Source organism: Drosophila erecta, unplaced genomic scaffold, assembly GCF_003286155.1.
Source record: "Drosophila erecta strain 14021-0224.00,06,07 unplaced genomic scaffold, DereRS2 tig00000092-arrow-pilon, whole genome shotgun sequence".
Classification (NCBI taxonomy): Eukaryota; Metazoa; Arthropoda; class Insecta; order Diptera; family Drosophilidae; genus Drosophila; species Drosophila erecta.
The window spans coordinates 4387567-4527538 of record NW_020825207.1 but is presented as its reverse complement, the minus strand read 5'-3'; the positions used below and the strand labels follow the sequence as shown (position 1 = coordinate 4527538).

The window sequence follows — 139972 nt, the reverse complement described above, 5'->3', positions numbered from 1 at the left end:
CAAGAGCACTCCACAAATAAAAGGGACTACTGTGGGAATCATGCCGATCTGGCCAGAACCAAACAGAACCAAACAGAACAGCGCTCGCCATCAGCGAATTAATTTGTGACGCGCGCTCTCCAAGGAGCTCCTCCGGCCGCCCCTCTTGGCCAAAATACTCAGGGATCCACACTGCGCAGCCAGCCCATGCCCATCTTCATATTCAGCCAACCCAGTCCAGTTCCAGATTGCCAGTTGCAGTCGAGGAGCCATGGCCTGGAGGCAATTTACTCTCTTCGCTCGGCGGTGCACGCTGTGGTAGCCAAACTCGTGACTGCAACAATGCACAGTGGTCTGTGTTGAATGTTAACTGCCATTCAAAATAACTGGATAAATTATATATATCATTTACAAAATGCTTTATAATGAAATACAGCCACACTTGAAAATATAAATCAAATGATCCAACTAAGATTTTTTAAGTCACGTGTCAGAAATTAAAACAATCTTTTAAATATTTCTTATATCATACAGGTATGTTACCTTATTTATCATACCTGCATATATTTTCTAACCGAACTAATTTCTAATTTCTAATTTTTGTTATTAACCAATGGACTTACTGTAGTATGGAAGTAAGTTTTGACATGATTTTAAAACCTTGGAAATTAATTTTAACATAATGTTTATGCCATATTTGAGCGATCTCTAACTACTGTGCATCGCTGTGCTCGTCTTCGTCATCGTCGTGTGGCAAGTGGCTGCTGCTTGACTGCAGTTGCAGTTTTGGCCTCCGCTGGAGCTTCAACTGCTTGAGCTGCTCCCGCTGCTGCCCCTCTGGGCCGCAGCCTCCTGGAGTCGCCTCCTTCTTCTGCGTCGCCTTTTTGGGGGCATCATCTTGGCGGCTTTGGCGCTGGTGTCAAACGTTTTGTAATCTGTCACGTCGCATCGTTTTAATATTTGCGCGCTCATGGCCCAAGTACGAGGAAATGCACTCGGTTGCGTGTAAAAATAGGCGTAACCCTTTGGTATTTATGGTCTGGCCGGCTGGATGAGCCGACTATACAGAATCTGCCACAGTCTGCAGTCTGCAGTCTGCATCTGCACTGGAGCACAGTGGAGCATCCGCGACGGCGCTCCCCGATCGTTTTGTTTGGTTTTCAGCAGCAGAATCAGATGCCTTTGGGGTCTCTCGGTGGTAGCAACAGGTTCAAGTGCTTCGCACTGCACTTGGTCTGGGTTTCAGGCCCAGCTCCTTGGGTTTCTGCCACTCTTTGATTATCTAAATCATTATTAGTTTGACCTTCAGCCCCGGGCTGGTTCTGCGCTCGTGCAACCGCTCCTCTTATCTTATTAATTATTTGCTCTTTATTGCCAGTGGAATGGGTCGGTGGACTACTGTGCGTATGAGTCATCTTAGAAATGGCGATGGGTAAACAACTGGAAACTGAGAAAGTTGCTGGATGGGGAAGAAATACTTCAATGAATACTTTATTTGAAAACGTTTCCGTTTTTATGTAAGAGGTTTTAATTAGGAATTAGCTAGATAATCAAATGAAATGCAGACTGAATTTATATCTTATATATTTTATAAATAGTACAAAGTATTTCTTTTGTAGTATGAACATAGGGCTTTCGTAATTTTTTCTGTGTAGTTATGCTCACACAATTTAAAGTGAGAAACAAGAATTGCTCCCCATTCTTGTTGAACGTCAGAACGGGGAAATCAACTGGCTGACAGCTTGTTATCCCCAAAAAGCCTTCACCTTGTTCCGTTATAATTAGCCATCGCTAATTGCCACTTTCGCAAAGACCACCCGTACATTGACCCACTGAACGGGCTCATTCAAATGCGATTCCCACCGTGGGTCCGTGGGCCATTCGGCACGCATCTCAGCGCGTCAATTAGCCAACCCTACTCAAGGGCCATAACCACGTCGGTCATGCGGATCCCGAAGATACAGTAGTTAGCCATTGCAATGGCTGACAACCGTTAATCAGGCGCCACAAATCAGAAGAGAGCAGCATATGCACACATGGGGGATTTGGGAATTGGCCCCTCCAGCGTTCTGATTGGATTGGGCGCCAGAATGTATCTGCTATATTTAGATAGCGAGAAAATGGCGATGCAGACTGCGTGATTTTCCGTTCACTCGTTGGATCCGGAATGGCAGCCGCTTCCCATGACTGCTCCTTTGTACCTGCGCGAAAATATTGACACGATCCGCACAGATATTGCACATTATTGCGCATTAGAATGGATAAGCTAAATATACTCGTAAATACCAGTAAATCATTGTGTACCAGCAAAGTGGCCCAATTGCCGCGGATTGCCGCGGATTGCCGCGGATTGGCGAGGATGCGTGGGTGGGATCGTGTTGGAGTGTTAATTGGCCCAGACTCAATCGGGCGGAATGGAATGGAATATTTATGAGATTGGGCAATCGATTAGACAAAGTCCATCCATGTATATTCATATCAATCGTCGGTGCTAATTGATTTCGAGACTGCGAAAAGAACTGGACAAAGGCGGAAGTGATATCGTGACTGCTGATAAATGGAATCTCAGCAGATGTAAGCATATCATCAGAGGTGTAACTTTATGCGGAATATACTTTAGGAGCGGTAAAAATAAAGTACTATATGTGCTGTATCAAGTAATCGAAACTTATTACATCACCAAACAAATTCTACATCTTTCTTTATATATCCTAATCTAAGCTTTCAAGTATTTGTACTCTCTATATATCTTTCAGATGATCCTCCGGCATTCTACCAATCTTCTGAACCTTCTACTATTTCTTGCTATCTCTTCTACAAGGACTCAAGTTCTTAACGATATAATTATAGAACTAAACCAACGCCTGCTAGTCTCCAATAACTTTTTGTATTGCAACCAATCCGATAAACTAAATGAATACGAGACCAAGTTTCTAAAACACATGGCACCAATAAGCCTGATGATCTTTACTTCAATTGAATCCCTAAATTTCACACAAGTTGAATATGATTTTGGTGCTGATAACAAAATCTTTTTGATTATGAGCAAGGACGAACCACCCTATGAATTCTTTCAGGCCTTAAACTTACATTTTCAGTTTGCTGAGTATATAATTGTGATCGATGAACCCCTTGATCTGAAACTGAGCGCCAAATGGTTGGATTTTGTGAATCACCTTTGGCACCAAGGATACGTTCAGCTGCTTTTCTATACCGCGTTCGATGAAAAATTGTATCACAAAATCATATTACCCGACACCATGATAGTGGAGACATCGGTAGAGGACTATATATCTTTTCGAGGATCGTTCAAGAATCTGCATGGCTATCCGGTTAGGGTTGCGGCCTATAATAATGCGCCACGCTCTATGCTGTATTTAAATCACTGGGGCCATCAGATATTTGGTGGCTTTTACATGAGGTTCATCCGAGCCTTCATAGCCTCAAAGAATGGCAGCTTTGTGCCAGTGCTCACCCCAAGTGATTCTCCCGGGAACTGCACATTGAATTTGATCAACGAAACCGTGGATGTGTGTGCAGATGCCCTGGCCGCGAATCCCGAAGCATTTAGCCTGACCCATGGATTCAGGATTGCCTCGGCGAATGTTCTGGTGACCCATGCGAAGCCCCTTCACTCCTACCGCTATCTAACCGCTCCATTTCAATGGAGTGTATGGGCCTGTTTGGTCATCTATGTGCTGCTGGTGGTGAATTTCCTGGCCTTTATTGGATGGCTGCGAAGTGGAAAGTGGGACTTTAGTAAGCATCTGCTCGAGGTATTCAGCTCACTTTTATTCAGTGGCTTCTACCTGAAGGAAATCCGAGGTAGGGAGAAGTACATACTCTTTGGAGTGCTGTTCATAGCCGGATTTGTCTACTCCACGGAGTATTTGGGCCTACTCAAGAGTATGTTGATCTCGGAGGTTTTCGAGAAGCAGATTGATACCTTTGAGGCGCTGGTGGAGAGTAATCTAACCCTGATGGTGGACCCATACGATAAGATGTTATTCACCAAGTACAATATGCCCGAGATACTGTCCCCCATTATGGAGCTGGTCAGTTTTGAGACACTCTTGGAGCACAGAAATCACTTCGATCAGGACTACGCGTATATACTGTTCTCGGATCGAATGGCGCTGTACGACTATGCGCAGCAGTTCCTGAAGCATCCGAAGCTGCTGAGAATCCCCATCGACTTCTCGTTCCTCTACACTGGCATTCCGATGCGGAAGAGATGGTTTATGAAGCACCATCTGGGACGGGCCTGGTACTGGGCCTTCGAGAGTGGTCTTACGAGGAAACTGGCCTTGGACGCCGACTTCGAGGCGATTCGCGTGGGCTATCTAAGCTTCCTCTTCACGGAGCATGTGGAGGCCCAGCCGCTGAATGTGGATTATTTTGTCATGCCGGCAATTGCTCTGGCCATCGGCTACATCCTGGCCCTTTTCAGTTTTGTCATCGAGATGACGGCCTGGCGCATAAGGGAATTCCTGGGATGCAAGAAGGCGGCGATGACGAGTACCGGTTGTCCAGGAGGCGGTCATGTTGATGTTGATTGAGTGACGGATTGATGTTGTGATGTCTGCTTCGCAAGCTGTTTTCTACATTCTTCTTGTTGTAAAGTGTTCACAAAAAAGCGCTACCTGTCCTTGTACGCTATAAATACAAAAAGCCTAGCTAAAGATGCCCTAATATAAGTGGTACCACACTGTCACGAAGGTTCCTAAAACATAATTATCTTTAATTTGTAATATTATGTTAGTTAGTAAGATTTGCTTAAAAACTGTTAACATAACAATATAAAATAAAAATATATCTTATTAAATACTGCCTAGTATTTCCATATAATATGTTTTGTTTCCATTACAGATGATTTGCTTCCCTACTGATGCATCTTGTGATTACTAAAACAAATTTCACAACTGGAAAAAGTTTACCTAATATTTTAAATGAGCCTAGCCACTAATATTTTTATTTCATGCAAGCATTTTGATAACCTAATAGCTTTTGAAGCACTCACATCGAGATTGGAATTTATGAGTTATCCAAAAACATGTCTAAACCAGGTAAAAATCTAGTGACGCACCCTTCCTCTGCAAAATATCCGATTTAAAATACGTGAAGCATTTACTATTTATACAGCATGATGCAGAAAATAATGCAACATAAGATGTATTTTAGAAATAAAATATAATACATTTTATTTTGTAATGTTAGGGCATTACTTTTAAAGGCTGTATTGGATCCCAGCAAAATATATACCGATACACGTTGCACATTACACAGTAAATGGTGTACAGAACCAAAAAGACGCGTAAGAATTGAGATCAAACCTTATCTGAGCAATTTTCCTTGCAGCCTGAGGCAGTATCCCAAATTCACCCACAGACCGGCAATGTGAAAACCACCCTGTGGCCTGGAACCCTTCGAAATATATAGCACTTGAGATATTTCCAAAACATTTGCCAGCCAAGTCCCTAAGCAATTTGCACAGCCCATTGTATGCAGTCCGAATGATAACAGAAAAATAAGAATCCGGCCAAGAAGTAAGGGGTGACTGTCCAAAAATTGAGCTGACTTGCGCAAATATTTGCGAAAATGGAATTTTCGGGTCAAGTCGGTGCGGTGTGGGTAGATACCGCCCCTTTGGGTGGATGGATTTGGATTTTAAAGTTCGTTGACACCCACGCCTGCCACGTTTTTTTCGTGTGTCTTGTCGCTGTGGCGCCATTAAGTATGCAGCAGCAATGTGGCGACAATAAAGTTTATGCCTCGGCGCCATGGCCAAAAGCAGCAGGAGTTGCAATAGCCAAGGATAAATGGGATGGCCTGGAATGCACTCAGTGGGAGTTTCAACTGGAGATAAGTCGGTCGATCTGGGACACCATCGTCAGCTTATCCCAAATCTGCACTTTCAGAAAATTGTTCCAGTGAAGCAGAAACATATATTTACTAAACTTTGCCTACCTGGATTTGGACAAAAGAATAACTGAGCAAAATAGCTTAGTAGGTTCGTAATGAAGAATGTATATAATGCACATGAATATTTTAAGCAGAAAATAAGCGCATGCCAGATACAAATAAATATGTTTAAATTATGCGTAATTCGTGTATACACATTAGATGGGAATTAATGAGTACAAAAAGAACAAACCTATTTCCACAAACTTTGAGTCATTGTTTTCACTGTGTGGCACAGTTCCCAGACAATGGAGTTGCCAACCAGCTTATGTACATCCCGGCTTGTAGGACTCCTCTTAATGAGTGGGAGGGTCATGTGCGTGCCTCGCATCCATATCGCAAAAATCAACGATAAACTCTCGCCCTTCAGCCGCTTTAATTGCACAATTCGTGGGTTTTCAACGCGCCTCGAATCGAATCGAATCGAATCGAACTGAATCGAACTGAATCGATTTCGTGATTGCGCGATCCGTATCTGCTTTAAAGTAAACATTTGTTTTAATCTGGGGGCGGCTTTTAATTAAGATTGCGTACGGCGATAAATGGCAAGTGTTGCAGGAGTTCCCGGCCATCGCGTTTCGATTGAGGCTAAGTAAAAGGGGATTTCACTGATTTTATTTTATACTACCTATACTCGTATATATATTTTTTTTCTACCTAAAGTATATACATGCTATAGCATATGTTTCTAATAACTGGTTTTAAGTGTTGGTAAGAAAACCTTCATTTAAAGCTTACTGACTTCAATCCTGGTAGCATTGAACCACCTTCTTTCACCTGTTACGTCATTTTCCGACGAGCCATTCAATCCGTCAACTCTTTTATCAGCCGGACAGGGCGACACCGTAAATCACCTGGGAGGCAGACAAAAGGCCATCGGAAACAATTGAGAGCTCGGACTGGACCGTCATTGATACCAATATCTGATGGACTCTATGGTTGCTGCAGCAGCTTTTGGTTTTTTGCCGGCTAATTGAAATGGCCAGGTAATTGTCGTTGATTCCAGCAGTCTGCATTGGTTGCACAGTTAAACACTATTATTTAAATCAATGCCTCGCGCTTCCTTTTTTTCGCCGCATCGCCACATATGAGATGGCAATTTATGGGCCATGCCTAATTGTCCGCACCGAACTTCAAAGTGGCTTCGCTCCTCGATCTTGGCCAAGTCCGAGGAATGCAATTATCGCGCTCCAAGTTATGCTAAGATAAATGGCCGCAAGTCCGGCACAGTCGGTGGAAATTGGCAACACTTTCCAGTCGTCTTTCCCTTCGCGGTCATAAACTAAACAAAACGAACGAGAGAAATATGAAAAAATGTGTGCTCTTGTTGGAGGAGCAAAAGGTAAAAAAAAAAGATAAGCCGCACACGCAACTGACAATTGGCCATTTTTGGTTGATTCAGCAATTTATGGCAGCAGAGGGGCGGGGGTGTGTCACTGGGCCCAAGTCGTCGGCATGACCAAAAGACCCACATAATAATCACGGGCATAAACCTATATAGAGGAGGCATATTCTTTTTTTAAGTTTTGGTCTTTGATTTTGGATGTTGGTGAACCAACAACCACCAAGGTGAAAAAAAACAGAAAAATTACTAAGGTTAAAAAGCTGAAAATTACTATAACCTTAAAGCTGAGGTCTTGCATTGGCTTTCAATGTTATTTATTTATCATATTTAGGTATTGGATTGGATATGTAGAGTTTTCAATGTAAGTGTACACATATTTCAAACATAAACATATTTGTTGGCCCAAACGAAAAGTTATTAGGCATATTTAGTTAAAAAGAAAACCAAATTAGCTTCAAAAATCAAAAGCTTCATCATCAATTTTCTGTTTGTCCCCAATCAACTGAAGATATTTCCAAGAAAGAGCCTCCTGCAGACATTAATCGAATAAAGATCTTTGGACATCGCCTGGGGCATTTGATGGCACTTTCGCTGGATGCCATTTGGCCACGTCTTTGGGTCAGTCAGATGCTAAGGATGCTAAAAATAAAGAGCAAGTAAAGGTAGCAAGCGAGCAACCGCGAAATGAAACGCTGTCCAATTAAGCGCAACAAACAACTTTACGCCACATGCCACACAACAGGCGTTTATCGGGCACACAGATCGCATCCCGACGGATCGATTCGATCCTTGGTTGCCCGGCCACATCCCCATCCTCCTCTCCCAGCCAGTACCGTCAGCCGGCCATTGTAATGGCCAGCGATTTGTCGCTGTCCCAGCCCCAGACCCTGGTCCATAATGACACTCGTTGATCGTGGGGCAGCGATAAGATTGCACAAAGATAAAGCGCCGATATCGGAACCCGAGGGTCGAAATACATAAAGGAGGCGATGGGCGGAGGCGACAGCAGCGGCATTTATGCTAATAAGTTGACATTTGACCACCATGACGAAATAATGAACCGATCAGAAGCCGTCAACGTGACAGGTACTTCAAGGAAGCAGTACCATGGGCTAGGTATCCCAGGACTGAGGTATAACTGGTATATTGCTAGTAATTCAATTATTATGTCTTTGCATCGATTTCCCATGCTAAACGAGATGATACCTCTATTTCTTAAACGTATAAACAAGATTTTGATTATAATGTTCTTTTCTTTAATTACTATTCGCCAGTTCATAGGTAGAATTTCTTTGCTATCGGCCACCGATTAAGCCCACTGTGCTTATTAAGCGCTTTGCCGGACAATCTGGACATTTGTTTTGACACAGGAGCAGACCCGCCGGCACCGCTGGCCATGATGATCACTAATTTCCTGGAATTTCACGCGCTCTCCTCGCTTATCGAGATGCAAATTTTTCTCAGCTTTTATTGTATCTTCACACGATCTGAGCCGACCGCTTGTTAACTACCATCATGTGGTCTCAAATGAATTTTAATTGTCGTACTTGTAGTTGCAGGTAATTAGCAATAATTTACAAATCGCTCATCACACCATTGGAAATTTATTACACTCAAGTGGGGGTTTTCTATAAAATTAAAATATTAAATGCAACCAAGCGGCTACTCTTGATTTCTTCTACTTTGATTTCTTTCGCTGTAGTTTCTGTCGCTGCAGATTCTTTCGCTGTAGTTTCTGTCGCTGAAGATTCTTTCGCTGTAGTTTCTGCTCCTGTGATAGTTTTGATCATGGCGTATCCAGCTCGGCTGATAGCCTCCTCCTGATCGGTTCCCTTGAGTCCTATCCTGCCGTCCTTCTCGATCCTGTCCATAGCTACGGGAATCAATCTTTTGGAACCAGCGGTTGTCTCTCCGATGGTCGTGGTGCTCCTGGTAGGATTCCCGTTTCCATCCCACAGTTTGTGAGGTCAAGCGATCAAGTCTTCTGCAAGTCCTTTTGATGAATTTTACAATATTGGATAAGGTTATATTGGTAAATTATTGGTGAAAATTGGTGAAAATTGGTGAAAGAAGATCAAGAAAACTTTTAATTTAAATAACATACAGAAATGTTTTCTAAAATTTGACATTTGTGTATTCCTTTAAGCTGATATGCATTACTATTAGTGGTTGGATTCCTGATGTACAACTTCTTACCTGTCGTTATGTGTAACCTGCTGACGCCAATCTTCAGACCTATCCGTGGAAGGAGGCTTGCGATTCTCGAGTGTCCTTAGAGAGCTCAAGTAATTTACGCGTTCGATTTGATGACCGCGGGCCGAAGAAAAGGCTGCGAATCACATATACAGTATGCGTGAATAACAAAACTATATTGAAAGAAAGAACTACGAACTTTGTATCGCCTCCTCAGGGGACTTGTTCATTATGGTGATCATGAAGTAGCAGATCAGGTATCCAGTTCGATTTACTCCGTGTGTGCAATGGACTCCAATTAGTTTGTCTGCAAGAAAACAGGAATAGTATTTATTAATTTTCCATATTTTAATGAATAAGTGAATTTCAGCTTCACATGTTAATGCAAATGTTAATAGTTATCTTAAGTAGTTTGTAGTTCAAAACTCTTCTTGGCATCGAAGTCAAGCAAGTTTGGTGATATTTCTTCCCCGTTTAGAGGCAGCACCACAGCCTTTCTGCAGTGCAGCATGTTGCTGCAAATTGCTACAAATTTCATTTCAAACACGGCCACAGGAATGTCCCTCTCCCGAGCTCCAAGCCTCCCAAATCTTGCTCCACGCCCATTTGGTAACACCCACGCGGCGGGACCGCAACAGAGAAAACCGGCCTGGCAATTTGGCATAAAAGCAGAAGCGACCTGGGCTAAATCTAGAAAACAGCGCGCTCTGCCAATAATAACATTGGCTATAAATTTCACAAAAACATGTCAGCAGGAGGGATTCGCAAGCGGTTTCCAGAGGGGCATGGACAACCCACCTGGTCGCGGTGGCCTGCCTTTGTGCACTGTGCGGGTGCTCTTTGGTTTCGGCTTGGCTTTGGCTTGGGCTTTGGCTTTGGCCTGGTTGCTGGACCAGGGATCATTGGCAGCGGGCGAAGCTGCCAGTCAGTCAGTACGTCATGTTTGGTTTGCATTTAAGCCAACTTACAGGCAAAACGAATAACGAAATTAAATTACGAGTACGCACGGCGCATCCTTGTCGATAATACCAAATACAGTGGGATTAACTTAATTTAGTTGACGAAATATTTCAGAATTTCATCGAAACCTAACATTCTTGTTCACAACCATATGATTAATAAAATAAAATAATGCTCAAATAGTTTTGTTTAATATGAAGCGGCTGATTTAAGGTCAAACTGCAGATGATTCCACTGTGCTCTGCGCTGTACCAACGACTGTGCCTTGTTTTCTAGCCCATTGGACGTTGACAAGTTGCGACCACCTCGGATTTGACTTATTTTCCTGATCTGTTTCGTTGTAAATATGTTGGCAGCCTTCGTGTATTTATTTATTGTTGGCTCCACGCGACTTTTCGCGGCGCCAGATCGTGTTTTAATTAAGCCCTAGACGGCAGCAGAATCTGCGAAGGCATCCTGGCCAACATTTTTGCATATTGTAAGCCAAATTGGTTCGCACATACATTAGCGCAAGATGAAAGTGCCTGCAAAACATAGGTCTTATCCGCTCCCACTTCATCGAAAGAATGTGCAGCACACAGACGTTTGATACCCTAAAAACCTATTCTACAATTCATGAATAATTAGATTGGATATTGAAATAGTTGAAGAGTTTTCTTAGAATGTTAGTATATTATTATATATATAATATCCTCTTAATAACTTCAAAGTGAAATGAACCCAAGCTTAGTGTGTAATCAATCTAGACAAGGATTTTTAAGATTCAAAGATATATATTATAGTATCTACGCAAGTCGCAAAGTCTTAACACGAATTTAATTTCTTCCCCGCATTTGTGCATTTGAATTTTAAACATATAAATGAAAAGATGCTTGCCGATGGCCTCGCATGCCTTTGTGCATAATTGGAAATGCCTTTTCCCCACTCGCGGCATGACTAAGCTCCGTGCTCCGTAAGTGATTTGTTTGCCCGGCTCCCGACTGGCAGACAGCCTCAAGCTCGGGCTCAACTCAAAGGCCAAAAAACTGACTGGCTGACTGGCTGATTGAGTGTGTGCGCGCCCACATCGGTGCGCCAGTTGGCTGTTAAAGGGTTAAATAGAGTATTTCTCTTTTCAGGCACTTGGCTGCGAGCACATTTCACCGGTTTGGCCATGTTTGCTCTGTGCTTGCCGGCTGATAGGAATCTTTGGAGGCAGTGCAGCCAGGGATTAGGATACGTGGTAATTGCGGGTGCCCCCTTTGATACGATTTGTTTGCATATTTTGCGGCTCTAATTGCGCGGACAGATATGCATCTGAATCTGCATTGTTGACGGGAAAGCGTTTCCCACGGCAGTGTGCCCATAAGATCATGATGTGTGGGATGATTTGTCAGCACTCACCATTATCCGCATTGCTCTCAAGGAAGTCTGCCACGATGCCACAGAATCTGCAATGACAGAGGAAAGATATTGATCGTTACATAATTTGGAAATATCTTATGGCGAATTAAAATTGGATCGTGCATTTTAACTGTAACTTAATGGTATACATTACATCAATTGTAAATCATATAACAAGGATATTTTATTTTAAAAACAATGCTATGAAAAATGTAGTTCATAACATCACATTTAGTGCCAAAACATCTCAGTATATATAATATATAAATTTACTCCTAAAATAAATTTAATGTGCTCCTATAATACTGGAATTGTTTAAGACTTTAAGCAAAGTGAGCGTTGCATACACCAAAATTACAACATTTTCAATGAAGACCTAATGCTTTGTCCAATTATTAGTTGTTTAAAAGTATAATTACTTTTCAGCTAGATTCCGCTTAGGCGTCTTCTTCCCGGGGATCATCAGCTTCTGGTGACACACATTGTGGTTGGTTAGGGCACTTGGATGGTAGTAGCGATTCGTGTTGGTCAGATCGATGATGAGACCCAGATCGGGGACGGACTCCAGAAGGGACTCGGGCGCCAGGCGGCAGTTCTCCTGCACCCTGGCGTTGACATGCTGCAAAAGATAATAAAAAAGAAGGGAACTGAGCAAATATACGAGGGCATTACAATGGGCGGCTATAGATTGCTCAATTTATGCAAAATGCCCGGCGGGCAGGCAATTAATAAAGGCCGAGGATCCGTGGCGTTATTTAATTAAGCAAAAACAATTTAATTTAACATTCATGTGGGGTCCATGTTCCAGTTGCCACTTTTATGCATAATTACAATGCACAAATTTTCGTCGTCGTCCGTTGTTATTTATATTTTTAGAGGACCGCGCAGTCGGTGGTCCAGATCCTGGGTTTTCAACATCCATCAATTGCCGGCTCTCCTGTCAACCGGTTTGCTTTCTTGGATCTCGGATATGGTGTGGTGCGCCATTGGGCGGGCGGGGAACCACTGTAAGCTCACCTGATTCAGCGGCACCTTGAATGCTATGAAGCGAGTGCCAGGAAGACGATCTCCAATCGGTTTGTATTTCAACCATCTGCAATTGGAGCAAAACAAAATTGATAAGACCAGCGTAAACAGCACTGATTACTTTGGGATCCAATACTTCGGTCCATTATCTATGGACTGCACTCACCTGTCTGGTATGGCTTTGCTCATTTTCTTTGTCTTTCTAATACTTTTACCCCACTTTTAAAACGAAATTTCGAAAATGAATAATAACTAATGCTTATTGAGGTGTTGCCAGATCACGCAAAGGAAACATATGCTTCTGCGTTGACACTGTTAACTAAACTGTGACTGGTCACGGGTCACGATTACTGTTAAAAAGCACTCAGTCGCGCTGAAACTGCAGCAATCACATTCATAATTTCAAGAATGTATTTCATATTGTATATTATAATATAATAATAAATATATTATGTATTTATAATATTATATTTATTAATTCATTTATCGTTAATTTTGTTATACCTATAAAAAATTTATTCTTATTTTATTTTATTGGTAAATAAAATGGAATACGAACTTTCATATATAATTTAATCAATAAGTTGTATGTTTATATTTCTAATTTTTCCATATGATAGTTTTTCACACATTTGAGCTTCAGTGCCTGCTGTTAAAAGTTCACATAGATAACAGACTCCACCTGTAAAGTAACAGCTGTTGTGTATTTGCTAAGAGGTACCAAAAAACGGCAAACGCTTAAATCGGCGGAAACCTTTGGACTTTCTGTGATTTTGTAGCGAAGGTAAGAGTTTTAATTAAATATTAATAGACTTAAATTAATCAAACAACAATTTTCGCGCGCGTGGCCAGCTCCTTCAACCACCCAACAGCCAAAATGTTCGCCAGCAACACGCGTAACCTAATGCGCAGCAGCATCGTAAGTGCAAAATTATTAACCAGATAAAAAGCGCAGGCGCTGATGGCTAAAAATTAAATAACAATGGATTCATTTTCCCATTTGCAGTTGCAGCGATGCAAGAGCACTTTGGTGGTCGCCGAGCACAACAATGAGGCCCTCAACCCGATCACCCTGAACACCATATCCGCGGCCAAGAAGATCGGTGGTGACGTCACAGTTCTGGTGGCAGGCACAAAATGCGGACCCGTAAGTCCCAAGAAGTCTCCCATTAGGGTGGTTCCATTCGCATTCAATCGTGAAATAATCGAACCAAGTTCCGTAGATCTTTGCGATCAGGAATAGATCAAACCGGCAAAAGGTTATATAAACACATCTCGTTTTGTATTGTTTGGAATACTGTGTTTAAGAGACGCGAATTGTTGTAAGCCTTGATTATTTAGTAAACTGCCAAATCTATATGATCCATTTATCTCTTGCAAGTAGCTGAATTCACCAATTAAACTCCGAGTTTATTTTCTTTTACATTTAAACCAACAAGAAACGTAAACAAGATTTTTAAGATAAGGTGACTACATCTTAAGTTCAGTAATATAATTAAGATTTAAGACATTTCAATCGAGAACATCGAACCACCCTGAAACCTCTCCAATGAATATAAGTTTTTGCTGTCGTTGATCATCTTACATAACCACTCTTGTTTTCCAGGCCTCCGAGGCTCTTTCCAAGGTGGATGGTGTTACAAAGGTTCTGGTGGCCGAGAACGCCGCCTTCAACGGTTTCACCGCGGAATCGCTGACCCCATTGGTCCTGGCCGCCCAATCTCAGTTCAAGTTCACTCACATCCTGGCCGGCGCTTCGGCTTTTGGCAAAAACGTGCTGCCGCGCGTGGCGGCCAAACTGGATGTGTCGCCTATTTCGGAGATCATCGATGTTAAGTCGGAGGACACCTTTGTGCGCACTATTTACGCCGGAAATGCCATCCTCACCCTGAAATCCAAGGATGCCGTTAAGGTGATCACTGTGAGGAGCACCAATTTCCCACCAGCAGCCACCAGCGGTGGAAGTGGAGCTGTGGAACAGGCTCCAGCAGGAGACTTCGCCAGCAGCCTGTCTGAATTTGTTTCCCAGGAGCTAACCAAGTCCGATCGCCCTGAGCTGGCCGGAGCCAAGGTTATTGTGTCCGGAGGACGGGGCCTGAAGTCCGGAGATAACTTCAAGCTGCTGTACGATCTGGCCGATAAGTTTGGAGCTGCTGTGGGTGCCTCTCGTGCGGCCGTGGATGCTGGATTTGTGCCTAATGATCTGCAGATCGGCCAGACCGGAAAGATTGTGGCACCCGAGCTGTACATCGCCGTTGGAATCTCAGGCGCCATTCAGCACTTGGCTGGCATGAAGGACTCCAAGACGATTGTGGCCATCAACAAGGATCCCGAAGCCCCCATCTTCCAGGTCGCCGATATTGGCATCGTGGCAGATCTTTTCAAGGCTGTGCCCGAACTAACCGGAAAGTTGTAAGGCGAGAATGTCACGTGTTGTAGTATAAAGATTGTGTACCAATGAATTGATAACTGTTGCATTTATTTGAACTTTTACATAAGTCCGTGGAAGATTTTCCCCTAAATTTTGTAATAAAACAAGCAGAAGACCTATTCTATGTATGTGAAAATTGAAGTCTTATCAGTTGAGTGCAATCGTGCAACTGTTAACATCCACAAAATAATTAAACAAAACCCAGAAGTAGAGACAAAGTAAATTCAAATACGATAAACTGATTACTGAGCATTGCAGATTGTACCTTATCATTTTCGCATCGTATGTTTATTTTTCATGAAGCTTTTATCAAAGCTTTATTAATTAAAGTAGTAATACTAGAAAGCTGATCGAGTTGAAGCAAATTTTAGCTAAAAGCATCAAAAAGCTTTCTAGCCATTTGCAAAACATTTAAAACGTGCGGGATATCGATGATTTAATATTAATTAAGACTTAAATAATTAGTACAAACAACTTTAAAGGATCAATTCGTAAATCGCTGATATATTTTAGGTACAATTAAGTTAAATATAAATCGCACAATCATAAAAACTAGAATTAGGCCAAAAACAACGCCTATGACCAAAGTGGTCCACTCTAAAGGATTCAGGCTGTTGTTAGTGGGTAAAACATGTGTGTTGATGCCGCTCTAAAATGGAAAATAGTGGAGTTAAACCCCTGACACATTAGCAATGACCGGAGAAGCTCACCCAACCACCATTCTCGTTAATCCACGGAACCAGCTCATCTTCGATCACCTCCGAAACGCTCTCCATCAACTTGGGCAGGTATTCCGGATGTCCTTGACGCACACAGTCAACGGACAGCCCACCGGCGATGGCAAACAATGAGATCACCTTGCTCCAGGTGATCTCCACCCGAAAGAGCTCCCGCCCCACGGCGCCCAAAAGCAAGCTCACTGCATCCGGAGTATGGAACTCGCCACCCGGATTCCGGCAAATCTGACGAGCCACTCCGTTGTAAACTCTGGGATGCATGCGCTCCAGCTCATCGCCCAGCTAGTGTAAGGTATGTGAAATTCTAAATATATTCAAATGAAGAGGTTTTATTTTGCTTACCACTTGGACCGCAGGAAACACATCTCGCACAATGCCCATGGAGGTGGAACCCAGTATGCTACGTATGCGCTGCAGTCCCAGCTTTTTATTGAACAAACCGGATCTTCTAAGACGTCTCTTGATATAATGACCGCACAGGCAGCGACCCTTCGAATTCGGGATTATGTTGGGATTAGCTATTATATAAACGAATCCTGGTCTACTAACTCACCTGAGAAATGATATCCTGCGCTGGAATCTGTGCCGCCTTCCAGCCAATCGTATAGGATAGTTTCCTGGTGACGGCATCGCTCACATTGCTTAACCTCCGCCTCGTGGTCTCCTTGGGGCCACCACCCACCTCCAGAAGTGATGCCGAATGGAGGGTGGCTGGAAAACTGAACTTTCTTCGATTCTGAGCCTGCAAGAGGCGCTCACTTTGTGTGTTGGCCATCGGAAATCCGTTGCTGAAATTATCATTATTCGTGGGATACGAGGTGCCGGGCATGTTTCGCTATCGAGATCGTTCGAGATCCTGAGGGAAATCGCTTATAAGTATGGCAAGAGGTGGCAGGACTTAAGTCATATACGAGTATATCAACTCAAGCTGGCTGAGGATCCAGTTTCAGTTTCTAACGATCCCCCACGAAGATTGGCAGAGAGTGTGTTGTTAATTTAATAAATTGCATTCAATTTGGCAAATCTTCCGCTGGGAATCATAACCAGCTGAAAGGAAAACCAGTCCCACAGTTACATCAAAAATAATTGGCTCACTACATAAATGTCATGTTTAGCTGATTGAAGCCCCATAAACGTAGCCCAAAAGCTAGTGAATGAACTCTGAAATCAGTTTACAACTAAAAAGAACTCTTCCCATGTGTAAAAATGCTTTAAAAAAATGTAAGTGCACAGAAGAAAATAAATATATTTTTATGAAATTTTGAGTACATCAAGCAAGTCAAATTTGAATGAATATGGATACAGTATTACCCTCAAAACCTTATAAAAAATTCTATAATCAGCAGATTATTTTAAAGTTCTTCGAAGAATTGTTATTAGATATGTGATTTCCAAATAATTTATTTAGGAATAGTGTCCCCTGTTTAGTTTTCATTATGACGCTCTGCGACGACTGTTTGTTTGAGCCTGCCCAAAATGGGCACATTAACGGACAGATTGTCGGCTCGTTAGGTTTGATTGGCTTCTGGCTAACAGCGATCAGAAATCCGCAATATGGCCAAAATGCTGCTGTGTCGCTGCTGTTGTCATTAGTTGTCCACAAGCGAGATGTCAAATGGCAAGTGATTTGTGGGACAATCCGGCTGGTGCGGCAAGTGAATCGAAGATGGGACTTCGAACCGAACGCGGATCAATGGCTACTGGCTACTTATTCCCCGGAGAGCACTTCGCAATTAGCTTTACATAACCTGACCCACTCAAGGCTCATTCGTGACCAAGGAAAGTCAGTTGGGTACAACAAAGTCGTGTGGCACTTATTTTTTTGGGGGTACCCGACCATTAAAAGTGATAGCTGAGAAAGTGTGAGGTTCCAGAATAATTTGGACTACAATTAATCCAGGCCACGGGAGTCACGCCCAAGCGGCTCAGCCTGGAAGCTTATAAAAACCATATCACTTGCGGCCCAATCAGACAGTTATTGGTCGAAATGTCAACCAAGCGGATCATAGCCCTTTTTGGATTGCTAATTATCCAAAAGAGCCACGCGGATGTGTCACATTTCTTTGCTTCGCCATTGGAACACTACGGGAACTATCTGCATGGCCAAGTGCCTTTCCAACTGGCACTATGGCCTCCGAACCTATATGGTCCCCCGCCGGCCGCACCCACAACTCCTGCCCCAGTGGCTCCTGTGGCTCCAGTGGCCACCACCGAATTCAGTCTGCCGGAGATCATCGAGAACCGCAGTGTGAAGATTCAGGGATCTGGGCATGGCAACTTTATACCTCTGAGCCAGCAATATCTACCGCCAGCTGTGGACGAGCGACCCAACTATGAAAGCCCTAAGCCAAGGTGGGTTCCAAATCTCACAGATACACCGTTCAGATCCTTAATGATTTGTACTGCGAGCCATTTAATCATGCATTACTTTTCTTAGCGAGGAGACATATCCAGCTTACTACTATCCGCAACCTGGAGGCAGCATCATTACCACCGCCACACCAACCACTACCACTACTTCGAGACCCATCATTGTGCAAGATCCTGGAGAGGATGTCGAGGCGATACACTCGCCAGGCTACGACTATCATGCCCCAGTGGCTGTTCCGGTTTTCCCCCAAAAGCCATCCACTCCTGCTCCAGTTTACCTGCCACCCAGCGATGGAAGCCAGGATCAAAATCAACTGAGACTCCGGCTGAAGGACATGCGTTGCCTTTCGGCGGCTTACTTCCGGGCTGTGCTCAAGTTGGACAGCTTTTTGGGAGCTGCACCCACTGTGGACCAGGACAACGATGATGCCCAGCAGGATAAACGCTGCGAACTGCGGCTATCTCGAAGCTTTCTGCTCTTGGATATTTCTGGCGAGAACTTCGAGCGATGTGGTGTGAGAACCTGTGGCCAGGATCTTTGTCTGCGTCTGCGATTCCCCGCCATCAGGGGGTTAAGAACCAGTGGCGATTCGATCTTAACCCTACACTGCAAGGCTCAAGAGCGAGTGGCTGTGAAGACGCATGCCCTGAAAATGGGCGTGGCCAATGATGTGTAGGAAACGTCTTTCCCATGGTCATTTTCTTTTTATTAAAAAATGTATCTTGCCCCTTTTTCAGGCAAGCACGCAGTGTAGGTAGCTACGCCCATGGAGGAGACCAAAACGCCTTCCGCACCCACGTGGAGTTGTTGCGAAAAGGTAGCACTGGATACACCCGTCACTTGGAAAGCAACGGTGCCGTCCAGTTGGGCGAAGAGCTCCTCCTAAGAGCCCACGTTCTGGCCGGAGATGGTAAGTCATCTAATGATGAAAGACTATGGTCTTCAAGGATAGGCCTTCTATCCTTTCAGGCTGGAACTACACCAAGCTCAGCGATGTCCAGCTGCAGAGGATTGCAACCGGAGGAGAAGTGCTCAACACGGTGCAGTTGGTCAGTTCGAGCGGCTGTCTAAATCCCGCCATGCAGGCCATCTGCGCCCATCCACCCAGCCTGGACCCACCGCTCGGCCAGAGACTGCACTTCAAGGCGGTCATGTTCCCTGGGATGCGAAGTGGAGAGGTTCTGGTCATATCCATGCGCATCACGGGCTGCTTGGAGCGCGAGGATTGCCTGGTGACGGCCCAAGATTGCTTGCCATCGGTGGGCCAACGCAGACGACGGAATGTCTCACACGGCAACAGCACCGAAGTCTCGGAGCTCTCGCATCTCACCTTCCGGGTGATAATGGCCGGTGGAGAGGATGCATCTCTGGAGGAGCGGGATATGGGCATAGGGGACTCGGGGGTCAGAGCGACATCCAAATCACTAGCTCTCCTTGGGAGTTTGGGATTTGTGGTGATGCTGCTGGGTGTTGCAGTTGTGGCATTGTATAATTTTCGAAAGTAGTTAAATTTGGCTCGTCCTGAAACTTTTTACATATTTTATACAGGAATAATTATCAAGCCCACAACTTATATAAAAGTTAGGCATTGAACCAAGCCGTATAGTTTTAAATAGCAAATTATGAGCGGTCTTAAATTTTATTATTTCTCTTAACTTGAATATACCGCTTTTATGACTAAAGCGTCAAAGAAACAAACATCTATTGCCAGCTTGGAAGGTTCATTTATAAGTTATCCTAAGTGTTTTGTGTTCCCCTTCTGACCCATCCATTAAAAGCAGTCCAAGTCGCCATCCATATCAATCGTATCTGTATCTGAGGCGCCAATCTGAACCTGACTTTTATCTATCTGGCTGCCAAGTAAATTGACTTATCGCCACTGCGGAATCAGCAGCGAGCCAATTTTTGGCCTTTTCGAGATTAAAACAGAAATTAGCACTTAATAAAATGTAATTTATGTTCATGTCGCCTGTGATTGAGCGGAGCTGAGAATAAAATCCAACAAAATAGGTGTATAAAATCTCAAAAAGCCAGTAGGCAAAGCAAGTAACTGACGGATTTCCAAACTGCGCGCGCAATTCGCAAATTGCGAACTGCGAACTGCGATTCAGTTATGGCCAGATAGTTGAAGCCAAAACCGAAATTTTATCACGTTTTCACGCTTCGAGCGCGGCTAATGAAACCTCGTTCACAGTCGATTTTTGGCTTTGTTATTTGGTGCAATTTGTTGTCGGTTTTCGTAGACTCGTATGATAATCCATTAATCTGGTGGCCGACAGTTTGCGCTTAATGGGCATGAAAATCGCAGCCAATTAGCCGTTGATTTCAGCCACATTTGCACGATGGGTGGTCAACAGTCTAGAGTTACAATTTAATTACACATTGGGGCTTCAGGAGATACATAGGTATCTTGGAATTCGATTGCTAGTTGGGTGGCGTTGGGATAAATGAGCATCGTTTCATTCTTTTGACTCAAATGATTAAAACACAAAATATTTATTTTCCTATGAATTATAAATATAAATAATCAGTTAAACACTTTGTTCATAAGCTTTCTATTACAACACTCTTAAGTCAACGAAATAGCTTCCTTAGGTTTTAATTAGTTAAGCCTGCAAATTTCAGCTGGGTCTTAAGGAATTTGCTTCACTTTACTCGCAAATAAGTGATCATAAAAATATTGGAAAATGACTTTCTGTTTACGACTATAGAAACCCATAACGCTAACTGGCCTTTGGGCATTTTTCGCTGACCTAACCCAAGCGTAAGATGCATTCCCACAGCTGAGATCATCGACAGCTCGGCGAGATGCCCCCAATTGCATCCCCAACTCCGCTTTGGGGAATGTGGCGCGATGTTTTGCGATGTTGGCTAATTAATAATCCCGCCACGTTCCGGCTCGAACACAAATAGGAACGGGGTAATCTTGGCGGCGGGCAGGGGAATCTTGGAGCTTGCTGGCGAGGCTACTTTGTCTTTGTCGCCTAAATGGCAGGCAAAATGTTTGCCGAACATAAATTAATGTCGTACCAACTGGCGCTTAAGTTCGTGCTCGATTTGGCCGCAATCCGTGTACTCCACTCTGCCAAGCGAAGTCGCAGTGAAGGCTCTTTCGCCAAGTGGCTGCAATTTACACTCTTCATTCAGCATCCAAATCGGACCAGTATGTGTGTGGACCTGGCCTAAACAATTTTCATGTCTGCTTAAGTTACCGACTACTTAGTGCCCAGTTTAGCAATGCCTAATAAATATTTATGAGCGCACTTCATTTTAGTCAAGTTTCAATGGACACAAGCAAAACGCAGTTCTATGAATGGCTATTCGATGTTCATGGCTGATTCGTCGATTTCGCTGCTCATTAAAGGAGTCGCCAACTCAAAAGGTTCCGAAAGGGAGCAGCTCGGTTAATTAAAACATCATGTCTGTCACTGACTGGATCAATAAATAGGTAATAATTAGTCAAAACTGGAATGAGCAGCCCATCATCAAGCTTTAATTTCAGTGTAGGGTTCCAGAAAACCGAGCATTTAGATTCAAGATCTTGAATCTCAAACTAAACTCCTAAAACATAAAATGATCCTAAAACAATTTACTAAAAACTCAAGATAGCTTCTATCTTGTTATATTTATAACTTTTATTTCTAAACTTTTACTAATTTCATTTTGATTCCTAATATGCCTGATCTGAACTTTTTTTAGCCCTGTTTTTTGATACACATGCAAGTCATTAAAAGGTACATAAACAACCAAAACAAAAGTTATTTATGTACCAATATAACAACTTCTGCCTCAGCGCTTCAACGTAACTATGTGCTAATTAATTGGATTACACAAGCCGTTATTTATTTATGCACAATTAGTGGCCCTCTCAACACCCAATTATTAATGCTCTGCGATTGGCCAGAGCACAAAAAATATAACTAAATCAACATCTCGGAATCGGCGAGTTGCTCGCACTCATTAGCAACTTTTATTAGCCAAAAGTGTCAAATGCTTTATCTCGGGCTTGGATTGGCCCAAACCGAGTTGCCTTTAAAGCGTCGCCAGTTATTTCATTTGATTTGATTTCATTTTTTGTTTTGCCAACTTTATTGGCCGCGCAACTCGTTTTTTGTGGCCTGCGTTTTTAGCATTGTGGGCATGTTAACATTTGTGTTATTGATTTTTTACAACATTTGACAGTTACGCAGACTCGGCTTGGAATTGCGTATATGTTTTTTGTATTTCTAGGCTCGTTTTTCGAGGCGGATTCGGAGCGCATGACAAGCGATTTGGAGCAATTTGACTTTCGACTGCTGATTGGTTAATCAAATCGGAGTTCATTAAATTGCCATTTTTACATTTAATTGCATATTTGATCGCCGGACAGAACTGACAGCGCATAGTAATACTATATCATAAACGATACATAAAGTGCTTGGCAATACTGCCATTTATTGTAGCCGCAATCTTGCGGTTTCACTGTTTTTTTGCTGTACTATTATTATATCTTTACGTTTTGTTTTTGCTTATTTTTGTGGCCACTCGGCTCGAATGAAAATGGGGAAATTAGCAGACGCTAAAACGCCTCTGTTTGACATCGTTTGCAATTGGAAATTTACACCATTCTCGGGCGTTACAGGTGGCAAACATTGTTCAGTTCATTAATTGTTGATTTTGCACTTTTTCACTCAATGTGCGTCATTCAAATCGAACGTGAACAGCGTTAAAGCCAAGTTTTCGAGGGCTCGAGGGAGGGGCAAGGGGCTGCAGCTGCTTTTCGCCAGTTAATTGCATTTACTTCTAGAGACTTTGAGCTCATCTTGCTCTACATCCCTAAAACATAAAGGTACTTTTGAAATCAAATTATAGCTGGGACTTGAAACATTTCTGTTCTGAAATTGCTATAATTTCCAGTGCAATAATTATAAAATAATAATTGAATATTTTTGTATTTATTTAAAGCCTATCTAAGTGGAAATTTCCCGGTAAGCTGTGAAAATGTATTGATATAGCTATATGGAAAACAAAACTGACCTTTAAGAGTTTCTTTTTTTATGACTAGAGTGACAATGATTCGATACACACTTTTGATCCGATACACCCACGAAGTGTCACATTTCCCATCCAGATCCAACTTTGAGATACAGCACCCCCATATGAAGATATGTATATTTTAAATCTTCGTCTAAGAATCGTAAATAATTCCGCCGAATGAAACCGGCAAATCAAAGTGTCCAACGGCTTTGTCAATAAACATTTGTCGTTCCACTAATTGCCAAACAGAAAAGCATTAACAAACGAAAAACAAAAAACAAACTAAAAAGAAAAAAACCAAATCATTTATGGCAAAGTCAATTGCGCTATTGCTATCTCTTTCGGCGGCGTGGGTGCAAGCATTACGTTGATTATCCAGCAAAAGCAACACACACACACACACACACGCACTGAAAAAACAACGAAATTTAATTAAATTAAAATTGCTGTTGGCCTGTTTCGCCTTCAGCTGCTGCTGCTTCTTAATTCCGGTTAAAAAGGGCGTTCAACTCAAGGGTTTTATTTTGCAATTATTGATATTTATCCATATCGCTTTTGACACATATACTTGAGTTTGCGGAATGACCTTTATTTGTTTATATTTTCTGTGCTTGGTTGTTATTTGTAACTTCCACACTTGTTTGTATTGTATTAAATTACACATTTTTATTAATCACAGGGGACATTTACTTTTTACTGGCATTATAGCACGTCATCACTTGAAGTAAAATTTCAAATAAATATATAATTTGTTTTGTAAAACAATCCAGCTCGCTAGCAACTAATTTCCGTACATTCATTTACTAATACCACTCCCTTTATCGGCTTATCGCAAATTCGGCATCGGATCGCATTGATACGGATGTTTATCTTTGATTGTCGGATGCGCCATTTGTGCTGATAGTGATAATGGGTCATTTGTTATTATCTTATTCAATTTCGGTTTACGATGAGCGAATAATAAGGTAGAACTGTTAGATTCCCGGCTGTGCGGCATGGAAATTACTTAATTACTTATGCGGGGCGCGTTCTGGTTGGCAACGGAATCGGAATAGGAATCGGAATCAGGTTGCTGAATATTCACGGTCAGCTTTTTGTCGTTTGAAGGTTTTCATTTCAAAGTAATCACCGGAAACCACAAATAATTTGTATTGTCAAATTTTTTAATGCATCCTTGGAGACCAACCGTTTATTTTTCAACGAAAGCTGAAACAGCCGCAAACGTTCCGCGCTCGTCGAAGGCTGAAAATGAATTGAACCGAAGTTGAATAAAACTGAAAACCAAATCGCCAAACAAACTAACCGCCTTATCGATAGAAAAGTGCGCAGTTATCGGCGCAATGTCGTCGCTTAGTGTGACCGTAAAGTGCATTTTTGCCCTGATTGGCTGTGGCAGCACTGCAGATAGTTTTGCCTTGTTTTGGTGTGGCCACACTGACTTTTGGCTTGCTATTGTTTACATTCATTTATTTCGACTTCTAATTTGGTGGTAAGTCAAACCGGTGATATCTTATCATTTGCACGAAGTGAAACGACAAGCAGCTGTGCGTTTGCCGCCCTAAAGAATGCTGTGATCACCTTGCCATCGTTTCAAACCGAGAACTGAAATTCTTTGTTCTCGAACGAAGAAGTAACTTTTTTTGCAAGTTGGACAAACCATTAAATTCGTGACGCCGTTTGCTACGACACAAATGCAGATTTTGACCAGGAATCATTAAGTGTGTACATAGCTACCTCGCTTTTCTCCAGTTGCTAGTCTCACTGAAAACAAAAACACAGAGGAACGCGCCTAGTCGAGTGCCTCGACTATCAGATACCCGTTACTCTGCTAGCTAATAGCAATATGCATTTTTTCGTGGAATAGGCGCCACCTGTTGGCAGAATGCGACACCTGTTGATCATTTTCGGAACATACATATTTCCTTTCCATACTAAAAATATATTTCGAGTAACGTTTCAAACAAGTATTATATTATAGATCCCAAGATACGGACTGACATACGAACATGGCTAGACCAGTTTTGCTAATGATCCATAACTAAGAGTTATCCACTTTTCAACACCCTTAAAACTCCTTACAGTTAAACAAAAGATTTAAATAAATTAAATTAAAAGAGTAAGAGAAAATACAGAAAACTTAAAAACCTATTTTAGACCTCAATTTCTAATGCTAATTAATTGAAATCTCCCATGCAGGAAGATACACCCAAAAGCTGGACTGTGATATTACACTCCTATAAGAAGAGAAAAAGGGTATCTGATTAATCTAGTAGATTGACCAGTTTCCGGGACTATTTGACATGGCTGATGATCCCGAGAACTCAGTGGATAGGACCACAGACGACGGAGATGCCAGCAAACCGGAAAAGATGTTCACCCTCAAGAAATGGAATGCAGTTGCAATGTGGAGTTGGGATGTGGAGTGCGATATCTGTGCCATTTGCCGTGTTCAAGTTATGGGTGAGCTAATACTAGTCTTGAATAGAAATAGTAATAATGTTTAAATATGTTGCTTGCCAAGAAAAATGGTCAGAAATTGTAGCAAAATGTATGCATTACTATAAATCTTTCATAGTCTAAAAGAACAGCAAATAGGAATACGAATTATTTGGGTAGCTGCTAGGTATTAACAATTTACTTTAAATCGTTATCAACATCTATTATGCACTTCCTTTGCGTCACTAAGAGTGAGCTATTATTGGATGACATTTCTACTATACTGGCAAACCGTAACTATGACGGAAAATGCCTCAGATCTGATTGCATTACCGGTTGCAACTGACCCAATTAACGACAGGACTCCGCATGAATAAGTACAAATACGTAAAATAATCACCCACAAGTAAATAATTAACAAACTAGAATGATGAACACATAATCGCCCAGCCATTGCACGGATGCTGCTTTCGCAATTGTTTATTCGCCCAATGGCTGACCGATAAGATGCAATGCGGGATCCATGTAATGCTCCTCCTTATCGAGGCTATTCGGTCGAGTGCCGGCAGCAGCTAGATTGTTGCGATAATTGCCGGGGCAAAATCGAGCTCAAGCGTTTCTATTTATGCATTTCATGTGCCTCTGGAATGGCCATCTAGTCGCGATTGGTCATCTAGACACTCACAAATGTATATATATTTATATACATACATTTAGAACGGATTGCGAGGACGCATTCGGTATGAAACTCACGTATCTGCGGCGCTGACATTGCGGCAACTGTAAACTGCATTGTGAAGGTCGTATGCAAAGCGATTTTTCGACGAAAGTAAACGTAACTTGGATTTGGTTTGATTTGTATTTTAAATTAGTCTACATATAGATACACTTACAGCGTAGGTAAAGTACAATATATATTCGATATATAGCCAATTGGTGTATTTTTCCGGGGAGATTTTGGTTATTTTTCTTCTCTGTTTGCTTTTGCTTGCATTCTGCACTACAACTAACTACGATTCATGTCATTTTTTACACCGATAAATTCACGCAACATTCATCAAAATGTCAACAAATTAGTGCTAGAAATCATAATTTACATAATAAAACTATGCACTTAATGATTATAAATAATAATAACAATTATGCGTGTAGAAAGGAAATTCTTTTGCTAAGCATTACAAGTTAGCTAGGACTAACAATATCAGAGCGCCTGGATGGGGTCCTTATATCATATCATAGGCTTCTTCTCAGGATCACCCACTGCGTTTTACACACGTCTCTTAAGCACTAAAGGCACTAGTCTAGTATTTGGTTTGATCGCATATTCAGATCCTTGGCAACACGCCGTTTACATGTTGAAGGACAATGGCTTTATGTTGGCCACCGAGGACATGCGGCGCACACGGCCCATCATTTTCCGCTCGATATCCTCCAGCGTCTTGCCCTGCGTTTCCGGCACGTAGATTATCACAAAGAACAGACCCACAAAGCAGATGGCGCCGAATAGCCAGAAGGCTCCATGGGCGCCCATTGCAACTGCACACAAAAATATCAAATATTATTAAACCACTCATTTTAAAGTTAGCGCCAAGCTTGCACTACACACCCGTGAGGTCCTGGAAGGTCTTGGTCACCACAAATGTGCAGGACCAGTTGAACGCCGTGGCCACCGAAGCAGCCGAACCGCGAATCTTGGCCGGCAGAATCTCGCCCATCATCAGCCAGGGAATGGGTCCGAAGCCCAGGGAGAAGCCCAGAATGTAGATGACGAAGCAAGTGAGTGGCAGCCAACCCAAATTGGACACATCCGGACCATGGGCCTTGCAGTAGAAGAAGCCGCCCAAAACGAACAGGGTCAGGATCATGGCGATGTTGGATACATACAGAAGAATCTAAAAAGAAGAAACCAAATTACAATTAGTAAACAAGGACTCTCATTTATATGCAGCTTTGAACCCACCTTTCTGCCCGCCCGATCAATCAGAACGATGCCGATAAACGTGGCCAAAAAGTTAACAACACCCACAATGATCGTGCAGATATTGCCATCGATGGTGGATCCCGCATCCTTGAAGATCTGCACCGTGTAGAAAATAACCGCATTGATGCCGCTCAACTGCTGGAAGAACATCAGACCCAAGGAAATGGACAGCGGCTTCAGATTGTTGCGCTTCAGCAGCTCCAACATGGTGTTCTGCGTGGCCTGACGATCGGCATCGGCCTGGGATCGCATCAAGCCCTTCAGTTCGGGCTCCACATCCGCCTCCTTGCCACGCAGCCAGCTCAAGGCCTTCCTGGCGCGCTCCTCGCGACCACGGCTCACAAACCAGCGCGGTGTTTCCGGGATCAGGAACATCAAAATCAGGAAAGGAACGGGCAGAGCCGCTCCCAAGAAGGCCAGCATCGACCAGTTCATAAAGGATCCCGCCACAAAGCACAGCAAGATGCCTATGTTACCAAAGGCCGTGGGCAGCAAACCCAATGTGCCTCGCACCTCCGGCTGCACAGTCTCACCCAAATAGACGGGCAGGGATAAAGAGGCAATGCCGACACAGAATCCGGCCAGGAATCGCCCGCACAGCACCATGGCCACGTTCACAGCGCAGGCAATCAGCAGCGATGAGACGATGAAGGGCACTGCGGTGGCCAGGATGGTGTTGCGCCTGCCCAGATATTCGATCAAGGGTCCTCCGGCTATGCCACCTGCCAAACCAGCCAGCGGCATGATGCCACCAACCCAGGAACCCTGAAAGTAGTTCGATTTCAAGTGATTAGCCAGGGCTTTGGCTGCGTTAAGGTAAACTATTGGTGTAGAAACTCGGGTTTCGCTGGTAAAGTGTGTCTTGAAACGCTCTTTTGAAGTGATCTTCATTAATCGACATTTTTCCGTGCTTAGATACTGCAAAGACTACGCTTAGCTGTAACATTTTTCCGAGATGCGAACAAAGAGCGCACTTCACTGGGAGGGAATACGATTTCGTTGTACTTACAGCATCTTGGGTGACCTCAAATGAGGTGATATTCCGATCGGTCATCGACACAAGAGCAGGGGACGTATAGGCGCTGACAAATCCGACCACCAGGGAGCCCAGCGAGACGCTCAGAGCAGCCAAGACCTGGAAATACGAAGGAAGATGATTCAATATGAGCAAGGCTTCGATTTTTGAACAGTGTTTTTGTATGAGGCTGTGCAGGCACCTGGGAGAAGGTGCAAATGGCCTTGGGCTCCTCGACGGGCACGGAGAAGGACACATGGGTGTCCGCTCGCATAAGGATCTTCATCGCGCTGCAGTATCTTTAAACTGAATCACGAACTGAAATCGTTTTTGGCTGGCAACGAGGCTGCGTATGTAGCTAAAACAGCTCTAGCTTCCTGCCTTTCACTTTGCTCCTTGGAATGGAATACTGGAATACTTTAGGCGCGTTCGCTCGTCAAAACTCAACTGAAACTTGTCATTTTGCCCGAGTGCAGCGGCAGTTGCATTTCCACTAGTTTTCAATATTCGAGAATAGTTTTTGCCGTGATTTGATGGGGCTCAGGCACGTACACGAAGCCACCGAGTGCTGATCGGATCGATATCGCTTATGTGAGCAACGGAGATTCTGTTGGCAAGTGTTTGATCAAGACCGAGCTTATCAGTTTGTTTTCGAACGGCAGAGACAAAGAAAAGGCGCTATGCCGATTCTTAAAAGCGGTTTCAGGCTGTTTTCAGCGAACGTCGCCAGCACGAATGCGAACTGCAACTGCCAAACATCGACAGAAGTTGCAGGGTCAGCGGTCAGTGGTCAGCTGTCCGAGCTTACCACTGCTCAACACACTCAATCTATACGAATCCGATCCATCCATCCATCAGGCAGCTAGCGATATTTTTAGTCCGGCCATAACTAAATGCGTTAATTTCAATTAAGGCAAGAGCGTCTCAGACCCAAACGCAGCGTCGTCGGCGGCATCGTGCGAAAATAGCTCAAATGGCCCACACGGCGGCAGCTCAATCTGGTGGCCCCCTAAATTGCTCAACGAGTGCTTTATGGTCGCATTAGTGCCATTCATAATCTTGGGCCCGGGAGGCGCCAACGAGCTTAACGAGCGGACAATACATGTCCTCCACCGCCCCTGGATGTCACAGTGCGCCGCATCGAAGGACTACACTCGGAAAATTGGGGGCAAGTGTGAACTCCTGATGATCAAGCACTCCATAATGGCTAGAATGATAGCGACTTAAAAGAACGAGCTGCGAGTTGCATCCCACGGATGCCTGGACTTTTTCAAAACTATGAACGCCTAAGTTTTTAAATACAAAATATTGTTTGCTTAAGATGTAAGCTGTCTTGCTTAAGCCCTAAATGAATAGGATGAATGAATGAATAGGATTAATAGCGACTTTTCGCTGAGTGCAGACCCACCTGTGTCCAAATGAATATGGGATTCGTTGTGGGACGGTAGACCTCCAGCTTGGGCTTGCCATCCTCGGTTATCTGGCGCACGAAGGGCACCGCATGACGGATGTTCTCGCCGCGTTTGTTGCCCATCTCGTCCATCTCGTAAAGTCGCCGGCTGCGGGAGGAAGGAGGTTGCAAAACTGTATTGGAAGGTTGCCTTTGCTAACAGTCTATTAAAGTGTGTAAGGGCTCATTGTGGATTAGCCGGAGCCGGACACGGACACGGAGCTACAACTATGAGATCGCTCAAAATAGTCGGAGCAGCGTCAGTGGTTCAACAATTTGTATGCCACTTGGATTAAATGAATCAACGAAAGTGCGCAAATAGCTTGAAAGCAATCTTAGGCATGCGAAGAGCTAACTATTCAATTACTCAGATTGTTCATCATTTACTACGCTCGTATGTGCAGTGGCTTACTTTTCAATCATATTTATATTGGGCTCCTCAAGTTAAATATGCAAAAACAAACATCATTATTTCCAGAGTCAAGCTCACTATTGTTCAAGTCTGTGATTAGTGTGCTAATCTGAGGATATTTGTAAGCCGAATTACTTTGAAAAACACCAAGAAGCCAATCGCCTTTTGTAATCTTTCTTGGTATCGAGTGACACCCCTTCACCGAACTTATCTGTTCCAAGAAAGGTGATTAATGACAGCCCTATCTCGACGATAGAGCACAAGCTGATATCCAAGTTTATACCAGGCTAACGAAATATTCACTGTATTGGCTTTTGGAGTACATGTACATGTATGTAGTTACTTCATTGCATTGGTGGTAATTCCACATAACTTTTGCTATACTACAAAGTTCAGAGACACAGAAGCGTATTGCAGATAACCCCTGGCTATGAACTTTCGCGGGCTTTCCACCCAATTTGCGTGGTGTTTTTGATTATTTTTCATAGGGAGACACTCACCTCTTGCGGGAATCTGTGCTGATGGAACGCTGCTGTTGGAAGTGCTGACGCGATGTGAGAAAGTCCTCGTCGCTTTCGCTTTCCAGATCCTTGAGATCGATGATCACCGGCTTGGTAATGTCCTTGGGTCGGTGGATCAGGCGCTTGTGCTCGGCATCTTCGCCCTCTTCGTCACTGTCCGTGCTCGATCCCTGGAGGACCTTATCGAGCTTGAAAGTGACACGTGGATCCAAACTCTGGTGCTTGCGTCCTTGGAACTCCCGCCGTGTCTTGTGGAACTCCTCCTCCGACGACGATTCCTTCAGCAGATCCTGCAGGAAGCGTGTGCCCTTAACGTCCAGGGAGACGTGCTTCTTGGCCTGAAACTGCCGGCGATTGTCGTTGGCCAAAATGTGCTTCAGGTCCTTCAAGATGCCCTTGTGATCGACGCTGGTCGCCTTCTGCTGCTGGAAACCAGTTCGCTTCTCCTCGAAACTGTCCTCGTCGCTGCTCTCGGCCGCTTTGTTGTTGTTGGTATTGCTATTGCCGGTATCGCGGCGCTCGAAGGACACGCGTGATCCTTTCAAGCTCTGCTTGCTGCGCTGCAGCTCGTCACCCTGGGCACCTCGCTGTTGGCGATCGCGATGCTCGCGAATCTCCAAGGATGTGGGCGGTGGTGGCAAAGGGGTCAACTCCAAGCTACCACTGGCGCGCAATGGACTCCTATGTGGCTGTTGTGTGGGTGGTTCGTTGATGTCGTCGTCCTCCAAAAGCGGGCGAAACGATAGCGGTGGCTCGTCCTCCAGCAAGCGCTGTGTCCTCACGGTCTGTGGATGCCTTTGCGGTGACACTTGGGGAAACAGGAACGGATCCTCTGGCAGAATTGTGTCCAAGCTGGTCGCTGTGTTCGAGGTGGACAAATTGCTCTCCACACGATGGTAGCCCAGCTCGTCCTGTGAATCCAAAAGAATCGATTCGAATCAAAAGACAGTCGCGAATTGATTAAATCAAATCATAAGCATGGCGTATTTATGAAGCCGCCCCATCTCACCATTAAAACCGCTCCAAACCGCCCCAAAATCTTTGCGATTAAGTCGCAAGACTTGTTCTTGAATACCAATCTCAAAGGTGGCAAGAGGTCCAGCATTATCGGTCATGTGCGTACTTGATGCTCTTTAAAGTGTTGTTTTTGGATCCTTGTGATGCTTTTAATTGCCCTATGCGCATACCAAATTTTAGTGGCTCACATAATGTACTATTTGGAATTTTTATTGCTAGTTTTATTCAAGTTTTTAATAGGCTAAGGAACTGTTAAATAATTTGTTCCAAAGTGTTGAATCTAACAGTTCTATGCTGTAAAATATTTGGCACTTTTCAAAGTTTGCTTTAGGAATATGTAAATAATCTCAATGCCCAGATTAAAAATTAGAAGACCATGAATGCCTAGCTATCTGTTGAACTGGAGCTGGGCTCCAGGCGGCTGCTCGACTACCCCAATATTATTTCCGATGGGATACTTACACCTACTCGGGTTAGTTTTTCCTTGAGCTTGCCCATGGCGTTGCTCAGCGGTTGATGACCGCCGCCTCCGCCGCCGGCTCCTCTGTTATCGCGTCCACTCATCTTATCAGCTCTATAGCTTTGTAGGTGAACTTGAACTTGTGGGTTTTCCTCGGGAAGTTTGTTTTTGTGTCAAATTTTCACTTGTTTTTGGTGTCCGCCAATCGACCACATACACAATTGGTTCTTCTCTTGGTTGATTTGTTTTTTTGTCTTTGCTGCAAGTAAATAGAAGTTTTCAGATCGTTAAAATATACTACAAAGTTATTTAAATATAGGTATGCTTTTCACTTTTTAATCAACTGCATTTATCAGCGGTTTCTAATTGTCTTCTGTCTGTCACATTTCTATTGCTTTCATAATATTGTTTGATAGTAATTGACTACCGATATACTGGAACAATCTAGAGTATTATTATGCATTAATTGGAATGGTCCGATGTCTGAAAAAATAGTTTGATAAGTGCACTATATCAGCGATTTTGGTCTGCTTCAAACCGTCTGGATTTATGGGCTGGGTTTTAGATAACGCACGAGCCCCCTGAACACCCAAACACACCCACTTTCCTTGATTGCCACATGTGACCAACTTTGTAGCCACAGCGGAGGCGCTGGTTTTCCGCAACACATAGTTGTTTTTATTTACTTTTCACGCAAACTTGTGTGAGCGGCTGGTTTTCGCGGCAACGTGGAAAATATTTATGATCTTTTATATTTGGCATGCGGCATTTTGGCTAAAAAGTATACAGTTGAAACGTATTTCGAAAATTTTCCACCCACTTTCCATGGTGCATATATAAGCTGATTAATGACCGCATCGCGGTAAAAAGGGAAATATTTCCTTTTTTTTGGCTTTGTCAAATTTTGTCCGTTCTATTTGTATTTATGTTGACTTTTCACTTTGCGTCATGTGATGCCTGGGAAAATGTGTGGGCGCCATGACGTCGACGAGTCCGTCTCTGTTTTTTTGCCAACGCTTTTCCCCCAAAAACCATGCTCTCTTCCCTTTCTATAAATTTATCTATCTATAAATTTTGTTGTCTATTTTCTGCAATTCTATTCTGTTTTCGGAATGCCGTGCAAATATCAGCAGGCGTGACATAACGCTAGGTGTAATTCATGTGTGTGGGGGCGTGGCCTCCCAACCAAGTTGAATTGCAGGAGCACCGGAAAAAATATTTCAGTATTCGAAATATATCCTTAAAACATAAATGCGTCTTAAACTCTTTTTAATTTAATTTTGGATTTATTGACAACTAAAAATTATAAATTACCTTTACCAATCAAAACATATTTATTAAGTTATCCTAAAGCTATGTATACTATCAACAAGTTCAAAAAACCTGTTGCGGTATGGATACTGTGATACATATCTAATGTATGTATGTTTCAACCCAAATATTTACAGTGAGTGCATTTCCCTCCCAAAATAGTACAATTTTAATGGCCTAAACTAATAGTATTTCTGCGCGTGTCGCCTGTTTAGTTATCCATTTATTGGTTAATGAACGTGCTGCGCTTTTCGCCAGTCTGAAACGCAATTGCAACGCCAGTGTTTATATGCAAATTCTTGCGCGAAAGGCGCTAAAAGTTGCCATTGACCTTGAAGGCCGCCGCCTGAGTGGGCGGCTGGGCAAATGACACATATTTTTGGGGGCCTGCGAGGCGCAGGCGATGGCTAAGAGATCGAGATCGCAGCACAGACTCTCTTAAGCCGTGGTTGGGCCCAGAGCCGCTCTCTTAACAATCGAACTCACGTGCCGAATGAACCCCGCTCTCACACGCACGCACACTGCCAAACGGTAAACGCACACAGGTGCGCAGCCTACGTCAACAGTGCAACGTTGCGATTTTGTATTTTCTACACTCGTATTCGTATTTGGAAACGTATTCGTCATGATCTTGCAGGCATTTTATTTTTAAAAAACGTTTTTCATGCTGACAGCAGATTAAGAAAATCGTAATCGGAATTCAAATTAACAAAAGGCAGCCGCCAGACGACGAGTATTATAAGTAAATTCGCTTCAATTAGCGCAAAAGATCGCCCACACTCGAATTTGACATTAAAATGTATATTTTTGTATTTCTTTCTTTCTTTTTTTTTTTTTTGTTTTTGTTGTCCAACTTTGTTTTCACTTTTTGCGCGCCACGCCACTCACAAATATGCACTACACACCATTCGCAAATATTTTTGTAAGAGATAAAAGCCAAGTGTTCTTGTCTAAAATTAAGAATTTTCACGGTCGCCACTCTCCCAAAAAATTTTCTCGTATTTTCTTTATTTCCTCGAAGATTGCATTTTACCCTTGGCCAAAAAGTTTTTGCCATTTCTTTTTCGCTTGTTTTACTGCTCTTTTACAACATTTTTTCTCACATTACGTAAAATAGTTTGCAGTTCGCAACGGGTTCATTAAAATATTGGTTCATAAATATTTCCCAGTTTGACGTAGTATGCAAAAATGCGCATAAATTGGTAGGGTTTTTTTTTTTGTTTTTGTTGTTATATATATTTCTTGTATAGGCCAGACAGCCGAGAGACTGTTTTATTTTTTTATCTGCATATTTATACGAATAGTTTCTGCAAATTTACTCGAGAAACGCGATAAGGTGGCGACCGGAACTGCTCGAAAACCAAACTATTCAGAAATAAACAACTGGAATGTAACACACTGGGTAGTAAAAGTTTTCTTATTCGCTTTATTTGCGGCGATTTTTGTGGTCCTTTACCTTTGGAACAAACTACTAAATGTGATATCCACTATTGTGGCACTGAAGTTCGAGATTCGAATGCGCAACGTTTATATAGCGCACACCGATTTCGTTGCGGAAGAAGAAGAGTTATTCGCTCAAGCTTTTTGTTGTTCCCCAACGGTAAAACTCGCGCTCTCTGCGCCCTCTCTCGCTCATCGCCTGCTTGTATGGGTGCGTTGGAGAGAGTAGGGACTTAGGTATTTTTGGTGAGAGAGCGTCGAGGCGAAGGTCGAAAAGAAGGCATGAATGAATGGGGCTCGTCTATGTGGGTGCATGTGTGGGTGTGCGTCTGCAAGTGTGTGTGTGTGTGTGTGTGGGACGCCTCCTAGTCGTAGGTGTCTCCTCAATAGTTGTTGTAGTTGTTGCTCGTTGCTCTTGTTGTTGTTGCTCTCCTGGCAGTTGGAGGCTGCGAGAGAGTATGACGCGTGTTCTTGAAGAGAGGCCGCGGCGACTCGCGACTCGCGACCCAGTGGCACCATCCAAAACCCATTTTGTACTCTTTTCGCGCAAAGGGTTTCCTTGGCGCATAACTCCCTTTGATTCATTGTTGCAAATTTTCAGTGGCGCATTCGTATGTCAAATGTCTTATCAATCAAATAGTTATTATTGCCACAGTCATGATTTAAAATTGCAATGATTTATGCCTGGTAAATGGGTAATGTAATGCTTATAATGTTTGGGCTTTAAAATATTTGTGTATTATTTATTGTTCAAAATCTAGCAAAACAATACATCACAGTTTTTTTGCAAGCTGGTATATTTTTGAAAATAAATTCAAACGGAGCAGTCAAGCAATTAATCATAATAACAATTTCTTATAACATTTCTAATCTCTAAAATTAAGGCACAAAGTCTTTGGCTTAAAATAAAACGTTGATTGTGGGATTATCAAGATAATCTACACTTTTATATCAAGGTTAAGCTTAACTAATCAGCTTATTTGAAGGAAACATACATCGTATGATGATACTATTTAAATTAGGATATATCCGCAGTCGGCGTCCTTTCAGCTGGCACTTTTATTGATTTGTTTTGGCCACTACTTGGTTATAGTTATGGTTATGCTCAATGACCAATTGTCGGGGCCGGGAAGGTGAGAGTTCCTTCGCTCCGTCAATTGATTTTTATTTACACACATATTTTCAATTGATTGTTATTAAATTGACTTTGAGGCGCGTGCAAATTTTCTGGAAGCCTTGGGAAACATTTTGCGTGCGACTCCATGTGTCCGCCACTCGATGTCAATATCAATTCACTCAATTCACTTTAGTTTTCGGGGGCCTGACGCAAGTGCAACCAAAACAAACGATGATGGATGTTGTTATGATATAGGGAGACGAGCATTAGGCAAATAATTAAACGCATCACAAGTGCTTCGCATTTCTGCATTATTAAACAAATATTTATTGTTTTATTTATTTGGCTTTCTTTTGAAAAAACAGCAAACGCGCCCCCCTAAAAAACAAAACCACGCGGAGGGCTCGTCTCTCTTTATTTCATAACGTGGCATAAACATTGCGCGCAATGAGACGACACTATTTCCAAGTACCAGGCCCGCCAGCCGGTCTCAGATACAGATACAGATACGACTAGACAGCAACAGATACGGATATATGTACCCAGCAATGCTCGAAAATGTGGATGGTCACCGCGGTCACCCTGACCAACAGAAGAACATTGCATTGCATTTCACTCATAAGGCTATCAGCTATAGTTAAAGGAGGAATTAACCTGATCTAACTTAGGGAACGTTCTTTCTGAGGAATTGAAAACAAACTGAAAGCATTTAAACTCATAATCACGCTCAGATTGCAAAAGCTATCGGCATAACCGCCATTACTCACGAACTAGATTAACGCTTGAATCCGAGTATTTAAGAGCATTTAAATGGTAAAACTATCAATTAATAGGTGTTTATGGGCAACTATTAGCTCTGCAGATTAGGACCCCTGCTGATCTGAGCCTCTGATCGATTTTGGACAATTAACGGAAAGTTTTTAGTCACGATTCTTTGCGGCACGCGTAAGATATTTCAGCATTTCCATTTCCACCACATCGACCCTCATTTGCCCTCGACTCGAAGTTGCGATCGGTTCGTATCGGATTGAATATGGTGTTGTTCTTGCTTTTTTTCCGATTTTTTTGGCATGACTCAAGGCTCAGTTGGATCGAGGAAAAGTAATATAACACGGATAAATAAATAGTTGTATGTAGCTCGCAAATGTTGATGAATTCTGTCGTTTCTCGAACTGTGGGAAGGTCGAAAAGGCGGCACGCAAAAAATGTTTGAATACGAAACTTGATTGACAGGAATCGGCGAGAAAGAGAGATCTCAAGAGAGAGATGGCAAGAGAATACGAGCTGTCGAAATAGGAATTTAAAGTGGTGTAAAAAGTGTCAAAAGTGCAATGAACTTTAAAATAATTGCACAAATGTGAAGTACTGAGGGTTTGACTTTGGTAACGGCACTGAGCAAAAGCTGTGGTAACTTTGCAGTTTTTTAAATACATATTTTTCGAATATCTAATAATGGTAATTAGTAATAGATAAGTTTTCAGCTGATAAGTTTACAATGAAGTACTATCGCTTTCATGATTCATCACGGCATAATGGGCTTTTCGCATTCAAGGCTTTTAACTTATCTGTGGAAAATAGGTACATCAGTTCTGTTTCCTCGCACATGACGTAATTAACAGGGAGCTTTCACGTAATTACCGAACTGTACTCGCTTTTCACAGACCCACTTCCTATTTTGTCTATTTTTAGCAACTGGCAGTCTAAAAAATATGCAAAAACTACAACACAAATGGCGAACCAAGCGCAGAAAATGCCAAAAGAGACGAGCCCCCCAGTTGCACGTACTGGCTAGAGAGAGAGACAGAGAGGGAGAGAGAGAGACAGAGAGAGGGGCATATATATGTAGTGAAAGAGAGGGAGTTATAGGGTGCGAAAAGGAGGGGCAGAGCAGTGGTAGAGCACCTGGTAACAGCATTGAGGAAAGAGAAGTCCAAAGAGAGTGCATGAACCTATTCAATTTGCGAAGTGGCGCAGGCGCGCGATTCAAAAGCTGATGCAATTGCGCACTTATTGCATCAGACTCTGTCAACGAGGCTCCACTGTAAACATAAAAATAACTCAAACTCTTGTGCGTGAGCCGAAATTTTCCATGCGCTAATTAAAGAACTTCGACAAAGTCAAATTGAAGCAAATGGCAGAAAATCATTAAAAGCTTATTTATCTAATTGAAGTCACATAAAATTCCGCGAACAAGAGAGAGTGGTCGAAAGAGAGTCTTCCCACGTGATCTCTTTCCGTTCTCTTTTCTGCTTTTTTTTGCAGCTAAATTTAGCGCTAAGATATCAAAATATGTAAGACAAAAAAGAGACCAATAAGTTAAGTTAAGCATGTGATTCCGCATCCCAACCCCTTTTTCTTTTTTATTCGTCACGCGGCAAAATAAGCACAATAAACAAGAAAATAGATTTCCGATTTTAAGGCATAATAACGATACATTTTACGGGCCATCTTAAGAATAAGTATGAAATATTCTAGAGCGAATTGCATATTGGCCTGTTTTTTTTCTGTACGAACTACACATGTTTGTGTGTATACAACTGAATATTCGATTGCGTCTGTATGCGTGGTGACGTTGCTGCTTTTGGCAAACCAGACGAGCCTCCAACAAATTAAGCTCCACATGGGGACTTTGTTGAACCTCTGAAAACTGCCTTCAAACTTTGGCTGGCACTCACTCATTTGGCTTGCTGATTAGATCCGATTATGACGAGCGGTTACGGTCTGCAGGAATTTTTATTATCTTCCCGATCGCACTTTAAACTCAGTCCAACTCAACGATGCACCCGTCGGATTCATCCAGAGAAAAGCTCCCCCAAAAAAGCTTTGTTCGCCACCTAATCATTAGAATTTGACTTTTGTTTTCTATTAATAACCGGCTAATTTTCAATGGGAAGTGGCTGCCTAGTACAACAACTAACACGTGTGCAAATAAGACCTGTTTTAGTTGTGTACCGGAAAAAAATGCACATTAATATGAGGGTGTGAAAATGAGTATCTTTAAATCAAGTCGAAAATATTTGTTTTTTTGACGGTCTGCTGATTTTAATATGAGTCATAATAATAAAATTCATGAAAATAATACAAGTTTTCAATATGGTCCATATATTCCGGTGTATGGTCTGGAATGGCTTGTTGAATATGTATGTTTTTTCTGTGTGTAACGACAGGTGAGACAGCAAGAGGTACTCAGACATCCAGGTAATTAAGGCAAGCTAAATGGCAAGACCGGTGCCCTTCAGCCAAGGTCAAAGTCGCACTGTCCGACTGTCTAACAGCATTTTTGTCACCAGCCGCCAGTGGGCAGTTCAAAAGCTGCGAAGTTGCGTCAGATCGCTAATAGAAAACTTAACTCTACATACACCTATATATGTACATATATGATATCCACGAGATACATATAGGAATAAACCCACAAACAAAACGACGATCGGCGGCGTCTGGCCTGACTAGTTAGTCATACAGTGTCAGTCTGCCAGCCAGTATGCAAAGATTAAAATACTTAACCGAGTCTGGTTTTGGCGGCTTTAATTGATGGCGTTTATTTATAAATCATCTCATGAATATGCACATTTTTTAGAGGGTAAAACAATGTAGGTTCCGTTTGGCGGGGAACTATAGCGGGTCATTGGGTAGATCAACTATCGTACGATGATAGTCTACGGCCACTAAACAAACTGTTTTAAAGGTGTTAATTAAATAGATGATTGAAAAAGTTACTCGAAGCTAACTTGTTGCCATCTATTAGGCACCGAACATTCCGAAGCACAACTACTACACATAGAAGTGAATAATTAAAGCACAAAAATGTCAATGGAACCTTTAATTGTATAAATTAAACAACAATAAGGGCACATTATGTGCTAAGTAATAAATAGAAGCCTTGACCTACGTGCAAAAATGTTCAACGCGTAGTAAATAGTTTCGATATCGTTTGTTTTCAAAACAAATGCAAAATAACAAAACTCTGAAATGTCCAACTAATTCTTAATCCCGTATAATTCAACCCTGCTCAAGTCAAGATTTCAAGTTGCACTCCGTCGGCGCCAAGAACATGGCCTCGGTGGCGCAGTTGGCAGCGCGTAAGTCTCATAATCTTAAGGTCGTGAGTTCGAGCCTCACCCGGGGCATGTAACTTTTTTTTATTTCTCCTGTTGAATTTTTCCTTTTTATGATGATGATTATGATTTTATCAATTGGTTAACTCAACTGTTTTACCTTTTGCGGTACTAAACATTTTTTACCTGTATGTTTACAATTTAGATATTATTTAATAATTGTTACAATGGTGCTTTCTCTCCGTTTGCTTTCATTTGTAAACCGATTTTTGTATTTGATTTAAATATTAGAATGTGCAAGCTATTTATACTTCAGTTTTACCTATGTTAATCAAATATTTTGACATCGTGCAAAGCATTTAGGCATCCCTTCATAAATTGCAAGTGCACTCGACAAATCCGTCATAAAATTACGCTGGCGTGCGGCCGGGATTATTACGGTTACAAAATGCAGTGCCGTAATTTAAACTGTGCAATTACACGACCATTACGCCTGACATTAGCTTCTTCCAGCTAGCAATGAGATCCGGACAAAGCAAATAGAAACGGTCCACGGGCGGTGCAATGATCAGATCGGAGCCACCAGGCAAACCCGGGATGATGGGCGACGTCAATATTTGGACTAAACCCACACCCACACCCACGTCGTCTGAATGTCACGCGGTCGCCAGTGGGTTAAGGCTGTTCCAACCGGAATTTTGTGATAGGTCGGTTTAATAACTAATGAACTCAGCTGCACTCGAAAACAAGAATTCAGAAGAACATGCGCCAAGCTAATTGGAAATTGTTCAGTTTGAAAACAAGGCTATATGCCTTGCTTAAATTTAAAAATATATTGTAATGTAGTGTAATGTATAGTACACATAATTTTAGCAAAAAAAAAACTAAACTAAAAAACTGCGCATTAAAAGAAAACGTTTAGAAGAATTTTTTCCCCCTTTAGTTCGTAATTTTGCAAAAATGCATCGGGTTCGGTTTAAAGACCTCGACTGTTGCAAGTTGAATACTCCTTTCATATGACTCCTTGTTCCAAGTCACATGCCTTATGTAAAGCATGCCAAAGAGGCGAACCAAGGTCGGCGAGATCTGGTATTGTTACAGGTACATAAGATGCTGATAACAACTGAAAATCCCAGACGGCGGGGGGCGCTGCAACAGATATTTTAAGAGAGCATGGAGTGCGAGTACCAATTTAAAAGACGCATGGAAAATTTCATGGAAAATTACCAGTGGAGTGCAGAGATTTCAAAAAAATTTCCTCTGAAACAAAAAGAAAAATCCAAAAATTTTCCATTCAACGGCTGCAACTGATCTCTCGATGTGCGCGTGAGTGAGAAAGTGCTTCTGCCTCACAACCGCATACCTCTCGTATTTGTACGCCTCTGGGTAACCACTACCCTATACAACCATCGATTCGTTTCTTCGGCGATCGCCATAAATTTCAAGTTTGCACCGTGTTCGCCTCGTTCTCCGATATCTGCACATGTGATCGGTCATGTACGTATCTGTGTGTATACCATATGTGCGATACATATCTGTCTCTGCATCTGTATCTGTATCCAAATGTGCCAGATATTGGCCACTCGTAAGTGGAACAAGCCAGAAATCGCTACGCTGTGTCTTTTCATTTGGTGTCTGTGCAATTCCGTACACTGTGTGTTTCTCGAGACTTTTCTTCGCCGTTCAGGCTTTTCCGTTTCAGAATTCCCTACCTAAGTTACCTTGAAAATGTTGAGTAATTAAAATAATAGTACAAGGCGATATAGTGTGCGATTTTAAGGAAGTCAACTAACTTGCTAAGTTTCTAAATAAATTATATGTGCAAGCAAGTGATTGAGATTAAATCGTAGTATCTATTTGTTTACCCACTCAAAGATCACTCACTAATTGCCTGATCTTGGAACCGCAAAAACGTATTTATCTTCACTTTTGTGGCATGCTCGCAAGGCATTGTCCCTTTGCTTTCGGCTTGTTAATTTCCACAAAATGCCTGAATTATTTTACCGACCGCCCGAACACTCTGCATTAATTAACATTTATCTACTAACATTCACACCTTCAATTCGGTCACATGTGCGACTTTCCACGAACCGATATGGCAATGTGATTTGCCAAAAGATATGTGAGTGAAAACACCATTGCCCTCACAAAAAAAATTTCCACGCGTTGAGTGGGGATTTCCTTTAATGACGTATGTACGAAGCTATGAAAATAATGCTAACTTAATTTAATTTGATTTATAACCAGTTTTTTATACTACAGTACCAAAAATATATTGAAAGATTTCAGAAACATAAGCATACAAATCTTATTCCAAGTGACATGATCACAATCTTCAGGATAGGGCATTAACCGACTCTTTCATGAGGATGCACTTAAGAGAGCATTTCGCGCAGACAGCGAAGAGCGCCAAATGCAAAGAGCAGTGAATGAAGAGCGGATTTGGGGGCACGTTCGTTGGCTGATTTTCTTTATATTTGTTTTCTCGAATTTCTTGTTGTTGCTGCCTTGTTGTTTGCTGGCTGCTGGGCGACAAGCCCCCGTGCATGACGTCACGTAAGCGAGACCGTTACAACAACTGCGAAACGTGTTGTGCGGGGGGAAGCGAGAGTGAGAGAGGGAGACATAGTGAGAGAGAGAGAGGGGGAGTTGCTGTGCGAAAGAGATATCAGCGAATGCAACGTGACACGCAGAGCGAAGCACAAATAAATAGTAAAATATTTATAATAAAGCCGAGCATGTGACCAATTTGTCGGTATATCGACTGCAGCGATAAGACGCAGATATTAAGAGCCCGATAAAATAGCCATCGAGGTGCAGAAAACGCGGGTCGCAGGTGCGAAAATTCTCGATCGCCTGCTATGTACATACTGTATATGGCACGATTTAAGGGCTATATTTAGGCCCGATCCCAGACAGATTCGCCAATGCACCCGCCAACCTTGAACTTGCAACACACACAGATATACACACATGCATGCATGCATATGCACTTACATACATACATACCTATGCACTTGCATAACGGCCAGACATTTTTGCATTTGCATATGGCCGTGCACTCGACTAGATCCCATTCCGATTCCGATCCGCTCCGATTCACCCATCTATATGGTCGGCGAGCGTCTGGTCAGGTGCGGCAAACTGGAATTCTTAATCAGTCGGCTGTCGACTTGTATCGGCAGACCTGAAATCGAAGCAGTTACGACTAAGTCAAGTAGGTCTGACTGGTTTGCCGGCCATTCCACTGACACCCTCTATTGGAAATGGGGTATATGGGTTAGTCGGTCGTACACGTATTCAAAGATTATGAAAGGAAAATCGCCGGTGCAATTTTGAGCCACTTTACATATGATAAAACAAACTCAGACATCGAACTGATTTCCAGCACATTACACCTGCACCATCTATATAAAAAAGGATGTGTAAGTAACCACTAAGCGGTGTTAAAATGTTAAAAATAAATCTTGTTCAAACATTTATGAAAATAAATCTTTTTTAAACATTTATCTTTGTAGCACTTGATCTCGGTTTAGGAAGCATACTTTTAGGATCTTTTTGAAGACATTTCGAACTACTGTGCATCGATTTCAGTGACAAGGAATTCTTTTCAAAAATATATGCATGCCAGGAAGGAAATGTCCTTGAAAGCTAATTAGTAAAAGGTTTCACTCCTTTAAATAAATAAAATGATTATTTTGAGTATTGAAATATTGGAATATTTTAGTAGTTTCTGCTACTGTCTAGTGTTTTTATGGTTCTTCAACATATTATATTGAAATCGAATTTTTTAAATATTGGTATTTTTTAAATAAATAAATCTACTGCTAGAAAGTTAAATTTTCTATTGCAGCACTGAGCTGGTGTTACTTACCTGGTCAAACATTGTGGAGCGCCCCAAGATCTCTCGATCGACTTGGGAGCCTCTTGGGTAGCCAGACGACCAGCTTCCGGCTGGCCAAGTCAGGTGAACTGGGCTCAGATCGGCTGAGGTGGGCACGTCATTGTCACGTTTCGTTTGTCTGCGACTCGACGGCCAGCAATATATGCAATTAAGCAATTAAGTCGGGACCGGGCTCAATTGTCACTTAGACTAATGCATATGCAATGGGCCCATAAAACGAAGTCAAATACCGATCCGAGCGACTTGATTTCCAGCTGCCCAGATGCCCGGACACGCCCCTCCCTTTTGGCAGCCCAGCTAAACGATCTTGAACTAAGCAATTGAACTCGACGAATACTAGAAATATGGATACATAGTTTCGCAGGGCGAACTTCGCAGATTTGCAATGACGCAGTTCGCTTGGTGCGCACATTTTTCCAGCAACTGTACCATGGGTATTCCATATCGTTGTGAACAAATCAATCAATTTGCCGGCGTACTGGTATCGATTTAAATGAAAACTGCCCCCAGTCGGTGAATTGATTGATTATATGTGGAGCTGGGAGGAAAAATGGGTTATGATTTCTGCGCCTGGTACACTTTATTTCTACCACTGTGCCTAGGCCGAGCCCTCTAAAATAAAATTTTCCATTGCTCGTAATTGTTTATTGACTTGATTGACTTTAACTTGCCACACAGACTTTTATTACGGGCAGGGAAATCAAATCGTTGGTGTGTATGCAAATTAATCGTACCGCAACCGTTCTATTGACTGTAACATTCGAGCTTCAAACTTACGCAATCTGGGGCGCCTCAAAAAAAGGCAAAACCAAGATCAAGTTTGTGACGCCCGCGTTTCACTCGTTTTTCTCGAAAAACACCTGTGTCAATGTACGTGCGACACCGTAGGCGTAAAAGGTGAAATCCAAGCGGTAGGTTCCCGCGGGCACTGGCATGCTGATCTTTGTGAAATTCAGGGCGAACTTCTCCACCGTCATGTGATTCTGGAACAATATGGAGTTATACAGGGCACGAATCAAAGGGCAGCCAAGTGAATTCTATTTATATACAATTCAGGAACTATTTAAAAATAACTCAGTTCTGCAATGAAAGCCAGATCAAATCTGAACATCAAGCCATTAACATTTTGGACTGAACTTCAATAAAATGATGTATATAGTTTACTGCAGAACCTCTAATTGTTTGGCTTATACTTACCTCCTTCCAAGGACAGGTTTGATTAAAGTTACTCTGCTTGCGAATCGCATCGAAAATGAATCGTTCGAAGGAGAGGCCATAATTAGTTCTGGCCATCAGCTTGCAGAAATCAAAGAGTATATTGTACATGAAGGGTCGATAGCCATCACGCCGTTGAAAGCACTGCAATCTGGTGGTCAGATTCCGGATGGGAACCTGGAGCAGGCTGACCTTCAGAGAGAGTTCCACCTCGTTCCTGCGAACCACCTTCAAGCGACAGTATTCATATTTGGTGAAACCACGAGATGTCGGCAGATCCATGCACTTGACGTTGGTGAACTTCAGGAGCCGAGTGCCCTAAAGGATAACTTGAATATAATTTAAAGAAATATTAAAGAAAAACATCATACCATTGAATCCTGCAGCAAAACAGACAGAAATAGAAGATATAATAGAACAATCGACGGCATTTGGAATGCGTGAAACAATGACTCAGGTCAATCAAAAATGGTCGAGTTTGCAACTCAATAAATTTTGGATAAAACAGTAATTATATCCAGATTTATAAACAATTAAAATATCGTTTACCAAATACAACGCCATTTCTGGCAACTGGTATGGGAACTCAAATCCCACTAGTTCAAAGACCCAGGAAAAAAGCAGTCAAGCATTTTTTTGTGGACAAAACGTATTTAGGCCCCGATTAGAGCCATAGTTCATGACCATTGGCTATTGACTTCTACTTCAATTACACCAAATCATTAAATTCTTGGAAGTATGTTAACAATTTCCTGTTCTTGTGATCGTTTTTCGCTTACCCAAAAGTGCTAAATCCAGGGGAAATTGTAAAGCGATTTTCACACCAAAAAAAAAAACAAAAAAAACATTATTCCTTGACTCACGCTGGGTGTACAATTCGCTTGTTCTTTTTTTTTCTTCGCTGGTTATACCTTTATTTGTTGGTTTCTTGTTTTCTTTTCCATATTTCTACGGGTCAGCGAAATTCTCCGATGCAACGCCAGCCAAAGCGGCGTATACGTGATGCCTCAAAAGCCATTCGGTGACGACGCATTTACCTTAGCTGCTTGTTCTGTTGATTGTCGTTTTCGAAGGTGTATTGTAAATTTCTGCCGACGCGATCGTATTTCGAAATGTCAACACCAACACCTGCAGTAGGTAATTCAAGCAGCTCAGGTGATGCCAGCTACACGGCAAGAAAAATAGGTCATGTTGGGCTGGTCGAAAGACCACATAAATATGATATCCCATTGAAGCTTTTGTGCTCCAAACTTTTCAATCTTTTCAATTCTATTTTTTGTATTTCGAAGCAGCATTCATTTCTGGCGCAAGCCAATTTTCAAAATCAAGTACGTTTTGAAAACTCTCACATTTTTCCCGCAGTACTTATGATGAGCCACTGATTGAACCATTTTTGCATGGACTTGTCGAATTTCGGCGGTGATTCTGAGAAAATTTTTTTTAGAGCCAGTGAAAACCGACGCGTTCCCAATTCGGGCCGCCCAGTACAGTGACCTCTCCCACGAACAACAACCGAAATAACTGAAACGAAATGCCAATTTGTGATTTACTTTGCACTTATTTTTTATGTACCACCTCTTGTTGAATGAACATTTTTGCCGATTTTGGTGTGAATATTTTCTGAATGAAGGCACTTCCGCTGGCGAAGAACATTCATATCGAATAACTGCAATCGGAGGACATTGTCAATAGCTTTTGGCCATAATCAATTCACGGGAAATCGCGCTGGTGTCAAAGATTCATTTGCGTCACGGAGTCAGGGATTTGAAACGGTTGCCATTTTAAGCTAATTGTGACTCAAAGTCGCCTGTGACGCGTTTTCCGAAGAGCACTTGCGGATCACTTAATGCACTTTTCTACAGTTCTATTTTCGAACTGTCTTACGAGTCACTTGACCTTTTCACCCCGTCCGGTTGATTCAATTAAGTCGATATCTGTAAAACCTACACAGGGTGTAACTACGAATGTCCACCTGGTGATTCACCAATCAATTCAAAAAGTTTATAACACCAAATATGCGAAATTCTAATAAAGATGCTGTCCTATTTATTAAATGTAAAAATCAAATTAACATATACGAAGCATTTAACTGGTTTAGTAAGAGGATAACTCTATTTGATTGCCCTTTGAATAATTGAAATACCTATTTCCCCATTTAAACTGATCTTGTGTGGCAGCTGTTCAGTTGTTTTAATATTCCTATTATTTTTCCAGATTCCTGCCTTCGCTGCCAGGCGGACAACAAGCGGGATGTGATGGGTCGCCAGGACTGCGTGGTGGTTTGGGGCGAGTGCAACCACTCCTTCCACCACTGCTGCATGTCGCTGTGGGTCAAGCAGAACAACCGATGCCCGTTGTGCCAGCAGGAGTGGTCCATCCAGCGCATGGGAAAATGAATATCTCCACCTGATATTACTTTATGCTGTATTTTAAAACAATTATAAATAAAAAATTTAAAATGTATATATACGGGACAGAAGTCACAGAGCATTGTACCTAGAATGATCCATTCCAGAACAAATGAGTCCCTGCTCAAAATTATTAAAAATTAAAAAGGAAGAAAAACAAAAAAGATTACATGCCCCGGGTGAGGCTCGAACTCACGACCTTAAGATTATGAGACTTACGCGCTGCCAACTGCGCCACCGAGGCTATGTTTGACGTCCGGCTAGCGAGAACTTGAACCCTCAAATGTTCTACATCGAGAACAAAAGTTGTTCTTAACAGTAAAACAAGGCATCAATGGATTATTTATTGTACGTGTTGAATAATAAGAGAGGAGTTAATGATGTTTTATCCGTTTTACAATTGCTAAAACTCCCCTTAGCTTCTATGAGTCATTGGAAAGCCGTCCACCACCTGTCCCTTTGGCGCAGAGGATAGCGCGTTGGACTTCTAATCCAAAGGTCGCGGGTTCGATCCCCGCAAGGGATGAAACGATTAGTTCGAGTAAACTTTTTGGCGTATCTTTCCTTTTTTCTTTAATGATAACAACTTTCTAATTTTGATAACAATTCACGTTATGTCTCTAGGTCTTGGGCTGCAGCGACGGGGAAAGGTTGCGTTCGAGTACTGGACTGCTAAGTCGTAATTTCTCCACATTAGCGGCATCTGTATTCAAACTTTCTTCTGTCAACCGTTTAGCGCGTAATTCTTGTATGGATGCTGTTGTAGGTTTAAGAGATTTAGGTTTATTTTGCTGCAAAATTCCATTTCGCAATTCGAAAACTCACGACTGTATGGAGTATATTTGTCAGATATCCAACTCTCGATATTATAGCCAATGAAACCCACAACGCCGGCTATTGGTAACGTGATGTAAACGGCGTTACGCCTTACTAGAGCCATTACAATTGGCCACATCCTGATTAAAATTCTTGTTTTCGCTAAAATTCAAGCAATAGAGCAAGAAAAACACGAAATAAGCGGCGTGCAGAATTATAAAATCAGGTGAACAGCTGATAGAGCTGCCAGACTGGTGAGAATATGTGGCGAACCAGTTCACTAAGCAGTTCCCATTGACATATTGGTACTCTCGTGGAAAGGAATAGTTATTCTCTGCCGAACTTGTATTAAAACGAAGAAGGGATGTTTTTAAATGGTAGATACTTTTTTCTTACATTTCAAACTGCTTTGTATTGAAGAAGTTCAAAATCAACAATTCAGTCACACTAACGGCTGATTGCGCTGACATCTGTGTAATTTTTTGCTTGCCTCGAACGGTCACACACAATTTTTTTTGTGTTTTTGTGCTCTCTCCTTTCGTCGGTAGTGCAATATTGCAATACAAATTACATAAAAACGGGAAAAAAGCAGGCAAAACTAGAAGATCGCGGTGAACGGGCAAGCGAGTACTTGCACAAAGGCAACGGCGAAAAAGATGCAAGAACGGGAAAAACGTATTTACGCATTACGCAGCGAGTCGTTGTTTTACCGTTGTTTTTTGTTTTTATAATGCCAATATCGGGGTAGCTGCACCAAATGCAGTTTACTGAGATCTCTTGTGATGTAGGCAAAACATAATCATAATAACTGCAAGCATCAATAACAAAAACACCGATATCATTACTCTCTTCGCAATAATAATACCAGCAACAACGTCGATTGAGTGCAATCAACAATTACAACGCAATCAGAACAAAGAACTACCAGCAGCAGCGAAAACAACAACAAACAAACAAACGGTGGACAGTGCTGAGAACGAGAAGGAGGAAGAGGAAGAAGAACAACAATAGCAGAAGACGACGCATAATTTCCTACTCGCTCGCACACACAGCCACATACAAGTTGGCTTGCACAAGGAGAGCGAAACAACAAAGAAGATCGAAGAGCGTGGGAGAGGCAGAACCGAGGAGCGAGCGAAAGGGAAAGGAAACGGATAAAGAGTGGGAGAGCAACTGCATTTCTGGATTCGGATCTGGATCTCTGGATATATCCACACGTAAAATGACCAATTCGGGACGCAATCATCACCGATTCGATGTAAGTAATCCAGCAGGTTTACGATCCGATCGTTAAAACTTGCATTTCTGTTGGTTTTGGGGTATCTCCCCAAGATCTCGACAGATTTTTCTATATTTATACCATATTTATATCTATGTATATTTGGTATACATATAATATTGTATTCTAAACATCGCAATCTTAGCTTTGTTATGGCTAATAAAGTAATTATACATATGTATAACGTTTTTTTCGCTACTCGCTTAATTCTTATAGCTTTTTATAGCACTTTTACCGTATTTTGTATAGTCTGTTGGAAATTTTAATATGGTATTGTTAAAACAAATAGGCGACTTCGTATCTTTAGGTTTGCTTCTTCCTTCTCTTTGGTTCCTTTGTGACGCTCTATACAACAACTTCTGTAGGGGGTTTTTGACCTCCCTCATTTCACAGTTCATTTCCTTGTTTAGTTTTAATTCGTTTGCGTCGAAAACCTGGAATCTCAATGGACTTTCAAGTGGACGATAAGAAATCAGCAAAGAGCAATTAAAAATGATTCTTCCTTCATATCTCATGCATAGGGCATTGAGAAATTATTTAGTTCGTTTTAAAATAAAACTCCCTAGATGATAGCTTGTTATGTAATTTACATGACGATTGTTTTGTATTTAAATACCCAAATTATCTGACTCCAGAGCGAATGTGTTTCTAAAGGTTTTGTATTCCCCCAAATGCTGACTTCATAGATATTTCTAATTAAAAAAGCAAGCGAGGAAGTGAAGGAATATTATTTGGCTATGTTGGCTGGTCAGGGGGTTTCCTTTCCTGATTTTTGCGAGCTCAAGCCGCACTGTTGCTCCTTCGTTTGTTTGCCCGTCCAGACAGTTAGTCAGTCAGTTCAGTTTCCCCGGCTGCCGCAAAGCCACCAATAAAATAGACTGCATCTCGTTTATTTTTATGGCAAGTCGGGTTCTTTGTCCTTCGTTTGAAGTCAGGAATAAGGAATATGGAGAGGAAGAACCCAGGAGTCATCGCCTTTGTCGGTGCTCAGCCTTTAAAAGTGTAAGTGGCTAATGTCTCACCCTCCCTCAAAAGTTATATGTACGTTTGTCTTGCGACAAAAGTGCAATAAACTCGCTGACAACACACCCCCAGTACTAGCACCCCCCAAAAACCCCTCTGCCACCAATGACGAGTAATGACCAGTTGCGAAGTGAGGTCTTCTGACAAATTGGAAATTCTTTCGCCAAGTGCAGTGCAAAGTAAATAAGCAAACAGAAAAGAAGCTCATAAGCGGAATTTACCAATTTGTTGCACACTAAAAGATATAGTTTGCTCATACCCAAGGTTTAAAGTGAACTTATTGCAACGTGGGTGTCTAAATTTAAGGATTTATTTTCAGTATTTCTTTCAAATTTCTTTCTGTGGAAAAATCTTAATTGCTGAGAAAGAAGAAGAAGAAGCGAAAATGGAAACGAAGACTCATTTTAATTGCGTACTCCTATGCTTTAATCAAACCAAATTGCTTATTTATTTTGGGGCTTACTGACTGTCCATTCTTGGTATTCGGCATTAAGTACTTTACTTATCTAGAACCAAACCCCCCAATAGCCAATAACAAACGAAAGTAAACAGATTGCCCGATAAACAGCTGACGAGCATTGCCACAAAGTCTGGCAGCATTGCAACCCTTGCAGATTTTTGAAATCGTTGAGAATGGGGAGGAATCCAAGGAAATGAGAGTCAGTCTCGTGGGATTTATAGTTTCGATTGGGAATGCCAATACCCTATAAACAGACGAATGCCATTTGGTTGCTCTCCGATTATCTCTCTTAGAGCTCGAAGAGTTTCAGTCGATTTGAAATTGAAGTCAATATATTTGCATAATGATAAACAAATAGTTTATAATTTATATCGTAAAACACATATATACATATATTATTAAAATAAATTGTGAAAGAAACTTATTTCCAACATATATTTAACTTAGATGTAATCATATAATATGATTTTCCTAAACAATTCATTCTGGTAAATCTGCCTAAATATTATATTCTAGATTGTATGATCTTTTTATTTTAGTGTCTTGTTTGAAGAAACTATTATTTTTGTTGGGTCCTTTGTTTATTCTCGCATGGGTTTTGGTCGCTTTTCGGTTGACCCTGGCTTAAGGTTCAAGTAGATGGGCAAGGGCATCTGAAGTTCTTTGCTTTTGCCTACCCACTTGCACTCTCTTTCGCCCGAAGACTCGCTCTCATTGAGATACTTTAGCTGGCTTTTATTGTTGTTGTTGTTGTTGGCCTTTGTGTGGGTGCATTGCCCCGCCCCCTCGTTGCACTTTCCCGACCGAAACAAAGAGAGAGCGAGGGAGAGAGAGAGAGAGTGCGGTGGGACAGCTGTTTGCGGAGCTTCGGTCGCGATGCGTTCTCGATTCTCCACTCAGTTCTCATTCGGCGCTCTGTTGTCATCGATGTTGTCTCGCGAAAAGTGCAGCTCTCGTTTGCTTTTCGTGTCTCGCGTTTCTGCATTTACACGGTTTTTCCTCGCAGCTGAGGAAAAATCGAAAGAAAATCTATTTCACGCAAGCCCAGCTGAAAATATAAACAAATGGTAGGGTGAATTGTGTGCAAAATTTGCTGGCGAAGTTACTGAAAGTGTGTTTTGTGATGTGCACACATTGCTATTCCAGTTGTTTTGGAGTTTTCCGCCTGGGTTTTCCCCACCAGCATGGCATCAGCTGTTTTTTGGTGTTTTGTGTGTATATTGTGTGTCAGCTTTAGAGTTTTCTTTTTAAACCTTTTTAAAACCCGCCCTGTGTTGTGCTTAGCCCTTATGAATTCTATATTTATCGACAAAGAAAAATACATATTGAGTGCAACCCGATTTGGATGCTGACCCAGTTTTCGCTATGCGCTGACCTTGCCTACATGCATGTACATATGTATATAGCTTGTACACTATGTACCGTGAAGATATAGAACGGAAGCACGCTTGTCTGTCAGCGCTATCAACTCTCAACTTTTTGTGGGCCAGCTGACCCGGCCATGGCTTATATAAAATGCAGCCCAGATTTGTTGTCATGTGGGGGCTCCCCATACATATACATAACAAACGATACAGACACGAACAGATATTATAGATGCATTATTCCTCTTCATTCTGTTTCTTTTTTTTTGTTTTCCAAGTGACCTCGGAAAGTAAATGCCCGACTGGGAATTTTTAATTTGTTTACTTTTTTCCACACGCACCAACCGCCCACTTTTGCAGCCCGTTTTTTTGCTCTTCTTTTTCACGTCAGCTGTTTCGGCTTGTGTTACGTATACGCCATGTGTTGCATGATCAAATAAACAATAAACTATGCAAAACGCAGCAATCAAGCGAAATGCCTTGCACTTGTCGCCGCCATCACTTAAAGCGAATTGAGTTGAAACTATTTGGGTTCTCAGCTGCACTTGAATTTGCATAAGTACGTGCAAAAGATATAGCGCCTTGGAACCGATACAAAACTGTGGTTGATACAATACCAGGCTACAATACCATGTAACCACATTTTCAGAGTACTCCAACCCCACAACCTTGAACTATATTTCTAAAAAAATATACTTCAAATGTATTAAAGTTTAATAAACCATGGTTTTAATCCATTGTACTGTGCACTCGAGGGATACACCTATACAAACTACCGAACAGCACGCAAATCTGAGATACAATTCTTCGCCCTGATTGAATTCAGGCCAATTAAAGTGTTTTTTGTCACAAATTGATGGCAGTTTGTCATCCTTTAATGGTCTAATTGTATGCGAGCATATGAATATTCCTATGTATTTATTTCAACTTCTAGTCTAGCCAAAGACGTGTTGCAATCAATAATTTATTGGACCTTCAATCGCCTTATTCGTATCTCATACATATGAATGCCTTTTACAATTGTGGAAACAGCAATTTTATAACTGACTTGTATTGTGTTCATAGCGCTTCTGTAATTGTTGTTCCACTTACAGTACTTCTGACAATGAAAGGAATTTTTATTGTTAACTTAAATAGGTGTATACACTGAAGTTACTTATATTCGACCTATTTCTATACTGCTTCTTGATATACAACAACTTTCGTTTTTGAGCAACTAGGAAGTTTTGTTTTTGAACAAAATATTGTTGTTGAATGGTATATGGTATATACCTCCTCAGTCTTATAGTTACTTCTTTTGGTTATCAGTTGAAGCCAGTGTAATTGTCATTATTATTTATACCCACATTTATTTCTTGTTCGCGCTTCGCTCAAATTCGTCACACGTTCGATCGATTGCCTTTTTTAAATTGCCTTTGATGACTTTTCATTTAAGTTGAATGCCACCATGCCACCGAGTGGGCGGTGGGGCTGGAAGTGGGGATCCGGCTCCCCAAACCGCTTAAAGTTGGGTGCGCATTTCAATTAAAGCACGACCGCAACCTTGATGTCCGAAACTCTGTTTTGTGTCGAGAGTCTCGTAATAAATTCCACTGTTGTTCTATTTTTCACGTGCAAAACGACGCCGTTTTGGCTTTATTTTCGGACAAAATCAACCAGTTCCTGTTGCAGTAAGTGATTTAAAAAAATAATAAAATAAAACTGCAAAACCAAGCAGGGCCAAAAATAAGCTAAAGAGCGGCGGCGAGAAGTCAAAAAGCAAAAAAAGCAAAAAAAAAAAGCTGAAAAGCCGGGAGCAACGTATTGAAGACGCAATTTCTGAATAATTTAATCGAGCGTTCACACGGCGCCAGCTGTGAAAATAAAGAGAGAGTGCTGAAGAGTTAATTGAATCGGCAGAGGCGCAGCGCACGCTGATAAGAACCGGGTATGTTTGCCAGCACCGTCGAGACGGGCGTCATGGAGGTCGGCGGCACCAGTGCCACCAGCAGCAGCAACACCAGCAACAATGGCGGCAGCGGCAGCGGCGGTGGCAACAGCAACAGTGGCGGCGCAGGCGGCAGCATCGAGCTGCTGTGCCCGCCCAGCGGCAGCAGCAGCATCAGCGGCAGCGCCAGTTTCAGCAGCAACAGCGGTGCCAGCGGCAGCAGCAGCCAAACGCACAGCACGGCCATCAGCAGTGCCACAGATCGCAGCAACAACAATGGCAACAGCAATCACAATCCGAGCTTACAACTGAATGGTAACGGGGGCAGCAACACGAGGCAACACAGCAGCAGCAGCAGCAGCGGCAGCAACAGCAGCAGCAACATGAGCCCTCCCCCCAGCAGCAGCAACAACAATAATCACAGCAGCAACATCATTAGCGGCTTCTGCAGCACCATTTGGCGTTCGGCCACATTTGGCAGTGCCACGCCCGTGATTAACCCATTACCAGCCGTACACATTAACCCCAAGAGCATGGAGAGCAGCAGCGACAGTTGCTCATTGAGCTCCTCGACCACGCCGGATGTTTGCCTGGCTGATCAGCAAAGGAACATGGCCAGCGGCGCTCAAGAACAGACAGAGGATCAGTCCGTAAGAAAACCAATTCTGAACAAACAGATGATCACAACCAGATCAAGACAAACAAAAACACCTATCGCTACCACCTTCGAAGACATTTCTCCCACTTCAGCGGTCGTATAATATCATCTGATCCAGCATTTTGTACATATTGCTCAAGAAACCCACAATCAGAAACCCCGCTCGAATCGTTCTGTCTCTCTATATCTATCTTGCCCCATGATTCCTACATTAATTAATTTGTTTTGCTCCGGTACTCAATTCAGTTTATTGGTTTTCATGGATGTTATAATTTTGGGACCACTCGAGGAATCAGCCAGTTGATTTTGTTTAGCCATCACATCTCCGATTGCGAACTTCACAGCCATAGAAATATACATTTGTGCTGCTTTGAAATTCCATCACTCATACGTCATGTTGTGTCCGTTTCAGCAAACATTCCTAGGCGCCACCGAACTGGACGATGAGTTAATCAAACAACTGCCAAAGGAGGTACTGCTGCGCGTCTTCTCCTACCTGGATGTTGTTTCACTATGCCGCTGTGCACAGGTAAATGAACCAGGACACGTTTAAAGCGTTCCGTTTTCCGCCACTAATGAATTTTTCATGCCACAGGTATGCAAATATTGGAACGTGCTGGCCCTCGACGGTTCCAGCTGGCAGAAAATCAATCTATTCGACTTTCAACGTGATATCGAGGTAAGACATGGGGCATCTAATGCTTAGAAGCCATGTGCCTAAACTCAATGCATCCCATAGTTTATGCATTTACTAATAATACACATTGAATACAAACAGGGTCCAGTGATTGAGAATATATCGCAGCGATGTCGCGGTTTTCTCAAGTCACTGTCGCTGCGTGGCTGCCAGTCGGTGGGAGATCAGTCCGTAAGGTAAGTATCTGGTCCAAGCCAGTCTGCAGCAGAGCACATTAACAAGTAGACTGTGTATTTCAGAACTCTAGCGAACCACTGCCACAATATCGAGCACTTAGATCTGTCGGATTGCAAGAAGATAACCGATATATCCACACAGTCCATCAGCAGGTATTGCTCCAAGCTAACGGCCATTAATTTGCACTCGTGCTCCAACATAACAGACAACAGCTTGAAGTATTTATCCGATGGCTGTCCAGTAGGTTTACTTGAATAACCCATACGAAATAAGCATACTTTATTGGGCTGTTCCCGCAGAACCTCATGGAGATCAACGTGTCCTGGTGCCATTTGATCTCCGAGAACGGTGTGGAGGCGCTGGCTCGTGGCTGCGTCAAGCTGCGCAAATTCAGCAGTAAAGGTTGTAAACAAATAAACGACAATGCCATAATGTGCCTGGCCAAATACTGTCCCGATTTAATGGTGCTAAATCTACACAGCTGCGAGGTGAGTGCATTGCTATCTAATTAAATGACAATAAGGTTTTAGAATCCTTTGCCTTTCGCAGACCATAACCGATTCATCGATCCGCCAACTGGCCGCCAATTGCCACAAGCTGCAGAAGTTGTGCGTGTCCAAGTGCGCGGACCTCACCGATCTCACTCTGTTGTCCCTCTCGCAGCACAATCAGCTACTGAACACCCTGGAGGTGTCTGGGTGTCGCAACTTCACGGACATTGGCTTCCAGGCGCTGGGGCGCAACTGCAAGTATCTGGAGCGCATGGACTTGGAGGAGTGCAGTCAGATCACAGACCTTACGTTGGCTCATCTTGCCACTGGCTGCCCCAGCTTAGAGAAATTGGTAGACTTAGGAACCCTGATATCTGAACAAATATTGATTTAACCTCGTGTCTTTTCCACAGACCCTTTCGCATTGTGAGCTGATTACGGACGATGGCATTCGACACCTCACCACTGGCAGCTGTGCTGCGGAAATTCTGTCCGTGCTGGAGCTAGACAACTGCCCGCTGATAACCGATCGCACGCTAGAGCATTTGGTGTCCTGCCACAATCTGCAGCGCATCGAGTTATTCGACTGTCAGCTTATCACCCGCACCGCCATACGCAAGCTGAAGGTAAGACAAATTAAGTGCAATTTAATCGGCTTGGGAAGATATAATATGTATGCCCTCGCAGAACCATCTACCAAATATCAAGGTGCACGCCTATTTTGCCCCCGGAACGCCGCCGGCTGTGACCAGCGGCCACCGACCACGCTATTGCCGCTGCTGTGAGATTCTCTGAGATACGGCCATCGGCTTCGCCAGAAAGATAATGCGAAAGACAGCCACGGACTGATGCTGGCCCGTGTGCATCGTCATGTTCGCCATGGTGTTCAGCCTGACCCTCGTCTCGATGATCTGCATGTACTTGCTGGGCCTGCTCGACGCGGCGATGACCACATAGCCACCAGATTCAGATTGAGATCCGACCCAGCAGAAGCAGCATAGCCAACAGCAGCAGCGGCTTCATCGAAACCGAAACCTAACCCTAGTTTTAATTTAAAGCGAGTTTCAAAAACTCGCAGAAACCAGCATCAAATTGTGATTATTTTATTTAATATGCTACGTTAACTACTAGACCCTCACTTGTGTAAACTGTATTAGCACCCACACTCTATGTTTGTTATTAACTGCAGCCCGATGAATTGCTAGCTTATATAGATCTGTATATATATACATATATGTAGTCGATCCACGGCAGTTTCAGATGGTACCGCTGAATGTTCTGTGTCTAGCCTAAAAACTGCAATTATGTGCGTTTAGTTTTAACTCTCATACACGCATGCCTGTATTAAATGTTTGCTAAATTATGACTAAATTATAAATCCATCTGAGGCATGCTTCGGATTTTATCTCTCACTGGTCCCAAAAACGAAAGAAAAAAGAAAATACAGGAGTTTTCCAAATTCCGTAACATGTCGATAGAACCACAAAGCGTTCAAAACACTTACTATCCGAGATACTATTAATTTCACTTTTAGTCCACTCAAGTCTAGTGCCAGCTAAACTGTTCAGCAATTAGCATTATCTATGTATAGCCATGTATATTACACAACGAACAAACGACTCACACTGGATCATCTTTCCCAAAAAAACACATCAATAATCCAATAAATCTGTACATACACCTTTTGGGTTCACACAGATATTTATACAGACTATTTTGTAACGTATTATCTAATGAAAAATGTATAAAGGGCCACGAAAGTTATCGTTGAGCGATAAGCTCACATTCGGTCCAACACCACTAAGTAGATAATATAGGATTTTTCACCACTGAAAGGTTTCCCCTGTCCAGAAGAACTATATCCAATCCTCGAGAGATCAAACCGATCCCAAGTTGTGAGCTGGGGAATTGAATAAACAATGTCGTGACGAACGCCCCTAACCCATCACACCCACAGCAATCCCCTCGACACATACAGATAAGCACAATAAAACGCAAAACGATACCAGATGAGATATTTTCCTGATTCTCTTTATTCTGTCTTAATGTTAAGCTAAGCAAATGGTGTCATACAAACATATACCTACCATATATTTTCCTAGAAAGAAAAACCAAAAAGAAGTCAAAATCATATTTACACAAAAATACATAAAAAAAATGCAAAAAGATAAAACAAGAGTTGTAAGTTGCGTATTTTAACGGATCTTTCTGTCTGTCTCTTGTAGTGCGTTTCAACTTTGTGTTAAAACTGTTTAACAAGAAAAGAACTAAAGAATCACAACTGATATGTATTAATTAGACTTAGAGTTGAACAAAGAACACAAAAAATAAATATATATATTTGGAAAATTGCCGTAAAGTGCAATCGAGTTCCGTACCACGCAAGAAAAAACTTTTGGTTCAATAAAATTTACATCTAAAAGGAGAATTAAATATTATATACACCTCTATATATATATATGTATTATGTAAAGGCTTTACAATGCAGACTAATATATTTACATCATACTATGTACGTGTGTAGTTTTGCAAACAAAAAGTAATAACAAGTGAAATTAACAAGAATTAATCTTGCAAAACACAAAAATATGACATTTTAAACTGAGGAACGTTTAACATAAATAATATTTTAAATATCAAAAAGGGCCAGCGTGTTTTATTTATTATAACTTAAACGCAAAACAAAATATTTGGATTTCAAGTTCAGGTAGGTAACCTATATATCCAGCATTAAAATTTGTATTGCAAATAGAGTATTTGGCTGGTCAAAGTATTCACAAACTAGCTCATCCTAACTTGTTCTTTATTACATATATTAATAACTCGTATTTCCAACAAATCCGAATTCAGAAATATTCGTTTATTTATGCTGACTAAACTAATTTTGAAAAAGTTTATTTTCAACTTGCTTTCGTGTCATACAGCCCTAATAGCGCAGCGCACTGGGATTTTCACCACACCGCGATGGGGTCACACTGACCCGCCCACAGCTGGTCTGGTCTCACAGTCTCACCTCACAGTTGTTTTGTTGGGAAAAAAATAAACAATAATTTAGGTAGTGTTGTGCGCGACCCAAAAGTGGAAATTATGCGAATCTCGACAGCGAAAAGGCAACGCGATGCTGGCAATGAAAGTGTAGGCGTGAGTTTTCCGGATTTTCCAGCCTATCGGCACTCCCCGTGCACCTGTGTTGGCATTTCCGCCGATTTTTTCGCCTGTGGAGCTGCAATGGCGAATATGTTGAGAACGATCAATTCCGCTAAATAGAACGAGCAATCAAGGATAAAGAGCGGTGTGTAGCGAGAGAGGAGAGCGAAGCGAAGAGAGCGGTACGTGGGTGCAGTCGAAAATAGCGAAAAAGAACCGTTTTACCCGTCAAAGAAGAGTTCATAAATGGCGAATAAGAGTGTGAAATGCCAATGAAAGCTTGCAGTCCGTGGGTTATATAAAAAAATATATATGCAAATCAAGTGCCACGAAATGCAGGCTTGCAAAAATCGAAAATAAATCAATGATATAGACGCAAAGTCCAGGAAAAAGAAGAAGCAGCAGCAACACAGCTGAGTGCGTGTGTGTGAACGCTGATTGCTTGCAAGTGTGTTTGTGTGTGTGAGTGTGCATCGAGCAAGTGAAATCAATAATATTTGCAGCCAGAAGCAATTAATAAAAACTGCAATAATGTCAAAAAATCTAATTGAGGCAACAAATTAGCAAAGCCATTAGAGCAGGCTGCACTGCGCGAAAATTGTGCCTTTCCGCGGATCTTCTGCTGCAAAGCGAAAGAAGGTAAGTCGGCCATTTTTTTGCATTCTTCTCTGCTCACTTCTTCGCATTTGGGATTTCAAATAAAGTTCGCAAATTACCATGTACCACTTAAATACATGGGTACTTATAATAATTTATATGAATTCTACACGTAGAAGACTGCTTTGAAATGGAGCTTTTAACTGAAAACGAAGCAGACGACAACAAAGCTTACACAAAATAAAACAAAGATGTACCCACAATTAGAATTTTTGGCATAAATAAAGCAAAAACGTGTTAGATATGATGTTTTGCAGTAACCCATTATAAAAAACTTTTGGAAGCTTTTGGTTCAAGTTGTTATGGCGTTTACCAATTTTGTGCGGTTAATTTGACCTTTTCCATATTTGTTCTTAGTGTATTTGTGTGTCTCCATGTGTGCATACTTCGCTGATTAACGTTATGGGCAAAGTAAAGTAAGTGATTTCAATTCACGTTTCACTGCCTCTGGTTCAATACTTATTTTTGTCTCTTACTTCCCCTACTTTCCCCCACTCCTTCCATCTCTTAATCAGCTGTGCCATTTCTGTGTATGTGTGTGTGTGTGGGAGCGAATGAGAAAGAGAGCGCAAACAAAGAAACGGTTAGCGTCGACTTTGCTGTATCCTTGAATTCGTCGCTTTTCGCTTCGAATTGTTTCCTATTCCTTTTTTGCGCAGAAGAAACGGACAACAAAGGAAATCACATTAAAAACGGTTGACACGTTGAGTTTTCCTCCACATCCATATTGATTTAATATTTGCATTGATTTGTTTAAATGATTGCCAAAGGCGGACTGCTTGCATAAGCAATTAGCTGCTGCGATTTTGCTGCCAAGTGCGCATTGCATCCGCAAAATCTTGGCAGACAGGTTAAAGATGTTGCTCTCTAAGCGGACTAACGGTTGTCGACGCCCTGCCATTCCCCCCATTCGTTGGCGGCCATTTTAATCGTGCGAAAGGAGAAGAATGGGTACCTGTCATTCTAATAACATTAAAGCTTTTTAAGAAGTCAAAGGCATTTTCCTAGCCAATTCAATTTTAAAATTAAACTTCTAAACACAAATGCATATGTACATATGAAGTAGAATACATATGCTCTCTATTTATGAATACATACATATATAATTACAAATTGTATCTTTTTATGTACATATGTATGCATGATGACCTTTTTAGGGAGATACTTTTACCATTAACATTTTGTATTCGTTATCCGTATACATATGTACATACATATGTCTAATAGAATATCATTTCTATTGATACCATTTTTTGGGAATTAAAAAAGCAAACTCAATTATATGAGAATTATATTATAGCGAAACACTAATGTCTACACTTGAATAACATTTGAATAACAAAGATATGATTTACCCGCATATGGATAACTCCGAATGAATCACGGAATGAATTGATTTTTAACCCGGAATACAATACCCTGTATTTCACCATTCCCAGCCGCATAAGGTCGGTTCTTTTCCCATTATGTGTCAGCAAATAGACTTACTTACCCAAGGGAAGGACACAGAAAAACCCCTGCGTGTCTGGTAGTTTTTTTTATGGGTTTTCACGCTGTTAATGGAAGCCATAATGTGTGGTGTTGTAGTATACCGTATACCCTGCACTCCGCTGCCGCGCAATTCTCGTTCTGAACTTTCGACGATAAGGTGAAGTAAACCGTAGAAAAACCGCAGGCTTATCTCGCAGTCACCGAAACCCAAATTCGTTGTTTGCCTTGCTGTTTGGTAACTCCTTTCGATGTTCCATTTATTAGTAGTTAAAACGTGTATATGTACATATGGTATGTGGTTATGCGGCGGTCAGTGATAACCCGTTCCGAAATACGAAACTGGAACCCCTGATAAGGTCTATCTCAGTTCCAAGTTCCCAGTTCCCTGGGGTTATTGCATTACGATTCAGGGTCGTATATCACATTAGGTCTTGGGCTGATAACGACAGAACGTTGGCTCACTTAACTGCCCTTTGTTGGATTGCCCGCTTCTTTAAATGAGTTTCAATGAACATATCCTGGTTCTTTTTATTGGGGGGGGCATATAAACTGTGTACCACCATAAAGATATTACAAACATTGGAAATGGCACCTTATCATACAATACAATTATGTTTTACATAATAAATTAAACAGTTATTAAAGTTATTATATCATATATAAACATATTTGTTTTTGAGCTAACGTTTATAATTGGGGGTTCAAGAAACCATAAGTATCTCAAGGATAAACTTGGTATTTCATAAAACAGAATTCGAATTGCTGAGAAAACCTTTGTTTGAGACTTATGGAACCTGTTCCTGGATCTTAGAACGCTGCTATCCGCGTAATTTCTTTGCCGGACTCTCTACTACGCATTATAGGTGTTCTCGAAATTCGCACGAAGAGAATCTCGATGAGGGGGCGGGTGGAATGAGAGTGTGAGGAAGTGCGACGGAGAGCGGCAGACAGGGAGAGAGAGAGAGTGGCTAACGCTCAGTGACCCCAACTTTTCAGCCGTTGACTTTTTTCCGTTCCCGTTCCGTTGTTTTTGTTGCTGCTACCGCTCCTTTCCCCCGCTTTTGCGTTTTATTTTACGTTATTTTGTTTGTCGGGTTGAATGACTTTGGAACAACAACAAGAATAGCAAACACAACGTGTGCCAGCTAGCAAATAAAGAAAAAACAAGAGAAATTAAAAGTAACAACATTTTTTGGGGGTACTCGTCTTTCTCTCTCTCTCTTTTTCTCTCTCTTGCGAAAAAACAACAGAGAGAGAGATGTAAAGCCAACGAACCCACCAAAATTTTCAACAGCTGATTGGTTTGGGAGGTAGAAATCGAGAGGTTTTTAGGGGGATGGCATGTGGGGATATATGTACGTCTCGTCTGGAAAATGCTCCTCACCCTTTCGAGTTTTGTTGATTTACTTTGTGTTTAGAATAACTCGCTGATCCGAGGGTTGTTACAGTAGGGTAAGGGGGGAGGTGTGGAGGTTCTAACAACAAATTTTGGTTTTGATTGATATTCATGCAATGGCTTTGATGGAATTTGCATTTCTTTCAATTCGCCACTTTATCGCTTGAATCAAAGCAAACAGAAAATATAAAAACAAATCGAAATCCATGTTCCATATGAGTTCTCTAAGTAGCCAACAAAAGCATTTTGTTTAGACTTTTGTTTGTCTTTTTGCTTAGGCGAATTTACAAAAATAAACATCATGTAGTCATCACATGATTTTGGGATTGATGACGATGCTGGTGGAGCAACGGGGTCTTCTTAAGTAGTTCCCAATTTTATTAATAATTTCATTCCCTTTAGGCAAGTATAAATGCTATACCTACTTGCGTCATGGCAACCAAATACATAGCTATTCCAAAATTTTAAGGTGTATAAAACAATGATAAATCATACAAATGATGCTTGTACCCATTTATTGAATAAATTAAGCTGGAAGTATGGTGAAATAAATCTTATTTGTTTAGTAATTGGGTGTTATGTAGATATATGTATGTATTATAATCTGGACAAGGCAATTTACTATTACTAACTTGATTTGATAGTCTTCAATTATTCAAGGACCCACCCAATCCAAATGTCTGGCTGTCAACTGAGGCAGATAACCAAAAACGCTGGGTCATTGGCCGTCTATATATTGTTGGGGCCTTCGTCACCCCGTTTTTCCAATCACTCCCACAATCAGCTCCCTACTGGTCGCCACACTTGGCTTTGATGTCGCAGCTGTCTATGCTCTCAACCTTAAACTTTTCGCTTTTCCGTGGAAAGCTCATTACAGTGCCACCTCGTTCGCTCGCCCCCACCCCCCATTTTCATCCGTCATCGCTCACCTGACGAGTCAATCACAGTCACGTGTGGGCCAAATTACAAGAACAGCTGTGTTGGTGTGCCGGAAAACACGAAGGAAAACACACGACAGACAGACACAAAGAGCAAAAATATCGGAAAGTAGACAATGCCAAGGGTTGAACAGTGGCTCTCCGGTACAATGGACAACGCAAATACGATTGCATTTTCATAAGTCGAAAATTATTTACAGAAAAACGTAGAAATACTTACTCGTTCTAAACAATTTAAACGAATTAGTTATATTTAGTTTACAAACTAAAGTCTTTCCAGAGAATTAATTTTTAATAAATTAATAAACACGCGCTATTCTTAAGCAGCATTCACTGTACAATGCACACGCGCTACATGAGCTGCCCTCAGCCGTTCTTGTGTGAGTGCCTCGTCTGCCTTGAGACTATATTTGCTCGCAATCAATCCAAGGTTTTTCCAAGGGTTTAAGAACTCGAAACTTTTCAACTGCGTTATTTGCAATTTTACAACTGCTGGGACGGCAAAACGCCCTATTAATTATAAGTTATGGCAAACAAATCAACAAAACAAATCAAACTTGTGGCCTTTCTTAAAGATTGAAACAAAGTATAGCACAGTGATGACTCGCTGATGTAATCTTTCGTGAATGTGAACAAAAACGAAACAAGAACAATTACTTATCTTCTATATAATTCAAAACTAAGAAGATACGACAGATTTAATTTAGCAAACAAAATAACTAAGTATGAGTATGTATTTCAGCTACTCTTGTTTTATTTAACTGCATTCATATTTGAATAATTTTATAAAACATATACAAGATTATCATCGCACTTGGTTCGTTCACAGCAGCGTGCACTGTAATTTTGTTAGACGAGTTTTCTTTTCCTCCTTTGCGGGCTGTCTGCTTTCATAAGGTTTTTAACCGTTTTATTATCAAAACAGCTGATCGACGCAACTAAGTCTGTGTGTGAGTGTGTCTGTATCTGTGTGTTGAAAACAACTGCGCATATAAAAAGCGGAAGAGAGAGGCATAGAGTTAGCCCTTTGCAAAGAGCGTCCGAAAGAGTGAGACGAAAGAAACGAGCTTAGAAAACATTTTAATTCGCTTAAAGTATTAGTGGGAAAATTAACAATTAACTTAAACTATTCCACACATGCTCATTCGCACACTTGCACGTCTCTCGCATTCCGACTTAATTAAAATTAAGCGAAGAAAGCCAGACGTCAATCAGTGGAACTTTTTAAGCTTTGAAGCCAATGAGTAGAAAAAAGAGGCAAAATAAGAGGTCAGCAAAAAATCACAAAAAAAAAGAGACATTTACGCCCAAGGGCTTTTGTGATCTCATCTTCATTTATGTAAAGCGCCCCCTGGCGATATTTTGTGTGTGGAAAATTTTTGGTTTCGAGCAAGACTTTCCATAAAAATGTAGGGTGTACATACAAACATAACTACCTGTAACTGAAGTTCCCTTAAATGTATTTCACATGCACAAGATAAAGGCAAGTGGGGAAGGAAAACAGTAAATATTTGTCTTGAACTTGTTATCTGGGGTTGGGAAAAATGGGTGATGTCTGGCTCGCAGGCGAGAAAAAACGCAGAGAATCGATTGATCGATAGAGCTGCTAATCGGTCCACGAGGTTTCTCCATTAATTATTGACGTCACTCGACAAGCGATAAATAATAGGAAAAAGATATAGATTTCAAAGAGGCATTCAAATCATGCTAGGAAACATTTGTTTCAATTAATACAATATATGTCATGGCTTAAAAAACCAAATATTTACAAACAAATTGTTGGAAGAGATGAGGTTCCAAATGTGTCAACGACAAAGAAAATGTATAAGTGGCATCGGTAACAGTGCGTTACTTAGGTTTTTTCTTTGTCTGGATGAAGGGGGTCAACAGCAGTTCTTGTTTTCCTGTTTGGCCAGGATGGCGGCGAATGGAGTGGAGGGGGGGAGGGGGGAGAGTCCCAGAGCCCAGACTTTTTCGTCTGGTCTTCGCTTTCGCATTGGTGTCTGGGCATTTCTTTGTCTGGCTGCTTGCTTCTTTGTTGTCGCCGTGTATCCGTGTATCCGCGTATCTGAGTATCTGAGTATTTGAGTTTGAGTATCTGAGTATCCTTCGGTGCCAGCCAGTTGGGTTACTCGAGTTCACTTCTTCGCTTTTTCTGCAGACGGACGACTGACAACTATCTGTGGACATTGCGACTCTGTCGGCTGCTCCTACAGTGGCCAACGGTTAAGAGAAACCCTGGACATGCCAGTCAACTTTGTATGCCGTTTGTGTGCCAACGATATCGCTTTCGGGCATAAATCAATCTATGATGGTTGGTTAAAAAGTTTTTTTTTTTAAAACAAGCTTAACATAAAAGTACCTTTTACCATCTAATAAACAATCAACTAAGCAGTTTGAAGCTTAGATTAATGATAAACTCATATTATTTGTTTGATATTCGCTTTTGTTTATATGAAGTACTTGGATGCAGGGCTATTATCTGTCGATATATGGAGTTTTCCAAAGATAACAGAAATCTTTTGAAACAATATCAACTACAAATCATATCAGCATGCTGAGAAGAGCAGCAGCATTCTGAATGTACGGGCGTGTGGGTTCCGCTGATAAGATTCGCATCGCAGCAGAACGGAGGAAATGAAAGACAAAGATAGGCGGAGCACGGGAGAAAGAGGGAGACAGTGAAAGAAGAGTAACAGAGAGGGAGAGCTGGCAAACATAAGTTCTGAATGTTGTTGCTGTTGTCTGGGTCGCTGACGATTTTTTGGGGCCTGCTATGTACGGATATATGTATTTATAATCGCACATACATACCTATATACATACATACGTATACACTGAAAGCGCATGCGTTTTTGTTGTTTTTTGGCGCTCCACGCCTGTTCCGCTTCTTCAAGAAATCTGCCAACAAGTACCCAAGTTGTGTGCATGCATGTGTATATACTACATATACATATGCATACATATATCGCTATATATACTTACGAACGAACGCTATTTTCGTACATAAGGCAAAACAACACTCGACAACATGGCATCGCGAACATATGGAAACGGGTTCTCTATCTCTGTCTTTTTCTCTTTTTGTTTAAACTACGCGCATGTGTGTGTGTGTGTGTGTATCTGTGTTTTTTGGTGTATTTGTGAGTCGCTTTTGTTATTGAATCGCTATCGCAACAACATTTGCTCTTGCCCCACTAAAATGTAAAAGGGTTTCGCAAAAGCAAGCCATGGCACATTCCATTTCATAACAATCAACTAACATTGTGATAACATAACAATACTTCTATTTTGTTTCATTTACGCTTTCATATATGCGAAGAAAACACCTTATGTAACGATTTGTAATATTCTTAGTCACGCAATAGGCGATTAGGTTCGCGTACGCGAGTGCTCACTGTAATTTGCAGTTGACGATCTGTGGCTTACCTATTTACTGGGCTTATCATATGGGCTTATTTTTTTTCCGAGTTTTGCCTTCGTGTTGGTGAGTTCCATATGATTTTTGTGTACGTTTTCGGGCTGCGCAACAGCAACATATGTTGCGACTGGGCTGGCCAGCAACATGTTGCCACACAAATAAACCCACAAAAAACTACTGGCCAAAATACGTACGACGTAGTTTTCCCCGCCACCGCGAGGGTTGCACATATCTACAAATATCTAGCCACAATATATATGTATATACTCACGTACATAGTATATACATACATAAACAAAGCGCTGCTGGCTGCGCTCAGCTGTTTTAGAAAGTTGCCGTCAGCAGCAGCGAACGGTTCGCAGCGCTTGGCTCCGCTCATTTTTTCCATTCATTTCATTTCGAGACGTCGAAGCGAACACACGCGTCACAAGTCACTGAGTAGAGTACTGAAATTCAAAAATACAGACGAGCAAAGTAGAAAAAAAACCTCGAGAGTTGCAGGAATAATAATTCTATCCAATATAACCAATATATATTTTTTCTCAGTGTGCGCGCGTGTGTGAGTGAAGTGCAGAGACTCTCCGAAAAGAAATACGACAAAAAATAAAGGCCACAAAATCTAAGCAAACACGTTTGTTTGGCTAATATTAAACGCGTTTACCTGCGAAACACACGAACCGTATAAGAAATACACACAAAACGCGCTGTTCAAAAGCGTTGAGAATTCAAATGCAGCTAAGCGAACGCCCAATAATATGTGGCCACTGCCATTTTATCAGCCTCAGGACTAGAAGCCAATTAATCCAACAAAATCAAAGGCGACACAAATCCGCATCGGTTAACACCTAAAAACATGAACTTCTAACCACCACTTGAGTGTATTTCAATTTGCAAATTCATCCGTAATCAAATTGGGAAGTTTTCGTTAAGCTGTAAACAGCTGCAAAACAAAAAACCAAAAAAAAAAGGTTGGTGCACAAAAACCAAAATAATTGTATGGCTTTAGCTGGCCTGCCAAGTTAGTTGTTTGCCTATCTCAGTGTTTGTGGCCACTCAGCTGGTTAGCTGCGCATGTGTTGGTGACGTAATGCCCAAGCACACGCCACTAACACTTGGGCAGCGCAATTGGCGAGGCTCCACAGCCCCCACCCCCACCCCGTCCCCATTCCAATCCCCACCCCCATCACCCACTACACGTCAGCCACCCACACAGCTGAGGAATAATTGAAGATCGCTCACAGATACAGTGGGGCGTCTGTACAAGGAATTTTTTGTAGAGATATGCGATTTAGAGCTCTGACAATTAGCCTTGACAATTAAAATTAGCTGTGTATACCACAATTTACAAAGTAGCATTTTCTTTTATTGTAAATATTTCAGAAATTTAATTTGGTTGTAAGAGAAAAATTGAAATAACCTAAAACCAGTTCAAAAACCTTGAACTACAAAACAAAAAGTTTTACCACAAAAAAAAAAGTTTTTTAGTAACCTCATTTTGAAATGCTTGCGTAATAATGGTAACAATAAATTCATTTCAGCATGTTTTTTTTAGTTCACAGTCTTTATAGAGAAGCTTCTTCGAAAATTGTGCAATGTTGAGCTTAGGAAGCGGGGCCTGTGGCTGGTCACTTGTGTAGGTGAAGCACTTTGGGAGACTTTGTGACGCCCCCTTCGATGTTATTTGACACACACACACAGCAGCACACATAATTTACTGAAAAGTCAATTCAAATCATGCTCTCTGGCCCCCCTGTTCCTTTCCCTCTCCCTCTCTTTCCCCCCTCCTATCGCTATCTCAATCTTTCCACTCCCTGAAATGTGGTTTTTGTGTGCTGTAAAGTAGGAAAACTACTCGAGTTTTTTTTTTAATATAATTGACACACATTTTCTAATTGTGGCGTTGCATTTGCTGTGTGTCAACACTTTGGTTGCTGCTTTGCATGGGGCACTTACTATGTATCCAATCTGCTTTTGAACTTCTTTAGTCGTCGCCCCCCTTTGTAACCTGTTTGACTCAATCAGCTGTGCGGAAACAAAGCAAATGACAACAGTCAGAGATCATGAAATCATGTAACAGAACGCTACACGAGCTCAAAGAATAAAATGCGCAATACTTTACGCCACCCACGTGTCCGGGTTGTTAGATCATATCTATAAGAACAAGGAGGGGGAAAAGATGATGATAATGTATGATAATATTTTTTTTATAATAATATTTAGTATTAACGGAAAACTTGATGAAATAATACATTTTTTTCAAATTTCTATTTAATATACATATACAGTTGCGGAGACATTAATAGCACCATAAGCACATTTCGTGTTTGTCCCAGCGTTTCTGTATTTTCTGACACTTTTTCATCATTTTACTCACTAAACTTAAATACTACAATGATTTTCAATCGAAATAACAAAATTAGTAACAGATCTAATATATATTTTAAAAATAATTGGCAAAACAAAAAGAAAACCTTCAAATTTAGGCGATAACAAAAATAGCACTTTTTTTCGTAGTTTGCTAAAACTAAGCAAAAAAATAAAAAAAGAATTCAACAAATGGATTATATCTTAAGAACTATGTTTAAAGAATCTTAATATTTGGTTGCGTGACCTTTGTTGGCGATGACAGCTGCGCATCGTCCTGGCATGGAGTCCACCAAGTCCTGGCACCGTTTTTGAGGAATTTTGCTCCATGCATCCTTGAGCACACCCCAAAGTTCCTCGATATTATTGGGTTTGGCTTCAGAAACCTTTTTTTTCACGTCCGCCCAAAGGTTTTCGATTGGATTCAAGTCGGGTGACTGAGCAGACCATTTCATTACTCTGATCGATTTCTGCTCAAACCACTTTCGAGCTTTCTTGCTCGTGTGTTTTGGGTCGTTACCTTATTGAAATGTCCAAACTAACGGCATTTCATCCTCGGCATATGCCAGCATCACATTTTCCAGGATATCTGTGTAAATATGCTGATCCATGATGCTTTGAATCCAATGGATCGGACCTACTCCATAGTATGAAAAGCACGCCCATACCATTATGTTTGATCCTCCGTTCTTTACCGTCTTAGAGGTGAAGCGAGGATTATATTCAGGTCGTGGTGGACGCCGAACATAAGACCGAGAGCCTTTTCCACCAAACAACACAATTTTGCTCTCATCTGACCACAAAATGTTGCGCCACTTCTCCACAGGCCAATCCTTGTGTATCTTAGCATATTCCATTCGCTTTGCCACATGCTTCACAGTCAAAAGCGGGACTTTTCTGGGACTCCACGCATTAAAGTTGTTTTGTCTTAAGCGTTTGCATACTGTTTTCACGCTTTCAGCTATCTGAAGCTCCTTCTTCAGTTCCGTTGCCGGCTTAAAAGGCTCCTTCTTGCTTTGCCGAACCAAGCGCTTGATCTCCACGTTGGACATTGAGAGCTTTCTTCCACGTGTTTCGTTCTTTTCGACAAACAGCAGTGCGTTGCGGATCATTTTGTTTGAACAACCGAAAATTCGATCAATTTTAGCGTAGGTTTTACCTTCAGAGACCATGTTTTTAATCAAATTTCTTTATTCGACGGTACAATGCTTTCCGCGACCCATGACTAGAGAATTTTTGGTCTTCGTTTGGAAAAAATTCAATTAAAACCTTTAATGCAACTCCTTTTTTCAAAATTTGTCGAAAAAAAACCCAAAGCAATCACTCCTATTAATTTTATTCAGCAAATACGTGGTCAGTGCTAGTTTTGTTACCGCCTCATTTCGGGCCCTTTTGCAGAAAGTGCCCAAAAACAAAAAGAACCGTTACATTGAGAGAGTAAAAATTTCTTGCTCAGAGAGACAACATATTGTACTTATTATTCATGCAATCTGACTTTAAAAAAAATAAACATTCAGACATTTTTTTTAGGAAATAAACTTTCCACCTGCAGTCGTGCTATTTTTTTAGCCGCAGCTGTATGTACCTAAGTTATTAGTTAGGTTTCTAATTATCTTTATCGAGTGAGCACTGTACAAATGAACACTTTAAATGCAATATAAAGAATTCAAACAGAACGATAATAGGACCAACTTTCACTATCGTGAACCTGCCTTTTATATAAGTGAAAGTGTTTATTTTTTTTCGTTTTTGGCAGATAAGCAAAAAAAAAACGAAAATAGCCAGGTCAAAATAAAAGAAAAACAAATAGCACCAGCTGTTCTTCTTGAAAAATTGAACTTTGGTTAAAGTTATGCTGCGGTTTTTACACGTACACTCGACCAATTTATATCAATTCAGATAGGGCAAAAAAAGTACATAAATGAAATGTAACGAACTCGGACCCTCACACACACATGCATACATTTGTCATAGTAATTTTATACGTGCGCAGTTGAAATGTAAATGAATGAGGGAGAGGCAAACAGTGGGTTAGGGGGCGTCAGAAAGAGAGGCAGGAAAAAGAACTGGAGTTGGAAAAGTATCAAGTGAATAAGGTGGCCAGCGGGGGAGAGGGAAGATCGTGCGGATGGGGGTTAAAGGAAGGCATTAACACGTCTTGCGGTCATTTGCTTTTCGAGAGAATAAGTGCGTGTGTTCTTTTCATTTTTTGCTCTCGATTTGCAAGAAATATTTTGGCTAAAAATAAAAACGTGCTCGTCCTGTTCTGGCTGGCTCCCTCTACCTCTCCCGCTCCATCCAGTCCTCTCCCTCTCTATCGCCCACTCCAGCTGCTGGCCCCAACTCCCCATGGGTGCGAGCGAGACGCGCTCACATGCTCTCGCATTACACACACTCTCGCTCACCCACTCACACACACGTGGAGGAAGAAGAGCACCATAACTGGACTGCGTTTGTTTACATTTTTGCTTTGTTTTTGCCTCATTGTTTTTGCCCACTTTGATTTTGCGGCCGTGTTTTTATTTTTATTTACTGCGCACATGTGAGCATCGGCTGGGCAATGTGGGTGAGGGTGGGGGAGAGAGCGCGAATCGAGAGCGAGGGAGAGCGCAAATACCTCAACTTTATCTTTATTTGTTGTGTAAGAGAATCAGGGTGCCTCACTCTCTGTAGTAATTAGGCATTCTCAATGTTACATTTCCTGCTTAATTAACACTTATTTTACTGCAAAGGAATTTCCATTTCCATTTCTAATCTTAATTCTATTTATCTTTTCGTTTTAGCAAAAAAAAACCCAAAAAATAATGGAATTTTAACAAAGTTTTGAAAGGTAAGTGAAGGGGGATTTCAACCTCGACGGCTTTTTTGATATGATAACAAGTACGGTAAAAAATATGTAAAAATATTAACAGACCTATTTGAAGCTTGAGATATTTTAGTGGAACCTTTAATAAGTTTAATATCAAAGTTTAAGCAACTTTTTGAAGTTTTAAAGCTATATCTCTATCGGATGACCATGCTGATAAGCATTTTCATCAAACAAAGAGTTTGTTTCTGCCGTTCGTAGGAAAGAAAAATAGCAATAAATAGAGAGGATGGGTGATAAATGGGGTGGGCTGCATGTAACCTATCAGAGGTGCGGCCCCCTAGAAACACAAAACACACACAAAAAAAAACAACTGAAGCTCGCTCAGCTGTGAAGGCTTATGATTGGGAGGGTCACCAGAACATGAGTTTTCAAACACACACACAGACAGAAAATGGGCTTTTTGTAAGGTCGACGGCGAGGTCAATCAGTGTTTGGTAAAGCGATTGTCTTGAAGTCTTCCTGGGAAATGTAAATTGAATAAGACATACGCACATACAGGGTAAATCTCTTACAATGGAATACAAAATGAATGGTATTCACGCAGCTATTTACAATTGATTCCTCATTGAGCTTTTAACGAAATAAAGAAATTACTATTTATAATAGTATCTTTTTAGGTTAGTAAGCCTTGAAAATGCATTAAAAACGTGGGTTTTATGCTGTTTCTGACTTTTCTGCACTGCATCTCAAGAAATTTATTGTAACTTCCGTTTTAGATGACACATTTCCACTTAACGAACTTCAGTCAACGAGTATTAATAAGTATAATTAACTGCTTACGGTGACGCATTCGGCAGGATGACTAAAGGGAAACAAAATCATATGAGATGATATTGAAAGCAACAGAAAAAAAGTGGTTTTCTTTGTCTGTGGCTTTTGTGGCACTCACGTGTTAACTTTTCTTTTTTGTTTCATAATGCCGAAAAGGGGGACGCCGAAATGGAAACCTCAAAAACAAACGAAAGGCAAACGGAACTTGTTTTTCTGAAAAGTTGCAACATAACAATTTTCCACTCGCGGTCGTTATTCGTTTTCCTATCTGCTTTGAACTGGTTATTTTTGTTGTGCAGCGCCCCTGGCGGCGGTTTTCGTTACCTGCCTTTCACTCCGCTTGGCGCGCCTTCAAAATTTGCTGTACTCTTACAGATAGTGTATCTATCAGATCGTTTGTCTCATGATGTGCTATTATATAGGACAGCTTTCTGCATATTGAAATTCATGAAGGTGTGGTTTTAGGATTGTAGTTAACATTATAACTTTGTGCATATATAAATATTGGAGTAATATTTCTGGCACTAAGTTAATGCATTTTCTTCCTATTTTAATCAGAGTAGGGTATAAAAAGTGAAGTTGCTCTTTTTATATCCCGCATTCGTTTTCCTTCTGCCATTCGCCTCGCCTGCATTTTCCGCTTGGCAATCAAATTTTGTAAAGGGAAATACACGCAATAATAAATGGGAAAAAATCAAACGAAACGAAAATGTGCAATAAATAAATAATTCAAGCAAGACAATCTACGTACGAGCACAAGTGCAGCGCGCGTTGCAAAATCAAAAAGCATGCCAAGGACGTTGGCCGAGCTAAATGAAATTAGTCCAACAATGCGCCCCCCACCCCACCAGCTTTTCCGCCCCTCACCACCCCCTTTTCCCCCTTCCTTTTTGGCCTGCTCTCGATCGCTTTGCCAAGAAGAAGTGGTGACAATTATCTACAAAGGGGGGAAAAGGTGGAAAGACTAGCATATGACAAACCTTTTTCGATCAACTTGATTGCAGTGGCTGTTACATCTGTTTTTTGCTTTAAGTGCAATTATTTTAGCAGGCATTAAAGATTTCCTCGAGCAATTATTTACAAGGCTACTATCTATCTACTGAAAATTGCCTCAATTAGCTTTTTTTCACTTTTGCCAACAGAAATATTTAGCTTTTACAGTCGAGATACTTACAAAGCGATTTGCACTAAAATTTATTATTTTCGTTTTATTTATCTGAAATTATTCACATGAGGAAATAATTGTATTTATCTGAAAGTAATGACATTAGAAATTAGTTTCATTTATCTAAAATTAATTACATTAGGAATTTGTTTTATTTATCTGAAATTACTATCATTATGACTTAGTATAGCATTACGATTTAATTTAAAAAATGTAATCCTATGTTTGTATTACATAATCTTTATTTGTCATATTAATAAACAATGACGAGTGATGGCCAAAATAATAAATATTTCCCTACGTGTCCCATGCGATTTTACTCTGTCATTTTCTGACATTTCCCTGAACAACGTAGCGCGTTTTTCTTCCAACTGCGTCATCGAGTTTAATTTCCATTTTCGGTTGGCAAGCGAATTTTTCGCCGTTTTCCGCCTGCGAGATGTAAATGATAATGGCCAGCTGAAAGGGAGGGAGACCAAAATGAATTTGGCAATAATGTAATCGAAATATTATTAAACTCTGGCGTACCGTTCGCCTGTCCCCATTTCCATACGGGTTTTCGCGTTAGTATGGGTTGTCTATTGTGGGCCAAGAGTATTTTATTTGGTATATATGTATCTATATAAACGCGAATGTGCCATAAACAAAACTCAGCACACACACGCGCACAGCAAACATTGCAAAGCAATACAAAAATCAGATGTTTTCTAATACAAACACAGAGAGAGGCAAAAGCTCGCGCTCTCTTGCTCTCTTTTTTGTTTTGCCTTATGTATCTGTGTCTGTCTCGCGCGCGCTACTTATGTACTGTGTATGCAGGTCAAGAAGAAACGCAAAAACAAAAGCAAAAGTAAAGACAAACATGTTTACCCAAGAGAGCGCTCTCTCACTCTCTCTCTCTCTTTTCAGCTGGCAACATGTTGCACGCGTCTATCGCCATACATGTGCACCACTTGCATGTTTGCCTCTTAAGTTGGTTTTGTATTTCGATTCGCGATTCTGCTGTTGCCAAGCAAAGTTTTAGAGAAATAATAAATAACAAGAAAGGCATAAATAGAATTGCGAAACGCGAGATGAGTTTGTGTGGCAAACAGAGTTTTTACTCTCTCCAAAACAATTATCTGGATATGCAAAACAAAATATGTAATTATATTATTATATGCATGTATAAATATTTATAAACGATAAGCATGCAAATATTTACTGTTAAGTAAATAAATTTGTGGGGTGATTTAATTTGCTTCATCTTCGCCTTTAAATTCTCACATTTGCATTACATTTTAGATTTTCTAACTAAAACACATATCTAATATCTTGAAATTTGAAATAAAACCAGAAATTTTCTTTATAATTTCTAAGGAAATTTTTAATTTTTTAAATGTAAATATAATTTAATTTTAAAATGTAATTTAATATAGATAAAAGTAAGGCAAAGCATTTTGCAGAGCATGCCCGTAGAAGGTGCCACAGAACGACCTTCAAATTCTCACACAGATACACACCCACACAGTGCGCTGGTGTTGCGAAGCTTGGCTCAATGACGTCACACGCCAGCAACATGTTGTTGCCAAGCTCTCGGGCCGTGCGACTTTCGTGGCACTGAAAGATGGGGGGTGTTTGGGGGTGTTTGATGCACTGTGCATTGCCAAACGGCTGACATGTTGCTCCTAACTGGGTCTCCGGTTAAGTAACGACCTGGTTTCCAACTCTGCTCGTTTTTTCTCGCTTACTGGTGTGCGTGTGTGTGTGTGTTTGGCTGAGTGCGGTGCACATGACGATTTCAGGCCAAAATGAGGCCGTGTCAGTGTGTCGCAGTTAAACAATTGGCCAAGGGAATTGTGCTGATATTTTGTTGCTTCCGCACCGGAAGGATAAAGCAAAGTAAACCATGTCAGGAGTACATAATGCCCCCCCTATAATGTACATAGTCATCGGACCTTGGGGATTCGATTCAAGTTTAGGGTGCTGCTTTCGCCATTCGGCCTTCGCCACTTGCAGTGGGTGGCGATGGGCTGGAGTCTGCCAGCTGCATCTGTTGCTGGGCTCATTTATGGAGCAGCCTTGCGGATTTCGCAAGGAAGTCAAGGATACATTAGCATAAGTCTGCCAACCTAGTTTCAAGCAACCTAGTTCAATCCTAGTTTAAGCTACAAATGGCGTAAGTTAAAGCCCTGTATATACCAACATTCGTTTCCATACCTATGCAACCTTTTTTAGTATTGACATTTTGAAGAGGAAGTTAGGCAAGTCATTTCTTAAGTCATCATTACATCAGTTTATGTGCCAACAGACTTTTTGAGCATGTCCCGTTTATTTTTTCAGTGTACTTCTGGTGCAAGAAGCAGCAGCAGCAGCAATAGCTAGCGGAATCGGACTCGGAACCGGAAATAGCATCAGATCCAGCGGACGGGCAGCCAACCGACCAACCGACCATGATACCGACAAGCGTCACCAATTCGCCGCCGCCAGCGGGTTTGGGCCAGAATGGAGCGTCTGCCTCCTTGGGCTCGGCTACTGCGGCGGCTGGTGGGCTGCTGTCCGGCTTGGGAATGGTGGGGGTCTCTGGCAGTGGGTCGGCAGGAGCAGGAGCCGGAGCCGGAGCCGGAGCAGGAGCTCAGAACAACTACAGTTCCGTTGTGCTCGGCCTGGCCTCGCTGATACTCGAGGGCCGACCCATTGCAGACGATGAGTACCAGCAGCAGACGGTGGTGGGCATAGTCGGATCAGGATCGGCAGCAGCAGCAGCGGGATCGGGGGGCGGACGACTCTCGCCGCGACCCTCCACCTCCAGGGCGGCCATCAACATTACAACGAATCCCTATGGTAGCATGGGAGGATCGGAAAATAGAGCCGGCTATGGAAGTGGTTCGTCCGGGTCGTCCAGCAGCAGTTCCCTAACCCACCAGCGCTGGACACAGAAGCTCTGCCAGCTACGTCAGATTTCGCCGGCTGCCCAGACGATGACCGCTGAACCGGAGTTGGTTTCCCTGGCCATCAATGACCTGAACAAGGATCATGGCGACTATGAAATCGTACGACGTGTCATGCTCAATCGAGCTGGTGGAACGGCTTTGGTTAGCAGCGCTGGTGGTGGAACGAACAATTCCAGTGCCGCCAGTTCACCGGGTTCCAATTCATCGGACAACATTCTGCACTCGCTGCAATCGCTGGCCACCACCTGCTTAAGAGGTGGACCCGCCTTGGCACCGCCACCAGTTGAGGCGAGGCCACTGAATCTCGGCTTCCATTGGTCGAGTTTAGGGGGCGCAGGTGGCCGGGGATTCGGCTTAGGATTGGGAGCAGCAAGCATTAGCAATACACCAACAACAACGGCAACTGCCACTGCCAGCAGCGGAGCAAGTAGCTCCGCATCGCGGCCCAAACACGGGCCGCACTGTGATCAGTTCCTCAGGAAGATGGGTCTGGCCAAGGGCGAGATGCCATCCGAGGCTGAGGAGCACATCTGTGATATGTCCTACGTGAATATGACCGTGAGTCCAAACAAATTAATGACTTACTTGCTTTGGCCCATTTAACTCTTGAATCCTTTCTTTAGTGCAACCGTTGGCGGGCGTATTGCATGAAAATGGAGGCCATCCTGGCCAGACGCGAACCCGTTTGCATCGAGGTCTACCTGGGTCCCGTGAGCCACAAGCTCTTGCTGGAGCAGTGGATCATATGCGGCAAGGAGAAGTAAGACCTTATGGAACACATTTACCTTTGAATGTCTAACGTCAGCTCCTCTCTCTTTAAAGAGTTCCACCACCCACGATGACGTTGCCTTCGCTGTGCAGCGCCATTCGCAGTCAGTTGTACTTCTCCCAGATTGTGGCCTGGTGTGATCTGCTGCGCAAATGCGATCCATCGGTGTACGACAGTGGCCGCGTCATCTTCTCCAACTGCGGCAACAATGCAGGGGATTTGGCCACCAGCTATGCAACATGCGGTGGCCAGAAGCGACCACGTCTCAACATCTTCTATAGAATCAAGCAGCACACCAACAACAGCAATAGTGGGCTGCATCAGGAGGATGGCTTCAGTGCCAAGGCCAATGTGCACAATTTTCCCAACGTCAATGTTTCGGAGAGCTACAGCATCTCGGTAAGCGTGCGCAGCTTGCCCAGGATTAATGGCGGCCTGCCGCATGTGGAGCCATTGCCTCCTAGTCCAGCTCCCCGGAGCTTGAGGCCCTGCGGCGGAGATCCGGCTAGTACGCCCACTGGAGGCGGTGGTCTACATGCTGCCACACCGACTGGCCTGGGGGCCAGGACTAGTGCACTCACCCCAACGACAACGGCTGGCGGCTCCAACTGTGATAATGGAAAACCAGGAATGGGACAGGTATTGGACGAGCTCGATGGGGACACGAGTTTGAGCCATCGGGAGAGGCAGCTGCAGAAGTATCGCAAGCGAATGCAGCGCAGGGACAAGAAGAGGGAGAGGAAAGCTACGCCCGAACGGGAAAACAATACACAGCCATCCGAGGAACCAATGGAGGAGGGCGAGGAGTCACAGACGCCGTCGCAGACGCCGTCAGATAGCCAAAACCTGGCCTTGACATTGCAGCAACCAAGGCGCATCGCCATGATCTCCACGGGCACGCAGACTTCTCTAAGCAGCTGCCAGCAATGTGGCAGTGAGAAGACTCTTCTCTGTCTCAGTTGTACGGGTGAAGCACATGGTGGCTCTAACGGAGCAGCTAATGGATCAGCTAATGGATCGGCTAATAGATCAGCAAATGGAGTATCAGATGACGGCGATGATAGCGACACCACAGCATCCGAAATGGAGGAGACCTCCACTTGCAGCCTAAGTAGCGCTGATCTCATTGTGGGCACACCCCGCAACAACGCGGAACTCCTACTTCAGGCCATCCAGCGCACGCCAAAGAACCGAAATCGCAAGCCCCATCCAGGGGCTGTGGATCTGGATCAGGCTCCACTGGGAGCCGCCTGTCGTAACGCAGATCTCAATGGGGGGCAGAACAACAATCTACTGAAGGCCACGCCCGCCGCCAGTGGCTGTCAAGTGTGCAAGCGCCAGAAGACCCAGCACAACTTTGCAAACGGAAAGGTCCACCAACCCACCAATGGGGAGCAGGCGAGCAATGGCTATGCCAGCATGCATCAGGAGGCGGATAAGCCACCAGATGTTCAGGTGAGTTCTTGAGACCAAGCCAAAGCTAACGTTTAGCTAACGAAGCTATGCTTACAGATACTCTCCACCAAGCTGACGCCCAACATCGAACGCTGCTCCCTGAATCCTGCAGAGCGCTGCAAGACGCCACCGCCGGGAGCAGCAGACCACATAGTGGTGCAGTTCAAGACGCCGCTGAGTCAAGTGCCAGCAAAGCATCAGCCTGATGCGATGGTGCCGCTGCAGCAGCAGCAGCTGCACAAATCCTCACCGAAGCCAGCTCAGCTCAGATTAAATTGTGGCTCTAATTTGTTGGAGAGTGAGACGCCGCCGCCTATTACATCGCCACAAATGCGAAAGGTCCTGCCCAAGGTGAACCTTACAACGATCTTCTGCAGCTCGGCTCCCATCGCCATCGGCTGTCCCGCCTTCAGTTTCGATCCAGCTGCCTTGAGTCATGCCCACTCGCAGTTGCTAGCTCCGGATGTCAGCGTTACGCCGCCGGTGCAGAAATCCTTCTCTGCTCCCACATTGCCACATGCAGCTTCTCTGTCCGTGTCGCCTAGATTCTCCAAGCAAGCGTTGGCCGCCCACAAGCGGCGCTCCCGCCATCTGAGCGATCGTAGCGATCGCAGTTCCCTTGGTTCCGATGAGCAGTTGTCGGATGAGGATCTCGAATCCGGTCTGTGCAGCCCAGCGGGTGGATCCCCCTTGAAATGTCGCGCCAGATTGGCGGCTCATTTTGCAGGACGTCCTCTGCTGGGCAATCTGGAGGAATCTCTGCTACAGCGAAGGCTCATGCCCAAGATCGAGGTGATGGGCTTCAAGCTGCAGCTGGGAGCCTCCGGCGGATTCTGTCCCACCCAGCTGACCATCCCAGCCGTCTCCTACTTCTACGAACTGCATGGCGAGACGCTCAGCACGCCTTATTTGGTAAGTTCCTAAAAAGCGAGCATCTTCTCAATGAAACTACAAAGATCTTGTGCAAAATGCGCTCCCTATAGCCATGGAAAAGTTCCGGAGGCATGTTCAATATTAAAATCCTTGTTTCCTTCAATTTAGTTAGGTTTTTCACAAAAAAATGGATTAAGGAATGTGGAAAATCTCTTTTTTGCAGTGCGAGATTCGTTTGCCCCGCAAGGGCTATTCGGTTCCAAGGTCGGGCACCGTACAGGCCACGCTACTGAATCCCATGGGCACGGTGGTGCGGATGTTTGTGATACCCTACGACATGCGGGACATGCCACCGCTGCACCGCACCTTCATCCGGCAGCGCATTCTGGCCGAGGAGCTCAGACAGGAGCAGGATGAGGGGCACAAAATGCCACGGAGTCCCACAGTCACCAGCACCACCAGCAAGCTGGGCCACTTCATCAGCGCCGAGCAAATGAAGCGGCTGCGCTACTCCATACACCTCAGGTAAACTACGACTATAGTTTCGATCACAAAGATGCGACATATAACACATCCTTTGCCATGCCTAGGTTCCAGACATCGCGCTCCGGACGTTTGTGCCTGCATACGGACATCCGATTGCTGATCTCACGCCGCACCGATTGCGATACGGCGGCTGCACACGCGAAGGGCGTTCTGGAGGCACCCAATGAGCTGGTCACGGACACAATGATGCCAGCTGAGCCGCGCTACAGTGCGCGACAGGAGAGCGCCGGCAGGATTTAGTAGCTACTGCAAGCCCTGGGCGGCACCTTTGAGCTGCTATGCCGCCTGTGCAGGCAGCTCCACAACAAGTGGCAGCAGCGGGAGGCAAGGGACCTCTGGCAGTGGCCCAGGTACCAATTGTAGGAGGAGGAGGAGGAGGAGGAGGAGGAGCATAAGCGGGAGATACCGGGAAGATACGGAGGGCAGGTGGCGGAACAAACTCCTGTGTGTGTGTGTGACAACCAACCAATTGCTTTACTAGTTATCGTTTAACTTATACCTAAGCTTAGTTTCCTTTAATATTTTTTGGTACTTCACCTCACCTCGTGCGAGGTTTTTGTTCGTTTAGTTTGAATTTGCATCGATGAATTGGAACTAATGCAAGAATTGTGTGCGAAAACATTGCGAAAGTAAAAATGTTGAATATGAAAGCAATCGAATCGGCCGGTCAGCCAGACGAGCGAAGCAAAAGGATCTGTATCTGTAACTGCAATTTTATCTCGATCTGTATCTGCATCTTTTGGGGTCCACAACACGAGGGTGAAGCGGAGCAACTAGCAATACTAAGAACTATGCAATGTGTGAGTGTGAAAACGCAAGGGAGGCAACTACGCATATATCTACATACAATATATATTTAAATATATATTTATGTACCATAATCGTCGTGTAGCGTCAGCAATTTTAAAGGCAATTTGTGAATGGGGTCAGCGATTTGTAGTAGGTTTTTGGGTAATAGGAGATCAGTTCAGATCAGAAGTGCGCTCATATCGATCGTTGTTGTTAGTGTGTAGTGTAGTGTGTTTTAACCAGCCAGAAATTAAAAGATACAAATGATTTCGTTGAGTGCAAGTTGCAAATGAATTAACCCGCTAGTTTCGATTTTAATTTCGTATTTCCGTTCTGAGAGTGTCTATTAAGCGTGCCTGTGATACGATATGAGCTGCATGTGGGGTATTTCTAATAGAGTTTTTAGTTAAATACAATTGACGACTACATTTTGTCATTTTCCTTCCCTTTTTTTGTTTGTCTGTTTACAAACTACGGATAAGTTACCCTATTTTGTTTTCCATATGCAATAAGTGCTTGGAGTTTTTTGCACGCCATGCAATCGCCAACTTCAAGCGCATCTGTACTTCAATAATATGACTACTATACGGATCTAGATGTGTTGAATTCTAACCAAATTCTTATTTTCCAATTGATACCTGACTATAACTATTGTATAACAACGTACTACACAGCTATTAACAAATTTTCAATCTAGGTGGTATGAAAAATTACATATAAAAAGAGATAAACTCGAAAAAAAAACCAACAAAAAAACAAAAAAGCGAAACAATAAAGAAATGGTCGATGGGGATATGCATTAAAACCATCGACTGAGAATCATACAATTTACTTTGTTCAATTTGTTTTAAGTAGAGAGCTTAATGTGCGCTGTCAATAGCAATTATATGTGTAACAATAACACCAATATACAATACAATGATTCAATAAAGGGAATGTGTTTTTTTTTTTGGTTAAGGTAAACAAATTCAGGAGTAAAACGAAAAATGAAATATCTATTCAAATTTCAATCAAATAGAATAAGCTATATAGTTTTTGTCTATTTTGTTTTTGAAGCACTTCAATTAAATTAACTTTTTAATCTCTGAGCTGAAAGAGAAAGTTATTCATTTATAGAATTCAGTGGAAAATTGTTTTAAAAACCTATTTTTTTTTAGTAAAATGGATTGCATTTTATAGAATTATTAGTCACAAGATGTAACGGTCGTTCTTCCAATTTTTATAGCACTTCGATCAGCTCAGCAACGCTTTAGGGTATTTCACAAAAGCACCGCTGCGAATTTGTGGTATATTTGAGTCCATCCTTAGCTGGTCCCACTGGCCAGCGCTATCGATATATTCGTGCGAACCTATCGGGGCTTACCTAATTTCTTGGTAAATATGCGGCCCAATTTGTTTTCCGGCGCCTCGCGACTCCTGACATACAGCCGCAATGGAAAACTGCTGACTCGGGGTAGGAGCACCAAGGCCACCACCAGCAGCTTGGACTCCCAGCACCAGGATGCGGCGACCACCGAGGGCGGTAGAGCGGAATCCGTGGAGGAGTCGCCGGAGCAGCAGCAAAAGCTACCAACCAGGGAGCCGCTGGCCAAGAACTTCTTCATCGGGGTGGTGGACAAGGAGCTGCTGGCCTATCCGGAGGTGATACCCCGGGATGAGATGGCCCAGTTGGAGAATAACCTGCTGCCGTTGAAGAACTACTTTGTGGAGCCCCGGGAAACGGAGGAGACCTCCCCGGAGACACTCCGCCAGCTGGGACTCTATGGTCTAAATGTGGCCACAGATTACGAGGGCAAAGGCTATGGCTGGAGTGCCAGTCTCATGGCCAGTGAGCCGGATTCAACCGATATCAATGCCACGCTGGGCCTGCAAACGCATCGCGTGGTTGTGGATCTGCTGAAGGAGGTGGGAACTCCGCTGCAACAGCAGAGGTATCTCCAGGACTTGGCCACGGGTAAACTGATAGGCACCGAGGCTATATATGAGATCTCTCCACCCGAGGAGGATTACTTTCATACCAAGGCTGAGCTGGTGCACGAAACCGGAAAGTGGCAGCTCAATGGCGAAAAATCATTTGTGATCTGCACACCCGGCGAGCGACAGCTTTTCCTGGTTCTGGCCCAAACCCAACAGCCGAATGTTCCGGCAGCTTTGGGACGCGGCACCACCATCTTTCTGGTTGATTCGCAGCACGAAGGAGTGCGGCTGGGTGAAAAACATGCAACATTCGGTTGCCGGAAAGCGGAAATCAGGCGTGTGCACTTCGATCGCGTTCAATTGGGAGAGGATCAGGTGGTGGGCCTACCCCACGATGGCAACCGGTACTCGGAGCAGCTGGTGCGCTCCTCCCGCTTGAGGGGCAGCCTGGTGGGCGTATCGTTGGCCAAGAAACTGGTAAACGAATTGGCCCAGTACACTGTGACCACCGCTCAGTGTGGAGTCCAGCTGCAGTAAGTACACTAATTGATTTCCCAGTTTCATGTTATCTTTAAAACATATTCATTCAAACACAGGGACCTGGAGCTCACCCGCGTCCAGATGTCGCGAGCAATGTGCTCCGTTTACGCGATGGAGAGCATGCTCTACCTGACCGCCGGCATACTGGATGAGTTCCGTGCCCAGGATGTGACACTGGAGAGTGCCATAACGAAGTACTTCACCCTGCGACAGCTGTACACCATTGCCTCCCAGAATCTGGGACTCGTGGGACCCAAGAGTCTGCTTAGCGGCGAGCCTACGGAGCTGGGATTGCGGGATGCAGCGCAGCTGTGCACGCAAGGCGAGTCCCTGGACACCTTGGGCATGTTCATTGCCCTGACCGGATTGCAGCATGCGGGTGTAAGTTTCTTGTGCATTCCAAGTTTGTAATGGCCCCTAAGTACTCGATATTTTCAGCAAGCCATAAATACGGGCGTGCGAAAGTCCAGAAATCCCCTCTTCAATCCCGGTCACATTTTTGGTAAATTCCTGGACACCAACAGCATCGACAATCCCAAGACCAAGATGCAGCTGTCGGAGCATGTGCATCCCTCCTTAGAGGCGCCTGCCCAGTGCATTGAGCAGTCCGTGGCGCGTCTCCAAATGGCGGTGGAGCTCATGCTCACCAAGCACGGCAACGCGGTGGTGGAGCGGCAAAGTGAAATGCAGCGCCTGGCGGAGGTGGGCACCCTTATCTATGCCATGTGGGCCAGCGTGGCGAGGGCTTCCCGCTCGTACTGCATTGGACTTCCGCTGGCGGATCATGAGCTGCTCACGGCCTCTGCGATTTGCTCGGAGGGCAGGGATCGCGTTCGCACCCTTTGCACGGAGATCTATGGCGGCCATTTCGTGAACAACGACAACAACCTGCTGCGACTCTCCAAACAAGTGGCCAAAAGTGGCTACTTCCCTGTGCATCCGCTGACATTTAACTTCTAAGTCCAGCTGCTAGTTACGTTTATTATTGCCTCTACGATTAAAGTACACGCTTGTTATTGATAACTCGCATATGTTGCATCTCGCCAAGGGGTTCCCAAAGGTGGGGCACATTTGAGGCTGACCTTAAGGAACCATTTTGACCTCCATGTCATCTAGTTATTTTCTCTAGATGAAACCCGTCTTTGCGTTGTTTGCTCATTTCAGTTTTCCATGTTTGATTAAGGGTATCATTAACTTTAAGTTATACAAATTTCAGTTTCTTGAAGCGGTCCATACCAGTTGAGATCTTTAAATATTTACTAAAAAGTATACCAAAGAGATGCTGAAAATTTGCTTAAAAACTTCAAAGTAACCCTATAGATATGAAAACAATCCTAGTTTTTATGTTCCTACTAGTGAACGTAATAATTGGACCAAAAAACGAATCTCTGTGCCATCCAGAAGTTTTGAAAATACCACTTTCTTTAAATCCCCTTTAAGCCATCACAAATAATCTACCATTCTGGGAAACCAGCGTGAAATGGCGTAATCCGTTGAGTTTACCACCTGGCCGCCTTTTCCGCTGCACTGGGAATTGGATTTGCATATCGTTTAAGTGGTTGAACTGGGCGAATTGATAAAGAATTGACAATTTGGTAAGCGGCGCAGGAAGACGGCCAAAAGCGGCGTGAGTGTGTGCACCTTCATGGACGTGTGTGTGTGTGGACAGGTGGTAAGATAGCCTGGGAACTGTACTTTCAACAACTAAAGCAACTTGCTTGCTCTAAGCACTGTCAATATAAGGCCAATCAAAATGTGGTTAAAGGTTTTGCGCAAACAAGCGCAGAATTCCTAATAATTTGGATGACTATTAAATGATTAATAGACAGAAGCGTGTGCATGTGTGCGTGTTTGTTTGTGCCCACAACTACATGCAAGATTTGGTTTCATTCCAGTTGTTTCGCCGCTCCGCTCTCATCTCTGTTAGTTAACATGGCTCTGCCAGCGCCTAACATGCACTCACACTCGTGCAGTGGCAGCGGCAGCGGCAGAACTGCAGGCAGCGAAAATCGAAGAGAGCGGAATCATGAAAGAGTATCGGTTTCTCTATCGAAGCGTTCGGACGTCGAAAGATAAAACGAACTTAATTTAAATCAAATCCATCTGCGATCAAATTGAACAACAATTATGATTGATTCTTAAGCGGCGCGCACATACGTATTTAATTAATCGATTTTGATGCTTAACAAATAATATAGAAAGTTGAAGTGAACTTGCCAAAATTCGCGAATCGCTGGAAATTTGCGCGTGTGCGGGTGGAACAGTGACACTCGTGTGAAAATCATCGCCAAGGAAAAGGCGGATAATAAAAAAGGAAAAACGCCCGCGGCGAAAATTATTGCATTTGTGTGGGTGTGCGAAATAAAGAAGGCAGAAATATCAGAGCAAAGAAGTTCGAGAAATTGCTAAAAAAAAATAATTAAGTGTGTTTGTGCTTGTGTGAGTGGGTGACAAATGAATGGGCAGCGAAAAAGACGAGAAGTCAATCAGCGATAAGCAGTTAAAACAAACAAAAAAGGTGAGCTGAAACTCAAAGCCAAATTAAACACATTTATATGTGATATAAAGAGTATAATGTTCTGTGATGGAAAATTATACGTATTTCACCCCTAAATTATTTCCGTTGAGTTCAATACGACACCTCCACCCCCCTCTTAACAGCCCTACCCCACTCCCCTTCCCCATCAACCGCAAACAAATAAAATAGGCAGAAAAACCGAAGCGGATAAAGAAGAGGAAGAAGCGAAAGAAGTAGCGTCGCCGATTTCAGTCCTTCATTCCATTTCATTTCGTTCCACATGCTCTTGCTGCCCCTGCGTTGTTGTTGTTGTTCCTGCTGCTGCTGCCTTTGTTGTTCTTGCTCTTGTTCTTGTTCTTGCTGTTTTTCGGCTTGACTTCGGCGGTGACAGTGAGCAATGGAAGGCGGCGAACGGCGAACTCTGGAAATTGCCACAAGCAGTGGCACACGACGCGGCCAACAAACACACGCACACACACACACGCATGCGAGCAAACTCTGCTGGCCAGAGCAAATACAACGTACAGTGGGACCTTGCTTGGAGGAACAACCATGAATTTCTATTTGCTGACCACTTAAAACTCTAATAAACATCTAATTAAAATTCAAATTTAATTTCAATTTTTTATAAAAAAAATAATGATTATAGTTCCATTAAACTTGTTTATCTATCAGCTTACAGTGGTGCCAATCCAGTTATTTCAATCCTAATTACGAAACAAATCATTTTTATTTAAAAGATATGCGTACATTGGTGCATTGCTATTACATGTATTTCCAAGAATCATAGCTTATACATTAAAAGCAAGTAATTTGAAGTAGCCAATCTCCACTGTACCCGCACGAATACAGTGACAAATGCAGGGGGCCGCGACTGCGGCAGCGACGCCGGCTGAGGCAAAGACACCTCGAGGAGTCAACTCACCTCTCAAAAGCGATACCTCTGCTTCAATTTTTTCTTTTATTTTTCTTTTTGCGCTCATATTGTAGTTTAATTTTTATTTTATATTTTTTGTAGCCCGCCCTGTCCGCATGTGTTATGCGTGTGAGTGAGTGTGTGTGTGTGTGTGTGTTGGGCTCACACAAATACAATTCATCAGCGGCAGAGAAGTCGGCGTCGCGCGCTGTTATTGTTGTTGCTGCTGCTGCTGCTATTATTTGTTGTTGCTGGCTCTGCGCGCTTTTATTTGAGATTTGCGCACGAATGGCTTTTGCTTTTGCTCTTGGAGTTGTATATAAATTGTAAAGCGGTTGGGTGAGGGGGCAGCCGGAGGGGGATGGGCTTTCAGGCTAGTTTCGTTCTAGAGTTCGCGAGCACACACACAAACCTACACATACATACGTTCGTCGGAAATACGGGTATACAACATAGAGGAAAATAAGGAGGAAAAAACAAGACTGCAAGTGGATTGGGCTTTGAATTTTGTTTTGTACACTTTCCCCCGCCCTTCTCCACCGCCCTGCCTCCTTTTGAGTGAATTCCTCACCTCCTCCCCCAATTACTGCTGTTCGGTACCTTTCTTGGCATATTTCGCCATTTCCCCAATTCCACTTCGCATGTTAATTGCCGGCGTTGAACTTTTAGTTGTTAATCAATTTGGTTTGGCTGCTCTTTTGCCTCTTTTCATTTCTTGGCCGTGTTTGTTTTATAAACACATGCCACTTGTTTTATTGTCTTTAATTTCAAATATAGCATTTTGGTTCGCGCACATCTACACATAATTGTTTTATAATAGGAATTTAGGCAATACAGCTGACATACCAAATAAGAAATGTATGTCAGTATAAATTTGAATTGATAATTAGGTATTAAGAAAACATGCATATGTATGATACATAAATGATTTTTATAAGATTACTGTCTTTATACTGACAGCTTATTAAATACCTAAAATGTGCGGCCGTTTAAAAATAAATATTTTAGTTACACTACATTTTTAAATGCATTTTTTTTAGTTTGCCTTAATCATTCTATCAAATCAATTGACTAAGCTAATCAAAACGTTAGCTGCGTTTATTTAAGTCTTCTTCATTTGTTTGATTTCAATTTCCTTTTTGCATTTCCGATTTCCTTTTTGGCCAAAAAATTAGAAGAGGTGCCCGCCGCCAGATGTCGCCACTGTTAGCTGATTCCGGCTGCTGCTGCTGCTTCTTCTTCTTCGCTCTGCTTTTACTCTGCCCGCAAATCGATTTCGATTCGATTCCATCTCTTTCGCACACACCCTCGACTTCTCTCTTTGTGTGTGTGTGTGTGTGGGCAATAAGCTTAACATAAATCATTATAACGGCACATACAGGAGGGACCTTACATGTCACCCAACCCCCCGGTCCCCCCTGCGCCCACAACCCCCCTTTTTTCTGTATGTCTGTTTGTATATTTGTTCGTTTCGGCTGTCATTTCATATGGAATTCTATATGAGAACGCACAAAATCGATTTCTAATCGTGTAAATAAATGGCGACAAATGCTGCGACCTCTCCTTTCGCACCCCCTCCTCTCCTCCTGCACCAACTCGGCCATCTCTTCCTTCCCATAGCAACAAAGAGGAGGAAAGAGGGAGAGAGAGAGAGAGGAAAAATGTTTGCATGGGCAATTGTTTCAAAACCAAGAGTTGCACACTGAAAAAAATACTTATTGTGTAGATGTAGGAAGCAGTTTTTAGTCATAATCCGAAATAAACAGTAGTTATTCAATCAATGCCATGCATTTTAATATGATATATTAATATGAATAACCGCTATACGCTTCGTAAAATATTGTAAAAAATAAAATATAATTAAGATAAAATGTAAAAATAAAATATAGTTCCAATATAGTTTATAATCAGCATTGTTAGATACTTTTTCCCGTGCAGTCACCAGATTTCTGGTTGCACCTTGAGTTTTTTCGATGGCAATGGGGAATGGGGGCTGGCCAAAATCAAACAGGATTCGAACCGAAAGGTGGGAAGTGGTGAGGAGGGGAAGAAATGGGAGAAGGCCAAAAGGAGGAGGCCAAACAGCAGCCACAGTCACTCTGTTTAAATGAAAGGACTTCGGGAGGGGAACTTCCTCAAATTCGAATTCCAAAAAGCACACACAAAAACCAACACAGCAAACAGTAGTGGCTCCCAAAAAATCAGCAAAATGGGTTTAGGCAGCAAAACTATTTCAGATGGGTTATATGTACATAAGCGCATATATTTGATATGCCTACTTGAAGGCATAGAAGCATATATACCCTTTCGCCAAAGAAAAGAGTAAAGCAGAGTTGCTTCACTCAAGTAATTCACTGAAAACATGAAGAGCTGAAACATAAAAGATTGTTTTGTGCACGTTCTGCTTTAATAAGATGGAAACACTAAGTTTGAGGCCATAGTGATAATACCCACCAAATGCAAAGCAGTGGACAACAAATATCTGAAAAGGGCTTTAAATTTTGTCAGTTGATTTTTGGGGCGGTAGAGAAGGGGGTGGTGAAGGGGTTTTTTTTGGGGCAGATGAACAATTGCATTTTGAAATGCACACACATTTTATTTGTTTTGCTGCTGGAATTTTGGGGTCTGTCGCTCCACCCCAACAGCAAACACAATTCAAAGTGGCAGCTAAAATAGGGGGCAAAGTAAAAAATCGCACGCCCAAAATTCGAGGGGGTGGGAATTAACTCTATACCTCTGTCTCTTTTCGATTCTCTGGGGAATCATCGATGGATAGCACAAAATTGAATTTACTACTGTGTGCTGGCTTCGTTTGTGTTTTCATTGCAATTGCTTTGCACGTTTGCAAAATATTGGCAGTAATTGAATTTGTGGGGTGAGAGGAACAGGGGGGGGGGGGGGGGGGGTGAATCGGGCGGGTCAACACTATCCAAAATTGAAATGCTAAAGATGAGTGAGCTACGTACCTATGTATATATTTGCAGGCCCGCTTTTCCAGCCATTCGTGCTTTTCCATTGTCCACTCATTTGCCGCTGCTCTGTCGCCATCTCGCTCGCACACAATGTACGCCAATTTTCATTGCGATTTCCTTGTGGTCGGAAATTCTCTTATTTCTGCTTGATTCCGTTTATTTGCGGAGCTTATTTCGTATTACGAAATATATGTGCATATATTTTTCATCAGTTCAGTTCGGTTCGGTTTTTAATTGAATCGCTTATCGGCGGTTTGGGGCATTTATTTTGGGGACTTTGAATGCGCGATGTCTGAAATGTTGGGGGCACAATGTTGCTGGTTGCGTAGATGATGAATGCTATGCGTAAATTGCAATTGTACAGCTGTATCTAAAACTAACTACTACTAACTAAACGTAAGTTTTATGAGATATCTGACCTTAAAGCATTTTATCTGCTTAGTAATGATTACTGGAATACTCCAAGATATTTGTTTCTTAGCTACTTATAAATAACTAAAAAGATGGTGGATTCCTATATTTAAAGTAGAGTAACTAAATTCAAATGGCCTAAAATCAGTTGATGATGAATAGGAGACCTTTGAAAGTTAATTTAGCTTTCATTTAGTTTTGAGTTTTGAGCTGGTTGATAAGGTGTTGGCTTTATAATTGTACGTAGTAATGGTTATAATTTCGCCAGAAATCCATGTTGCTGCTGCTGGATAATCATGTTATTTTCCAGCTTTCGGTTTCGCGTATGCCGCACCACCATCTCTACTTATTCCTTTTGTTGGTTTGCGTTTGGCTGGCAAGTTCCATGTGAACTTTAGCCCCGTGCTGTGGCTGTTGTTGTTGTTGTTGTTGTTGCATGTTGGGCGATTGCCTGCAAAAGGAGATCCTGGATAAAGAGCATATAGAATGGGGGGGGGGGATGGGTGGCAAAAGGACGAGGGTCGGGGTCTCGAGTGGGCAACTGTTTGGCTTTGGTTTCGGCCCATCATCCAGTCACCCCAAAGGCATTTGTGCTCTACTTCATTATGTGGATATACATTTGTACGTACGTATGCTGCACCACACATGTGTGTAGCTGTGTGCGCGGCAGGCGTCTTTGTGTGCGTGTGTATCTATGGGTGGGCTAAAGGTATGGCCAAAGCTGGAGCTTCGCTTCGTTTCGCCCATGTCCTCGGTTTCGTCGTCTATTGAATCCTGCTTATTTCTGGAAGGGAGCGCAAGTGGCGGCATTTTCGTGGCCCTCGAAAGGAGATTGGGAAAATGACAAGGACGCGGATGAAGAGGGGAGGGAGGTGAAAGGTCGTGGAGGAGGAGTAGGAGAAGGGGTAGAGAACATAAGCACTGGCGGGGGAGCAGGATAGTCAGGATATCCTCGGCGGGCGGCGGCCTTTAACCAATGTTGTAATTATATGCTCACTAGGTGGCATATGTGTCCAAGTTTCTGGCTATTTTCTATATACAAAAGCACTAGGCAACAAGGTTGTACCAAGTTTGAACACAATAAGTGTATCAAATTTAGCCTTGGGAATGCAAATCTACCTATATTTGTTGCAGGTCATCGAGGTGTTTAAGCATAACTGGTGATTATAATGCGAGCATGTGCAGTAGTTGACTTCTGTCTTATACAAACTTGAAGTCCTAGCTTAAAGTAAATACATTATTTAATAGTACCAATACTTAGCTGCATAGCAGTATTGATTGAGATATTTAATTGGAAAACAGGGCAGTGTTGACCAATGTAATGCGAGGCATCTCTGTTTGCTGAAACGCGAGCTCAGACTCGGCTCTCTTTTTGCTGCCTCCTGCTAGGAGTCGCCTCCCACGCCCCGCCAAAACGCCCTTGCCCCTCCAACGCTCCACCGAAATTTCAGCAGCGAAAAGTTTGCAATTTCGCTTTTGTGCTCCGAAACTCATGTGGCTGCTCCGTGTGTGAGTGTTGCAAGTATCTGCAACTGTTGTTGTATCTGTATCTGCGCAGCGAGCAGTTTCCCCGTGCCATTGTGCAAATTATACAAATGCTGAGGAGGATGCCGAGATGCTGGGAAGACGCTGGTGAGGCTGGCGACGCTGGCGAGGCTGTCACCATCGCCAGCTCGCCATCCATGCATCTGCGAGATACATTAGACAGTTTGCTGCGTGCCAAGCGGCCACATTTACAGATACAGATGCAGATACATTTGCAGATGCAGATACATTTTGCTGGTACAGCTGCAGATGCGGATACACATTCTGTATCTATTTCTGTGCGGCGTATGGGAAATTGTTGTAATTTGCATGGCTCAACTTTGGATGAGCTGTCGCCGACGCTGCTCTTGCGTCCGCAAAATGTACAAGTATTTGCGAGTGTATCTATGTATCTGCTAGATGCGTGGGCGTGGCAGCCCGCCGCTGCTCATTAGATTTACTTGAGATACTTTCCACCTCTCATAACGATAACTCATCGATAAAATGTGCACTCACATCCGATTTGTTCGCTCTGTTAATTAGGAAATAAGATTAGACGTTCGGCAATCTATTGGCTTATTGCATTGCCCAAAGAGGCAGTTAATTTATTAAATACACAATTTCGAGTGTCCCAGCTCAACTTGAGTCCCTGGAAAGCACATGTATTTTGGTTTATTTGATTGGAAATGGCTGAATCATTTATTGAAAATCAAATGCAAACTAAGCCCATTAAATTTAGTTTAAATTGTCACGCTGTAAGGCTTCGACTAAAAGTGCTTGGCCACTGAATTCAATTTGTTATGAAAATATGGGCTTAAATTCTGGAGTATTGAAGCATTTAAATCGATGCGGCAAGTGATGTAATCCAAAATGACACCTTATGTTTGTGAATTGAAGTGCACATACAAATGCTGCCAAAGATGTTTACTTATTGATGTGAAGGAAGCTGCCTGTCAAAAGGCTTCTGACTGATGAATTGACTTATGATTTAAGTACGACTTTAAACTTTGTTGACCACTGCGTAGTTCCTTTAAATAGAGCCCAACTAATCACAGTGAAACGTGCCTTGCTCTTACTTCTCTGACTGTCCGGTCCGGAGTCTTGTATAAAAAGTATGGAAACAGTGGGGACACACAATCACAATCAGCTGCAAAAAGCTGCGCCGTGCCAATTAAGCTGACTTTGAGGAACTTCGTGGTGTCCTTTTTGTGCCTTTGCTGCCTATCTGGACCCTCCCAGCCCCCCTTTTGGCCCCACTCATTTGTGGTTCTGCTGATGAAAATTAACAAAAAGCTGAAACGTTGTTGGCTTTGCTTTTGGGCCCCTTGGCGCTCATTTTGTCTACAGCGCGCACTCGTACTAGTAAACACAATCATTTGTGATTGCCTCAATTATTTATACTTTCTGTGTATACAAGTATAGATTATGAACCTAAAATCTTGTTGAAATGGTTGTTTAAATAACTTACTGTTTGTAACGGTATCTTATATCAACTTTCTTGTATTTTAGCTAGAAAAGCAGTGTTATTTTATAGAGGATCTACTGTATTTTCCGCTGGCCGCAGTTCCTTTTCCTCCTGCTTCCTCTACTCAAAAATGCTCTACTTCTTGCTCTTTCTGGCTGCGTTGTTACCCTCTCTTTTCCGCACACACACGCGTGTGCTTAAACATTTTTTCTTCCGCACATTTTTTATGCATGTGTGTGTGTGTGTGTGTGTGTATTCTTTTGCAAACTGCAGCTTCGCTGTTGGACAGGGATGTGGCCAAAAGGTGGGTGGGGGGGTTGGTAAAAAGTCGTACGGGGGATTTCAAAAACTTGGCCTGTGTGTTGTTGCCTCTGACTCTGGCGTTTTTCTCTGCACGACATCCCTGCTTGCGCCTCGCTGCTCCTCGATCGCCCCGTCCTGCTCCCTCTGTCATTTCCTTTATTCCGCTGTCGCCCCTGCCATCAGCACCACCACCCCCCACCCCGTGTGGCACACCCCCCCCTCCTGGCCCACGGCTATGGCAGCCAGCCAGGCTGACGAGTAAGTTTGAATTGTAATCCTGGTTGTTGTAGTGGGCACACGCTCCTCACCGCCTCTTGTCTCTCTCTTGCTCTCCTCCTTGTTGCTGCTGCAGCAAGTTTCTGCCTCACAATCCCCTCTTCCCTCCCCCCTTCGCCGTGCTGCTTGACCCCGCTCCCCCCTTTTATCAAGCTGCGTTCGACAGCATCAGCCTCTGCTTTTGTCTGCTGCCGCCACGTCGCCGCTTCATGCACCTTCTCCAGCTCCTCTTTATCCGCCTGCTGCTCCTCCTGCTCCTGCTCCTCCTCGAGCTCCTCTTTCTGTTTGTCCTCCTGCCCCTGCCGCCCCTCCGCCCCCTCCTTAGCCTCTCCACCTTTGGCACTGTGCACGTCCTTCTTGTCGTTGCCCTTTTGCATTTCACTCCGGCTCGTAGGTCCCACAACTTTGGCTTGAAAACATTGCGAAAAATGTGCAATATTATTGATGACGCTTGGTAAATCGATTATATCTGGGGGGAGGGGGTAGACCACTCTATAGCATATATTACATTAGTTAAATAATTATGGTTTTGTAGTGCTCTTGTGGGCAACTCCATGGCAACTTGGTTTATTCTAACAACGAATAGTAGAATTTTGCTACAATTTATTATAAAATGTATAAATATTACTGTTTAATATTAATATTTGCTATATTAATATTTAATATTACTATTTATAAAAAATCTATTTCACGCTGTAAGAATGTATTGAATCTATACATTAATCATTTCATCTGAGGTATCCATACAATTCGGATTTATTTGCTTGCAAGTTTCATAAACGTACTCCAGAAAGTATGCAATAGTTTTCGAATCGAATGCCAGGTACTTGGCTGTCGACTACAGTAGTTCTTGCTTTTTTAATCACGCTCTAATAGCAGTTTTAGCACCTACGCCTGTTTCTGAATGAGCGCGAAAGAGAGTGGACGGGGTGGGAGCGAGGGAGATGAAGCGATTGCTTGGAGAAGACATGCGTGTGTGTGTAATTTTCTGACTTGCCCCCGCCGCCATCCCAGAAAACACACTTTCCGCTTACAAAAACGCAATTTCACTTGACATTATTTAACAATTTGCATTGCTGCTTCCGCAACAGCTACACATGTACATATATGTATGTATAAACAACAACTACAACAACAAAAACAACCGCCGCAAAGTTTCGGCTGCAACAACAAAGTCTACATTAACAGGACAACAAGAAGGAGACACCTTTTCATTGAGTTCACACACACGTACATACATACATGTGTATGTGTGTACTACTCCAGACTCATTCACCCACACAAGCACGCATGGCGAAATTCGCTTGCTCACTTCCATTTTGCCTTTTCCTGTTACCCCTTTCCACCTCACCCCCTCACGCCTTCTTTTGGCATCATGCATTGCTTAATTTCTCACTTGTTTCCTTTACATTAGGGTGACCCTGTTTCTGGCTCGTGTTGTTCCCTTTTCGCAAGTAAGCTGGGATTAGCAAGTACATTGGAACAAGCCTTTAATCCATAATAGTTCGATAATCCTCTCCTATTGTCGAACTAATAAGCCTTTAATCTCTCTAATATACAAACCGTACAGTTTGAAAAACTAATTAATCTGAAACGCAATTGCGTAAAACTCGGATTTTGCGTGAAATGCTCATGACCAAAAATATGATTCATTTTAAGGATGCTTAAAGTACATAATTTGTCGTGCTTTACAAAGATTTTGAATATTACAATTTTTTTGTAGCTTTTACTTCATTTCTGAAGTCTTAGATTCTTAGGATTTATATAAATACAGAATATATAATATTACAACTACAGTTTGAAAACGCTATATTATAATAATCTACGTTGGATCGCAATTGAGCTTTAACTATACTTGTTGAATTATTTATATGTTTTGCTCAATATTCCAACGCCTAGAGTGGTTCTTTAACAATTTTAGTTGACCCACCCTAACACGCACACACTTGTAAGTCGTCAAGGAAGCAGTGTCATCTGCTTTAGTTGTTATAGCAATTTTAATTGCCAGCACTCGAATGGACGTAGCCGGCCTGAAAGAGCACCACAAATTACGGAAGTGAAAATTAAAGGCGAAGGAAAATGAAATAAAGAAATTTAAATCATACAAATGCTCTCCGTCTTTCTCCAATTTCTGTTGTTGCCCTCTCCTTTCCACTTTGGCCCCTAACAACGACACCTTCACCTGACTACACCCGCTCCTTCGTCGCTCTCTCCTCGCTCTTCCCTCGCTCTCACACTCACTCTACCCCCGTCCATTATCCTCCCGTCCCCTCCCTGGCCCATGCCCTGTGGGCACGTTCGTTAAATGTTGAATAAATTTTCTCATATAATCGCAGTCGTCGCCCGTTGCTCTCTGCGGCGACTCTCTTCCCCCCGCCATCCGCACCAGCACCCGCACCCGCTCTCAACCACACATTTTCTCCCTCTCCCAATCAGCAAACAACAACAGCAGCAACGCGGTTGTCTCCGCAGCGCTGCCGCCGTCGCAGCTGGCGTCGCAGTCGCTGCCGCCGATGTTGAATGTTTGATGTTGAATGTTGATGGTGTTAGTTTGGTTCGGAAACTCGTCGGTCGCGCAAGTGAAATCCCAAGCGATAGATAATAAATCTAAAACAAATGCTTAGAAAAGTATGATAAATATATAAAGAATATGAATATGATGTCGGTGCGAAATAATTAGGAAAGTGAATGTGCCCAATAGTTGTGATTGTGCCAAAGTAAGATAGCAAATGTGTAGAAGTAACCAATAACAAAATAAAATGTTTTAAAAAAGCCACCAAAACAGCAAAGGAAGTGCGACAGATACAGATACACAAAGCTAAAACGGAATCCGTTTGGGCCAAGTTCTGCTGCTTCTTCTCTTCCTCCTCCGCTGCTTCTTCTTCTTCTATAAACGCAGCCAAGCGTGGCAGTGTATGTGTGTGTGTGTATGTGTGCTGTGCTGTGTGTGTGCGAGCGCGCATTTTCTTTTGTCCATTCCGCCACCTTATTCTCCACGCTCTTCTTTCCGTACAGCCGCCAAAGGAGACGGCGAAATAAAAAAGGATTAAGAAAAGAAGTCAGCTTGTTGGATTATATTTATTTCGCTCCCAAATTGATCAAAAAGGTGCCGTATTGTGATTAAAGCTGATAGCTTAACTAAAAATGCATTCGTAAGATAAACATACTTCTAAAACTGAGATGTTCTTAAAGCATTTATAGAGTTAAGCCGGTGATGCTACTTTAAATATAGGCAAGACTTCAGGCTGAATTATCAGAAGAACAATAACTGATTATAAACAAACATTCTGATTACAACAACTCAGATGTTTGAAAATACTTAGTGATAACTAAAATACTTTCAAGATTATCGGGTGGTCTTTCTATTGATGGAGATGCTTTTTGTACTGATTGATTGCTTCGGAAATATATATGTATGTACATATATATACATGTGATATATAATATATAATATATAATATTATAATATAATAATATAATAATTTGATTTGTGACAAGTTTGTCATCTTCGCTTGCCGTCTCCCCAAAAAAATATGTATTTTTAAAGTCTATTATGAAGTTAAATTGGCAGCTGTTTAAGGGATGTTTCCTATAAATCCAGCCTGAAATTGTCCAGTTAGTTGTAAAACCTATGTATTGGGTTTTCAGCGGATATTGACCCTATGGCTAATTAACGAAATTGTCTAATAACAGTCTTATAGTTAAACCGTAAAAAATGTGCAATTTGCAGTGTCGTTCAAAGATTTCTCACGATATTTGTAGTTTTCAAAGCAATCTTTTTTAGCAGCGCGCAATAAGATTTATTATGACCACAATTGCAGTCCGGCATTTCAACTTGCTTTTGTTGTATTTTTATGTATCAATAATTACAAAGAGCGAGCGAGAGAGGGTGTGTGGAGAGGAGTGGCGAGGCAGCAGGCGGCAGGCAGAGCAAGAGGCAACAACAACGACGACGCTTGGGAAACGAAATTGAAGCACACGGATGGAAATGGAATGAGAGGGAGTGCGAGTGCGAGAGCGAGTGAGAGGGGGGTGATGGAGTGGGCCAGTGTGAGCGAAAGGGAGAGGGAGACGGGGAATACGTAACGGCCAGTCACAGCAGAAAGCAACAACAATAACAATTGCAACAACAACATCATCAGCAGCAACAACAGCAACGGGTGAACATTGGAGACATGTTTGTGCGGCGGCGCTCATTTATTTTATGTCTCGGCTTGGCTTTGTTGTTGTTGCTGCTGCTGCTTTTGCGCTACTTTGGAGCTGCCTATCCTGCTCCCCCTCCCCATCTTCCCCCAACCAGGCATGCATGTGTGTGTGTTTGTGTGTGCATGACTCGCTTGTTACTTTGTTCTTGTTTTCTGGTTCTGTTTCATATTCTGCCGACTCAACTTGACAAACGAAACGAACCGAACTCAAACTAAAAAATGCCGCAAAATCGAGACCTTAACGGATTAAAACAGAAATACAGAGCAACTTGGCTAAGCTCAATACAAACATGATATAAAAAGTGGAAGAAAAAAGCGATATAATTGTGGCTTAAGCGTGTCTAAGCCTTAAAGTGCTGGTGGATCATAGTTTAAAGTTCTTGTATTTGTGCCGTTAAGTTGTAATGTTTCATCGCCTAACGATAAAGTTGTTATACGAATATCTGGAAAGTACTAAAACCCACGGTTTGATATACGGAAAAATATGAACTGTATTTACTTGGAAAGCGTTACCGTATGGAATTTATTCAAAATGCTTAAAGAGTTTATAACAATTTATGAGTTATAACAATTTGAATATTATTTAATTCATGTTCATGAGTTAAAATGAATAATGCCCAATCTAATGTAGGGAAGTTCCACTGTGAAATCATTGAGGAATTGACGATAAACATGTATTGCGTGGGCTCAATGAGCGAGTGAGTGAGTTGCAGATACGACTGTGAAGTCATCTGTTTGTTTTGGAAGTGGAAGCATCTTTCCGGATCATCTCGACATATTAATTCCTAACCCTTTGGTGGCGAAAACCAATTAAGGCGGCTTTTTAAAGTCTAACCACGCGCAGTGGAGCCAGAGTTGGCTGAAATTCCTGTGTATTTCCCCCGTAGTGAATTGTATCTGCGTTTTGGCCAACTTACCGGCGTCGCTGTCGCTGCTTCTGCTTCTGCCTCTGCCGGCGTCGCAGCGCGGTGGAGGCCTGCTCCATACGTTGTTGTTGCTGTTAATATTATTTTTGTTGTTTTAGCTCTCGGCCATTCCTCTCCACTGTCCACCGTCTGAATTCCCATTCGTTTCTAAAATAAAATCTTGCGCTGTGTTTGGACGCGTTTTTTCGCATACCCTTTATCAGAAAGTGCCATAATTTCGTTGTTTTCAGTTTTAAAGTAATTAATAATAACAAAGTTCAAAGAACTTAAATTCTGAATAATGCAGATTCCCATAAAAGCAAATACTTTTTGATTCAAAATCCCGAAATATAAAATATGTTGATAAAGAATTAATTTCTTTGGTACATTTTGCACATTTTATATCAAATATTTTAAATATTGTTACTAACTTGAAACGCAACACATTGTACTTGGAAAACATGTATGAAATCCGACTACAATGTCTTCCAAGTATTTTTAGTGTACAACACTTTCGGCTTGACGCAGTTTAACCATCTTTATGGCCTTTTTTTCGTGCTGTTGCGGATTTGTGATTTCGATATTTAGTTGGATTTCTGTCTGTCCCCCTCTCCACCCCTTCCATTCGGTCCCCTTTGCACCCGTTCCGCCCGCTTGTCCATCTGTCAAGTTTTGTTTCGTCTGTTGTTTTGCCGTCGGTTTCGCTTCGCTCCTCGCTGATTGCTCTGTGCCCCGTCCAGCTACTCCTCCCCTCTTTCCTGTCCTCTTTTCCGTCCCCCGCCCCACCTCCCTTTAACGCTGCCCCCCTCTTTCGTTGGTTTTTGGGTGTACGCCATCGTCTCTGCAGCGTGTTTCTTTTCATATTATTTAATTTATTTCGTTGGTTTTCATTGTGGCCATGCTCGTTGTTGCCCCTGCCACTGCCCCTGCCGCTTGCCCCCTCCCCAACCGCATCCTCATCGTACTCCGCCTGCCCCACCTCCTCTGTTCTTCGCCCTCTCCCTCTCCCACAGCTCTTCCTCGTTCTGGGTTCATCTGTATCTACAATTCGTCATGTCGTTTGTACCTTTTTTCTCTGCTGTTCAGCTTCATCATCATCCCTTCAACGGATTTTTGAGGCATTTCAGTGATGAATTTGTTTTCTTGTTTAATTTTAGTCATTTGCCCAGCACCCCTCACCAACACGAATGTACTTCTAAACACACACGCACACCACACAAATGCACCCGTATAAATGCCCTTTGAGAAATGCATCTGCTCTTTGATCGCTTTGGATTTACAGTTTATATTTTTCTACTGTCAATGACAGGCACTGAGAAAAATGCTGGGCATGCAACCAAAACACAAATGTTGAAAGCAAAATGAAATCGATAATACAACTCATCTTCAATTAATGATGCACCAGAAAAGATTATTATAACATATCTACATAGTATTAGTATAAGTCTAGCCCAACTGAATGGGTTTCTCATTTCTCACTGTACAAAGTGGTCGGCTAAATAGCCACCCCATTTAATAACTTGGCTAAAAACGTGGAATTGGATGTGTGTGGTGTACTGTATAGAGCAATTAATGGATTTTGCAAAACAGATTTCCAGTTTGCCGTGCACACGATAAACAACTAAAGGTTTGTTTAGTTAACGGGAGAGCCGTGATATCATTGGGGCACTCAAAGCACATTAGAAGCAAATGCCGAAGTCCCGGGCAATCGGTTAATTAAATTACAAATGTTTTTAGATTTGCCAAGAGTTGGAAAGCGCAAGCTCAAACCCAAACGATAACACTTGGCCAAAGAGCGATAATTTACGGTTAGGTTAGGTTCGTTCTGTTGGCTGTTGCTATCTGATTGATTGCATTGCCCAGAAGTACAGTGGAGCTTCGTACGCTTGAAAGTCGTATAGGCAAACATTTGAAAAAAAAATGGAAGGTGGGGCGAAACCGTCGCCCCCGATAATTGTAAAAATTATGAAATAACCTTTATAGTTTTATATGTAGATACTTGTCCAAGTACTTTTGTTCTATGATAGTTTTAAAGATTTGCAGAGTGCGATTTCAGGCATTTTTATTGAATATTCACTGTGGAAAAGTACGCAGACGGCAGTGCACAGTTCTTTCGATTTAAGGCGAGTTTCGTTTGCTTTTTGTAGCCCGGATTTATTGAAGCGCAGCGCACAGACAGGCTATTCGCTTCCCTCTCGCTCGCTCTCACTATAGCCACCTCTTTCTCGCCTCCTCCAACGCACTAACTGACTGACTGTCAATTGTTTTCTTGGCCTCTTTGGCCCCTCCATCTCGTTTTCGCCCAGTCTTCGGTCTCGTTCTGCCAACTGATTCAATTGAAAAATGTTGACTCTTTTCTTATTTTGTTCTTCCCATTGCTTTTTCGAATTTCGGATCGGACTCGGACTCGGCCGTTCATTAGCTTTTGTGGTACAGAATATTTAACCCCCTGTCAGTCGCTGGCTCTCTTTAACCCCCTGACGCCACCACCTTCTTTGAGAAGTGCTAAATGACCGGCAGCTTCGGGAAGTTGACCAAAATGCTGCGAACGCCATTGTTTATATAAAGTAGTGACTCACCATCCATCTCAACCCATTTTTTTTTAAGAAAAAAAAAAGAAAAAGAAAAATACAATAGAATCCCATAGAAAACACATGATTGTTGTTGCTTATCTGCTTAATTTCAGCAGAGAGTGAGGAAAAATTGTAGGAAAATACCGAAATTATAATTGTGCATCGCATTCTTCGGGATTCTTTAATTTCGTTTTTCCCATAAAAGCTTTTCTTTTTTTGAACGACGGCGTCCCATAAATTTCAATAATCATTTTAAATTTATTGTGTGTTTGTGTTAAACAGCCCAAAAAAAGCCAAGCGAAATTGTACATATAAAAAAAAAACCAAGAAACCACAGGAAATACACAAAAATCATTAAGTAATCTATGTTTCCCCTGAAAAGATAGTGAGAATAAAGTGAAAATTAAAACAGATGGATGAATGAGAAAATGAAAGCAAAATCGAGGGGCGACAAAATGAAAAGTTGAATAATAATGAAAGTAAACAAATCGGCAACAAAGCGGAACTGAAAGAACTACAAGTTTATCTTCAAGTTTTGAATTATTTCGAAAGGTGAGTTTTTCTCAAAGGGATAAAAAGGTGCTTAAGCATTTTAATGCAGTCTTGATCTATTAATTGTTTTTCACACCTGTAACTTGAACTTAATAAGAGTGGCAAGAAAGATATAATATAATAATAATTCGCTCCAAAGATGTGAAAGTGTTCATTTTCTATAGAACCATCCGGAGTATAAAATGTATCTGAAAGTTGTCCATCTCTTGGTGTTATAAAGTATGCACATTTGCTATACTGTTCTCCCTTGCCCCCTCACTGTATCCTTTTATGCCACCCCCGTTATAACAAACGCGTTCCGCCTTTTGTTGGGATAATCTGATTTAAGCATTAATTAAATTGCTGTGCGGAGTGACGCATGTGTGTGCGTCTATGTATCTTTTTATCCGTGTATCTATCGCCGTCCCTCTGCGGCGGTGCGTACAAAATAAAACACAGATACAGAAACACATACGACTGTGTGCTGTTCATATTAGATTACGTGCAACAAGCTCTTTAATTGTATTTGCCGTCTAATGAAATCACCGCAGCGCAGACCAACATTTAAAAGCTTTGGCCAACAAAAAGCGAATTGCGTACAGTTGTGCAACGGTGACCATTCGATTCGATTAGATCGGATTGGATTGGATTGTAATCGCTGGCGGTACTGAGGGCACCAGCGAAAGAATCGGTCATAAACCACACATGTAGTTATCGAGATATTTCGGGGAAATGCCAGGCGCCAAGTGTAGGAAATCAACGGAAACAGTTGTGACTCAAAGCGGGGTGGTTCGACATGACCGGTGCTATAGGAACTGATGATACTTAATTTGACACATTTACATTTTCAAGCAGAAATGCATTACCAAAGGGTTTCACTTTAGGGGTCCTTACGAACTTTAAGAGTAGCTAAAAACTACTATCAGATCTAAATTACTATCTAAATCTAGATTACTATCTATCCAAATTCTATCAGATGTCAGATCTCTAAGGATAAACTGTCATGGTATGCAGTTTTTCGAGAGCGTAAATCGCAGATTTTAACACGATAATAAGTAAAACTCTATTATACGGCAATAATTCAACCCGCACAACTCCCAAGATACCTTTAAATTACTATTTAAAGCCGATTCATGAGCCATTTTCGAAAACAGTGGTGTGAGAGGTTTAAGTTAAGTCCTTGAAGAATCGAACATGTCCCCGATATCAGATGATTGTCCAGTGAAGGGAGAACCGAAGGCGGAAAGAGAAGTGAAGGCGAAAATGAGAAGGAGGAGGATAGGAGAGGAGTGGAGAGGAGAGGAGGGACAGGTAGAAGCAGGTGGCTGGTATAAATTGGCAACTGCACATGGTCAACTGCACATGACTGGAAATTGCATCACGTTATCATCATTTTGCGAATGCCAAGGAGAAAATGGGGAAGGGATTGCACTGGCTGCAGCCACTAAATGCGCCCACTCCGCCCACCACAAGGGTGTGAGAGCGAGGGAGAGAGAGAGTAGGTGGGAAGTTGGTGGGCGTAGGAGAGCGAGAGGGAGAGGCGGAGACAAAGACTCCCTCACTCTTCTTCTATTCTCCTGCTCTCCTTTGCTCCTCCTTTAAATTGCTCTGGCACCTTGTTGTTGTTCCTGCTGCTGCTGCTGCTGTAGTTTCTGTGTTTCTGTTGTTGTTGCAAATGGCAAATACGTCAATGTTGTTGCATTCCTTACACCCCTCGTCCTTCTACCTCCTTGAAAGAGCTCTCACTCGCACAGTCGCGCCTTCTCGCTCTAATTTATGGGTCGTGCGCGCTCTCTCGTTCCACTTGGAGCTTTTGTCCCTTGTCCAATGCGCCTCCATCTCTCCCTTTCTCCCGATTCGCCCCCTTTCCACATTCACCTCTGTCCCTTTGCCCCCGCATCACCCATGCATTCCTCTTACTCCTGCAATCCTGCAGCAGTTACAACATCAACCACACCAACATCGCTACATAAATACCAACTACAGTGCGACCTGACTAACTCACAATCAATTATGCATACTCAGTTCAAGTTATGACACTTGAGCTTTTTTAGACCTCAACTAGCTTTCGCAACTCCGTGTAGAATATCTCGTATATTGCAATGATATCTAAGAGATAACTTATTGAGTTACAAAGCAGCCCAAAGCGAAACACCTCTGCAGTTTAATTTCAGTTCGATTTAGGGAATCTTTACTGTGACAGCACTGCCTGCGGTTGTCATTGTTGTTGTTCTAGCCTCGCTGCATAAATTCATTTGTTTGCTCCCCTTGCTGTTTTTGTTGTTGTTGCTGCTTTTGCCACTACTGCAGTTGTTGTTGTTGCTAGTTCTGTTTCGCTGCCTCTGTCGCTGCGGGCAGAGCAGTCGACGCCAGCGCTTACTTGGACTTCATTTGGTTTTGTTGTTCTTGCCATGGTTGTTGTTGCCAGCTCCTCTGCTTCTCTGCCCCTCTCCTTTCGTGTTCCTTTTGCTCTGCATCTCCTTCCCGCTGGCGTTGCCATTTTCAATTTTAGTTTTGCTGTTCTGCTGATGCCGCTACTTCGTCCCCTTGCTCTACTACACCCATTCGCAATTCTCTATTCTCATTCGGCTCGTTTTACTGCCACTTCACTCTGGCTAACCCCTGCCACGCCCCCATTTCTGCACCCACCCAGCCGTACAACTCCACCCCCCGTTTCTGCACCACCCACACGCCAAAAGTTGTGTGTCCTTGCACGCTCGTTTCCTGTTCGTTTTGTTGGCCTGTTCGTCCTGTGTGCGACAACCCACGATTTCTCCGCCTCTCTCTCTGCCCTCCGTTCGTTACACGCCCCGTTTCGGTTCAGAGTTTACATTTTATGTGTGTCCTTTTTTCCTTCTTTTTTGTTATTTTTTTTTGCACAGTTTTCTTGCCCAGGCGAGAGACCCAACACCTCCCAATTTCCCATCCCTCGCCTTCTGTTTTACTCCCAGAAACTGGTTGGCAATATATCCTTCATGATAATGTATTCCAGACAGAGAAGTGCAAAACAAGAATAACAGAATCGGCGCAGGATTTTCGTTTCATTTCCAGTGGGCTTTCTTGTTTCAAATAAAATTTTCACCCCTTTGTGGCAAGGATTTCATCACATTAATGTTTTTCATAAGTGCCAGATGTTTTTCTGCTAAAAACAGTCATATTTCATACAAGAGCAAGTTATCTTTCCACAAATATTCCTACTAATTGCTTTATGCCTGTACATCTTTTATGCCTGCACAAAATTAAAATAATATTTGAATAGATATATGTAGTTTCAGCTAGGATTAGTAGAATAAACTTTTAATGAGGTTTTTTCAGCTTTACATAAATTTTGAGACTTGAAATGCTTCTTAAACCAAACTAGGCTGACTTGATACTTATGATGTATTTTTAGATTGATAATTGATATAAAAGCTTAAGAGCTTAAATGATACAAATTACTACCAATTATGGTCTAAAGTACAGACAGTCTTACCTCTTTTCGAGTATTTTCTCGTCATTTGCATCTTTGAAACTTTGTTAAGAGCTTTAAAGGGCTTATAATCCTAACAATTTCACACACTGCAAAACTGTGAAAATGTCTGGATTTAATAAATGTGTGGTAGATAGCTTAATTGGACCAATTAATGAAATTAAACGATTATGCATATTTTATATCACTGTTGGTAAATTTCACAATTTGAAAAGGCACACAATTTAAAGCGTTTAACAGGAAAATTGCTTAAAATTCTGGTTAAGTGTGCCAGTTAGGGTGATGAAAAGGAAAGGGGAAAGATAACGAAAGGGATTAAAGTTTCCTGTGTGAGAGTTTCAGGGAAATTGCTGAACACTTTAAATAAATGCAATTAAAAGGCAATTTAGGATGGAAAATGTATTTGATTTTTGATTTATGATTTCTACTCCGTAGAACCCTAAATTGATTAATAAAAATGGGTGAAGAAGAAGAAGTGGAACTTGTTGCTGCTGAAGCTGTTGCATTTTCTTGTTGCAGCACTCGATCGCAAGGAGTGGCAGAGCGTTGAAAAGGGAGAGGGATAAAGCAGGCGGGGAAGGGAAAGGGAAAACGAGACTAAAGATCGCGCCAGACGATGACGCAGACGGCAGGCTTGTTGGACGCTGAAAAAAGGGCAGGGGGTATTGCTTTTCGAGTCAATAACCTCGCTCACTCCACTCAACAAAAAAAAAAAACGAGGAAGACTCAGAAGCACTCACATTGTCCCCCTCTCTTTTACCCGCTCAATGAACATCTCTTTCGCACACATTCCCACACCGGCGGCCGTTAACAAGAATAGGGGGAAAAAAAGAAGAAGAATCAAAAGTAGAAGAATGCGCAGAAGAAGTTAAGTCAGAAAGCCAGACAAAATCTTTAATCCAGGAAAGGCAACTGTTCAAAAATGCATTCAATCTTTTGCTTGCGATCAAGTGCATTTCAACTTCGAAAAACTCTAGCAACAGATACAATAATTACTAGTTTTCTTATCGGAAATCTTCAGCAAAAAATACCGACTCATCTTGGCAATTACATTTGGAAGCACATCGTGGCTGTATCTCAACACTAACAACATTTGAAATACATGGAATCTGAAAGATTTACAACATTATACAAATATTTATATTATTTATAGAATAACTCCCCATAATTTAAAATGTATATAAACCAACCAATAGAAAAAAAAAACACTATTTAGAAAAACTTTGAAAAAATCACATTATTAAAAAAAGTTGTCTTGGGAGCGGCATATAGTAAATATAACATGCGATTTCGAATAAATTCGAGCTCTTCGAATCTATTTTAGTTATACAAGAAATTCGGATCCAGTTGTTGTGCCGTTGTTCGAGCAATTGATTAGCTTTTCGGGCTTATTGACCAAAGAAAACAGCCGTAAACTCTTTTAATAGCAAATCAAACGAAACGGCGGCGCTATCTGCATGTGTGTGGGTATAAGATATAACACGAAGTCAAACACACGCATACACAATGGAAATCAACAAAAAAGGTAGGGAAAAAACACAGCAAATGAAAAAGAAATAAAGGCAACTCATGACCGATGGACAGACAGTCGGCCAGCCAGCCAAAGCCAATTGAGCTAGAGAGAGAAGATAATCAAGAGCAAACAACAACGGTTATTCCAGGGGAGGGGAGGTGGGCGGTGGTCGGCTGAGGGGGTGGTGTGGGATTGGGCTGGTGTGTAGTAGTGGAGTGACGCCAGCACAATATGAGAAGAATTTCACATTTGTTCGCTGCTGTCACTCACAAATATTGATGTGAAAAGACTGGCAGAAGGAGGAGGAGGAGGAGGAGCGGCAGAGGTGGGAGTGAGATGGTGTGAGAGGCGGCGAGTCACACACAAATACACACAGTGCAAAATGATATGGAAACAACAAGAACAACGCACACACCTTCCCAGTCGCCTGCGTCGTCGTCGACTGCGCTGACGCCCCCGCGACGCCGGCAGAGGCAGCAAAGTGTGGCGGTGTCAAAGACAAATGCCCGAATCATATTGCTCGCTCCCTCTGCTCTATCTCCCTTCAACCTTTCACCCTCCCCCATCCACTTGCGGTGAACCCAAAGGCAAAAGCCCAAGCTGAAGAAGAAGACAAAAGGCAAAGTTTTACAGTGCTACTTCCGCTAACACATTAAATGCATCATGGAAAGTGGAAAGCAAGGGATTCAAAGAACAGGAATTGCAGACCATTGAGTAATATTCACAGCCAAAATGCAGAGAACAATCAAATGATCTGTGCTCAAATGTACTGTACTAAATACTTAGATAACCCAATTAAAATGTACGTAATAACATTTGTGTATCTCGATTCAAAAAGGAACAATATGCATAGGAAACGATAAAATGCCATAATAATTCCCGTGACAGTACCTGCGTAGCCTACCGTCATTAAGCAAGCTTCACTGTACCAAGTCGTTCTGTTCGTTTGTTTTATTTCTTGCTTGTTATAAATTGCCGGAGCTCTTTCGCAGACTCCCCCCTCCTCTCACGCATTCTCTCTCTCCTGGGCTATCACCTCCCTCCCCTTATAAGAGCGCACATCTGTCGCCTGCCGATGCGTGACAACAAAAAAAAAAAAATAAGACCGAATGAAAGAAAGCAGGAAAAAGAGTGCGCAATTACAGTTATTAGCGAGCCACAGTGGGTCCATCTTAGGCAAACTAAACGTTGGCTCATTAAAGTGATTAATACAGCTAAAACTAATAATAATAATAAGTAAAGTAACTAAAAGAAAAGTGCAATCATCAACCACGGTGCGTGGCAACAACAAATATAAAGCGGCCCTCTCTGTCTCTCTTTCTCTGCCGCCCGCGTTCTCCCTTTTGCGTTTCGTTTCCGATGGTCCGCCGCCGCCACTTGCGGTTCTTGCGCTCTCCGCACTCTCCACACGCTCATTCGCCGCGAAATCACAAACACAGACGGACGCGTCGCCAAACGGCGCTTGTAAATATTTTTGTTAATTGTACATTTGAATCGCGGAAAATGCAATAGCCACTGCAAACAACTGCCGTTAACTGCTGTCGCAGCGCAAGTAATAAAAGCAAAGCCCCTTAACAGTTAAAGCGACATGCAGTTTGTCTAATAAATCGCCATAACGCAAGAAAAAAAAAACAAGGGAACTTTACGAATTTCATGAATGAATTTACTAAAGTGATGCGAACAAAAAAAAAAAACTGCCGAAAAGAAGTGCAAATTGCTGTGAACGGAATTTTTTTCTTCTTTTTTCGCTTGTGTATGCATCGCTTTTCGCAGTCGCCGCCTGCAGTCTGCGAATGTGTTTGTGTGGGTGGCTTGACTTTTCTTTTTTACTTCTTTCCTCTTTTTTTTCATTAGTGGATGTGGTAAACGTTGCGCATGACTTGTAAAGTTCAAGTTTTCTTCACAAGAGGGATTTTTTCTTTTATTGTTAAACAAAATGCAATATTGTGCGTAATTTGTCAATTCGCCGTCGCCGACGACTTGGCTGACTGCTGAATTCGCCGCTCTGCCGACGACGTGCAGGTGTAGTGGTAAAAGAGAGCAGTCAGCTTCTGCTTCCGTTTTGTGCGTGTACGGCCTCTCTCGCTGGCGTGTAGTTTTTTTAGTTTTGTTTTGCTTTCCATATTTCGGCCGATTCCGCTTTGTGCTCGACTTTCGCCCAAGCGTTGCGGCATTGCCAACACAGAGAGCGGAGTAATAGCTAAGATTGAAGTTGAAAAATGAAACCGATTGATGAATGGTATCTTCGAAATACAAGTGTTGTGTATTCACATGAGTTACTATGACTGTTAAAATAAATTCTTGTTTACATATTTTGTAGAAATGTTGAAGGAAATAGTTTAATTTAATATTAATTAAAATAAATTTTCATACCATTTATATCTCAAATACAAAGAATATATCATAAAATTGCTATTTTCTGTATTCATTGCAGACTCCAAACGCATGTTACGCACAATAGCTGGTCCTAAGAACTAGGGGATTTTGAACATGAACAAAAATGCCGGCGATGGCAGCGATGGCAAAAACTCAAACAAAAACTCGAACGCGGGAGGGGGTGCTGGAGCCGGGGGGCCGCACGACCCCACCGGCCTCCTAGATGCAGCTTCCCTGTTTGGTAAGAATTTTATTTTTATTTTGTAAGTGATGATCTTAAATGATTTTTCCTTTTACAGCCTACTGGGGACGTGATCCCACTGGAGCGGCGGCTGCAGCTGCCTCCAATCCGCTCTTCAACTCGCAGTTTAATGCCGCCGCTGCTGCCGGCTTGGGTTTATTGCCACAAGCCGGAGGCGCCTCTGCCAATGACCGTTATTCCATGGCAGCAGCAGCGGCAGCGGCGGCGGGAGCCCATCACCACCAGAACACGATGGCAGTGGCCGCTTCCCAGGCCGCCAGTTTGGCCGGTTTGCATCCAGCAAGTGAGTAAAATGTCGGCACATTCCGTATTTTAGTAGCACACCTCAAGAAGATGTTTGTGACGCCACGAAATTAGCAACTGCTTTGGTGCGGTGCGTTAAGGCGACTTCCTCAGCCATGAAGAAACGTACAAAAATCTACGCGAGTTCGAATCCCGCTTGGTGATATCAGTTTTCATCTGCATTGTAATTCCCCCAAATTGTGTGGAGTAAAACAGCAAACGTCTTGTCTATCGCGCAGATCGTTTGAAGAGAAAACTCCTAGAGCATTTAGTATAACTTGCTATTCGCTTTACACTGGCCACGACGCTTCAACCAGAGCGGGCCAGTGAAAAATGGTCAAGCACAAATATTTTAGTGTTGTTTTGTATGTTTAAAGGTTTGACCTCTCACTCTTTGCATAAAAATGTCGATAAATTTAAACATCTTGTATAATCGCTTTTTAAATCATTACTAAGCCCATGTGCTCATGCAATGCAATATTTAGTTTGCTCTTTCCACCGCTTTAATGGCGTAACTTAACTAACGTAAAAGTATTGAATTAACTTTACTACATTACATTGGCAGACATTTTTGTAAAAATCCGTATCTAACTCGCTGCTATTCGATTTACAGGCTGGTGGTCAATGGCCCAGTTAGCTGCCCAGGATTACTTCAGTCGCCTGCAAGCATCGGGTCTCTCACCCTTCCCACATCCCGATTTGGCGGCTGCCTTTGGACCAGCTGGAATGGGAATGGGCGGCGGTGCTGGTGGAGCGGGTGCTGGAGGAGGTGGAGCAGGTGTACTCGGCCAGGGCGGCGGTGGAAACGGCGGCAGTGGCAACGGTGGTGGTGGATCCTCATCTGGCTCCTCCGGCAGCAAGTCAAACAAGTCGCGCAAGGAGAAGCGAGCTGCCCAGCAGCAACAGCAACAACAGCAAAGTCTGGCCAACAGTCTAAATGCGGCAGCTGCGGCGGCGGCAGCAGCAGCAGCCAATAATCCAGCCGCCGCGCTGGCCAGCATGCATGGTTTTGGGGTAGGAGTTCCGGGCACTAGCATTCCGTCGGTGAGCACGGGTAGCGGCTCGATATCCACAAATAGCGGAGGTCATGGAAGTTACAAGGTGAGAATAAACACGATATATCTAAATTCATAACTTAAATCGCTCATTTAACTTATTAGAGCACGGCCAGCGCTTATGGTAAGCCCTCGACTATGACGAGCAGCAGCATGGCTAATAATCCGGGCTCTGCCTACGATCCGGTGACCCTGCACAAGGAGCTGCTGGCCATGCAGGCCGTGGCAGCCGCTGCTTCCGGCTCAGGCTCAAGCGGTTCCTCGGGCAAGAAGTCCGGTGGGGGTGGCTCCTCATCGTCCTCAATGCATGGCCTTGGCATGGGAATGGGCAGCGGCGGTGGCATGATGTCCAGTGGCAAAGCTTCGACCAGTGTGAGCGCCAGCAATTCCTCATTGGGAGGAATGCATCCCAGTTTAACCAGCAGCAATCCGCTGATGTCGCCGCATGCGGGATTGGGCTCCTCGTCTTCATCATCGAGCAAGGATCGTGACAAAAACAATCCCTCGCTCAACGCTCTTAACTCGCTTTCGCAGTTTGGAGCGTTGGGAATGACGCCGCAGCAGAGCATGCAGGCGGCAATGAATGCTTTTGCAGCCAGCACAGGTGTGTCGCCATCCGCCACGGTAACGTCCTCGCCGCATCACTCCTCCCAGCAGCAGCAGCAAATGGGAGGCAGCAGTTCCACATCGGGATCGGGCAAATCCAGTTCTAAGGATTACATGATGGGGTAATTTAAGCTTCAGCCGTCACACTGTCTTACACTACTAATGATATTGTCCCCTTACAGTACTGGTAGTGAGCATCCGTCTCTGCTCGGAGTTCGTTTACCACCGGACACGGAGATAATCAAGTACACGTCCTCGATTGTGGGACCCAAGATTCCTGGTACTACCTCGCGCGGTCGCAAAAAGACTATTTCCGAAACAGAACAGCAAACAACACAACAACAACAACAGAAACAACAACACCAAGCAGAACAACACCTACTCCAACAACAGCAACAAGCACAAAAAGAGCTCGACAGCACCAAAAATGCCATTTCCTCTCTGCTTGCATTTCCAGGTCTCAGTCCCGCGAAGCGGGCTAGACTCGAAATGGAGTACGCGGCGATGGCTGCGGCCGCCCAACAGCAGCATCAGCAGGCTCAGCAGCAGCACCAGGCGCAACAGCAACTCCATGGGATGCTCGGAGCAGCCGGTATCCCGGGAATGGCTGGACTGGTCGGTATGCCTGGCATGAGTGGTAATCCACTCGATCAGTTGAGTGTAAGCAAGGCCAGTTCTTCAACGGCTCCCACAACCAGTACCAGTTCCTCCTCGGCAGGGAGCAACCTGCTCAACCAGAGCAATAGTGATCGCGTGGAGGTTATCAAACTGCCACCCACAATCACTTCCAACGGAGCCTATAATCTCTCAAGTAAGGGAAAAGAGGTGCACGACCTCACCACCGACATGGCACCCACCTCTGGAGGTGTGAATCTCAGCCTAAAGTCCAACGCGAGCGGCAACGCCTTGACGCCCAGCGGTGCCGTCGGCTCAGCCAGCAATCCCATTACCATCGATGACTTTGACGCACCACTTAATCTTTCCATGAAGCCCTCGGATAAGAGCAACAGTAGCTCAACAAACGCAGCAGCCGGGGGCTCCTCCTCTTCCACCGCAGCATTGGCTAACTTGGCGAGCGATTATCAGGCAGCGTCCAGTGGTCAAAGCGGCAATAGCCTGCAGAGTTTAAGCTCTATTACAGCCGCTCTGGGTGGAACTGGGGGTATGCCTGGTGGTTCCATTTCCGGCAGCGGAGGAACCTCTCCAGCACCGGCTGGTGCCGGATCAGGAGGCACGGGTGGTGGTTCGGCATCTGGTTCCGGTGGTGGATCGTCCTCTTACAAAGAGGGAAGACCACGTAACCTGGGTCGTGGCGTATCCAAGCCCAAGAAGAACACAGTGGCTTCGTTGTTGGCTCAATCCCGAGCTGTGGGCCTTAAACCCATGCTGGCTACCCAACAACTTCTTCAACAGGGTGCTGATATTGTGAGTTAATGATTAAATCATCAAATACCATGAAACTTAATACTTTCGAATTTTTAGGAGAAAATCCGCCTGGCACTGAGCGAAGCCAATGCCCATATGGAGACTTCTACGGATTCCGAGAGCGTAGCGGCCGAAAGTGGACTTTCAGAGTCTGAGAGTGAGGATGCCAACATTCTGAATGTAGCGGAGCTAAGGGTGCCACTGGAATTGGGCTGGAAGCGTGAGACGGTGATTCGTGGCCTGACTAAACAAGGCCAGATCCGTGGAGAGGTCACCTATTATGCACCAGGAAGCAGCACGCCGCTGAAGAGCAACGGACAGGTTTTTGCTGTGAGTTTGTAGGGCGACTTTTTTGAATATATTAAAGCAAATTCTGTAACACACAATAATAACTCTAAACCACTACAAATTTATGATTGGAGTTCAAAATGCAATTAGAATAGCTTTAATTCATGTTTTTCTTAATTCTAAACTAAATCAATTCTAATTCTAAAATAAGAAGCAGAAAATTTAAAAATTGGATACAATGCACACAAGGATATTCACCTTCTAAGAACTTAGCTAATTTATTTAACCCTTCACAGATCCTGGAGCAGCAGCCATCGAATCTAAGCCGTGAAAACTTTAGTTTCTCCGCGCGAGCCATTGTTGGTTCATTCCTGCAGCCCGCACCACCGCCGTACGCCAATGATGGCGAGTACATACGGATGACGGACGAGGACGTGGCCAAGCGGCTGGAGGATCTGAAGGTCTTCACCCGCCAGACACTTAACGTGGAACAGCGGATTGAGATCGCCAAGCAACAGCAGGCGATGCGTGATGCCAAGAAGCTGCAGAAGGAGGAATTGGCCAGAAATAAGGAGAAGGCTCGCCAGGAGAAGAACTCCAAGTTGGAGCAGCAGCGCAAGGACAAGGAGCTCAAGAATCAGCAGGCTGTTGAGGTAATTTGAAAGTTTTAAGACTTGTGAGACTATCTGCTTATGCGAACTCATATTTTTAGGAGCGCAAAAAGCGTCAGGAGGAGCTAGATCGCCTTAAGCAAGAGGAATTGCTTAAGAAGCAACAGGTTAGTCTAGATTGCTGGAGCTCCGCTGAAATCAGTGTATAATTCTGTTTTGTTTTGCAATAGGAGAAAGAAAAGCGTCGTCAGGAGGCCATTTTAGCTAAGGAACAGGTACTTTATGCCTCACCTTCTCACCTTGTGCTTGATACCAATCCGATCTTCTTCCGTTTAATATTTGCGAGAAAAGAAACCAGACCGATTTATTTATTGCTTCAAGAATTGTTTCTTTATGCCTTTTATTCCTGTTCCTTTCCTTTGTCTATGCTTTAAAAATATTTCTAAAATATTTTTACTGATGCCACCAGGCTGGTGATTTGGGCTATTGAATGTTTTTTTCTTCTAAATTGAGTTTTTGTTCAACCTTTTATCGCGTTTCGGGGTGTCCGAACTATCCGCTTGTTGGTTTTTGTTTAGTAGGGGTCGTAGAAGACCAACTTTGCCATCTCGGCATCAGTTGCTCAAGTTACTTTCAAGTTATTAACCAAAACAACCTTATTTAATTTAGGAACTACAAAAACAGAAAGAAATGCTGTTGGCTGCCGAAATGGTAAGAGGACTATATAACCCCTTGGAATAAGTAATAAAATGCATTAATCTTTGTTATTTCCTCTCCATAAAGGAACGAGAACGTCGTCGCCAACACATGAGTCTCATTCGGATGTTGGAGCTGCGTCGGAAATTCGAGGATCGTGAAAAGAAGAAACATCAGCTGGTGCTGGACCGTTTGCTTCTGCGTGAGCGTCGTATGGCGGAGCGAAAACGAGATGCGGAGATTCTGCAGTTGATAAGACGTCCTAATGAGGACTCTGAAATGCCACAAGAACTGGTAATCCCAGAGCTGGATAGGATTGCGGGCAACAGACTTCCCGGCCAGGCAATGGCCGATTTGCTCATGGTCTTTGAATTCCTGCATAATTTCGGCGAGACTCTGGGCTTTGACATGGAATCACTGCCCTCGCTTCAGAACCTGCATGATGCTTTGATGAGCGATAGCAATGCGGATGCGGAAGAGGAGTTGCTGTCGGTGATGACGCATCTGTTGGTTTGTGCCATTGAGGATCCAGGTGTTCCTAATCCCGGCAGACACACCACTTTACTGGGACAATCGCTACGCAATGCGGACATCACCAATTCGAATGTATCCGAAATCCTGAGGATTTATCTGTATGCAACGGCCACAGGTGAAGTGCGTCAAATGCACGGCATCACTGTGGATCGTGAGCGTGAGAGAAGGGTGCCGGATCATCACCAACTAGATAGCGATACCACCACTCATTCACACTCGGTAAAGAACCAGGAATATTATAAGCTTCTCCATGAAAACGACACCTGGAAGTTGTCGCAATCGCTGAAAGATCGCCCCTTCGTTGCGTTGAATCCCACACGTAAAGCCCAAATGTTGGCCCATCTCTGCAATGACCTGCTCATGAACAAGGCCGTGCTCCGCCAGATTGATGGAAGCCTGGAAACTTGCGCCCAGATGCGAAAGGAGAAATACATGACGGACATGAAGGTGCGCAAGTATAAGGCTCTGCACATGCGCAAGGCTCGAATCGAGGCCTATGAACGAGCGCAGGCGGAGCGTGAGGCGGCCATGCAGGCGTTGATGGCACAGCAGAAGCTGGATGCCGAACGTCTTAAGGCGGAGGAGGAAGCCAAGGCTGCGGCGGCAGAGGAAGCAGCAGCTGCAGCAGTCGGAACAGATGGAGAGGCAACCAAAGGTGGCTCACCCAATGGCGAGAAGCCAGAAGATGGCGATCAGGATGAGGAGGGAGCCGCCAAGGAACCCCAGCAGCAGCAGCAGCCAATGGAAGTGGATGGCGGCGTGGTCGATGAGGAATCTCTTGTAAGTCCGGCCAAAACCATCATCCAAACGGAGAATAGTCTGACGCCCAGCAAACAGGACATGCCCACACCCACCTACCAAATTAATGGATCCAGCACACCTACCACAAGTGGTGTCACTGGAGGCGACATGAATGCTCTGCTGCAGGCCAAGAAAAGTGGGGCCCGCAATTCCATCAACGATGAACACCAACATGATGTTAGTATTATTGACGATGATCTTTCCGATTTGGACTCGGAGATCACGAATGTCGAGGAGGACGAGGACAATCGCTTAAGTGCCGATGAGTTGCAGAAGAAGCTCGACAAGATTGTCAGAGCTTCCCTTAACTGCAAAGAGGCGCTGGAGAAGAGCACAAATCAGCTGAGAGCAGCGTGTTTTGGACAGGATCGCTTCTGGCGTCGCTACTGGAAGTTGCCCAAGGCTGGTGGTATTTTTATTGAAGCACTTGAGTCGGCCCAGAATGATATATGCGATTATAATGAGGCATTGGAGGCCATGGATGACAAAAAGGATGCAAATGACGAGAAAGAGAACTCCGAAAATGAGAAAGATGTTGCGGCGGAGTCCAGTGAGCAGCCAATGGAGGTGGATGAGTCTGACACAAAACTGGAAGATGGTGTTCCTGCTCCGGACGTCGAGATGCCTGAAACTAATCAACAGAACGCACATCAAGATGAGGAAGATGACGATGATGATGTGACTGAAATCAACAAGGTGGAACCGGAAATTGTTGATCTGGGCGACGATGACGACGATGCAGCTCCTCCACTGCCCAAGATAGAACCTCCCAGACCAGAGATCAAAGTTAAATCGGAGATGGAGCTGATGGGTCCGCCACCGACGACCATGATATCCACTAAGACCGACTTTGAAGCTGAAATTAAAATACCCTCTATGCCCGGCATCTTGATGCCGCCTACCCTCAACAACAACAACACCAATAATAACAATAACAACAATGGAAGCGACAACTGTGATAAGTTGGAAACTGGTTTGGGACTAGGACAGCAGCAGCAGCAGCAGCATCAGCAGAACTTTAGCCAGGCTGTGATCAAGACGGAGGATGTGAAAAAGGAGGACGACTGCATAATAGTATCGACATCCAGTGTGGACGATACACCAAAGTGGTTCTCCATTGTCCGGCGGGAGGTTCCACTGATCAGTGAACTGCCAGCGGAGGAGGGAGGCGTGGTGGGCCAGGAACTGCAGATCAGCTATGCAAATCAGAACTGCTCGGCCCAGCTGCAGCTGCAAGGTCATCCGTGGGATCTGATCAACAACATGCAGTACTATTCGATTCCAATGGACGAATGCAAGGTGGACACCAGCAAACTGGGCAACGAGTGCATCTTCTCGCTGAGTGGGCTCGATGAAAAGCAAATGCTAGCCAAGGTAGAGGAGTATAAGGCCCACAAGGTGGAGTCAAAAAACGGTCTGGGCTCTCCTCATCGCCACCACGAGACTAAAGATGATGAGGAGCAGGCCAAGCTGAAGTTGGACAAGGAGATTGACACCGAAATGGAAACAGATGCAGATGAGCTTGCTGGCAAGGAAAAGTTTTTTCGCTTGCGCTCTGATGCACCACCGGACACGGGAGGAGGAGCCGGCGAGGGAACTGATGTGAAGCCCAAGATTGAGCTTCGTTTGGATGAGGCGCTATCACAGGCATATTACCACAACATAGCCAATATGTCATTGAGCAGTGTGCAAACATATATACCCATCGATATCCCTCTGCCGCTTTCCATGACCCCCGATGAGCATCGTCTGCTGGAGCAGGTCAAGCTGGCCGGTTTTCCGGAACGAGTTCACGGAGTTTATGTGCCTCGCAGGCAGCGCTACGGCTGGTGGCAATTGGACGATGAACAGAAGCTGCGCCAGCTGCTCAAAACTCTCAATCCGTCCGGTTTGAGGGAGCGCGAACTGCAGGAGAATCTTCAACGTTTCCTAGGACTGGAACAGCCATTGGGTGTGAATTATAAGCTGAAAGCGGACATCGATTATCCGGAGGAATTCCTAATGCCTGACAAGAAGGGCGATTGGAATCCCAAGGTAGCCAAACGAGTGGAGCTCGCCCTCATCGAACAACTCGAATCGCTGGAGGACAAGGTGGCCAGTGCTTCCATGCAATTAAAGAACTGGCAATTGCCCAATCGCGTGGAGAGTGAACTCACCTTGGACTCGCAGGAGGATGTCACCGAGGAGGATTTCGTGAGCATCATACCCATGATCCGCGAAAGAATCATTGATTTGGAGGCGAACATCGAAAGGCGTTACTTGAAGCCGCCGTTGGGCTCGCAGACAGGCGATGCCCATTTAGCGGTGATTGCCCAGAACCAGCATACCACCACCCAGACGCAGAACTCCGCATCGGCAGCCGCATATCTCCTGCAGATGCAACAGCAGCAGCAACAGCAGCTGGCTCAACAGCAGCAGCAGCAGCAACAGGGTTCGGGTGCGGGAAATAACCTGAATGCCTCATCCTTCAACGAGCGTACTATGGCTCTGGCGGCGGCGGCAGCAGCCTCGGGGCCAGGAAACCCAGCCGGAGGAGCAAACACGGCAGTCGTAGCAGGAGCCACGCCCTGCGAATCGGGCAGCGGCGAACCGAATTCCGGCAACGCGTCACCGGCCAGCAACTGCGACAGCGATCGGGACGAGAAGGTGGAGCAGATCCCCAAGGGATTGGTGCAGTGGCGTGACGCAGTATCCCGATCGCACACCACCGCCCAGCTGGCGATGGCCCTGTACGTTCTGGAATCCTGCGTGGCCTGGGACAAGAGCATTATGAAAGCGGTAAGATTAGGAGGGTTTTGAAAACCTTTCAAAAATTCCCGATATGAAAACGATAACCTGCTTGTGGCACCCGCCTCTATATTTGTGGTCCATTTCATTGTTGTTTTGGCTGCACACACTAACACCCACTACTCACATCCCACACACACACATGCATTGCACAACCATCTAATATTGCGAAACACTAACCGGTATTCACCACAACTGAAACGGAGGTTTTGAAAATTTAGTGAAGAACTTGTATCACGGTTGCTTTACGATTTTTGATTTGATCTTCATTTGCATTTATTAATTTTTCTTAGTACTTTTACACTTCCACATAACGTTATGGTTTTTAATCCAATTGTCTTAATTAAAAACTTGTGATTTATACAAGAATAGTAAGGCACTTTGCGGTTTTTTTTATAGTAGACTATAATTTTAAAAGAATAAGCAACTGTGATTACACTTCTCAATGGAAATTTTGTTTTTTTTAGTACATATGTAGTTAAGTAGTTTTGAAAACCCCCTTTGCATAAAAAAGAACGTGGAAATTGCCTGTGAAATTAATTCGAATTTTGTTTTGTTTCTCCTTCCGATTTTGTTTTTCCTTCTTAACTGTCTCTTGCTGAATGTTTGACTTGTTTGTTGCTTGTGGTGTTTCATGGTGTTCTTTAAACAAAATGCAACAAATTTAACGCTTTCATACTCACACACACACAAATACATTATCCACCACTCACACACACACATGTACATGAATGCTTTGGTTGCCCATTACCGTTTACCGTTTACCGATAACCGTTAAACCGCTTACAAACGACAACCCAACCCACCAAACCCACCACGACCGTTGATCCCACCCTTCAAACGAACCGTTTCGAACTACCATCCGAAAAGTATGCAACAAAAAACAAGTCCAGCAAAAAGAAGAGCAGCGCCAAAAAGCAGGCAACACCCTCGAAGAAGCAGCAGCAGAAGAAAAAGAAAAAGGAGCAGCACGTGACCACCAATGGAAAAGATAGCAAAACCGCCATCAATAAGCCAGAAAACAAGGCTCCGCTAAGCATCAAAATCAACCTTAAGGCTTTGGCCCAAAACGGGCAGTGTTTGCTGAATCAAGCCCAAACTAAGACAGCCCATATCCTAACCAAATCCCCAACCGCATCCCCATCCTCCCATCCAAACCCTAGCGACTCCGACTCCGACTCGGACTTTGGCAAACGGACGAAGCAGAAGAGCGGCGGCAAACGCAGCAGACGCTCGGCCAACAAAACAAACTCTAGCAAATATTCAAATTCCTTACAGAATTGCCAGTTCTGCACGTCCGGCGAAAACGAGGACAAGTTGCTATTGTGCGACGGCTGCGACAAGGGCTATCACACCTATTGCTTCAAGCCCAAGATGGACAACATTCCCGATGGCGATTGGTGAGTACCAGTACCAAGTACCAAGTACCAGTACCAGTCCTCTATCTCTAAACATCCTCATTCCTCACATGTCACTGTCATAGATTACAAAAAAGAAAACACATTAATCCGCGTTGTCTTGTTGAGCGTTGATCGTTAACCTTTGAGAAACTGTGGCACTGTTCCTCTATCTCTCTCTCTCTCTTTGTTCCCAACGACAATCCCTGATCTGGTGAACATTATTTAGTAACCTGAAAACCCTTCCTTCTGCTATTTCAGGTACTGCTACGAGTGCGTGAACAAGGCGACCAATGAGCGCAAGTGCATCGTTTGCGGCGGTCATCGTCCCTCGCCCGTGGGCAAGATGATCTACTGCGACTTGTGTCCCCGTGCCTACCACGCTGATTGCTATATACCACCGCTGCTGAAGGTACCGCGTGGCAAGTGGTACTGCCACGGCTGCATCTCGCGGGCGCCTCCGCCGAAGAAGAGAAGTGCCGGTGGCACGTCCGGCAGCAGCAGCAAATCCAGGAGGGACAGGGATAGGGAGTCGGGCGGTTCGGCCAAGCGGCGTAGCGACAACAGCAAGACACCAGCCATGGAGCACATGCAGCAGCAGCAGCAGCAGCAGCAGCATCAGCAGATGCCACTGGCAGGCGGGGATTCCCACCATCATCATCATCAGCAGCCGCCGTCGCTGAACTCCTCGCACGATGAGTCGATGAATTCTCTGCCGGCGGCTCCTCTGAGGTGAGTGTGGGGGCCTGCGGGCGGCTGAATGGGCGGCGGAGTACACGGTCCGGGTTCCAGTTAAAAAATAATGCCTCTGCTCTCTGCAGTCCGGCGCACTCGGTGGTCTCGGCAACGACCTACGATGACCAGCACCATGCCAACAACTCGGTCGATGGCAGCAGTCGCTTCCACGCGCATCTCATTCCCCCCTCAAATAATGGCACTGCGGCTCTGCTGGAAGATGTGCCGGGCGGCGGCAGTGTGATGCCCAGTGGTTACCCAGTTTATACGCCAGTTGGGGCTGGCAACTTCTCAGCCGGATTGATTAGCCAAGCGCCGGTGCCGCCGGCGTTGCCGTTTGCCAACGTGGTCGCCATGTCGCCACGGGCTGTCACGCCCACCCGCACCCGAACGCCCACACCGACGCCAGCACCCACTCCGCCACCACCACCGCCGACACCGCTGCTCATGCAGGCCTCGCCCACAGCCACCGCCCTCCATGTAAACGCCTGCCAGTCGCCGCCCCAACAACAGCATGCGCAGCTGATGACCATGCCCTCGCCACCAGCCATTGGAACGGTGGGAACGGCAACTAACCAAATGTCGCCGCCGCCCATCAACATACATGCCATTCAGGAAGCCAAGGAGAAGCTGAAGCAGGAGAAGAAGGAGAAGCACGCCACCAAGAAGCTCATGAAGGAGCTGGCTGTCTGCAAGACGCTGTTGGGGGAAATGGAGGTGGGAACTAAAACGAATCATTCAATAACTGGTTACATAATGTGGTTTGCATTACTTCTTGCAGCTTCATGAGGACTCGTGGCCATTTCTTTTGCCAGTGAACACCAAGCAGTTTCCCACATATCGAAAAATAATCAAAACTCCCATGGACTTGTCCACAATCAAAAAGAAATTGCAAGATTTGAGGTTAGTAACGCAGCTCAGCTCCTATGAAAGCCATAAACTCACTAGTTCAACTTTGATTTCAATAGCTACAAAACCCGTGAGGACTTCTGCGTGGACGTGCGTCAGATCTTCGACAATTGTGAGATGTTCAACGAGGACGATTCGCCCGTTGGCAAGGCCGGACACGGCATGCGCAAGTTCTTCGAGTCACGCTGGGGTGAACTGACTGACAAGCACTCCTGATCCTGCACCGCTAGCCTGCCACAGATCCAGATGGCCACCAGCAGCAGTAACACCATCGCCATTGGCACCACCGTCACGCCGAACAGCATGGCCATACCAGCAACGCATCCCATTGAAATGGTCACCCTGATCGCGGCAACGCAAAAGGATGAGGAGGCAGCCGTGGAGACGACAGCAGCATTAACTGAAGCAGCACAATTTTGGTCAAGAGATTAGATTAGGTTAAGCAGAGATTGTACATAAATGAGAGGAGGAGGAGAGGGTTAGTTATAGTCTAAAAGCGCAGCATACACATTAATATATATATTTATATATAGTAGATATATAAACACACGCGAGAGTATTCAACGTCCTATGTCGCTAAAGACCTTGGAAAGGCGTAGCTTTGATTTAATGGAATCACCAGCCAAGGCGAACAACAGTATGCAAGTGAAAAGGTGTATTCAGATTTTAAGAATCCAAGGGCGGCGAAGAGCAGCAGCAGCAACAGTATAAACAAACCTATTAGCCGACATAAACTAGCAGTTAGAAATCGTATCGCATAAGAAGCCATCTACAGTAGACGCCCGGACTGGATGAACGCTGACAAATGACAAAAGAACACGTACAAAAACTGTCTACCAATTTCCGATCCGATCCGATCCGATCGATAGATCCATCGTTTGAACAGTATTTTGTGCACAAAGCCGCGTCGCTTTATTTTCTACACTTACAATTCGAAGTCTAATTTTAGCAACTATTTTTTAAGCACCAACGAAGCGCTCATTTAAGTTTTAAAGTGTATTTTGTACTTATAGCAACTCCGAAATCTGTATTTAAACGTATTATAACTAGAGCTAACAGTTGCCCAGGCAAACAATGCGAACAATTATACTCAAAGGCGGTGCGCGAAGGACTTGTAAATGTAAATGGAAGCATATTAAAATTAAATGTATTAAATTATTTATTCTGTGTAAATTTTCCACACTGTAGTTGGTACTTTGATCGTAACTTTGGCAAATCGCAAATACAACTCGAAATCAAATCAAATCGAATCGAATCGAAACTGAGAGTAAACTTAAATTAACTTATCCAAACGAAAGAAGCCGACGAAGCAGGAAGGAAGTGCAGTGGACATATCCTAGCGGGATCTAAGCGCAAATCCAGGACAGTATTAGAGGCATTGGCATCTAACATTTTAGCTGTATATAGGAAGTAGCCCGCATACAAATTGAAGCCGATGCAAGCAATACAGATACGCCTATATAGACGGTGAAATTGTTGGGTGGGTGGGGAGTCACAAATGTTACATATAAATTACTATATACACAGAATACGAATTAGCAAAGCAATGATATTTACACGACTACATTTTTGAATAAATCGAAACTCATTTGCAGTGCAGCACAATAATTGAATCAAATTGTAACTGAAACAGCAACAGCAAAAGCAACAGCAACATAGAGCGAATAATGATTTTAGGGCGTACGAGGGCGGGCGGCCAGTCAGTATCTTTTGCAACAAGACGATAATAGTTTAGAACACCAGACCAGAACTACCTAACTACAACCCACAGATAGCAGCCAGCCAGCCGAACTCGGAATTAGTTGAGCGAAAGCATGTATTTTTTTTAGCGCAGCCATTATAGTTTGTAAAGGGGTCGGGATATTCAGTTGGAGCCGTGTTTAACCGGAAGGCAGAAGGCAGAAGGCCAAAAGGCGGTTATGGCCAGCAAGTGAGAGAGACGCATTCGCAATGAGTTGCTTGTGTAAATAGGAAGCGAAAGCCCCTGGTCACCATGCATGTACATTGTATATAGGATAACGATACATTATATGGCATAAGAGCCCAAGTTCAGTGCCCCCTATATTGGCATGTTATTGGCATTCATACAGTTGTGTCACTTCACTATAATTGATTCGCAATAATTGAGGAGAGGTCATCTAAATTGCATGGGGTGGATATTGGATATTGGGTATTGGATAACAATAACTGCATACATAATGGAATCTTGATTTGTACTTATGTGTGTTCGTGGTGATACAACAGATAGAAATATATACATATATATATATTTTAAAATTATATGTACCCAAACTATGCATATGTGAATGTAACTTACTCATTAACAAATATTAAACGATGGATATACTCGATAACCAAGCATCCAAAATATGATTGTGAGGGGATAGCTGCCAGCTATGCCCACATATGCTAAAACAAAACAATACTGAAAATTACAAAACAAAACAAAAATTCATACATTTTGGTGGGGCATTTTCGACTTTGTGCACAAGGAAAATATAAGTAAATCATATAAAACATAAAACCAATATTGGGCTTTTATTTGGAACACGTATTTGGTTAATGAAGCTGAACTTCAAAGTTATCTAAACAAACTAAGAGCATCTGAGTAAATAGATACATCCGCTTAAAAAGGGTTCCCATTTGTTGACTACAATCTTGAAGTTCTTCTCAGGCATGCAAATATATGATGTGCATATAAACTTAAAAAACCAAGTCACATTTTGATGGCCAAGATGCTGGATGCCCCGCACGCTCCAATGACAGCTGACTGACCAATGCAATCCAAGCCAATTCACGTCTGTAAGCCAAGTTAACCACAAGCTGTTGAGCCTGGCCATTTGGCCATTTGCCTGGCCATTTACCGTTCCATTCCGGGCCAGGCTTCGTTGGCTGTGACAGGCCATAATCATACAAATTGAACGGGCCGAAAACGGAACAATCTGCATTTTGAAAGCGCATTAAAAACTCACCGCAACTGTCGGATTGTCGGAGTTCTCTCCAAGCGGTGCTTTTATTTGCCCATCCAATTTAAGACCTAAAATCAATCAGGCAGCGGCATAAATCACTTCTTTTGTTGCTTGCGCTAAATTTGAATTGCTGACAGATTGGCCAGCGTTTGAGAACCCTTTTTTTACGTGGGTGCGAATGGCTTTTAGCGCGAAAACCTTTCGGAAGCATAAACATGAAATTTTGTTGTGGGAACGGCGGTAGCATGAGGTGTTAATATCTTGGCTGATTTTAATCCGCCGCAATCAGGCTCGAAACGCTTGACAAAAGATGTGCTTACCTCTTTTTTTTGGTCCAGGCTCGATTTTCAGTCGCCGGCAATATTGACAGTTGGAAACTCGAAACGCTTTAAGTTCACTGATTTATGTAATTATTCGCAGCGACAAGAATTTCGTGCGCAGCCCAACAGCGAATGAAATACAAAAAATAAAAATAAAAATAAAACCCAAAGGAGGACCACGACTGGAGATTGGGTACGCTGCTCCAGCCGCATTATCAAAACATCATGGAAGATGACCAAATTAACTGGTGCCCAACCGAAGACGACAGACTGCGAGTTACACTGCGAGGAAATGCGAAGCAGTCTGGAAAACCTCTGCAATCTGAAAATATGTAAATTTTCGATTTCCTGGGGCTTTGAATTATGCTTGATTTTATATGGAAAATAAGTTAGGTCACAAACCGACTTTATTTGTAGGTTTTCATTATATCTTTGAAATATCCAAAACAGATATTTGATTTTAAAGCACAACGATTTTGAAATATAGTACAATGGTTTTAGGAAAAAATGAATTCTTATCTCCAGTTCTATATTTCAATTTGCATTCAATTTACTTCTTATGTTTCCTGCATGAATTTCTATTTTAATACGCAATTTCCGAGGTTATTTCCGAAAAGTATCTTAAAACTAGTATAAAATCGAAAAGTATCTTAAAAGTGTACTTTCCGTTATTCCAAAAGTAAGGCTGCCATTTTGTTAGCTTCCCTAAAATTGAACTGTGCCCGGTTTTAATAATTTATCAATGAATATTCCTCTCATTCCGGATGATCTTTCAAATGCATTTAGCATTTGTTCCCTGTGCAGAGGCATCTTCTGGCCAAGCTGCACTGCAATGGCGACTACTTAGCGGTGCTACCTGGTCAGAACCCCCCTCCTCGAGTTCCACCCCTTTGGTCTGCCGCTGAGGGCAATAAAATTGACTCCATCGAAATTAAGAACGAACCAAAGAAAATTGTATTGAAAGGTCTTTGTGGAACTGCAGGCGGGACGGGGAGCAGCCAACTAATTTAGTGCCCTGCACCGAAACGAGTTTGCCGCCACTGCATCCTCCGATTCCACTCCATGCCAGATATACCTATAAGCCCATATGTACCTACCTATATCCCATATACATATGCATAAATGCATATGGAAGCAGTCGCGGTTGTGGGTTCGTTGCCCAAAATGGAGATTTCGTTGCTCGCGGCCAGTCGTGGGTCTCATTTCTGATTTTGTTGGCCTCTTGATTGGGACATTAATTAAGACACAAATTGCTGTACCGAAATGTGCAGTCCATGGAACTACGAAACCGTCCGTGAATACAGAATTAAGTACACCAGTTTTCCCATGCATATTTATGCTGCGCTGGCAATTTATGACAGCTCAATGGGGCATTGCCTTTAAAATGGTCTCTGCTGTGGTAATGAAACATCTGCCATAAACATATAAATTTTTGAGTTAGTTTTTGGTATATACATACTCTAAATTATTAAACTCATTACTTGTGAGGTAAAAGTGCACGAGTTTCCTAGATTCCATGAGGTGTGTGTATTCTTCATTGGGAAAACTAGCGTTGTCCGTTTGTCAGCTTGTCCGTCCGTATAAAAGTCGAAATCTCGGGAACTGCAATTGCGATAAAGCCTGTATTTATACGAATTTCAATGCCTTTTGCTAAATATTTTTGATGCAGGCGGCAATCATTGGGTTTTGTTTCGTTACGAGTTTAAATATTTCCCAGCAAAAATGTGATGAAATATCTTTAACAATGGTCTTCCATGTGCATTTACATGATGGGCATGCAGAGGAAGGGGCGAACTGAAGGCCAGAAATCGATGGCTACTGACGATGCTGATGATGCCATCTCTGCCGGGCAGCCTGACATGGCAGTTGCTTGTCCCCCGTCCGCGTCCACCATCCCGAGACTCCTCCTCATCCGCCACTCGGCTCCTCACTCTATTATCGCGCCGCACCGATCGTCTACGTAGTTTTCCTGGACTTGGACTCGGACTTGGACTTGGACTTGGTTGGACTTGGACAACATCATATTGGTGACACATGAACACGATTGCGAGCTTCCAGGCAGGAGTCAGTCTATAAAGTTGGCAAGCGGTTGCTCTTGCAGCAGTTGCTGCTGCATTTGCTGCTGCTGCTGCTGTTGCTGTTGTTTGTCTGGCCGTACAACGTGCAACATTTGCATTTTTTTAATTTGCTACAACTGCAACGTGCTGCGAGTGCAACTCCATCTGCGTTTCCATCTCGCTCTCTGCATCTCCATGTTGGCGTGCGCTCCACTCGCCTGGCTTGAGTTGAGTTAGGTCCGTGCCATCTACGGACCTCCTTTATCGGGAAATGAAAACATCAGGGCCCAGCCCAGAGGCGTTTTTGTTTTGCGGCCCAAAGAAGGAGCGAAAGCCAACAGATGGCCATGGGTCAGGTCGTCTTCGAGACGCTTGCACGGCGAAAAAAAGGATCAGAGATCAGGAGGTCCCACGATCTTGATCGGAGATTCAGCTTGCCAGCCGATTACGCAACTAAGACCACGTGACTTTGAACTTGATTTCTATACGTACTAACTTTTAATTTGCACAGATTTCTTTATATTTATATTTCGGATTGGAAGATACGGATTTCATATCTTTCAATTTGTAAGAAAGGTATATAAAGTTGGTAGATATTATATTATAATCCAAAAGAAGAAACAAATTATGTAGTTTAAAAAACATCATATATATTTATGCAAATTAATGAAAATTACAGCTTTCCTGGTTCAAAATGCTCCACTTAAAGGCTAATCAACATGTGAATGGTTCTGACCGCGAAAGAAGGCCACACTTACCATAATTCCATACAATTTCTCTGTGTGTCCCAAAGAGTCGTCCAAATTGCCATGGGGAAAACGGCGGCTTTAATGGCCCGGCTAATCATGATTTCCGTTCGCACTATTTAAGCCGCTCACAAATCATGATGCGCTCGGTGTCAGATCTTCAATCTTCAATCTTGTATCTTCAATCTTCAATCCGAGAAATGAGCCAACAGCTCGGGCGTTGGCGGCTTCGCGCTTTTCAAGTGTAATTGTCTACGTAATTCTAGAGAAATTGCAGCCGTCGCGTTGGCCACTTGATTTATGCGTAGGGGAAAAGGAAATGGCACGGCTGCTGGAAAAGAACAAAAAAAAAGAGAAAAAATAGTTTTTAATTAAAAATATTTTATGCTCGATTTCTGACGAAGCTGCATTAGCCCCCCTCCCCCGCCGCTCCTCGCTGCTCCGCCATATTGTCGGCCATTAAAACAATTCTACACATTTTCCACAGCCCATCGCCAGCTGCCGGCCAACTTGGCCCAGACCAAGTCAAAACCCAGACCAGGCCAAGACCAAGACCAAGAGCAAAAGACCACGACCAATCCAGTTGGCCGACACCCATTAGTGCTCAACATGGAAGCTTCGGCGCTCATTCGATTTTAATTGCCACCTTTTGCCGGGGCCCTTTTCGTGGGATTTTTGGTTTCAGTTTTGGTTCGGTTTGGTTTTGGTTTGTGTTTTGGTTTTGGTTTTGGTTTTGGTTCGGTTTGGTTTGGTTGGGGTTTGGGTTTTCGTTTTTCGCTCCTCGCATTTGGTCATTAGCGCTGGGCCTGCGTGTAAAATGGCAGCTCATTGCGGTTGTCCACTTAAAACCACTCCAATGCACTCGGAAAAATATTCGATACTAGCGCAGAAAGTTATAAGAATAGAATAGAGATAGAATAGAGATAGAATAGAGATAGAATAGATATAGAATAGAGATAGATAGATAGAATCGAGATAGAATAGAGATAGAATAGAGATAGAATCGATATAGAATAGAGATAGAATCGATATAGAATAGAGATAGAATCGAGATAGAATCGAGATAGAATCGAGATTGAATCGATATATAATCGAAATAGAATCGATAAAAATAACGATTTGATCAATTGTAATGTGCAACTTAACTTGCTTGCATGATTTGAGAATATGACTGCATATTAAAGGCATATTTTGTACCATATAGTTCCTTCCGATTTCTTGCCATGTTGCGCCTACAAAGTTGTCGACATATTCAGGTTGATTCGTTCGATTCAGTTGAGTTGGGCTCGGTCAGCTTGGTTTGGCTGGGTTTGTAACTAATCCGTGAGTGGAGGGATCGGGATCTCGTGTTTCTGCCGCCTCACATGTGCAAAGTCATCAAGCAGGGGAATGTGCTCGGCCCTGATAATGATGATATATGGCACATTATATACCAACTCACGAACGGCTAATGGGAATTATTTAAACTGCTTACCAAGAATCTCTCAAAATATTTCCTTTGATTGCCTTATAGTTATGACTGCAACCTTACTGGCCGCTTTGGCCTCGTCTTCGATTATTATTATTATTTGTGATTTTTTTGTTTGATTTGATTTCTGCAGGTGTTCCAGTTGGAGGACAGGAAATGTCGTAATTGCTGCAAATTTCGTAGCTCTTTCGTAATTAGGACTGTTTGTGGTAATGATTTTGGTCATTCGTTTTCTTGGCATGCAACCGTTGGCCATAAAACAATGAGTAATTTGGCTGGCGAGTTGTTCTTGGTAAATCTATGAAGCAATTTGGGAAAATTATTAAAGTTCGGGTCTAGGAAAAGGATCATTTGATGTACTTGCAACATTTTGGGCTGTATATCATGTATTTTGAGTAACATGACTTGTGTGCCTTTCAAAAAATGAAAAAAAATGTTTATTTGCAAACTTTTCCCTGTACTTAGTATCATTTCGGGCTAAAAATATATAAAAAACTCTTTCTCCATAAAATGAAATTATTTTTCCTTCTGGGCTACATTTAATCTGTTTTCACTTACAACACAGATTATTAATATTTATGAGCCGCAGATAAATGGCCTTTTCCACCCTCGTTCCTCAATTTTCTGGCCCTGGGAAACGCAGTCGATGGCTTCTCCTGTGTCATTCACTAAATACCGATATCCGGCTGGCAATCCAGCAATCCGGCAATCCGGCAATCGCTAAATGGCTGTGAGCCGCCCCACTGCAAAGGCAGAAATGCCATTGTTCCATCCACTAACTAGCCAACTACTAACTGCTAGCCAGCTAGCTGACTAACTAGCAGCTAACTACGCTAAAAGCTGACGAACGGTGATAAATAACTATTTGCCTCCCAGCCGCGGGCATCAAAAGTGTTGAGAGCACGCAATAATCGCTCCGAAATGCCAGATACAGATGCAATTAATTAACGCTTCGAGTGCGATTGCAAAACCAGCTAACACAAACACTAAACAATGCCCACTCGGACCCGCGCTTAATTGCTCATTGTAATTGGCCTTAATGATCTGCGTGAGTTGTGGCTGAATGTTTTCGATTTTGATTCGCTGCAATTCGAGTGACGCGAATGCATTTTCGCCATTCGCGGCTCGCACATAAAACTGTGTTAATTAGCACTGGACCATGGCGGCTCTGCACTCCCACAAATGAAGTGCCCCATGCTGGCCAGAAATAAGATATGGCCGCTAATAGGCTACAACTTTATTGGCCAGCCTTCGCTTTTGGCTCCGACTCCAGTTGCAGTTCGCCGCAGCCACTGTTCAATTAAGTTTTAATGACGATGCCAACTCCAATTGCGTCGTGTGGGTTTAATTAACTTAATGAACCCTGCTCACTCACACTCAAGCACCGCTGCAGTTATGGCTTCCCTATATAGAAGGTAACTATGTGCACGCAAAAAATTGTCCATCGAAGTCATAACCAGGTTTATGTTTTAACTAAGTATAAAAGAAGTTGATGGTGCCAAGGAATGAAAGCTTATCAAAATGCATTGCCATCAAAAATAGCGCTCAAAGCTACACACTTATTTCTCTGTGTACATGTATCTGATGGATACGCCGCTCGAGACAATTAAGAGCTGCCATTTCTGCGTCCACTGATTGGCAACGACTTTGGCCTTGGTAATTGCCATCGCTCGACAATTTACACTCTGATTTCGATCAATTATTGTTTTCCGCTGCCCCATCCATCCATCCATCCATCCACGCATCCATCGAATCACAGATCCATCGCGCTTCCTTATAGAGAGTGCTCCATGTGCGGGTTCGGTTCATTAACAAATATTAGTCCCAATATTGTTTTATCATTTCCAATTTATGACGACTTTTCTCCCGACTTTGGCAAGCATTCTTCGGCTGAAAAATGCGGGTAGCCGCTGCTCTAGTGGCTCCATAATTATTGTATTATGAGAAATGACAGTAATTGGATCATTATTAGTGGGAGGAAGTGGACCAACCCCTACAGAGATCACAATTTATGACCATTGTCAGAAAGTGTATAATACTTTAACATATAGTAAACCATAAAGAATTCACGCATAGATGGCGATGGTTATAAGTTCATTGATTAATTTGTATTTCGTTGTTTGAGTTCTCAGATCTTGGCCAAAAAGTTACCTGATGTTCTACGTGGGTTTTGCAGATTCCCATCGTCTAATTGAGCGTTTCTAACCATTTTTGGCGTATCCAATTATATTTCGCATATGAACCGCTCGTTCCGCCGGAGGAGCCATCGCTGCTCCGCTCAAAAGTAAGTTATTTCCTGGCGCTGGCCGAGGATCCTGAGGTGCTGGCTCTGTGCGCCATTTGTGGAATCGGACTCGGAATCGCAGAGCTCGCGGTCAGAACGTGAGACACAGCGACGTGAATGGGCGGAGAATCGTCGGAGAAGAATGGTGGAGTGGAGCCCCAAAGATGGTGCTAGTACACTGCGCCGAATTCCGATGGCTGCCCCGGAAATGTTATGAAAAATACAAATCAATTGAAGAAGCTAACTAAATTCAATGATACAACTATGGCCCAAAGACATTACAACAGATATTTGCAACAGATATTTTAGTGACCTTATTTTCTCGCTGTGTACTAGGGCAGCCATCTGGCGGAGGAAAAGCAGGAGGCAGCCAAAAGGCACGAAGGATGCTTTAAATGGAATGGCCAACTCTTCTTCTTTGGGCCTAAGTAAGTTATAAATAATAACTGGCGTGTTGTAAATCAAAATTATCAGTTTGCGTTTGGCTTGCCCTTCTGCGAGTGGGTTTCTGCGCCTTTAGCTGCTTTTGCTGACTTCGCTGGCCTTGCTGGCTTTCCTTGCTTAGCCGGCCAAAATGGCCAATGCAGACGAGCAAATTATGGCCATGGCCCGTAGTCGCAGTACCGGCTGGCTGTCCATTGTGATTACACGTCTGGTTGGCCCGATCGCTCTGGACGCGGCTGTAATTATAAGGAGGGATCGACTGGGGATGAAATTGCCGGGGGCTGGTCCAGCGTTTAACTGCATAATGTAAATGTACTTACCCTGCCATTTGGCCATCAAGTGTGGGGCATTCGGGAATCGGAACTTGGCTGGAACTGCAGTAGGCCTATGAGCTCATCCCGTGAGTCAGAAATTGTGGAAATGTCACCCCTTTTGGTCGGTGGGGGTCAGCTTGCCATGTTAACTGGCAATTGAGCCATGTTCGATTAATCTCTTTGATTTATGCTCACGTGAGCCGCCATGCCGGCAAGAAAAAAAATAAAAACCGAACATTAACAAATGTCGCCTGTCTGCGCCCTGTTTTCTGGAACCCCAAGCCCCAAGCCCCCACCCGCCTCCATATTTGCCATAAGGCCATGTGTTATGCGACTTTAATTGGCGTTTATTGTGAGGGACGAGACGCCTGGCTGTGAGCAGCCAACTCGATCGGTTCGGGCCAAGTCGGTCCGAGCCAGGCCCCTGGCTCAGGCCAAAAGCCAGGCGACAAGGAGCTCGCGCTGGCTGGGATCGGGATTGGGATCGGGAGCTGGAGCTGGAGCTGGAGCCCACTGCACACTGGGGTAAAAAGCGGCTTTAAAGACTCGCTTATAAAGCAGAAATGGCTTGGGTTTTAGCAATCAATCTATGACTTTGCTAAGTTAATTGTTGCTATATTATTTTCATAGCTGTTTTCATTAAAGGTTACAGATATCAGATAAGTTACATAGCATGCCATTAAAAACGTTATGAATATAAAAAGCTTATAAAACATAAATGCGATATGTTAAGTTGTGATATCAAGGCGAAGCGCCAAAAATGAAGTTAATTATTTTTAGTTAATATGAAAATGAAAAAAATATGTTTGTTCCTTATTGTGAAATATACTTATATATGAATTTAAAAGAATAAAGATTAAAAAATATTACTTTCGTTCTGAGCACAAAATTTGAATCAATGATTCAACCAACGTGTTTCTATTATTTTTTCCAACACTGTACGTTATGAATTTGAAAAGTTTATAAAAGGCTATCAAGTCTGGAATTGTTGCAGTAAATAATGGTTAAATAAGTAATACTACTTGTTTCTGAGTGCATTTTCTAGGACTCAGCCCCCTGGACAAATGTTGGCGGCATTTGTGGCAACTGCTTGGTGCCGCCATTTGTTGTTGCTGTGGAATTATGAAGCCATAAATATGAAATTCAGCACATTTATTAGCGTTGTCAAATGTCGTGGCCCAAAGTCGTAGTTGTTGCCGTGGTTGTTAGTGTTGTCAGTTTGCGGCTGCAGCGCTTCGACTTGGCTAATGGCTAATGGCTTTAACTTTAGCTCTGGCTTTGGCCATGGAGTTTGCCGTGGAGTTGTGGCCAATAGTGGGGCTTGTTTTCGGCTTGTTTAAACAGCAGTTGGGCTCTCCGCATCGCGCATATAGGCATTATTTTCGTTTTCGTTCCGTTGACACCAAATTTATTGCCGGTAATTTGTGCTGAGCTGTGAAAAATCTCTGCTGGCCAAGAGTTTTGGGCTAGGTTACTGAGTTACAGATTACCGATCTGCCTGAATGCGAACTTCTGGCTAAAATGTGCGGCTGCGTATCAGCGTTTCGGTGCAATACGTTTAATGGCCCAGCCTGCAGCCACTTTGTTGATTTTCCATTTACCACAAAGGTTAATAAGTTGAAATTCCCCCCAAAAAAGAAAGAAAACGTTTTCAACGAAAACAAGTGCAACAACAGCGCTGATCGAAGCTTGTTATTAAGAAATGAAATTTTGTTGCTTTATTAGGTTTTCATAATCATGGTCTCCACGACTTACGAGTACTAGACCACCTCCCCCCTCCCCCTCCCCCCATCCAGTTGATTGCAATTTCAACTTTAACTTGGCTGCTTAAACATTTTTTATGGCGAGTGAGTTACGCCCCCTTTGGCTGGGGTGTAATATTTTTGATTGCCTTCGGACACGAGATGCCTTCAGTAAAATTGCTTAAGTGAAAAAATGATGGAGTCGCCGGCTTGGCCTGCCGGCCAGAAAATTGATTGGAAAAACATGCAAGTCCTGCTGGGGGTAAGCCCTATTATTCGGGTTTCGAATGTGCCATTAAGGGGCTCCCTAACTCTCTGGCTCTTAACTGGGTTCTTAGCCGAGTTCCAGGTGAGTTCACGAATGTGTTTTGTTCCTAATTAATATTTTAACTTGGCTGTGGCAGCACTGTACTATTATTTACAAGCCTTTTAGCAAAGCTCATAAGGAAAATTCTTATTTAGATACATGGCATATATACAACACACTTAAGAAAGTTATAGAAAGTTCTACCAACTAAACAACCTTTTAATTACAAACTTGAAGTGTGGCTAATAAATCTATAAATATTGGTTTATATTAAATAAAGCTCCACGTCCGAAGGAATGTTCACCTCTTCCAGGAACCGATTCTTCTCACGCTGCTTGGGTGGCAGATCCTCGGGAGCGGAGCGGCTCCTTGGATCTTGGCCTGGCCCATAAATAAGGCTGGCAGGATGGTTGACAAGGGGATGAGCCAGTGTCGGGCAATTTGTGAGTTGACAAAATATCGAAGGCGGCCGAAATCAAAGGCGGCAGGAATTGACCTGCTTTCCGTATCGGCATTTGTATCTCGGCCGGCTTGTGTGTAAATATTTGGACAGCTATCCTGGCTGAAAGGACCTTTGACTGCTTCCTTTAAGCCGATTTGTGTGAGCCGATCATTGTGCAATCGCTGTCGTGATGTTGGGATGCGGCTGCTGCCGTTCTGACTGCCATTGGCCATTGACTTCTATGGACAATTGGCGCTTTGGGTGGGCTAATCAGGGGAGCTGCAAGTATGTTGGCACTTGTAAAACGCTTCGCCTCGAAATGGCCAACTGGCTGCAATGTGGCCAAGTTAACAAGTTGTTTGGCATCTTGTCCAGCCGCCGATCGGCCATAATAAAATAATTGTCAATTGCCAGACGGCAATGCCAGTTGACTGTCAATATTGACAGCTCATCAGATTGTTGGCGGCGTACTCGTATGTATATATGTACATATATAAGCCATTCCGCTTACATGATCATCGCACATGCGCATAATCATTCATAATTACACTGGATATCGGGCCATGACTGCTTCCTCTTCTCGCTCATAACCTGCCACTGATGTCGCCCGATTTGGAATGGGAATGGGTTGGGGTTGGGGATTCAGTTGCCAGTTGCTACCCAGCTCCGGGAATCTCGCAGCTCTGCCACTGGAGCACTGGTGGCTCTAACTGCTCCTGGCCACTTGGAACCGCATGCCGGGCGTGTTTGGGCTAATCGCTGATCTCTCCCCAGTGGAAGACCACGACCAGAAGTCGGTCACTGCGCAGTTATGATAACAAGACACCCTATATAAGGCGGATCCGACGAGTGCCGCTGGATTTATGAATTAACTGGGAATAAGCCAGTTATTTCAGTGATTTCCAGGTAATTATATTTTTAAAATTTCCCAAATATTTCGCAAACTCCATAACTCGACTAATCTTAATCGGATTTTGAAGAGGCATACCTCTAAATGTTTCTGGCGCAATTCTCTAAAAAACTGCATTCAAATTAAAAAACTTATTTTTTTAAAATATTTTTGTAATTTTTTTGATATGTTGATGTGTAGAAATTCAACAAAGTTAAGAAATGTCCCAAGGCTGAAGCTCAAAACTCCATAACTCAACTAATCTTAATCGGATTTTGAAGTGGCATACCTCTAAATGTTTCTGGCGCAATTCTCTAAAAAACTGCATTCAAATTTAGAAATTTAATTTTTTTTAATTTTTTTGTAATTTTTTTGATGTGATGACGTGTAGAAATTCAACAAAGTTAAGAAATGTCCCAAGGCTGAAGCTCAAAACTCCATAACTCAACTAATCTTAATCGGATTTTGAAGTGGCATACCTCTAAATGTTTCTGGCGCAATTCTCTAAAAAACTGCATTCAAATTTAGAAATTTATTTTTTTTTAATTTTTTTGTAATTTTTTTGATGTGATGATGTGTAGAAATTCAACAAAGTTAAGAAATGTCCCAAGGCTGAAGCTCAAAACTCCATAACTCAACTAATCTTAATCGGATTTTGAAGTGGCATACCTCTAAATGTTTCTGGCGCAATTCTCTAAAAAACTGCATTCAAATTTAAAAATTTATTTTTTTGAAATATTTTTGTAATTTTTTTGATGTGATGATGTGTAGAAGTTCAACAAAGTTAAGAAATGTCCCAAGGCTGAAGCTCAAAACTCCATAACTCAACTAATCTTAATCGGATTTTGAAGTGGCATACCTCTAAATGTTTCTGTTCTCTAAAAAACTGCATTCAAATTTAAAAATTTATTTTTTTGAAATATTTTTGTAATTTTTTTGATATGTTGATGTGTAGAAATTCAACAAAGTTAAGAAATGTCTCAAGGCTGAAGCTCAAAACTCCATAACTCAACTAATCTTAATCGGATTTTGAAGTGGCATACCTCTAAATGTTTCTGGCGCAATTCTCTAAAAAACTGCATTCAAATTTAAAAATTTATTTTTTTGAAATATTTTTGTAATTTTTTTGATATGTTGATGTGTAGAAATTCAACAAAGTTAAGAAATGTCCCAAGGCTGAAGCTCAAAACTCCATAACTCAACTAATCTTAATCGGATTTTGAAGTGGCATACCTCTAAATGTTTCTGGCGCAATTCTCTAAAAAACTGCATTCAAATTTAAAAATTTATTTTTTTGAAATATTTTTGTAATTTTTTTGATATGTTGATGTGTAGAAATTCAACAAAGTCAAGAAATGTCCCAAGGCTGAAGTTCAAAACTCCATAACTCAACTAATCTTAATCGGATTTTGAAGTGGCATACCTCTAAATGTTTCTGGCGCAATTCTCTAAAAAAGTGCATTCAAATTTAAAAATTTATTTTTTTGAAATATTTTTGTAATTTTTTTGATATGTTGATGTGTAGAAATTCAACAAAGTTAAGAAATGTCTCAAGGCTGAAGCTCAAAACTCCATAACTCAACTAATCTTAATCGGATTTTGAAGTGGCATACCTCTAAATGTTTCTGGCGCAATTCTCTAAAAAACTGCATTCAAATTTAAAAATTTATTTTTTTGAAATATTTTTGTAATTTTTTTGATGTGATGATGTGTAGAAGTTCAACAAAGTTAAGAAATGTCCCAAGGCTGAAGCTCAAAACTCCATAACTCAACTAATCTTAATCGGATTTTGAAGTGGCATACCTCTAAATGTTTCTGTTCTCTAAAAAACTTCATTCAAATTTAAAAATTTATTTTTTTGAAATATTTTTGTAATTTTTTTGATATGTTGATGTGTAGAAATTCAACAAAGTTAAGAAATGTCTCAAGGCTGAAGCTCAAAACTCCATAACTCAACTAATCTTAATCGGATTTTGAAGTGGCATACCTCTAAATGTTTCTGGCGCAATTCTCTAAAAAAGTGCATTCAAATTTAAAAATTTATTTTTTTGAAATATTTTTGTAATTTTTTTGATATGTTGATGTGTAGAAATTCAACAAAGTTAAGAAATGTCTCAAGGCTGAAGCTCAAAACTCCATAACTCAACTAATCTTAATCGGATTTTGAAGTGGCATACCTCTAAATGTTTCTGGCGCAATTCTCTAAAAAACTGCATTCAAATTTAAAAATTTATTTTTTTGAAATATTTTTGTAATTTTTTTGATATGTTGATGTGTAGAAATTCAACAAAGTTAAGAAATGTCCCAAGGCTGAAGCTCAAAACTCCATAACTCAACTAATCTTAATCGGATTTTGAAGTGGCATACCTCTAAATGTTTCTGGCGCAATTCTCTAAAAAACTGCATTCAAATTTAAAAATTTATTTTTTTGAAATATTTTTGTAATTTTTTTGATGTGATGATGTGTAGAAATTCAACAAAGTTAAGAAATGTCTCAAGGCTGAAGCTCAAAACTCCATAACTCAACTAATCTTAATCGGATTTTGAAGTGGCATACCTCTAAATGTT

The 139972-nt window shown here is 42.9% G+C and overlaps 13 protein-coding genes and 3 non-coding genes across 21 annotated transcripts; 10 read left to right on the top strand and 6 right to left on the bottom strand.

Moving 5' to 3' along the window:
- The first annotated feature begins 2735 nt into the window (after positions 1–2735).
- On the top strand, positions 2736–4538 carry LOC6546995. Its single transcript, XM_001976001.2, has one exon. The coding sequence runs from the start codon at positions 2736–2738 to the stop codon at positions 4536–4538; it is 1803 nt and encodes a 600-aa protein (XP_001976037.2).
- A 4320-nt stretch (positions 4539–8858) lies between these two features.
- LOC6546996 (RNA/RNP complex-1-interacting phosphatase) lies at positions 8859–13169 on the bottom strand. Of its 2 annotated transcripts, none has more exons than XM_001976002.3 (7): positions 13014–13169; positions 12839–12914; positions 12241–12440; positions 11822–11868; positions 9678–9785; positions 9482–9614; positions 8859–9269 (listed from the first exon to the last, which is right to left on the bottom strand). In XM_001976002.3, exons 1-7 carry the CDS (start codon positions 13034–13036, stop codon positions 8948–8950), a joined length of 909 nt encoding a protein of 302 aa, XP_001976038.1. In that variant the 5' UTR covers positions 13037–13169; the 3' UTR covers positions 8859–8947. The 2 variants fall into 2 exon arrangements, with proteins under 2 accessions (XP_001976038.1, XP_026836847.1); XM_026981046.1 differs by having other exon boundaries at positions 8859–9278; positions 13014–13168.
- A 356-nt stretch (positions 13170–13525) lies between these two features.
- LOC6546997 (electron transfer flavoprotein subunit alpha, mitochondrial) lies at positions 13526–15507 on the top strand. The gene is made up of 4 exons (XM_001976003.3): positions 13526–13631; positions 13700–13766; positions 13854–13994; positions 14454–15507. Exons 2-4 carry the CDS (start codon positions 13725–13727, stop codon positions 15261–15263), a joined length of 993 nt encoding a protein of 330 aa, XP_001976039.1. The 5' UTR covers positions 13526–13631; positions 13700–13724; the 3' UTR covers positions 15264–15507.
- Positions 15508–15756: 249 nt separating this feature from the next.
- Positions 15757–16922, bottom strand: LOC6546601 (bcl-2-related ovarian killer protein homolog B). The gene is made up of 4 exons (XM_026980292.1): positions 16569–16922; positions 16358–16504; positions 15989–16297; positions 15757–15927 (listed from the first exon to the last, which is right to left on the bottom strand). The coding sequence occupies exons 1-4, from the start codon at positions 16842–16844 to the stop codon at positions 15763–15765; spliced, it is 897 nt and encodes a 298-aa protein (XP_026836093.1). The 5' UTR covers positions 16845–16922; the 3' UTR covers positions 15757–15762.
- Positions 16923–17381: 459 nt separating this feature from the next.
- On the top strand, positions 17382–20675 carry LOC6546602. Its single transcript, XM_001976005.3, has 4 exons — positions 17382–18367; positions 18453–19058; positions 19124–19296; positions 19356–20675. The coding sequence occupies exons 1-4, from the start codon at positions 18003–18005 to the stop codon at positions 19889–19891; spliced, it is 1680 nt and encodes a 559-aa protein (XP_001976041.1). The 5' UTR covers positions 17382–18002; the 3' UTR covers positions 19892–20675.
- A 4124-nt stretch (positions 20676–24799) lies between these two features.
- Positions 24800–48210, top strand: LOC6546603 (RING-box protein 2). The gene is made up of 3 exons (XM_001976006.3): positions 24800–24891; positions 25599–25862; positions 47951–48210. Exons 2-3 carry the CDS (start codon positions 25703–25705, stop codon positions 48130–48132), a joined length of 342 nt encoding a protein of 113 aa, XP_001976042.1. The 5' UTR covers positions 24800–24891; positions 25599–25702; the 3' UTR covers positions 48133–48210.
- Positions 26684–35507, bottom strand: LOC6546604 (facilitated trehalose transporter Tret1). 2 transcript variants are annotated; one of them, XM_026979913.1, is made up of 8 exons: positions 35462–35507; positions 32697–32953; positions 31197–32128; positions 30243–30393; positions 28829–28954; positions 27799–28584; positions 27445–27730; positions 26684–27374 (listed from the first exon to the last, which is right to left on the bottom strand). In XM_026979913.1, the coding sequence occupies exons 2-8, from the start codon at positions 32796–32798 to the stop codon at positions 27187–27189; spliced, it is 2571 nt and encodes an 856-aa protein (XP_026835714.1). In that variant the 5' UTR covers positions 32799–32953; positions 35462–35507; the 3' UTR covers positions 26684–27186. The 2 variants fall into 2 exon arrangements, with proteins under 2 accessions (XP_026835714.1, XP_026835715.1); XM_026979914.1 differs by lacking the exons at positions 30243–30393; positions 31197–32128; positions 32697–32953; positions 35462–35507 and adding an exon at positions 29037–29441.
- On the top strand, positions 40617–40689 carry Trnam-cau. Its single transcript has one exon. It is a non-coding gene; the product is annotated as a tRNA-Met (tRNA).
- LOC6546606 lies at positions 45358–46167 on the bottom strand. The gene is made up of 3 exons (XM_026979917.1): positions 46108–46167; positions 45719–46054; positions 45358–45504 (listed from the first exon to the last, which is right to left on the bottom strand). The coding sequence occupies exons 1-3, from the start codon at positions 46165–46167 to the stop codon at positions 45358–45360; spliced, it is 543 nt and encodes a 180-aa protein (XP_026835718.1).
- A 105-nt stretch (positions 48211–48315) lies between the features above and the next one.
- Positions 48316–48388, bottom strand: Trnam-cau. The gene has a single exon. It is a non-coding gene; the product is annotated as a tRNA-Met (tRNA).
- Positions 48389–48597: 209 nt separating this feature from the next.
- Positions 48598–48670, top strand: Trnar-ucu. The gene has a single exon. It is a non-coding gene; the product is annotated as a tRNA-Arg (tRNA).
- A 21-nt stretch (positions 48671–48691) lies between these two features.
- On the bottom strand, positions 48692–49229 carry LOC6546609 (small integral membrane protein 12-A). Its single transcript, XM_001976009.3, has 2 exons — positions 48970–49229; positions 48692–48901 (listed from the first exon to the last, which is right to left on the bottom strand). The coding sequence occupies exons 1-2, from the start codon at positions 49097–49099 to the stop codon at positions 48765–48767; spliced, it is 267 nt and encodes an 88-aa protein (XP_001976045.2). The 5' UTR covers positions 49100–49229; the 3' UTR covers positions 48692–48764.
- A 162-nt stretch (positions 49230–49391) lies between these two features.
- LOC6546937 (F-box/LRR-repeat protein 20) lies at positions 49392–59464 on the top strand. 3 transcript variants are annotated; one of them, XM_026979916.1, is made up of 10 exons: positions 49392–49744; positions 49829–50218; positions 56084–56200; positions 56267–56350; positions 56450–56544; positions 56608–56785; positions 56845–57033; positions 57095–57388; positions 57450–57662; positions 57724–58074. In XM_026979916.1, exons 1-10 carry the CDS (start codon positions 49718–49720, stop codon positions 57829–57831), a joined length of 1695 nt encoding a protein of 564 aa, XP_026835717.1. In that variant the 5' UTR covers positions 49392–49717; the 3' UTR covers positions 57832–58074. The 3 variants fall into 3 exon arrangements, with proteins under 3 accessions (XP_026835717.1, XP_026835716.1, XP_015012526.1); XM_026979915.1 differs by lacking the exons at positions 49392–49744; positions 49829–50218 and adding exons at positions 52615–52789; positions 54746–55663 and having other exon boundaries at positions 57724–59464; XM_015157040.2 differs by lacking the exons at positions 49392–49744; positions 49829–50218 and adding an exon at positions 52615–52789 and having other exon boundaries at positions 57724–59464.
- A 491-nt stretch (positions 59465–59955) lies between these two features.
- LOC6546938 lies at positions 59956–83551 on the top strand. Its single transcript, XM_001976011.3, has 8 exons — positions 59956–60822; positions 73234–73280; positions 77578–78746; positions 78812–78948; positions 79011–80412; positions 80470–81324; positions 81509–81810; positions 81876–83551. Exons 3-8 carry the CDS (start codon positions 77688–77690, stop codon positions 82069–82071), a joined length of 3951 nt encoding a protein of 1316 aa, XP_001976047.1. The 5' UTR covers positions 59956–60822; positions 73234–73280; positions 77578–77687; the 3' UTR covers positions 82072–83551.
- A 369-nt stretch (positions 83552–83920) lies between these two features.
- Positions 83921–86100, top strand: LOC6546939 (acyl-CoA dehydrogenase family member 9, mitochondrial). Its single transcript, XM_001976012.3, has 3 exons — positions 83921–85070; positions 85134–85458; positions 85516–86100. The coding sequence occupies exons 1-3, from the start codon at positions 84001–84003 to the stop codon at positions 86035–86037; spliced, it is 1917 nt and encodes a 638-aa protein (XP_001976048.1). The 5' UTR covers positions 83921–84000; the 3' UTR covers positions 86038–86100.
- A 927-nt stretch (positions 86101–87027) lies between these two features.
- On the top strand, positions 87028–124677 carry LOC6546941. 2 transcript variants are annotated; one of them, XM_015157045.2, is made up of 17 exons: positions 87028–87595; positions 111093–111275; positions 111334–111579; positions 112192–112679; positions 112739–113361; positions 113422–114664; positions 114722–114994; positions 115249–115605; positions 115665–115730; positions 115794–115838; positions 116233–116274; positions 116347–120372; positions 121252–121781; positions 122040–122510; positions 122600–123230; positions 123295–123416; positions 123482–124677. In XM_015157045.2, exons 2-17 carry the CDS (start codon positions 111149–111151, stop codon positions 123636–123638), a joined length of 9447 nt encoding a protein of 3148 aa, XP_015012531.1. In that variant the 5' UTR covers positions 87028–87595; positions 111093–111148; the 3' UTR covers positions 123639–124677. The 2 variants fall into 2 exon arrangements, with proteins under 2 accessions (XP_015012531.1, XP_015012530.1); XM_015157044.2 differs by having other exon boundaries at positions 87029–87595; positions 121660–121781.
- Positions 124678–139972: the final 15295 nt, after the last annotated feature.

Excerpts from the sequence above, each read along its gene's own strand:
- LOC6546995 (XM_001976001.2), top strand. The coding sequence starts at position 2,736 with ATGATCCTCCGGCATTCTACCAATCTTCTGAACCTTCTACTATTTCTT.
- LOC6546996 (XM_026981046.1), bottom strand. The coding sequence starts at position 13,036 with ATGAGCAAAGCCATACCAGACAG. Across the intron at positions 11,869-12,240 it reads AAGCGGAATCTAGCTGAAAA|ATTCTGTGGCATCGTGGCAG; the intron begins GTAATTATACTT and ends CTGTCATTGCAG. Across the intron at positions 9,615-9,677 it reads CCCTGAGGAGGCGATACAAA|CCTTTTCTTCGGCCCGCGGT; the intron begins GTTCGTAGTTCT and ends TGTGATTCGCAG.
- LOC6546997 (XM_001976003.3), top strand. The coding sequence starts at position 13,725 with ATGTTCGCCAGCAACACGCGTAACCTAATGCGCAGCAGCATC. Across the intron at positions 13,767-13,853 it reads ACCTAATGCGCAGCAGCATC|TTGCAGCGATGCAAGAGCAC; the intron begins GTAAGTGCAAAA and ends TCCCATTTGCAG. Across the intron at positions 13,995-14,453 it reads CAGGCACAAAATGCGGACCC|GCCTCCGAGGCTCTTTCCAA; the intron begins GTAAGTCCCAAG and ends CTTGTTTTCCAG.
- LOC6546601 (XM_026980292.1), bottom strand. The coding sequence starts at position 16,844 with ATGCCCGGCACCTCGTATCCCACGAATAATGATAATTTCAGCAACGGA. Across the intron at positions 16,505-16,568 it reads CGCAGGATATCATTTCTCAG|GGTCGCTGCCTGTGCGGTCA; the intron begins GTGAGTTAGTAG and ends CCGAATTCGAAG. Across the intron at positions 16,298-16,357 it reads TGTTTCCTGCGGTCCAAGTG|CTGGGCGATGAGCTGGAGCG; the intron begins GTAAGCAAAATA and ends ACCTTACACTAG.
- LOC6546602 (XM_001976005.3), top strand. The coding sequence starts at position 18,003 with ATGTCAACCAAGCGGATCATAGCCCTTTTTGGATTGCTAATTATCCAA. Across the intron at positions 18,368-18,452 it reads TATGAAAGCCCTAAGCCAAG|CGAGGAGACATATCCAGCTT; the intron begins GTGGGTTCCAAA and ends TACTTTTCTTAG. Across the intron at positions 19,297-19,355 it reads CCACGTTCTGGCCGGAGATG|GCTGGAACTACACCAAGCTC; the intron begins GTAAGTCATCTA and ends CTATCCTTTCAG.
- LOC6546603 (XM_001976006.3), top strand. The coding sequence starts at position 25,703 with ATGGCTGATGATCCCGAGAACTCAGTGGATAGGACCACAGACGACGGA. Across the intron at positions 25,863-47,950 it reads TTGCCGTGTTCAAGTTATGG|ATTCCTGCCTTCGCTGCCAG; the intron begins GTGAGCTAATAC and ends TTATTTTTCCAG.
- LOC6546604 (XM_026979913.1), bottom strand. The coding sequence starts at position 32,798 with ATGAGTGGACGCGATAACAGAGGAGCCGGCGGCGGAGGCGGCGGTCAT. Across the intron at positions 30,394-31,196 it reads AGCACAGATTCCCGCAAGAG|CCGGCGACTTTACGAGATGG; the intron begins GTGAGTGTCTCC and ends TTCCTCCCGCAG. Across the intron at positions 28,585-28,828 it reads TTGAGGTCACCCAAGATGCT|GGTTCCTGGGTTGGTGGCAT; the intron begins GTAAGTACAACG and ends AACTACTTTCAG.
- LOC6546606 (XM_026979917.1), bottom strand. The coding sequence starts at position 46,167 with ATGCCGTCGATTGTTCTATTATATCTTCTATTTCTGTCTGTTTTGCTG. Across the intron at positions 46,055-46,107 it reads TTTTGCTGCAGGATTCAATG|GGCACTCGGCTCCTGAAGTT; the intron begins GTATGATGTTTT and ends GTTATCCTTTAG. Across the intron at positions 45,505-45,718 it reads AAACCTGTCCTTGGAAGGAG|AATCACATGACGGTGGAGAA; the intron begins GTAAGTATAAGC and ends ATATTGTTCCAG.
- LOC6546609 (XM_001976009.3), bottom strand. The coding sequence starts at position 49,099 with ATGTGGCCAATTGTAATGGCTCTAGTAAGGCGTAACGCCGTTTACATC. Across the intron at positions 48,902-48,969 it reads CAAATATACTCCATACAGTC|CATCCATACAAGAATTACGC; the intron begins GTGAGTTTTCGA and ends AACCTACAACAG.
- LOC6546937 (XM_026979915.1), top strand. The coding sequence starts at position 55,016 with ATGTTTGCCAGCACCGTCGAGACGGGCGTCATGGAGGTCGGCGGCACC. Across the intron at positions 55,664-56,083 it reads AACAGACAGAGGATCAGTCC|CAAACATTCCTAGGCGCCAC; the intron begins GTAAGAAAACCA and ends TGTCCGTTTCAG. Across the intron at positions 57,034-57,094 it reads TAAATCTACACAGCTGCGAG|ACCATAACCGATTCATCGAT; the intron begins GTGAGTGCATTG and ends TGCCTTTCGCAG.
- LOC6546938 (XM_001976011.3), top strand. The coding sequence starts at position 77,688 with ATGATACCGACAAGCGTCACCAATTCGCCGCCGCCAGCGGGTTTGGGC. Across the intron at positions 81,325-81,508 it reads CGCTCAGCACGCCTTATTTG|TGCGAGATTCGTTTGCCCCG; the intron begins GTAAGTTCCTAA and ends TCTTTTTTGCAG. Across the intron at positions 81,811-81,875 it reads CGCTACTCCATACACCTCAG|GTTCCAGACATCGCGCTCCG; the intron begins GTAAACTACGAC and ends TGCCATGCCTAG.
- LOC6546939 (XM_001976012.3), top strand. The coding sequence starts at position 84,001 with ATGCGGCCCAATTTGTTTTCCGGCGCCTCGCGACTCCTGACATACAGC. Across the intron at positions 85,071-85,133 it reads CAGTGTGGAGTCCAGCTGCA|GGACCTGGAGCTCACCCGCG; the intron begins GTAAGTACACTA and ends ATTCAAACACAG. Across the intron at positions 85,459-85,515 it reads CCGGATTGCAGCATGCGGGT|CAAGCCATAAATACGGGCGT; the intron begins GTAAGTTTCTTG and ends CGATATTTTCAG.
- LOC6546941 (XM_015157045.2), top strand. The coding sequence starts at position 111,149 with ATGAACAAAAATGCCGGCGATGGCAGCGATGGCAAAAACTCAAACAAA. Across the intron at positions 111,580-112,191 it reads GGCCGGTTTGCATCCAGCAA|GCTGGTGGTCAATGGCCCAG; the intron begins GTGAGTAAAATG and ends TTCGATTTACAG. Across the intron at positions 115,731-115,793 it reads AATTGCTTAAGAAGCAACAG|GAGAAAGAAAAGCGTCGTCA; the intron begins GTTAGTCTAGAT and ends GTTTTGCAATAG.